This window comes from Syzygium oleosum, unplaced genomic scaffold (genome assembly GCF_021117445.2).
Source record: "Syzygium oleosum isolate NSW1041296 unplaced genomic scaffold, Sole_v2.1 Sole_v2.37, whole genome shotgun sequence".
NCBI classification, from domain to species: domain Eukaryota; kingdom Viridiplantae; phylum Streptophyta; class Magnoliopsida; order Myrtales; family Myrtaceae; genus Syzygium; species Syzygium oleosum.
In genome coordinates this window covers 1123523-1259647 of record NW_026607521.1, presented here as the reverse complement: position 1 = coordinate 1259647, position 136125 = coordinate 1123523, and the positions used below count along the sequence as shown (strand labels likewise).

Genomic DNA, 136125 nt, shown 5'->3' with positions numbered 1-136125 from the left:
ACTCAACAATTTCCTTGTATTCATCGCTGATGGAAACAATTGCCGACCGACGAATACATGCTCATTACACATACATTAAGCATCTAGCGGTGATTTGCTTAGCCATGAATTGACCTTACCTCGAACTTCTCGCACGCAAGAAACGCATAATTGTGTTTACTTCACTTCATGACTTGACTTTCTCAATACAGATCTCCTCTCACATCTGCAGTGGTCATTCATTTTTAATATTTCAATTTATGTTCGAAAAACCCAACCCTTTTTCCATCTGAAAATTGGGTTTTTTTTTTTATAAAGTTTTCGATTGTGCATGGGAATGGCATTGAGGAAATGTGTTTTTTTTCTGGACAAAAATGGGTGCGAGATGTGTGCATGATGAGCACGTGAACGTTGGCCGGTAGTTAATATCACCGAAGATGAGCTCGGAGAGATAACCGAGTCACCGCGATCAAAATCTAAGATATTTTAGAACACAATCAAATTTGGAGGAACTTTGAGAAACAAACTCCACTTCAACGGGAATTTTTGGAATCTTCCCGGAATGAACATGATCCCCAAGCGAGGCTAACGTTAGTTGCACTCCACAAATTAGCCAACGTTGGATCCTCTGCTACAATTTAGAAAGCCAGCTCTCTCTCTATAAACTTTTAATTAGCAAAGTATTCCTAGATAAAGAATACAACGTCCGCAATCAGAGGTCTCTATTATGAAAATGCTACGTTCTTCTTTTTACCACTTTTGAATGCTAAAATTGTTCTTCTGCTCAACTCCTCAAAGTAGTCACTGCTCATCAACAAAAGATGGAAGTCCCATTCCATGAGAGAATTTCAATTTGGGAATTTTCTCTTTCGTGAGACCAATATGCTGTCTTTATCTTATTCCTTGATGCCAAACTTGAAAGAGGAGAATCGAATGTACTTTCCCTCTTCTCGAACCTCCTTCCCTCTGTCGCTATTGGCAGCTTCGAGCCGCATTGAATGCCGTATCCTATTCTTTCCTCTTTATCCGATAAATCATTTGACCCATCAACCATGCCAATGAAGATGATTTTTATGTTTATTAGGACATGACTACCTCATACACTTAGAATAATTTCTCCCATTTTCCCTTTGTTGATCTTGATAAGTTGGATCGTGCCATTTTAGATGAAGTAAAGCATCAAATTATCATCGTTTAATCTACTGGTTTTTGATTCGCGAAAATAGTGCGACGAAGATTTTCCTATAACATCGATCAGCTCATCAGAAATACAACCCAAGACGCTACATAGATTACATCTTTGTTCTTTGAAGAATAAAATTGGACATGGATTGAAATGGAGCTATTCCTTGAACCAAACGAATAACTAGCCAAGATAGAATGCTCGAATGAATAGCCAAGACAGAAATCTTGAATGAATGCTCGGTTTATACCATAGAATCAGCATTTTAGAAACGTCTTGCACAGGAAGAAAGGAACAATCAAATTGTCCTCGATAAATTCTTGTTCATTATGCTAGATCTTTCGCATCCTATAAGTTCATTTTCTGCTTCTTCTTATTTATGTAAGACTATTTTGATCCCGAAACCCATGAAAATTTCACAATCTGTAAATATTGACATGTAAAATACTAACATAAATTTTTCATTTATTTTTTCGAAATATTGATAATATTTTAATCAAGCAAAGAAAAACCTTTTAACTTGTTATTGAGTGCAGACAAACAAGCCCTAAATCACTCCATTTTGCTAATATGACGAATTTTCTATTTAATTTGCATTTTCAGTACAAATTTCATTTTTAATGTGCAAGTAGAATTGAGATTAAATCAATTCGATGATAAAACACCAACCTGACACAAAGCAATAAGCATCATCCGTGCATGAGATTCTTTTCTCCTACCGTTGAAAGCATGAAATACCTCTCTTGTGTTCATTTGCGGAATGATTAGTTCATGATTCTTTTACCTTATGACAAACAAGTAAGGAACTGTCTTAACATGTATATATACATTCCTCACTATTCCTCCTATACAAACGGAAACTATATAGAGCGGAGCGATAAAGTTCAAACTAAGCAATAACATGGCATTTAGTTCCATTTGGGATTTGTTGAACAAATGAAACATCTGAGGTTTCTTCATGATGAACTAATCATGGATGAGATACTTTTCTTTTGCCATTTAATGCGCGAGATATCTCACTTGTGTTCATTTGTGGGTGGTGGTATACGATTCGTTTACACTCTTGGGTTTTTGAATATATTCCTTCTTCTAACAAACAAGCAAGGAATCATCTCAACATGTATATATACATTTCCCACTATTTCTAATATAAAAACCAAAACTATATAGATAGAAGCGATAAAGTTTGAACTAAGCAAAAACATGTCATTTGGCTTGATTTTGGATTTGTGGAATCAATGGAACATCCGAGGCTTTGTCATGCTGAGTATCTCGTTCCAGGTCTTTCTCATTCTATTTGCACCCCTTACAAAGAAAGTAGCGAACTACCGCATCATTTTCCTCTTGTGTTTGGCCTATTTGATGGCTGACTGGGTAGTTGCATTCACGATCGGCCTCATCTCTCACAACCAAGGCAATTCATCCACTCATGCGGCTAAAGTGGACAGAGCACTTCGGGCATTTTGGGCCTTGTATCTTTTGTTACATATCGGCGGTCCGGACACTATCACTGTCTTCTCTTTGGACGACAACTCGCTTTGGGAATGGCACCTATAATCTCATCTTCCAGGTCGGCCATCTATCTCTTTGTGCATATATTTCCTGGAGACAAGTCGTTGGTGATCCTAATGATGTTGGTGTTTCTTGCAAAGATGATTATGTTTTAATCTTAGAAAACATAAACAAAGAAATTCGACGAGTCTAAATTGATATAATTAGTGAGATTATGAAAGTTTTTGTTTGGAAATTTTCAAGGTTTTAGAAGTTGGAAATTAAAACTTAGCGTAACTCTAAATACACCGTTGGTGCTTACTCTTTTGTTCTTAATAATTTTTAAGCAGATGGCACCATCAAGACCATTACCTTTGCCGTAAATTTTAGTTCCCCATAATCAAGAAAAAAATCTGAAAAATTCTCCTGCAGTAGGCTCGATTTTCGGAGTCCTCCAGACTTGACTTTACGATACACCGATTTTAATCGCTTTTGACTCAACAATTTCCTTGTATTCATCGCTGATGGAAACAATTGCCGACCGACGAATACATGCTCATAACACATACATTAAGCACCTAGCGGTGATTTGCTTAGCCATGAATTGACCTTACCTCGAACTTCTCACACGCAAGAAACGCATAATTGTGGTTACTTCACTTCATGACTTGACTTTCTCAATACAGATCTCCTCTCACATCTGCAGTGGTCATTCATTTTTAATATTTCAATTTATGTTCGAAAAACCCAACCCTTTTTCGATCTGAAAATTGGGTTTTTTTTATTATAAAGTTTTCGATTGTGCACGGGAATGGCATTGAGGAAATGTGTGCATGATGAGCACGTGAACGTTGGCCGGCAGTTAATATCACTCAAGATGAGCTCGGAGAGATAATTGAGTCACCGCGATCAAAATCTAAGATATTTTAGAACACAATCAAATTTGGAGGAACTTTGAGAAACAAACTCCACTTCAACGGGAATTTTTGGAATTTTCCCGGAATGAATATGATCCCCAAGCGAGGCCAACGTTAGTTGCACTCCACAAATTAGCCAACGTTGGATCCTCTGCTACAATTTAGAAAGCCAGCTCTCTCTCTATAAACTTTTAATTAGCAAAGTATTCCTAGATAAAGAATACAACGTCCGCAATCAGAGGTCTCTATTATGAAAATGCTACGTTCTTCTTTTTACCACTTTTGAATGCTAAAATTGTTCTTCTGCTCAACTCCTCAAAGTAGTCACTGCTCATCAACAAAAGATGGAAGTCCCATTCCATGAGAGAATTTCAATTTGGGAATTTTCTCTTTCGTGAGACCAATATGCTGTCTTTATCTTATTCCTTGATGCCAAACTTGAAAGAGGAGAATCGAATGTACTTTCCCTCTTCTCGAACCTCCTTCCCTCTGTCGCTATTGGCAGCTTCGAGCCGCATTGAATGCCGTATCCTATTCTTTCCTCTTTATCCGATAAATCATTTGACCCATCAACCATGCCAATGAAGATGATTTTTATGTTTATTAGGACATGACTACCTCATACACTTAGAATAATTTCTCCCATTTTCCCTTTGTTGATCTTGATAAGTTGGATCGTGCCATTTTAGATGAAGTAAAGTATCGAATTATCATCGTTTATTCTACTGGTTTTTGATTCGCGAAAATAATGCGACGAAGATTTTCCTATAACATCGATCAGCTCATCAGAAATACAACCCAAGACGCTACATAGATTACATCTTTGTTCTTTGAAGAATAAAATTGGACATGGATTGAAATGGAGCTATTCCTTGAACCAAACGAATAACTAGCCAAGATAGAATGCTCGAATGAATAGCCAAGACAGAAATCTTGAATGAATGCTCGGTTTATACCATAGAATCAGCATTTTAGAAACGTCTTGCACAGGAAGAAAGGAACAATCAAATTGTCCTCGATAAATTCTTGTTCATTATGCTAGATCTTTCGCATCCTATAAGTTCATTTTCTGCTTCTTCTTATTTATGTAAGACTATTTTGATCCCGAAACCCATGAAAATTTCACAATCTGTAAATATTGACATGTAAAATACTAACATAAATTTTTCATTTATTTTTTCGAAATATTGATAATATTTTAATCAAGCAAAGAAAAACCTTTTAACTTGTTATTGAGTGCAGACAAGCAAGCCCTAAATCACTCCATTTTGCTAATATGACGAATTTTCTATTTAATTTGCATTTTCAGTACAAATTTCATTTTTAATTGAAAATAAAAACTGAATCACTCTTCTTATACCAACAAATTGAAAGACAAGTCAAATTGATCCTTGTGCTCTTTGATTCGAATCAATTTGATTTTTTTTTTGGGACAATGACACAAACAGTCGCTAAACTTTGGTCCAATGTGCAATTTGATCCATGAACTTTTAACTTGTTCAATGTAGTCCCTGAACTTTAGCCTAATGTTCAATTTGATACCTGAACTTTTAATCCGTTCAATATGATCCCTGGACTTTTAGTGCATGTTCAATTTAATTCCTGAACTATATGAAAATGTTTAATGTAGTCCCTGAACTTGAATTAATGGAAGGACTACATTGGACATTTTGAAATAGTTCAGAGATTAAATTGAACATATACTAAAAGTTTAGAGACCACATTGAATAGATTAAAAGTTCATAGACCAAATTGAACTTTAAGTTAAAGTTCAGGAACTACATTTGTTCAGGGATTGTTTGTGTCATTTGTCTTTCTTTTTTTTTAGTTCTGATTGATTATAATCGAATCCATTTCAATCTTTACCGATTTCTCTCGGTTGATTTCTGTTAGGCAACCAGTTACTTCATTATTCTCAGGGCCGCAATTAATTATTCTTCTTCTTCTCTTCCATGAGAAGAATACGATGCTTCTTTTCTATTCTTTGATGCCAAACTTTCTTTTTTTGTTTGGTCGAATTTGATGCCAAACTTGAAAGAGGAGAGATGCGAATGTACTTTTCTCTTCTCCCAGTGCTCAGTCGCTATTCGAATCCTGTGCCGTGAATGCCTCGTCCATTCATCCATTCATGGATGACATACTTTTCTCCCCACGCTTAATAAACCAGATACCTCGTTTGTGTTTCATTGTTGAGTTTTTGAATAAATACTGTCTTCTGACAAACAATTAAGGAACCATCTCAACATCCTATATATTTTGTTGTCACTAAATTATACCGGAGAGGAGCGACAAAATTCAAACAAAGCGAAAGCATGGCATTTATTTCCATTTCGGATCTGTGGAACGAATGGAACATTCGCGGCTTCGTCATATTGAGTCTCTTACTTCAAGTCTTTCTTATTCTATTTGCACCTCTTCGAAAAAAAATAGTCAACGACCGCATGGTTTTCCTCTTGTGGTTGGCCTATTTGATGGCTGACTGGGTAGCTACATTTGCTATCGGGCTCATCTCTCACAACCAAGCCAATTCATCCACTTGTGGAACTGAAGTAAATGGAGCAATTCAAGCATTTTGGACCTCATTTCTCTTGTTACATCTTGGCGGTCAGGACACCATCACTGCCTTCTCTCTAGAGGACAGTTCGCTTTGGCAACGGCACTTGCTCAGTCTTATCTTCCAAGTTAGTGCCGCCATCTATGTCTTCGTGCAAATATTTTTCAATGACAAGTGGTTGGTGATCCCAACGATGCTAGTGTTTCTTGTCGGGGTCATAAAAAATGTTGAGAGGACACTAGCACTTTATCTCTCGAGTTTCCCAAGGCTTAGGGAATCAATGGGTGCATATCTTTCTGATGTGAAACTTTCTGATGCGAAAAAAACGTTGTTGCATGGAGAATTCCATGTTCCAGGGGATGGATATGATGATGAAAAAGAAGCAAAGCTTGTTGAAAGCATTGTGGTAAAGCATGCTTACCAATTCTTTCAAATCATGAAGGTCTTCCTCGCAGATCTCATGTTCACATCGGAACAACGCGATGCAAGCCTAGAATATTTCCATAAAGTTTCTCCGCTAGATGCGTTGAGGGTGATATCAGTCGAACTCCAGTTCATGTATGAGGTGCTCCACACAAAAGTGTTGGCAATACGTTCCAAATGGAGCTACATTTTCCGCTTCGTAGCCTTAAATGTCCTTGCAGTGGCTTTCATCCTGTTCAATCGCTTGAATAAGCATCGGCTCCCCGAACTCGATATAAACATTACTTATTCCCTTCTTTTCGGAGGGATTGCTCTTGATGTGATAGCTCTTTTCATGCTTGTTTTCTCCAATTGGACTATTGCCGAAATCAAGCTCCTCAACACTTCTTCATCTAAACTAGTTTCATTTCTCCACAAGTTGGTATCTGCCACTGATTATATGAGGAAGGCCCGATTCGCTACATGTGAAGTAGAGCCTAATGCCAACGATACTTACGAGTTCTTAGATACACCATTAATGTTTCGGAGGTGGTCAGAATCCATCTCTGCTCGTAACCTTTTCTCCGAGTTACGGGAGGAGAGTCCAAGAAAGATGTATAAGTGCGATCGGGGCTTGGGCATCATTGCTTTTTCTAATATTTGCAGCTTTCCATTCCGTATGGCTGGAAAGATCGTCTCTTCTTTCTATCAAGCTTGTGAGACAATTGTTGGAGGCCGTTGTCCGAGGAACACATCATTGATTGCGCATACAAAGCACGTGTCCAAGAATCCCTTTATTAAGGAGCTATGGATCTTTATCTTTAAAGAGGTGAAACGTAAATCCGAGAAATATGGTGCTACAAACGTGAGAAAGATATATGAGGCTAGAGGTGATATGTTTCTCGAGTGTGGACCAGGGGAGACCGATTGCAGCAATCTTTTAAAGTATGTCACTGGAGCTAATTACGACTCGGGTATTATATGTTGGCATATTGCCACTGAATTGTGGTACAACAAAGAGGAACCCACAGAAAAAAACGAGGAAAGGGAATTCAGCAAGATCCTCTCCGACTACATGTTGTATCTTTTACTTAACAAGCCTAATGTGATGTCCGGTGTGGCGGGCAATGCTCAATTCACATCGAGCAAGACATTGGAGATACTGCGTGACCAAATCGGAGAAACCAAGGATGTGAAGGGGCAATGCATCGACTTGTTCAAGGATCCTTCGGAATTAGAGCTTGATGAGCGAAGCTCGCGATCTCCGCTCGCCGAGGGGTTCAAATTGGCCCACGAGATGGAAAGGCTTGGGGAAATGAAGTGGAAGGTGATGAGTGGAGTGTGGGTTGAGATGCTGACATATGCAGCAGGTCAAATTAGGGGAGAGGCGCATGCGCGGGTGCTGAGCAAAGGTGGAGAGCTTCTTGCTTTCGTTTGGCTGTTGTTGGCTCATTTCGGTTGCTTCTTCAAGCCTCCATGGGGCATGTACTATTAACGCCACGGGCACCTCTAGCTCGGTATAGATCCTTAATCTTCTAAATTCCAAGCCTTCGTTAGCGAATTCGGGATTGATTCAATCGATTCCTATTTCTTGTGTGTCTATACTTAAAATGGTGTGCATTTCCGTTGTATTCTATTGATGGAAGCTATTTTTCGATAGCTATAGAATGATTCATGTGAGATTGAGTACGACATGCAATTTTATACCCGTGATTTATGATTACATCGTATGATGAACTGACTGTGAGAATGGAATGGATATTGCATGTCGGATGAAGATCTTGTTGATATATTGCAAAGAAGTGGTGTCGAATTAGAACAAGATAGAAAAAAATGTATCACGATAGATATGATGATGGAAATCGAGTGGAGAGATGCGAACGTACGTTTCCTCTTCTCCCGCCACCTCGGCTCCGTCGCTATTCGTAGCTTGTGCCGCCGTGAATGCCCTTATCCAATTCATTCCTCTTTGTCCCACACATCATTTGACCCATCCATCGATCATGCACATGAAGATGGATTTTTATGTTTATTAGGACATGACCAGAAACATAGTCATGCCTTGTATTCAATAGGTCACTCATACACTTGTAATAAATTCAACCAATTCTCCCTTCCTTGATCTTGATCGAATGGATAAATCATATTTTAGATTGATTATAGCATCGAATTATTATTGTTTGATCTCCCGGTTTATGATTCACGATAGACAACGTGATGGAGACATTACATAGATCACATCTTTCAGAGGGGCTATGTGATCTCGATGAACTTTTTTGTTCTGTGAAGAAAAAGATTGGAAATGGATTGAAATGGAGCTATTCCTAGAACCAAAGGAATGACTAAGTCAAGACTCAGAATTTTCTCGGTTTGAAATTTCAATCAATTGATCAACAAGTCGAGCTTTTCAATTTGTGTTGTTCTTCTCGGTTTATACCGTAGAATCTGTATTTTAGAAACATCTTGCATGGGAAAAAAAAAAGGAAGAATCAAATTGTCTATGATAAAATATTGCCCGTCATGTCATTTCGCATCTTATAAGTTCATTTTCCGCTTCTTCTAATTCGTAAATGACTTTTTTAAACCCGAAATCCTTGACACGTAAATACGGATATATATTTTTATTTTTATTTTTTGAAATTTTGATAATATTTTTATTTTTCACTAGAAAACCAAGAAAATAGTTTTTACGTGTTCTTAAGTGCAGACAAACAAGCCCCAATATGATGAATTTTGTATTTTATTTCAAAATTTGGGCAAATACGCTAAAATGATATCACCATACATAGAAAATAAGAGCTCTTCCTCGTGATGTTCTTAATTTTCATCTTCAATGAGGATGGCATTTTATTCTCGAAAGTAAAAAAATTTCCCAATATGGATATAAATTAGAAAAAAGCACATTTGATTGTGTGGATTGCAAAGTTAAAAAAAAAAAAGCGTATTTCAATTTGCGTCCTCATTGAAAATACAAACTTACAAACTTTTTCTTCTCATTTTTATTTTGTAATTCAAAAGTTAAAAACAGCTTTGCATGCGTTCCATCCTCACTTTGAAAACCATTTTCTGACCGAATGCATTTTCAATACGGATTTCATTTTCAAAAGAAAATAGGAAACCGAATCATTTTTCTTATACGAACAACTTTCAAAAACAAGACCGAAAACTTGTCTTTTAAATGAACAAATCAAATGAGAATACAGTCTATTGCTTAATCGAAAATGCACGCGTCAACTTTGAAAATATTATGTATTAAAATAGACGATAATACTTGAAAATAATAGGGTAAAAAGAAAAATAAGGAAAAAAGCAAGAGAAAAGAAAAGGCAGAAACAGGGGAGTCAAAGCAAGCACACATCGATGGCCAAGCTTAGAGCCACTCAAAAATCTCCAACCTTTCTTTCTCTCTCTTCCTCTGTTTCAAAACTCAACAACGTACACAAGAATGACACCTCCCTTCTCTCTCTCTGTCTTCAGTTCTTGCAGTGAAAACCAATCCCACAAAATCTCTTCCATTTGATTGAAACTGAATCAAGAATCAAGAACCAAGACCCCATTGAAGGGCCATGGCGTTCCTCTTACCCAACCTCTCCCCTTCCCTCCTCCAACCCAAGTCCAAGGACAACAAGCCCTGCCACCCCAACCAACCCTTCTGTTCTTCTCAGCCCACCAGACCCTTCTCCCTCTCTTCTTCCTCTCCCTCTTCCTCTTCTCCGGTTTCTGTCAGCCCTGCCTTGAGCAGTGTCCGAACGCCGCCGACAGTTCAAGGCGTTGAAGTGGGTACCCCCCGCGATGAGCAGGACAATCAGCAGAGGGACGACTTCTTCGTCAATCTTGGGCTCGCCGTCAGGACTCTCCGTGAAGACATGCCTCTGCTCTTCACCAAGGACCTCAATTATGACATCTATAGGTATATTCTGGGGTTCTTTCTAGCTCTCTCTTTTTGGGATTTAATTTTGTGGGATTAAGCTTTGAGGTATATGCAGGATATAAGTAGTTTGGGATTCTTATTGCCCATTCAAATGCATGAAGCTAGTTTTGGGATGCTCATAGTTCCATCTTTTTCCTGGGGTACTTGTGCTTGTGTTTTAGATTACTTTTGTTTTGTCATCATCTCTCTGAGTCAATTTGAAATTTCCCTTATGATTTGTGTTTGTTTTAGATAAGCTAGAAAACAGAATACTCAAAGCAGGTGAGCAGACCTGTTGCATGCTCAACAATCCAAAACTACAGGAACAAGCTTTCAAGGCCCCAATTAGAGCATGGATATTAAAGCCTATCGAAGAAAACGTTCCTTCTAAACTGAACGCAGCCCATTATCCTACCACATACTGCCCTCTTAATTCTCATAAGTATTGAGGCATCACTTTCCAACGATAGAAGAGTCATGTATACAGCAATTGCTCATGATCCAAATATAGTGGAGAAAGGCATCCCTTGATAGCTTGAACAGCAACTGGTGAAGTGGATTCCCTTTGAAAGTGCACATTGCCCAAATACCTTTGCTGATCCGGTCCCCTAAATCACGAGAAAGCATATTAAAGTTGCAAAAGAGCGGACCAAGCCTGGGGCAGCAGAAGAACAAGTGATTGCTATGCTCCAAAGCTGAGTTACATAGGCAATATGTTGGAGAAATTTGCAATTTCCACTTTAGTAATCTATCTTTTGTAGCCAATCTGTTGTCCATTGCCAACCAAGGAATAAAACAATTTGCTATGCAAGAATTAAACTAAATAAGCTTGTAACATGGCCCCTTCAATCCCTTAATAGGTATCCGAAGACCTAAATCACAAGAAAGCATATTAAAGTTGCAAAACAGCGGACCTACCCTGGGGCAGCAGAAGAACAAGTGATTGCTATGCTCCAAAGCTGAGTTACATGGCCCCTTCAATCCTTTAATAGGTATCCGAAGACCTGTCCATTGAGAAATCCCCTGACGTGAATTCCAAACTACTCTATCAGGGATAGAGGGTTCGGGCAGCAAGAACCAGAAAGCTCAGGTTGAATCTCAACTGGAGCTTCAGATCTAGCTGGTGGCCTATGCCAATAAATAATCTAAATAACATCCTTCAACTTTATACTCAAAATGAATGTTCTGTTTTGTTTGTAACTTATTGAGGATGTGATTCTACATTAGTTTGTGGATTTTCAAATTTACCATTGGTTATATCCCACTTTTAGCTTGTTCGCACATGTTTAATGAAGTTATTTTATGCAAGACTGTTGAATGTTTGCACTCTTGGCTGTTTATTTGAAATCATTTTTGCAGGGTCCTTTTAAAGCTGAATTTTTGCCTATGCGAATCTGATTTTTCATGTATGTATGATGTTAGTTTTTCCATGAGACGCCTTATGGACAATCTTAAGTAGGTTGTATCTTGTCTTGATGCTAATAGAAATTTGTGTTTTTATGTTGGTTTTCTGTTGTTCAGGAATGATATCACTTTTACGGACCCTCTGAATACCTTTACTGGGATTGATAACTACAAATTAATTTTCTGGGCATTGAGATTTCATGGAAAGATTCTGTTTCGTGATATATCCCTTGAGGTGTACAGAATTTGGCAGCCTTCAGAGAATATGATATTGATTAGGTGGAACCTAAAAGGGGTTCCTCGGGTTCCATGGGAAGCAAAAGGGGAGTTTCAAGGGACGTCACGGTATAAGTTGGATAGGAAAGGCAAGATCTATGAGCACAAAGTGGACAATCTAGCCTTCAATTTCCCACAACCCCCTAAGCCTGCAGTGTCGGTTCTAGATTTGGTCACTGCATGCCCAGCTAGTCCAAATCCGACATTCTTGTGGGGTCCTGTTGATGTGCAACCATCATCATGGGTGGAATTCTATCGAGCTGTGAGGGAGACTTTGGACCATCAAGATCATTTACTCACACAAGACGGTTTGCTCCCTTGCTCATAGTAGAATGTGTAGCTCGTAGTCTTGTAATCTGTAGGGCATATACTTGTGGAATAATGCAATGCAGCTTGTGTAGTAAAATAATTGATGGCAAATAAAGCTGGTTTTTGGTGAATGATGATACAGTATATGTACATAAGGAGTTATGCTGAACAGTTCAATGTATACTCTTTATTCTGGAGGAGGTGGAGTTACTCGAGCGTATAGTTAGTCGGTACATACAGACATCTATTATGTACACACTGATACAACCCTGGCCCTTTGGTCCTCTGTTTCCATTGGTAGTGATATTATTCCAGTTCAAAGTTTTTTCCCTCATAGTGTGCAGTTTTTCTATTGCTTGTGGTTTGGGTAAAAGGTTGTGGCTATGTTCAATCTCATAGGGTGATTAGAAAGGGAATAATTATACATTTTCACTCGATCTTTACAAACACAGTAGGTTGTTCTGCGGTCTATGTAGCAGTGAGCTTGCAGGGTACTTTCTATTTACTCCCTATGAGGTTTTGATTTTGCGCATAACCATGGAGCTAAGGGTCATGTCGCATTCTCATCGAGGTTTCATTTTTTCGATGTAGATGTGTATTGATGTTGATTAGGTTCTAAATCAAGCAAATGCTTATTCTTCTTAAGCTGAGATTGACCTGAAGTGCCATTGTTGTTCATGTCCGTTAGAGCACTTAAGCGATGAGTTCTCTCATAGAGATGTGAGAGCTTTAACTTTCAACTCCACTTTGGTTAAACACTTTTATTTGCAAAAGTTCTTTAATGCCCTGCTGTTACAGTTTTGCCTCATCGTAGTTGTTACATACAGCAATATTTGGACAGGGGAAAAGAAGAGAAATGAAAACTATTCACAGGTGTGCTTGTGACCGCAAAATCTGTTGTTGATTTATGTACTTGCCCTCTAATATGTTCAAGGTAACAAGTTATAATGTTCTAACTAGGATGTTAAGAACATGCATTTGATTCTTTGGGAAGAAATTTTTGCCTCTTGACTGGGTTGATTTCTCGAGGCTTCGTTGCGATGTAGTGTATGAATCCTTGCTTAAAAGAGTTATAGGCAGCAGACAGAATAAAAGAGGAACAGATGTTTGGCTTCAAATGTGGGGATATACGCATCACTATTCTGTAGATCGTTTCGTATGAAACCTTTTCCTACTAATATCACTATGAGCAAACAGAATCTTAATAGGGCTTTTGCATGGTAATTCTCAAGGGGACAAAATTTGCACGAAACCAGCCAATCACTGTCACCCTTGGTTTTAAACTGCCAGTGGAACGTAGTAAATCCATTTGAATTTCAATATCAATATCAGTCCGTTCTCAAGCCGCAGCAATAAATGAACCACAAATCTGAATATTAGATACGGACTCCATTTTTATAGTGAGATTCGAAAGTGTTGCGAAAGGATGAAAGGCAATATCAATCTCCAACGAGAAGTTATCCTGAGAATCAATACATTGTCTAATTTCTAAAAAAGAAAGTGCTTTGCGCCATTACCATCAAATGTTGAGGCAGTCCGAATGTTGAGCGTGTTGCACGATATCTATACTCAAATCCACAAACAGTCCTAAAAATCCCCCAAGGACACAATTGAACTGCATTAGTGGCGGCAGCGGGGGCAGCAACCGCAGAACAAAAGCCCATATTTACTATGCCTCGCTCACAAAATTAAAGCAAGTCACAACAATTACAAGATGTACAGCAATGCAGATTTTCCTGTCAGGCAACAAAAGTACACGATAATATAAGAATAAACAGAGGGACGATGTGAATTTAGATCTCCAAATAAAAAGCAACCTTACCAATCACGTCAGCTTTTTTAGCAGTATAGAATTTTGGAAATCGCGTCATGGAGTGGAAAGAATCAACATGAGCCAAATCAAAAAGGAAGCTCATCCAATGGTTTTATCGCTGCAACACAACCATGGTCCGACCCCATATACTTCTCATATGTGACCTTCAACTGCCCTAGTCTAGCAGCTTTATGGAATCTCAGTATCATCTCCGCACATACTCTGCAGGAATAGGCCGAGCTTGTCAATACTGATTGCAGAGTAAGAAAGTTCACAAAAGAATGATCTTAAAAGATCTATGCCTGATTTGGGACACTTCATAGCGTGCATGTCTGATGAGCAGCAGCGTCCAAGCTGGAGACATCTGTAGTGTACACCTCGCAACGTATAAAGCTGATGCACATAGCAGTGAAGGCTTGAACTCCAACGCCTCGTATTCCACCAAGCAAAGCTCGATAAGATAAAATGCTAGGTGTTCAAGCTGGCAGGAGTGACCGAGTCAACGAGAAGCATTAGCAGGTTTAGAGCCCAAAGCAAGGTAAGCAAGATTTTGAAGGATATGGACATTCAAGTTTCCGTCATTTCCAGTTAGGTTCTATTTATAGGGACCTCTATGATCTGAATCCAACTTAAGTCTACATTATGGAAGGTCTGAAGCTTCACAGGAAGGCATGAAATTATCTTACATGCTAGTCTGATCATACTCACTCATGAGCCACTGCATACCTTTTTGTCTGAATGAGCAGCTTTGAGAAACCTCAGCATGAAAACATAAGGAGTAGGCAAATTCAGACGAAATTTCAGCTGCTTTAAGATTGATTTTTCCTGAAAATATAACAAAAGGAAGCCACTATATGTTGTCAATAGAGGCGAATTTTTCCTAGATAGTACGCTTAGCATAGATGAAAAATGTCATAAAGGTCTAATTTTTTATCCTACTGTTATTTTACTAGATGATTGAAGTTTAAGAGGCCAAAAGCAATTGTGACTTATGAGAAGAGGCCTTTTGTAATAAGTGAAAAGCAAGTTAGATTTTCTTTTTTCTTTCTTTGGCCAGAGCAAGTTATACATTCTACATTGCTATGCATTACATCAAATCGAGTAAGCTATCTCAACCACATAATACGACAACACATACCATCCCTAGCATTTGCTCTCTTGTGTAAGACTCTGCTGAGATGCTGATGAGGTCTTTTATCTGTTGGAAGAGCACGGACAAAATTAAGCATGTGTCAGAAACTTGCCCAAATATAAGGATTACAGGAGGCAAGAGAAACTTCAACATACCCTAGGATGCCAAAAGTCTTCATATTTAGATGACAGCAAAAGTGCAGTGAGACCAACCAACTGCATCTCTTTCTTCTGGATTGATACTTGAGATAGATATCGGTCTAGCAATGTCACCATGAGATAAAGTGTCTCATGCATTAAATCAAATTTGAAGTGCACCTACAATATTCACAAAGATGTCCAATAATTTTTAACGAGTGACAAGATTACAACCAATACCATAAAATTAGATTTAAGAGAGTGAACAGGGAAAGGGAATATAAAATGTTGAGTTCTTAAGTCAATACCTCAATGAGCCAATTTATCAATATGCCTCTCATACTGGGCGTAATGTCTCTTTGAATTGACATGTAATTTGCCAAACATGCACTATGTGCCTGCAAAAATAGACATTTAATAAACATAAAGGATAGAACAAATTTACTTTACACACTATATCAATAAAGTTAAATTTCAGGAACCTACTTAGAGGCACAGAATAAATTAAAATTTATCTCACATAATCCGGTGAAAATACTACAGTCTCCGAGTTTTCATGAAACCTAAATAGAATCGATCTCTATATCCCTTTTATGTCCCCAAACAACAAAGGCTAACCATGAAATCCTTAATCTATATAGTGAAAATGTAAAGCACATTTGTCTATATGAACGAAACTGTCATGTCCCTTATTCTGACTACAAACTGTGAGACAAGAAATTCCTTAGGATGGTTAGTAATAACCAAACAAAGTGGACAAAAAAAGTACCTCAGTATTCCAATAATACTCGTATATATCGTCAACATATTCAGCAACTTCAAGTTGATTGCTGTGATCGTCTATGCTTGGTAATTTTTCCAGCTTTAAGACTTCACCATTTTCGCCTAGGAACTGCAGAATAGACAACCACCCTTAAATTCATGCAACAGTCACATTAAGAACTCAACCAGTTCTTCTAACCTTTGATCTAGCCATCAAAAGAGATGTATAGGATCTCCGGCGCTGTGGTTTTTTCTTCACAATGAAACCTGATGTACTTCCACCAGAGTGGATGATATTACTTGATGACATCGCTTCTTTATCCAGTTGAAATGTATTCTCTGCAAGAGGAACTGACACTTCTGTCTGCTTTTCAGGAGATACTCCATCAACAGATTTGTCCACAACTTTTACATCCTCGCATTTTGAGGCCCTTTGAGCATCTAAAGCCCCAAGTGCGTTGTTAACAACTCCCTGATTCATAGCAAGGTCAAGCTTAATTTTATCTCAGTACCAAGTTGATGTGACTGCACATTATTGCTTGACAAAAACTTTTGTAGCGAGAATAGTGTGCAAACAAAGAGTCGCTTGGATACGATTAAAATGATTACTGATGAAAAATTTGAATGTACTACCAATGCAATAATCTTTGGTATCCATTGAATAAAAGAGAATCTATAAGAAAATAACTGAAATACAGAGCAATTGAATTAGTAAGCCATTTAGATCTGAATGACACTCATGAAATTGCGATACTATGTACATAAAATTAGTTACATCCTCTGGTCAGTAGTATTAGCAAGAGGAGCGCATAATCTAAATATTGAGAGATCTGCTGTTAAGAATGAAAAACCAATGAAGTCCACATATTAAAACCCAAGTCCAGAGATGATTTGCTGGGCGGGATAGCTTTAAGACGTACAAACATAGAGTGTGTGTGGGTGTGTGTATGTGTGTCTTTCTCTCAATTTGAGGTTTAAAAAACAAATGTATCACATACTTACGAATATAGCCTAGTGTATCCCATAGTTATGAACGTAGCTGACATGATAAAATCCATGTTAACAAGTATGAATTAAGTTCTCTCTCGTGAATAGAATTGCAAAACAAACTTTTAGGGAAAGCTTACTCTTAACTGAAAAAGTTGATGTTTTCAAAGATTTAGACATTTAACCCAGTTCTTAATAGAAGTAATGCAAATCATGACATTTATTATTATTTTAAATGATTCCACCTTATGGTGATTAAAGAGTAAATATCAGTCACAATCAAGCATGAACCAGAATAATATTTACCCTTGTATGACTATTTTATCAGTAGCTACTCAAAAAGAGGTGGTGCACAAAAGGAACATCCATAGTTTTATTTAGTATATCTCAAACTAGAAGCATCCAAGAAGAATAAACCAAGAGAATTTAAATAAATTAGTATTTGGACTGCTTGTAAGTTCGAATATTTACCAAAAAGATGAGACACAAACCTTAGAATGTTTTCTTGAAGATGCACCAACAGTAGATTGAAACCTTGGACCCCTACAAAAAATTGACAAATATGTTGCGAACATAAATCAAAATTTTTATTATAACAAAAGTAATCCAATTCCAATTCAAAAAGGTGAGATTACAAAAGATATGCAGAGGTAAAAGGAAGCACAAGTACAGCACATGATCTTGGATTATTTTCAAGTTTCAGTATCACCTCAGCAAGGTTAGCAACATCCATTCGGGAAGCTTCCTCTTGTCTCACCACTTACAAGAACTTAAAAACGCAAGTAGCACTTCATTTACTATTTACCAACTTTTATCACCAAGTGCAAAGATGATAACATCAATATAAGCTGACGTGACTTTTGTTTTGCAATGAATGCATTTGGGGGGACTAGCTATACCCACGAACTTGCAAAAAGCTGATTGTCCACAGTTCATTTCTTCAAATAGAAAAACTTGAGGTCACTGATTTGTTGATACTTACATCATTGTGCAACCACTCGCTCTAGTACTTGCAACATGGCTTGCAAGATTGCTCACACGGGGAAGTACTTTATGACCACCTTTTATCTTGGCTGAAAAAAAGTACAAAGTTAAAGCGATTCAATGACTTACTAAGAAAAAAATCTCAGTGCATAGCAACTTACTGGGCATAGCACTTCTGCCATTTCTCTTAGCTGTACTTTCAGAATTTTCCTAATAGAAAAGCAACTTCTTTCAGGAAAATCCCAAGCAAAAGGCCCATGCAATATGCTAGAGTAAAATGTGTGCCGCGAAAAAGAAAATCAAGAAAAATAACTTGTTTTCTTAGTTCATCATAGCAAGGCGGTAACATCTTCAACATAAACATTTACTTATATATACGAGCAATGATTTCCAATGACAGACTTCTTTAACACTAGCATTATATTACTCAATTTTACCTGGCTGTTCCTCCTCAACACTGGCAAAGACTTCCTTAAGACAGAAAAAGGTAACCAAAGGAATGAATCAACGTAAAGAAATGTATATTTTTCTATGAGAAAAATGCAAAAGTTAGCTCTCATACCTTGTTAACATAGCATTTATTCGAGTCCTGACAGAAAAGGCAAAATTATGTTACACTAAAAAGTCCTAAAAAGATTGACAAAACGGAGCCAAATAAGAGTTAAATGCAGTTGTCATTTTGAGGATCCTGCAATTAACAGTAAAATGACAATCACGGATAGCAAATACCTTTGTTCGGTGATATTATGATCTTGACATGGCCCCTTGTTTACGACCCTTTGAGAAGCTGTAGCAGTATTAACTTCTTTCATACATGGTAAGACAGAAAACTAGTAAGGGCATTTCAAATAAGTAGAAATCATGCTTAAAAAATTACTGAAAATCATGTTCACCTCTCTTGACTGTAGGAGGCTCTTCATTCCTTTGATTCATTTGTTCCCTCACTTTTCCCTGGTTCAATCAGATGATATATTTGTACCCATTATGATCATGCAATATGTGTTAAAAGATACCAAGAGATGCCCAAGTGCTAGTTTACAAAACGATATTATGCTGCCACATGTTTTGGTGGATTAATAGGAGGGGAAGGGGTCATCTCAAATCATAAACAGTAAGCCCATACGGCCATACCTCTGATGAGGTCCTTTTAAAGCCACTTATTGGAGTCCCTTAAGCTAAATGGATAGTTTATTCATAAAAGAAGCTTCAATCTCCCACAGCTTATGGTGCTATTCTGTGCTTGTCTAAGGAACTTTAAAACCGGTTCAAGGCAAGTCAATTACCCCATATTTTGTGGTACCCGACGTTTCACGAAAAAGATTTTATCCAAGAAATGATATGTTCAAACCCGATAAATTCACCATGATAAATGCAAGTTCAGAATTTTATACAAGTTCATTTCCGTTGCCCTTTTTCTTTTCCAGTTTTATCTCTTCAGATGAAAATCTATTCCTCCCTTTAGCGCTTCAGTTGCTCTTTTCTTCACCAACGCCATCAAATCGTGACACATTTCCTATGTCTCCATCTCGTGAGCTCCCATTTGAGCTATTAATGGCTAATCACTGGGGCCTTAAATACAACTACTCATCGTGTCAAGAGTGACATCAATATATCTAATTCGACCTGACAATCCTCTTTTAAAGTCTGGGCACCAAAAACAAACACTTTAGTTTTCCGACCACTTACCAAGTCCTATAAATATCCAATACAAAGGTAAAATAAACCACAATCCCCAACCTATTTCCTGCTACTCACCAAATTTCAAAATGTAAGAATCGATTATTCTGATAAGTTCAGAAACAAAATGCTGGGCTGCTTCAAGAGAAGAAAAAATACCATTACTTGTATATTAAATAGCCAAGAGCAAAAGAGAGAAAAAAAAAAGCAGGAATGCAAACTTACCATCACAAAAGATTTCTTTTTCGCAACCCCTGCTTTCCTAATGCTTGGATCCACCGAAACACTGTGGCAAAGAAAAGTGTTGAATGCTTTACCAATAACAAAGTCAAAGGAAAAGTAGAAGTGCTGAATACAATTCACTGTAGGCATCCAAAACAAAAACTTCAACTTTTAGGACTCGATGTAACCCCTACAAATATGTGAAGTGGAAAAGATCTCTAAGCATACCGTTGCAAAGATGTGAAGCCCTCATTTTTGTACTTCCTGCAATAAATTGTGTTTAATGTGGTTAGAGCTACCCGCACGATTAGGAAGCTAATGGAGAACCACAAAATTCCATAGTCATGTCAATTGTCAAGTACCATAAAATCTTCATAGAACATGTCAGAAACAGATAGGGTGAAAACAGAAATAAGATAAAGAAAGAAAGAAAACTCCCTATCAAAATATAGCAATACTCACATTGGTTTGGACCCATCGCATACAACTTTATCGGAAACATCACTTTTTCGAACATTGCTGACATCAGCCAAAGCTTTTCTTCTTATATTTTCTTTACCTGAAGAAAACAAATTATAATCAGATGAATACAAAGTCTCAAGAACGCTTTCTTTCTCAGCCTAGTTTAATCCTACCAGAAGCATCATTTTTACCCGCGCTCTTCTTTTGGTTCTCAAAACCATCCTGCAAGTAAAATGACTAAATATTTGATGTGTATATGGATTAAGTTCATAACAAGTAACTTGAACACCAAAAGAACAATAGGAGACTCATGTAAAAGTTCCAGTACGCAAGAGAAAGCAATCCTCCTTGCATCACTTACAGTGGTCCCACTGACACCTTTGTTAGCTGTGATTGATGTTTTTCTGCAAGAACAAAGAAGACAAACTAGATAATACAAAAAATATTATGGCTAAAACAACCAAAACATCACCTTGGAGTAAAATAGTTGTTGATAGGCTTTCTAGCGGCAAAATACCAGGTCTACCACAAGCCAAATTGCCTAGTACTGTTACAAAAATGGTTGTAGGCAGCTTCTGATATGAAATTACGGGTGAAATGTTTGACCTGTCACCTCACATAAATTTTGGAAAGGAGACCAGGGAATTAATGATGAACACAGAATTTCTAGTGTAATGAGCATCATGGTGTCCCGCAATCTAAGTGGTTCAACTCCATGGACACTAATCGGCCAATATAGCCTCCTCAACTCAAAGTCTACCAAGTGCAAACAATGACATGACCTGCAAGCAGCCAGGCCTAGATAACTTTTTCAAGATTCTACATGGAGGTCTGAATTTGGTTCTGGTGCCACTCGATATCTAAGCATTTAAACAACTCACACTGTAAACATCGGGGAGAAAGAGCTCAAGCACTGGATAAGTTTCTTTATATATTACCGACATGGGACTTATCTCCTGATAATGAAGCTGAACACTACCAGATAATCCATCATAAAAAATAAAAAAAAAACTGGACGTGTCTAAAACAAAAAGAGACTCATCAAATATTCCCTCATAGTAGTAATTCCACAAGGGAAGTTCAGAGATGTCTCTTACCGTGGAGGCATGCTGAATCCGGTCGCAGATTTTCTGTAACCAACAAGAAAAAATAGAAAATATTAACTTAAGACTAAGCATAGTGACTATCAGAAGGCAAGATTTGCAGAGCACGAAGAGACCGAACGAATGATTCGAACAACTCACAATCTGTCCGCAGCCTTATCAGTTCCGAGTTTCTCGGCATCCGTGAAAACCTTGAATTTGCCGGCGCCGACTGCTTCCATCAAAAAGCGACCGTGCGCATCAGGAACGCCACGCCAAGTACAAAAGATCAAAAGAAAATTCAAATTCCACAAAAAAAAAAAAAATGAACTCGTACCGTTCTTCTTCTTGGAGGATTCCTCGGCGAATGGATTCAGGCCTCCTTTAAGTTTCGCCTGAGAGTTTCAACCAAGAAAGCGCAAAAGAAGATGGCAATCAGAAGCAAAAACAACGAAATCTACGCGCTCTAGGCAGATTCGACATCCGTAGAAAAACGCGAGAAGGCACGGAGGAAACAAGGATCGGGGGGGCAGGATTAGGGTTCTTGCGGGGGGGAAACCACCTTGGCGATCACCATTCCTGCTGTGCTCGATCGCTGTGACGATTTCATCCGAGTCGATAGCATCTGTCTCTCTCTCTCTCTCTCTGTGTAAATGCGGGTTTGAGTTTTGAGGAGGTTGAAAGAGAAGCGCGTCTTTTCGCGTTTGAAAATGGGAGTGTGCTTTGACATCAATACCCTCCGGCGACAAAAGGAAGATTGCACCACACTGTTCCAAGCTTGGAATAATTACACAAATAATCTATGAATTTTGGTCAAATATGAAATATAGTCCCTAAATTTCTAATTTGCTTAATATGGCTCATGAACTTTAGCTCAATGTGCAATGTCATCCCTGAATTTTTAATGTGTTCAATGTGATCCATCAACTTTTAGTGCATGTTCAATTTAATCTCCCAATTGTATGAAAATGTTCAATATTTTCCTTGAAATTGAATTAGTGAAAGGACAATGATAAACATTTTTATATAGTTCAAAAACTAAATTGAACATGTACTCAAAATTCAGAAATCATATTGAACAAATTAAAAATAATGGACTACATTGCACATTAATATAAAGTTCAGGGACAATATCAAATAAATTAAAAATTCAGGAATTACATTACACACATTTAACCAAAATTCAAGGATCATTCGTGCCATTTTTCTTTCGAGCAATGAAGTAACAAGTCCAACAAAGAATTGACAAGGTTTAGACCGGCTTGAGAATCGAACCGGACCGCTCGCTCCCATTGAACGAGTTCAGACCGGCTCCGGACGATCGAACCGGATTTCTCGCTCCATTTTCTTCCGAGCTCCGATAGAGCGACGGGTTCAAAAAAATCAGACGACACAGCCGTCGTGCGCTTTCATCTCCTCCGCCATCTCCGAACTTCTCCGACGAGCGAAGCCGAGAATCCTCGTAATCAGCCACTGTAACTCTCTCTCTCTCTCTCTCTCTCTATGCACCCGCAGTGAAGTTCGTGCTGCTGAGAATTCTCTGCTCTGTGCAAGCTACGGATTGCTGCCTCCGGCAGTTTCGGTGGCTAACGTAGCCGGACAGTCGAATCACGCGACGAGTTGTGTCAGAATTCGGACAAGCGACGGAGGGTTTTTTGGTCGGTTGAAACGTGATAACCGCTAGCGATTTTGAGACTCCTGGGTTTTTCGCATTTCAGGTCGCGCCGAACGATTCGGGGGGATCGCTTTCAATGCCGTAGTTGCCTGAGTGTTGTTGCTGCGATCGCATGGCGTGCCATCAATCCGCGAGCGTCCACGTTCATTCCCTGTGGAGGTGTTTCATCTGCTCCTGGAGTAACTTGACAAGAGCCAGAAGCATTGGCAGATTGAATCCCGCAAACCGTCTACCCATTTCGCCGAGGAAGGTAACAATCGTGGCATGTTTTTATGGGCCTTTTCTGGTCGACGTCGTGTCCATCTACTTTACGATCTTTGGTGTTGTTGTGGTCGGTTGGTAGTGCTGTTTAGTGAGTATAGTTGCCAGTTCACTTGTTGAAGCTTTGTTGAACTCAATCAAGTACATTGAGTTGCAAGCCCATAGAACAAGATATTGCCAGCAAGTGGAGGTGGTCGTAGAAATATCTATCCTTAGTGGAAGCTACTGGTTTACGGTGCAATGCTATATTGCCCTGAAAATCTTTTGAAGGGTAAGGAAGAAATTCATTCGTGAACAAGTATTCAAGAGACCTACAGTGATTGAAATTCTTAGAGACAGATCATCTTTCTTACCACAATGCAATTAGCATTGAAACATAAAGTCTCAGAAGAAGTTAATTTGGAGGATTGCTGACAATAGTTCCAAACCACCCCCTCCCCCTCCCCCTCCTCCTTCTCCTCTAGTAAGTTAGTCTAATTTTCACCCTATGTTGCTTTCTCCTTGTTTTTTTTTTTTTTGGTAAGGGCGCTGTCTCCTTGTTCATTATTTCATATTATGTAATACGGAACCATCTTCTTAGTCTATCTTTTAAACTGAGAAGTGGCACCAATGTGGCAGCAACAAATCAGATTCTTCACTGGTTTTATCATCATGCGATGAACTTCTCCTATATCTGAGGATTGAGTTACAACTTACAAATGACAAATGCACGTTCACAAGGCAACAAGAGATGATTTGCTATTTTTGCTGCCTTCACGCATGCGTGGACACACATAGCAATCATCTACCAAATTCTCTTTTCTCTGATTCTCATTCAACAGGATACTTCTTAATCCAGCTGTCCCTCGACGCCACTGCATAAAAGGGGACCAACTTGACGGGAATCTTTATGTTTAATATTTGTTTCCTTGAATGGCTGCTGCCTCCCATAACTTAATGGAAAATATGGAAGAGGAGGAGAAAATAAATTTGTTTCATGAACTTCTGAGGGACAATTAGAAGTTTCTGCAAAATTGAAATTAACATAAAACTTTTGTCCTTACAGAAATCTGCAATAAAATCTGAGAGAGTGAATTCAGGATTATATTGGCAATCCGACGTCTTGTTTACAGATTTCATTCATGGCACAAGATGTCCTATGGCTATACACATTTTTAGGTACTCTTTTCTTGGATTAGCTTCTGTTACATTTCATTATCTCTCTCTTTTCCAGGGCCACTATATGCTGGCAAAATGTTCGTTCTCAACTCTACCTGGAGTTGCCACTGAAACTTCTCCTAGGAATTCGGTGATTCCTTCTAAAACTAGTCCTTCAGTAGGCCAAGATGCACTTTTGGATCCAGTCAATCAGGAAGAAAGAGAAGCAAAGGCTGATCCTTCCAGTGGCAGGGTAATGCTAATTGATGGCACATCAGTCATATATAGAGCATACTACAAGCTTTTGGGTATGTCATGCTACGCCTGCTGAATCCTTCTACTTTTTCTTCTGATTTTGTTGTGGGGCTGACTACATAGCAAATTTTGGTTCTTCTCCTTGTGTCCCACATTTCTAATATAAAGCAGCATTGAAATTAGATTTATATTAGACTACCAAAGAATGGTGTCTACTAAATGAAGATATAATAAGCACCTTGACCATTGTTTATTATGGGATGGATGTAAGGGAAGTTAAAAAGGGAATGGCAGTTCTGACACTAGATTTTGGTTAATAGCATGGACGAATTTTCTCAACTAAGTGAATATTGAAATAGCAACTTCACCATGCCTTTTTTCCCCTCGTGATAATTTAGAGTTTTATTGGCAAAACACCCAAGATGGTTATATTGCCACTCCTGCTACAGGCTAAAGCATATTAACAAATGGATCAATCAAGTGTTATCCCCCTGTTACTACAACTAACTTCTTCCCATTCAGTAACTACCTAAGATCAACTGCTTTATGAATGGAATCTGCAACTATGGGTATCTGCTAATGAATTGCAAGATTAAAAGACCTCCACAAGCGATAGATGCAGGCAACACAATGGAGTTTTAACTTTGAAAATTTCAAAATATCCCTTGAAGATGCGGAGTACTCCATTGCAGTTCTTGATCCCGTGATCCAACAGTTTCTGTTCCTAGAACCCAATTTAAATAATCTTGTCCGTACTGTCATTTGACATGGGGCAATCCCAGAACAATTGGCTCCATGATCCATCTTCTCCAGAACATGAAACACATGTCCTTGAGACATTAGCATTCTGACAAACTTGTATTATAACCTGGCAGAAATGCTGTGTTTTGGTATATGATTAGTAAACTGAAGCACCCTCTGCTGAGAAACTTTAGGTGAATTTCCAAGAGGTGCATCAAGCATTAGCAAGAGAAAAAATGCCATTCTTTGTTGGTATCCAAGTGACAGCAATATTAAAAGTCAATCTTAAGGGACTAAACCTCCGCAAGCTTTGGATTACCTTTTTCAAATCTATGTTGGCTATTGTATACTTTATACATGCATCTTGGACATTTTGTGCCAAAACTTCTATGAACTTCACTGTAGCATGATGTCTTCAAGAATTATTTTGACTCCTTGACCCGACACTTTGTATGCACAAATCACTGTAGTAGTTTGTAACGTACATCAGTGAAGCATCTATATTTTTGTTAATTGTTCTCTTTCCTGTCTCTTTAATGGTGAATGTTTCTATTAATTAATAAACTTGTTTACTTTTCTTGGTTAAGAGTAGCCAGGTTGCATCATGGGCACTTACCACATGCAGATGGGAATGGAGACTGGGTTTTGACTATTGTTACGGCTTTATCTCTTGTAAGATGTTGTCAGCGTGTATAATCAATTGGTGTCTTCATTCATATAGTCCTTGATTAATACTGAAATCATTATTGGACTTTGCATGTCTTTGTATGAGCTTTGGTGAAATGTCTACAGCATTCTCTTCTTTGTGAAGAATTTTATAGCCCTTGCTAAAAATGGTAAATCTTGGTGATATAATGGCAGTGCACTTACTGTTGATAATGTAAAAAAGGACGTTGTGCATGTTGGATAAGACTTGAGACTTAAGAGGAGACTTGCTCGATTTTTGTTGTTCCGCTCGGGGATATCATAGCATAGCTACAAATGTCGTACGGACTTACCCAAAGAACCGATATTTATCCATGTTTTGGGTTGAGTAACTTACCTATGCAGTAGGTCTAATTTTTTTTCAGTCATGCTTGGATGTTTGGTATATTTTGTTTAGTTGCGTATCACCGCCTAAAGAACTTTCCTCTACTATGTATAATTTGACTTTTGCCCTTTTTTACTCATCGTGCTTTTGTTGATCTGGGTTTAGAAAGTTGGACGGTTTTAGGATGTCTTCTAACTTATGTCAGTATGCTTGAGCATCATGGACTTAATTACTCCTTTGGGTTTAATTTGTTGCAATGACTTAAAACTGGAAGGAATTTCAATTTCTCATAGTGACGCGTTCCCACCAATTCCTGTCTTACAATGAGTTTGCAGTTTAGAAATTTAATTCTGTGCGGTCCAGTTGGCATACTTTTTGATTATTTCATGACGTTTTTTATGAGAGTGCCGATCGTGCGTCCATTTTTCAACATGGTGTCTATTTGTTTGAAATGGGTAATAGGGGCCTTTTGGTAGAAGGTCTTAAGCATCATATTGAATCAACTGCATCCACTAGTGCATACACATATCTTGCAACTTTCAGTCAAAAGACGAACTTCACATGCATGCAGTTGACCAATGATGACCCGACTAGTTAAGTAATGTGAGCTTATAACCAAGTGGGGCAATAAAATGGTTGAATGTTATTTGTGGGTTGGACCAGCGAATAGGCTTAGGCCCTTTGATCTATATTGGCTTTGCATTCCCCCTCCTAGGGTTAAAAGGGACCCCTAATCACCGCAATTGGGTTGCAAAAATTTAACCTATAATCAACCTTTGAAGATGTTGCTTCCTAAAAGGATCTTCTGTCCTTTGACCATACTCCTAAAAGGATTTTCTCTTCCTTGCAGCATTGCCATGCCCTAATTTTTTGATAGACCGAGATTGACTTGACCGCTCTAATCTTAATGGCATGGTTTTATGCCTAAAGCTCTCTTGTTCGTGAAAGGAGAATTAGAGGCAATCAACCTTTTATAATTATCTCATATAATAAATATATAATTGAGCTCATTTCTTAGTAAAGAAAATAAACGTTGATCTTGAAATGAATTATTGACTTAGCAAGTGATGATTAGATGTTACATGACAAGAAGAGTGTTCTTTTGGCCACTGATAGTTTGACGCTAGTTATTCTGCAAGTAGTGCATCACAATATAAATTCAAGCTGGTTTCATCAGTTATTCCCATCCTTAACTTATCTTCTGGATGTGTGGTTTATTATATCTGTTTCACATGGTATAAAATTGTTCCAATAAAAAAAAGACTCTGTTTTTTAATCCCGACTGTCTTGTGGCATTTGATGCCTCTTCTCACGTAGGATTGTTCACCTTTGGAAGCACGGAGAACTTTTTCTTCATCATTATTCATCTTTTCACTTAAATTTTTTTCCTGGTTTTTTTAACTTTTTCTTGTTTCTGCTGCAGATTATTGATGTCCTTGAATTCGCCCCTTCCCATGTGGCAGTAAGTCCTCATCTCCCTTTAGAGATCTATATTTGTATTCACAGTTGCTAGCCATTATGTTATTCCTCATTTTGTAAAACAATCTGTCAAACTAATATAGTTAAAGGCTTCTTGAGATGTTTTCTGAGCATTTGCCCCTCATTTGCACTTGTATCAAGCTAGAGTTTTTTTATCTTTGGCGGTAGAAATTATGCTAGCATTTATTTGCTTAAATTTGTGAGACTTGGTATTTCATGTTCGGTTTGACAATATTTTATGGATGCTGTGAGAATCTCTACAAGTCTGTTTCTTTCATTTTTTCATTTGCTTTTTTTATTCCCCTAGCAAATATATGTTGCTTATTTTTGAGTATTTTTTTCCCTGCAGGTTGTATTCGACCATGATGGTGAGAGTTAGCCTTCGCGATTTCATTTTCTTCAGAAGTCTCTTCAATTTTTGTAGATGCATTTAATTCTCATTTATATTTTTCTTCAAACTGCGTGCTTTCTTTAAATTTACCCAAATAGTATAACGGGAATAGAAATAAAGCTAGTACACTAAAATCATTCTTAGTCATATTTGGCATAGGATAATAAGCATGCAAATTCTCTTTTAGTGCTTCCTCTGCAATGAGCAAGTTTTAGTTGACGAATGCCTTTGAGACACTGTTATTATACCTGTCCTGAAATTAATCTTAATTGAAGAAATTTCTTTTAGGCATTTGCATGCTTTTTCCGAGGAGCTGCTCTTTTGTTCCTCTTTATAGATTAGTTAACCAGATGGTTTTAGTTGAGAGTGAACAAATAAACTATATGCTTTGAAGTGAACAGCGTCTCTTTTTCCTGGGTTGTTGGTTCCTGGAAATGCCAGGATCTTCGAATGCTTATCTTGCAAAATAATTTTATGATTTTGTTAATGTTCTGGACAAACAATTTCTTGTTTATTTATGTTTCCTTTTTTTTTTGTTTATGGGTTGTGACTTTTGGGCTTTTGGACTGCCATGATCTTTAAATGATTACGTCATGAAATGGTTTTATGTTTTTGTCAATGACACATGATTGGATGAAGAAGAGAGTTAAGAAATCCATTGGTCTGCTTCTGAACTAGAAATTTTGTTCTTTTCTGAGTTCTGCTCGTGAATAACTCGAAAGATCTTCACACACATACATAGTGTTCTCATAAAAATTGTGAGCCACATGATCGAAATGTGGTAAGCCTTGAATAATATTAACTTCTATTTCACTAATACACTGGTCAATCAATGAACACATCTGCATTCAGGAAATCTCATCGTTGTCGCTATCCTGAAACTTTAAAAAATTTCAATAGTGAAGTATTAAACTGGAATATTCACTAGGTATAGCAATTGGTGGGGTTGTTAGCTAGCATGTTTAATGAGTCCCTGAAATTTTTGGGAACTTAGGTCCTTTGTGAATGTGTGCCAAAAGTTACATCATTTTGAACATTAGAACAATCTGTTGAGGAATTAATTGTCCGTCACTTCAAGGAGCCCTTCATGTTACTTTATATTGTTTGGCTGGACTTTCATGAATTTATGTTTGCTTCAATGAATGTGACAGAAGGGGGGAAGGTTAATGGAAGAGATTATGCTTAGTTCTTTTTAGTAGTTTAGATTATGAGTAATTAAGTGTTTGGTGGAACCGTATTTTCGTTGACTTGTTTTTCTTTACAAAGCTTGTGTTCTTTATTCAATGGTAAATAGGTGATTGGAACTAACTTTGTAGAAATTTTGTCCTAATCAGCGGCTCTTCCTGTTCTCTTACTGTCCCTTCTTTGAGACCATGGTCTCCTGGTAGCACCATCTGTTATAATCGTTTATCATTCTATCGCTTAAGTGTATAGCTGCCCCATACCATATTTTTAGCCATTTTTTAAGAGAGCACAATTTGTTTGATTCTGCAATTTCTTAACTCGAAATGTTTAATGGCAAATTATTAGTATGGTTTGGAAATACATTAAATAACATTAACTGATTTCTTGCTACAATTAAGAAGTTCTTTGAGCTCTTAATTACAAAAATAATTGAAAGCTGAAGCTTAGTGCATTAATTCCTGGGAAAGCATCCTATGAAAGCTTCCTTCTTGCCGTGCATCTCTCTCTCTCTCTCTCTCCCTCTCTCTCTTTGTGCCATGTGCGAAGGGGTGGTGGTGTAGGTGATTCTTGTAGTTCTGTTCTATTGCAACTTAATTTTCGATTTTAAAGCAATTCTTTGATAGAGTTTTACCTGACCTTCTAACTGAGTATTGCCTATGTACATTGGGAGTGTGCATGAGAACAAGAGATGATTCTTTAAAAGCACTGGAAGTTCTGGACTATCTTTTGCTAGTAACTGATGTTGTAATTTTTCATGCCGCTTTATTTCTGCAAATTCACATTGTTGTTTCAGTCCTTGTGTAAACCGTGTGTATTGCTTTGGGGTTAATTTTTTTTTTTTTGATCATATCTTTGTGGTTAATTTAAAATGTTTAGTTGGCGATTGTGAGATGCTTGGCTTGCACTAGTAGTTTTAAGCAAAATTATACTAAGGGGACCTTTTATTTTCAGGAATTCCATTTGGTCATACTTTTAATCCGTTGAAAGAAAGTGTCATGGCTAAAGGTATGCTTTTCAAAGTTCTTTTTTCGATGATTAGTTAGAATAGTTGGGCCATATTCAACCCAAGGAAGTGATGTTTTCGTGTAGTATGACAAATAAGAGGTCGTTCATACATGATCATTTAAGTCTATTATATGCAGGGGATTTACATGCCCCTCTTTCGTGTGGAGTTCTCTTAAATGAGTATTGCACTGTGGAAGATGATTGACATCATCCTTCTCTCGAATATTGTCTGACATCATTAGTTCAGAGGTCATTGTTTAGAACAGGAGATATTGTTGTTAACCTGTGGTGACCTGCTTATTTATCCATGGAAGGGAATTAACTTGATTATTTTATTAATATAATGTCAGAAGATGTTTTAAGAAACGTGCCTCAGAGAGTAATATCTTTTTAATTGCTGTAAATAGAAGCTGTTATGATATGGAATACACTACGCCACTCTCTGCAAGCTTAAGTTTTTGGAGTAATTGATTGCGCACTCAATTAAACATGGTATCAAGCCAACAATGCTTCTATTTGATTTCTCATGCTTCCCATTTATTGGTGACCTCTCTTTATATTATGGGGTTTGGCCATTGTTTCACACACATGCTAGGGTTTTACACGCTTCAGGCTTTTGTCATTCTTTGGGCCTTCATGTGAGGGAGTATTATTATGTTGAGGCAATTTCAAGGAACATTTACAAACTTCGAACTTTGCCTGAAGGGTCTATTACCAGTGCGATTGGAGGATTTCCCTCGATGTATTTGGGAAGAGAATGATCATCTTATATTTGGACAATGGAATGTTCAGATGCAGGAAAATGTCTTTTTTAAAATACGGCTTATTTTCTTCATTATGTGAATGTTTTTGTGCCTTTTTTACTTTTAGAGTACTTGTCACTAAGCACTCATATTTAATTTCAAGAGTGAAGTCGGATGTATTGGCATACTCCTGTATGTTGAGTAAGACTCCATAATGTTAAAGGGGTTCTCTTTCGTATAGATTCCTTTAATGACTTTTCTCACATTAAACATTTGATAAGCAGGGCCTTGAATTGGCATTTCGACTTCTTTCTTGAACATGAAGCACGATAGCTGATTAAGATATTGCAGCAATTCCTTGTTCACATTCTTTACGTCATTCTGCATTTATTTTTTGTACTTCACTTGTCCATTTAATTAAATTGTTTGAAATACCAGCAAAAACGATGATGCATTCTTGGATGTATTGAAGGTCTGAATTTTCGGCATACTTTGTACCCAACATACAAGAGCAACCGTCCCCCCACACCAGACACCGTTGTCCAGGGACTCCAATACCTAAAAGCATCCATCAAGGCCATGTCCATCAAAGTAATTGAGGTACATGATTTATCAGTTGCCTATTTCCATAATAAATATACTGAAGAGTGAAAAAAGGAGTGGCAGGTGTGAGATTTACAGACAAAGAAAGGGTGGCCTTCCAATCCTCATCTTGGAAAAACGTTTCATCACTGATTTCTTTCACGATCTCTTGATATTTGTTCAAACAAGTGCAGCTTTGAATTGTTGAGGGGATTTCTGAGGGATTGGTTATGGCAAATTATTGATTTTGTTATGGTTTGGGCTGACCAGTCAGGAGCTATGTCGGTTGCAGGTGCCTGGTGTTGAAGCTGACGATGTGATTGGAACCTTGGCTGTAAGGAGTGTTGAGGCAGGCTACAAGGTATTGTCCTTTTTCACTTAAAGAAGAGTTTTACTTCTGTGATGATGATTCTCGTGCTCCAGCTTGCTTTTGAGCAATGAGAGTACTTTCATAGTCTATATGACAGACCCTTTCATCTTTCATTGACCAAATGGTGATACAACAACCATAAACCAATCTTCCCTGAAAGTTGGTTATTATGTGGATCCTTCTGTCCCCATGCATTATTCTGTCCATGAACCATTTAAGATCTATACTTCTTTTGTGCTCAAGGGTTCCAACCCTTGTTTCTTAAGCCTCTTCTTACACGTTCTGAAGTGTACTCTGTGCATGTAGTGCGTCTTTCTACTGGAGCTACTTGTTGCCGTCAATCTTTTGTGCTTAATAGGGGTCACAACCTTTTCTCAGGTGTACTCATTTTCATTTCTCCTTTCATAAATAAAGCTCACATATAAATCAAAGCACCTTCACTTTGATTATATACTATATGCCGATACTTGACCTGTAGACCGTGAAACAATCCATCTCATGGAGCCTAGCTTGTCTTTATTGCAATCCTGTGAATCTTATCTTTAGCTTAAGTGGCATTCTTCAATCAAATATAGCTTTCATCGTGACAGTCTACTGCACCTGTCCCTATTATATTGATAATAATAATAACTGAATGGTCCTTCCATCTTTCTGCAAAATGGACTGAAGATGCAGTAATAACTTCTTGGTCTCCAGCTCTCACTACTAATTCAGTTAGCCTCTTATATACAAAAGCTGCATCCTTTCTACTTCGGTGTTTACTTTGATGAAAGTCCAATAGATTTTTAATGTTTGCTCCTCTCCTTCTCTCCTTGTGGTCAAGGTAAGGACTTGGGCAAGGCCAGTCCCCATAGTTCATGGCTATTAGTCCCACCCTAATCTCATTCACCAGTATCATATCATCTATTAAAAGCATGCACCAAGCAATCCCCATGTTCTTGTTGTCTGTCAGTATATCTTTTCGTCAACCTCTTCAATCAGATTCTCAGATGATTTCAGTATTTCCACATCCATAATTAGTAATCCTACTTGTGCTCATTTTGCCACAGGTTCGAGTCGTCTCCCCAGACAAGGACTTTTTCCAGATTTTGTCTCCTACATTACGTCTTCTGCGCATTGCTCCGCGTGGTCTTGAGTTAGTAGAAAGTCACTCATTGCTTTGCCTAAAATTGGTTTAGCTTTTGTTAATTTCTCTATGTGGTGATAAAAAAAGAGGTCTTCATGGTAATTGTTTCTTATGAATTTGAACTAGAACATACTTTATAATATTTTTCTGTGCTGCAATACATACAACATGGAGAGAGTGGTTGAGAAAAGACTTCGAATTTCAGCACTGAGAATTGAGATTTGGTTTTAGATGTTTTTCTGTTTTCTGCTTGAGATCACTCATCCTAATATCTTGGGCCAATTTCAACAAATAGGAAATGTTGATGGATACATCTCATAGGATTCAAGTGGGAGGGATGTAATGGAGAGTGCTATGCACTGATGTTCTCTGCAGTTGTTCAGTGTCGGTCAAAGGTAATTATTCATGAGAGGAGTTCCTGGGGAGACTAGACAATAGGATTGTATCCTCAACGAGGATGCTTTGGTGGATGTGTAAATGCTACAAAAAGACATGTTTGTCTAAGAAAGATGTATCATATATTTTTGTGGTCTCAATTGACAATCGGGGGTGGAGACTTATTTTAGGTTGATATGGTACATGAAATGACCATTTTAGCAAGGGTGCAAGTCAGAAATGTATCAGATAGGATAGGTGTAATAGGACATGGGGCAAACATCTAAAAATGACCTTGAGTATGTAGATTGTACGGATGATATGATACTGACTACTGAGTAGAGTTTGATGGCTACATTTTTAAAATTCTGAAATGTCTAACACAGAAGCAGTATGAATAGAGATCTAAAATTTTTCATTCTTCCAGATCCAGATGCGCAATTTATGGAAAAAATCTGACACTTAATATAAATGTTTATTGATTGATTACTCATGTGCCTCTTGCTAAAGTATACAGCTTTCTTTCTTTAAATAAATTGGAATTTTCATCTGTAAACGTGGGCATTTTGATATTTGACCTTGTCATACACATAGTTATAATTTCTGTTATTCGTGAATAATTGAAGCTTTTACATCAAACATCTTACTCAACTTTAAGATGATGAGGCCTCTAGCTTGATTTCTTATATAATGAATGGGTTGTGTTCTTTATCCATGTTGGGTTTCATCTATTCTTTTGCTTGAAACAAAGTGTTAAGATCTAAATATTGGTCATTATATTCTCTATCAACTTAAGCTTCTAAAATATACAGTTGCCCACTCAACTTTAGAAAGTTATATAATCATACATTTTCTTCGTGTATCTTGTGATTACCTTTCCGTTGGGGTTGGGGTCTTCACGGTTACTCTCTCATTTTGGCAGTATGGTCTCCTTTGGGATGGAGGATTTTGCTAAAAAATATGGAGCTCTAGAGCCTTCTCAATTTGTTGATGTCGTGTCGCTTGTAGGTGACAAATGCGACAATATCCCAGGTAATATTCTAGTTCTTATTGGTCACTTGATCATAGATAGTGCGTATATCACCTTGATGGTGATGGTGACCTTACTGGTTCATCTGTGCTTTCTTCATTATCCACTTTGGTTAAGCAGTGGTTTAAAGACTGAAATTACATCCCCTTGAAAGAGGGGGCAGTTTCTGACATGACATGAACATACGACCTAGCATGACATGCTGTTAGCCTTTTTGGCTTTATTGAATCATGTCCATACCATAATCCTGACAATTAGTTCACACAGTGATGGCACAAACACTAAGAAGGGGCCCTGTTTGTCATCCTTTTTTTTGGATTAGAGCATAGAAGGAGATTGCTGATGGCACATTTCAAAATGTCTAAATCTTTCGCAATTTTTGGAAAAGACATTGCATATTTTTGAGATCGATGATTGAGGCATCGTTAATTTTAATGCAGGAGTCGAAGGGATTGGCAATGTGCATGCTGTGCAACTGATTACTAAATTTGGTAAGTTTGTTTTGGTCTGACATAGTTGTATGCGTTTTGTGTCCAAGTGGACAAAGGTCAAAACTTGTTTCTTAAGTCTTAACATTAACAAACTTATAAAAAAGAGTTACATGTACATATTTTCCGTTTAAATTAATTTAGTATGGATCCCATGGCACCTCGTGAAGAGGATGCCTATCAGATGTATGAGGGGGTGTTTTCTGGTGCTATTATGGTGGATAATAAGATATTTTGCTGGTACTGATTGTTGACCAATAGTTTGTCAGATTTGTGAATATCACCAATGTGGTGCAAGTATTTAAAATTTAGCTATGAGCATGCTATCAACAAAGTTCACTGTAACATTTTGCCTTCATTCTTGATCCCTTTAAAGCTTATTTAGCATCGTGTTACAATCATGTACCTGAAATTATACATTAATGTCGATATGTAGTTAGGTCAATGTCAATGTTCTCTTCCTGTACTCATTTAGCTGCAATTTTTGCCTTTATACCAAGTAAATTATTCAGCTTGATGACTTGGAAGTTATTTTATTGCCTTGGCAGGCACATTGGAAAATTTGTTGCAATGTGTGGATCAAGTTGAAGAGGAACGGATAAGAAAGGTTACTCTTATGTTACTTATAAGTGGGAATGAATCAGACAAATCCAAGCATTTTTTTTTTCATTCATAGCTTCATCGTCGAATAGAATATCTGTGATCATAAACTCTCTCTCTTCTTTTTAGGGACACATGGTTCAATTGCTCACTTGCTCTTAATGGATAATTAACGTGTCTCTAATCAGATTACCGAGTAATGTGACCTTTTTCATGCAGGCTTTGATAGCGCAGGCTGATAATGCTATCCTCAGCAAGAACTTGGTATCATAACCTGCTTTTTCTCTAATATCTTGATAGTAATGCACTGAATAGAATTACAAGTTTCATGTTAACTGCATCTCCTTTTCATAAATACATATTCCCTAAGGTGAATCCTTGGTTTTTGACTGACTGATTTGTTTTTCCTTTTCAATTATTTTTCAGGCATTAATACGTTCTGATCTTCCGTTCTACATGGTACCATTCACCACCGAAGATATCGCATTTAAGAAACCTGAGGTTTGTGTAATCAATAAAACTCTCTCTCTCTCTCTCTCTCTCTCTCTCTCTCTCTCTCTCTCTCGATCGATCGATCGATCGATCGATCGAATTCATGAAAGGCAGATAATTTGGCAATGCACGTACTGTTTGGTTTAGTTAATTTCTTTTTGTGAGCTCACATCTGGCACAGTTTTAACTTACAGGATTGACTAAAATCAAGGTTTTCTTTTCTGACTTCGGAGGTGATGAAGTTTGTGCTGCCTCCCGTGATTCCCAAGCCCAAGGTTGAGGGGAGGAAGTGCATGAGTACTTCATCATTCGTTAGAAACATGAGGCACTGTAGTTTTAGGTTGCTACTGGCCACTCATTCACCACATCGGTTGTGCTAGGGTTGTTATCACTTATATCCCAACTAAAAAACAGAAGCTGGCACTTCAAATACTTTTTTGATGGAGTGAAAGAACGTGAGCTCATTTGATTTCTTTCTTCCCGTGAAATTATGAAGTGGAAGCACTTGATTTTGTTGTCCAGCACCTACTATGAATACTATATACAGCACCACAGATATCTTTGCACATAATAAATTTGTTCATAATGTTCTTCGCAGCTGCATATAAGGAACTCACGAGCTTTACCTTTAACCTTGGCATGGTTACAGGATAATGGGGAGAAATTCACCAGCCTACTAAAAGCCATTGGTGCATATGCCGAAGGATTTTCAGCTGATCCAATCATTCGAAGAGCTCTTAATTTGTGGAAGAAACTTGAAAGACGGTGATCAATTTTTCTTCTTGTACAGTCAATCAATAGCTACTGATAGCATGGATATCCATGAGTGCATACTCTTCAGCAACATTGGTCGAAGATTATGGTCCTCCTCCTCACAATTATTTCTGCAGAGGCCGGAAAAGGAAACCCATGGCTCAGTATGTGAAGGTAGTAGGCTGGAGAACTGCATGGAAGAATAGCTACTTCAAATACAATTTCTGAGGCCTATCGATTTTCACTTGTATTCTTGACCTTTTTGCTGCATTGAGACTCAATGCTGCGCCATCACCTGTTTCAAGGAAGGACGAAGGAAGAATGATAATGGTGTGTAGCATACAAGTTGCAGATTGATACTTTATTTTTTTTTTTTTGGTCGAAGATTGATACTGTATTTGTGTCAATGGTTTGTGGATAAAATGTAACGGGAACACTCGGCTGCCAAAGCAAGAATCTTGGCAATGCATCTCCTTTTAATCAATCCTATTGGCGATATTTTTTTCATGTGTAAGTACTGAAGCAGTGCTGTAAGATTTCTGCTGGTTTTGTAAGATCACATTTCTCTAAATTTTTTATTATTTTTTCTTTTCTTTTTTTCCATTGTGGCTGGCGACTCGTAGCCTCTGGTGAGGGCTTGACCCTCGTGGCTAGGCATGGGCCGCCCCCGCTAGATCTGGCGAGGGCTTGCTTGGTCGAGGGCCACAATCTTTGCCAATGTTGCCGGCCACAATGAAAAGAAAAAGAAAAGAAAAAATATTTTAATTTAGAAAAAAAAATGTTTTGCAAAATTTATCTACGTTAGCATCAATCGTGTCACGTAGGACAGTCTTCTATGTTAATGATTATCGGCCAAAGTTGGCCAAATGAATTGAGTTGGTGTAAATATAAAAAGCTTATAACTAAATTGGTCTGATCGAAAGGTTTAAAGCTGAATTAATATTAATGTAACGGATTTAAGACTTTTTCGGTTCTTTTTCCTGCAATATTTGCTGAAACGAATCTGTGCAGGTTTTAATCTAGGCTTGATTTGTTTGGGTAGGCTACAACTGTGGCGAATTTTTGGGCTTGGCTGATAAGTGTGGGGTGGGCCTGTTGGCTCTTGGGTCTTGAAAGTTGGGATATTCCTGGGCTTGTATTGGGGGTGTGGTCTATCCCTATTTCTGGTTCCTGTGCTCAATGATGAGAAAAGATTAGATGAGTAATTATCTCACCATGCAAAAGATAAGTTATCTTGCTTATCTCGTTTCACCATTTAGGTACACAGACGAAACCAAAAAAACTTATGAGCTTCAGCAGCTATCGAGAGGAAAAGGTTTCGATTTTATATAAAAACACTTTCATCAAGTGCTCCAAAAATACTGTCAAAAGTTAATTTACTTCTTTTCCTTCCTAATTTGCAAAAGAATATACAAAGGCCAATGCAATTTCTACAGGCGCATAAGCTGGGGAACCAACATGATTTATTTGTAAATATTGCCTCTGTTACAGAAAGAAAGCAAAGAGGGCTACATATAAGCATTGCTTAGTACAAACATGCAAAGTAATGCCGAACAGATGGTTCAATAGCAAACGAGATAGAGAAAAGTTGACAAAGATATGGGAAGGGTCAGTCCAGATCTTTCTATTGAGATTATTATTCCAAATTAAAGATCCATATCCGTATGATATATGAAGTCCAAGGAGTTTATCGACCACACACAAATGTACAGACTCATGTTATTGATGCCTAGAAAGAATGTAAGAACGTACCAAGCAAAACTAACTTCAATTTGGCAAAAATTTGTGATAAAGGGGAATAAACCAAAACGATAGACAGAACTTACTGAGTATCTCCCTTTTTATTTAATAAAGAATAAAAATTCTACAAGTCATTGGAGGTGGAACTTGATGTCTCAATTTCTGGACTTTCAAGTTCCACTACAGTGTTGAATCCGAAATTTTTTCCAGGAGCAAATGTTGATTTGAGTTCTTCTGCTGTCTGGGTTGTGCTGATTTTGTTCTCTTTCAGAGTCAGGTTTTCCTGAAGTCACAGACTTTCCAGTGTTACTAGATCATTCCTATTCAGGTCTACATAAAATTACCAACAAAGACTTACCCTTTTCACATAATCAGCCATTGTTGAAGTAACTATTTCTTGGATCACAAACTTGGTGACGCGGTCTTCACCAAGGATCTGTAAGAGAAAATCCTTGGGAACCTGTCGAATGGTTTCGTCAGGCCTCTAATGAGAACAAACGCTGAAAGTTCATTGGGAGAGAAGAGATAGATGCACTGAATTTTAGCAAAATATGCAAATGAGTGATGCCTTGGACTAACAGCTAGAGGCAATGAAGGATGCAGACATGCAAGCTTCTCACTAGATCTCTTGCAACAGTTATCTCAATTTCTTACAATTGCTTCAACTTCCTACATATGATGCCAATAGATTAGGTCTATTTTTAAGTGGTCCTCCTCATCTCCCAGCATAAAGAAACAAACAAGCCTTATCACTGGCTCAGCACATGGCATTGGCAAGATGAATGGTTCCATGCTACCACTTCTTGGATCAATAAGATTCATAAACGCTGTCTCTTCCAGACAACGGTATCAAGAAGAAAGTTACATCTAATCTCCAAAATGGAGCAGCTGCAAAAATGTATAGCCCATCAAAGAACAATGGCAAAAATCTCCAGATTAATTTTCACAGCAGTCTGATAGATCAAAGAAATTTGTTACAGACAAGTATTAGAGGCCTCAAAGTCTCAAACCACATCCAGAAAGGTTAAATCACAGAAACCATATAAATAGACTATGGAGATCGCTGGGTCACTCACCTTTGTTGTTTTTCCTGGATGAGCTCCCACGAGTATGCCAAATGGAACATGATCAGAATACATGACTTCAGATAAAGTGCACAGGGTAATCTAGACAAGGAAAATAATTACGTAACTCTAATTTTTCCATATTCTTTCCTTGTGAAAGAAATAGTAGCCGAAACAAATAGAAGAGCTAACACAGTGGAAGTTTGATAAATAGCTGTATACCAATCTTCTATTAATCCAGAAAAGGATTACCAGTAAAACAAAGTTACTCTTGACCAAGAACATGTGGATTAAAGAATATATCAGTCTCTTACCTCCTTTTTGCCTACGAAAACCTGGAATTGGCGGTGCTGTACGAGCAAGATTAGTCAGAACCTGATCAAATACTCTTTGTGTCTCATCGCCAGTCAAATCCACTCTCAGCTGGCAACAAAAACTCATTAGATTTTGCAGTTACTTCTTGGTTGTAAGTGATTACTAAACAAGACACTTCTCACATCTAAAGTTGAGATAAAAAATCAAAATACCTACTTCCGGAAAACACATGACGTTTAGGGTCAAACCTAAATAACATACAGAAACTTTGGGTGCAATATTTTTGTGGCTTCAAAGAGTTACGCCCGCTATAAAAAAAGCCCCAGCTGCCATTGCAATAGCTCGGAAGCAATTCAAACGGTACTTTTGCCTAGTTGCACATGCAAACATTCTTATCTATCTCCACATTTATGAAGACAAATCAGATGGGCTGTTGCCATCAGTTTATTTGAGCCAGTAAAGATAAATCTTTGTACTTTAACTTGAGATTTTTAGTTTAAGATCACTACTAATACCGTTGACCCTTTCTAGAGACTCATGCAATAAAGGTCAACGATTTATTGAATGAAACACGGCAATGCACAATTAATTTAAGTTGCTCCTTCATAGCTTCAGCTAGACTAAAGTAGAGGGGCATCAAAAGTCAGGTGAAATGAGTTGGAAAGGGCACAATGAAAATATTAAAAAAAAAAATGCCCTTCTGGTAAATATGATAATAGAGTTTCTGCATTTTCTAATGACCAGACAATCTCAATAGATGCGGAAAGGTAAGCTACTTGCATAGAATAGTATGCTCTGACCTGACCAGTACTATGAAACATCAACTCACTCAGCACAAGGGTCAAATAACCCACAGAAGTTGTCAAAACTTTCTTTAATTTTGCTCCAAAGTTGCAGTTGGACACTTAAGATAATCTAGAGAGAAGAGAGAGAAGGGCTCACTTGCATCTGATTTTCTTTTTGGGACTCTACAACAATCTTGGCATTTTTCAAAGTTACTGCATTGTCCTTCGGATCCGTAATCACTGCCTCTAAACCTGGAAAATTAAAGAAGCATAGATAAGGCTTAAAGATAAATCAATCAAACTTGTATAAATGGTTAGAACTGAAGTTCACCAGAACCACTTGCACATATGGGTTTCGACAAATATCTCAGACCTCTGACAGACAAAGAAGTCGATTGCCTGAAAACAGAAATAGGGGGACAAAAAAATTGTGCATGAATCCACTTAAAAGCATTCAGACTCAGTAAGAGTGAACTTATGTATTGAAGCTATTACTGCTTGAGAGAGAGAGAGAGAGAGAGAGCAGGCACCTTTACTTGCAGATCATACTACTACTAACCGAGGACAGCCAAATTTAAGCAGAATGTTGAGCGTTATTGCCACAGAACACACACAAACTTTAATACATTAAGACAGCCATTGAGATTACAGCAAAAAAATTCCATCTCCTCTCCTTTGGTCATGTTGAACTTCACCAGTGCAGTTCCGACTACATGACAACCTAATCAAAATATTATCCTTCTCCGGTGATTCACAGTTGTTGACATTCACAAGAATCAAAATCCTGATGTTTCAGTCAGCATAGCTGGAAAAACTGCTATAAGTGATGATAACAGTCTTTCGTTCGCAATCTATGTAAATGGGTGGCTTCCCTCTGAAGTCATTTTGTGTACTACCTCGGTATCTTTTTAATAGAATTTTGACTGTGCTGAAAAAATGCTATAATGTATGGACAAAGGAATAGTCTCGTATTTTCTAGATGGTGAAATGTCATTCAGGTATTACAATTGGGTTCTAGATATTGGTTTGCTAATCTTCCTGTGCATCTGCAAACATCTTGCTCAAAGAATATTGGTGTTCAACTACAGTACAAGGACAATGATCGTGCTAACGTTCGATGTAAACCATAGCTAATCAAGAGAATAGAATCACCCATTCCTGTCGCTCTAAGCCACAAATTGGCTGGCCAAGGGGTGAAACCAAACTTCGAAACAACTCCTGAAGTCTTCGTAACACAAAGAAAGTGAAGAATGCTAAGGGAATTTGAGAAATGCAGACTCACAAAAGTGCATGGAAGATGTAATAGTCTACCTATGATATATATTCTGTCCATAACAAAACTTGATGCTTCTGGGGTTGTCAAGAGTGAGGATATAATCATGGAAGCTCCCAATGGTAATCTGCGAAAGACATCAAGAACAAATGGACTCACGCTTAGACGGAATACACTCCCGTGGAAACATTTGAAGCACAATCCAGATACACGAAACCCCTTGTGTGTACAACTCTTGATGAACTTCCCATTTTTTTGTTCAATATATTTCTTACTATCAGACTTCCACAGTTACGGACCTGCTGCATTTCAGTTCACAAGTTACCATCACAATGTCCTTGAAAAAACAAGCTTCAATCATCAATTCGCAGAACAAGCACCAAAGGAAACGCATTTTGGCCGCAATTTCATTTCTTTATTGCCATTGTTCATCATTTCCTGCCGAGATTCTTCTTCGCAACCACGAGCCAAACCCACAGTTTCGTTGAAACCAGACTCGACGACACAGCGCGAAGAACACCGGACAAGAAGAGAGCAGGCGGACTCGATGAAACTAAGGAAGATTGACCCGATGAAGTTGGTGGTGCATATGACTTCTTACTCTCGAATTTGGTGGGAGGCGTTGGAACAGCCGAGGCATGGACGACGCCATCGTCATCGTCATCGACGCCATTGTTGTGGGTGCGCGGAGTGGTGCTGCCCGCAGAAGCTTTTTGATAGCTGATAATTGGTTTGAACTTCTCTAGCCAAAAATAAGAAAATAAAATAAATAATAAATATGGTTTAGTTTCTCTAATACGAAAGAAAATGTTAAAGATAATCACACAAATAGTTATTAGACTTTTAATAAATGTTCAATGTATACTCTGAATTAAATAAAAATCGTTTATGTTATTTTTTCATTAGTTTAAGATTAAGAACAAAAAAGAAATTTATTAAATTAAATATGTACCAAATAAACTCAAAGTACAGTAAATACATTATACATTAAATTAAAGTTCAAGATCGCATTAAATAATAAGTTAAAATTTAGAGGTCATTTGTGTCATTTTTTCAAAATGTTATTAGGACCGAACCGGCATTGAACCGATGAGCCATTGGGACCGAACCGGATTCAAATCTTCTTCTTCCCTTTGGCCGGGACGGGAGTTACAGAGAGTGAGAGGGAGAGAGTGAGAGCAGAGTTCAGAGAGAGAAATGGAAGCAGCCATCGCCAACAATCCTCCTCTTTTGGGTTCGAATCTCAAGGTTAGCCTCGTCGAAACGAGACCCCTTCTTCGGATATTCTTCCGTTTCTGTTTCGAATTCTCGCTGTTCAACCGTTCTTTCCGATGTGAATGTGCTCTGTTCCGCTTTAGTTACCTTCTCCTGTAGATTCCGCTGAAACACCAATGCTCCCTCGATTGGTCTTGTGTATAACTGCTCTTCTTTCTCAGTCAATGCCCTTTCACGGAGCTTTTCTTTGTTGTTTTCTTGAGAGAGATAACATCACGTATGAGCACGAGACAGCCACTGAAGTGGCATTTTGATTATGCGCAATTGCCGAATTCTCGGGTTCTCTGAAAGGTGCTTCTTTGTTGTGAGTTTTGTGCTTTGATGATGTTGACAACGTTGGGTTGTAAAGAGATAAAAGTTCTTGTCTTTATATATGCGAAAGTCTGGAGGCCGAAGCCGCGAAGCATCAGCAGAACTAATTCTGTTCCTTTAGCAGAACTAATTCTGTTCTTAACGAGCTTCGACGATAAAAGGGCAAATCTTTTGTTGTGTAAGTTGACAAAATATAAAGTTGAAAAAGAACAAAAGACTTCCTCGCCCTCAAGAAAGAATGTAACATGGGACTGATGTTGCTGCCGAAATTGCAGTAGTATCCGAGCATCAGAATGGCCTGCTTCTGGAATATCAAATTGCATTGCTGAGCAAGTCTTAGAAGATTGTTATTGAGATTATTTTGTGTAGAGTTTCATTAAGCTCCGTGTTACATCATTTCGGAATTTATTTTGCAATTGTGCAGATGATAAATGTGAAGCAAGCTGTGAATGTTTCCATCCCAAGTATGTCTTCAAAAATGGCTCATGTCTCCCTTCAAAGGAGATACTTGCCTCGAGAATTCGGTGGAAGGTACTTTTGCTCTTTATCTTGTAACTATATATGTTAGGATAATCATGAACTCATAAGTTTCTACCACAGCTTGGACCAAAAGTGCCATATAATAATATCTACCTCCCTTCATTATTAGGGATTATTGCCTTGACAATTGTTGTTTCTGATAATCATCTCGTGGTTATTCTTCACATTTTGTCATTCCATTACATTAGCTAGCGTCTTTTGTTGTTTTTGACTCCATATTGTCAGGTGTGTGTCCATAAGATGTTGAAGAGAATCTTCCCATAATTTTGCTTCATGTTTGGGTCATCTTATAGCCTTTGAATTCCTTAAATTCCTTCTTTTTGGTTGATTGATTTGTTTTGCCATACCCTATGCTTCTGTAGGAATGGCTTGAACCAATTTTGTGTGGTGGATCTCAATCACCAAGAGTTTACCGTCCCATATGGATTTTTTGAGATTTTTTTTATTCATTTTTCAGGAGGAATAATGAAGGTTCCCGAGCTGTTTTTGCTGCAGTATCAGGTTAAAATAAGTTCTTTTTGGTCCATATACCACTTTTAACTTTCTGGTAATCATGTTTGTAGCTTCTGACGCCTTATATATGTATGAATTAGGCATTGAAAATGTTGAGACTCCTTCTCATTTTGAAGACTTTTCAGTTACCAACACAACTAGCAGCAGTGATAGAGACTTGAAGGTGAGAAGCATTATGATATTATGCTGCATCTAAGAAATTTTTCAGTATGTAGTGTCTCAAAATCTTGATATGGGTTCATGTAAAAACTGTTAAATAAGTATTAATTGAAGAACGAGGGAATTGTGCCAAAGGCAAATGGCCTTTGAATTTCCTATAGCTTCCCTGTGGTTTAGACAATAGTGCATTATTTGTTGTTTTGGCACTTCAGTACTCAAGTTTTTGGCATGATGATATTTGTAATCGTTTGTCTAGATAAGGGTCGAGGTATCTGGTGCCAAAACTCAAGTGATTTTCAATGATGTGTTTGACAAGTTGGTTGCTGCTGCCCAGCCAATTCCAGGGTTTCGTAGAGAAAAAGGAGGTAAAATCACCTACTAGAGAATGTCTATTGCAGCAGTTCTTACTGTCTTAATGTCATGAGAAAGGACATTGTGTTCATGGCATTGGACGACTATGGAATATGATGTTTTGAACAATGGATTCTATCATTTTCAAGGTCACAATAATCAACCATATGGCTTTATCTCATTTCCTATTAGGCAACTTTGTGAAGCTTTCATGCGTGCAGATGAAATGTTCCTTCTTTCCTAAACTATTCTCCCTCTTTCTCCTCATCAATATGTTGCAGTAGGGAGCCTGCCTGCAGCATGTCGAAATTGCATTTTGAACTGAAAGCAAGAAAATTTTTAGATGTGCTGTCAATTTTAGTGCCAAATAATGACTCGTTGAAGCACTGTGTATGCAAGAATATGATTTGCCGCGTGGTGAAATCCATTTCTTTGCTCACTCAATGAATATGATTTTGTTCATTGTTATTATCATCTTGACCAAGCTAACCATTTTTTTTTTATCTTCTTCTGACATCTTTGGTGACATTTGCAAATTGCCAGGGAAAACACCGAACGTAAGTTTCTGAGTCCTCTTATCATGCTGCAGATACTTTATTGGCGTCGCTTCTTGGCTCTATAAATGGAAAATTTAGACCGAGGATGAGCTTTTACACTTAAAGAATGGGCAGATAATAAATGAAAAGTAAATAATTTGTTGTTCAAAAATTAAACCGTGCAAGTGGAATGGTAAGCATAATATCCCTCGAAGTTTATTCAGCCATTTCTGGGACTTCAATTTAGATGGAATCTCTGACGCGCAGTGTTTTCTTTAATCTAGTGATATTCAACAAAACCAGGGACTGTTGAAATATGTCATACGGTATTTATTTAGAGGAACAGCTTGTAATGATGCTATAGTGCTCATTCCTCCCCGTTCTTTTAATGGAGGTGTTCCAGTTAAGAATTCATTGTTTGCTGGGCGCATCTGTTTGTTCTCTGTCTTGGATATATCCTTTTTCAAGCGCATGATTATTGAATTCGAATCTTCCATTGTTTAATCTATATATGCTTGGTTTGACATTTGATGTTGCTCAGAATTTTTTCCCCTCCTACCTACTGAGCATGTGAGGATGTTGCGTCGATGCTTAACCTCCTTTTATGGCATGCTTGTAATGCTAATATATGTGGCTTTTGCCTTAGCGCAGATACCCAGAGACATTTTGCTAGAAATTCTTGGACCTTCTAAAGTTTACAAGCAAGTGATAAAGAATGTCATTAACTCCACTGTTGCTGAGTATGTTCAGAAGGTAGATGTCCAACTCTTCGTCATACATGCATAGGTCTCTCGACTCCTCCATATATGCACTTATGTTTGTGATCCGTGACCTTAGTGGAGCTGAGAATTCCTTCTCATTTAAAATAATATTAAACTTTCTACTGAGTTTACACGATGTTTCATTTGCAAGATATGTCCAAATGGCAGAACTGTCCAATCTAGTCCTCACAAACATCAAAAAGTCTCTCCTTTATTGTAATGTCCCCAAATTCACTTAGTTTCCACTGCGCACTTCTATTCCAGGACCTTGATTTCCAAGTTTCCTCAATCTAGGCCAGCCTGTACACACTGTTTGTGAGCCAGCCTCGACGCTGAGTAAGCACATCACTGGCTGAGCAAGAAATTCTCCACCTCTTCTAGGGATCGGAAATGCTAATTATAATAGATCGCGTAGCTGTTATCGAATGATGCATGTCATATAGCTAATCCCATCGATATACATAGATGATCACACAAGTAGGATTCTAGAGGTGGCTTCATGATTTCAAGAGGTGGCTCTCACCATGCAACATTTTGCCCTATACCCAAGGTTTAAGAGGTGGCTCCCAGGGCATAGCACTTTGTCTAGCATGACAGTTCCCACTGTGCTCAAACGTCAGTGCCTTTTTGATGCCCATGATGTCACTCGGCCACATATCTTGTATTCGATATTACACACAATGAATATATATTAACATGACCGATCTAGTTTAAGTATAAGCATAACATAAGATTTATTCAAAACAATAGAGGCGGTGAAAGACTTACATATACATCAAAGTTAAGCCAAGGTTCAAATCTTTCCCTCTTTTCAACCTTGGCGAAATCATCTTCTGTTCTTTCTATTCATGGTCTTTCTCTCTTCTTTATCATTCAGCTGAGCAATCACAATCAAGAGTTGGGCAATATGTAGAGCAAAGTGGTGTCTCAGTCATCACCACGTGCAACCCAACATGAAGATTCTTTCATGCATTCCCATGATACATAGATATTGCTGCCACTTTTGTTTCCGTCCTGTTTCTCCAAATGGGAGAGCAAGGACAGATATTATTTTTTACCGCACTTAAGAGATGTTATTTTTCTTACTGCACATGTGGGGAGATAAGGTCAAACTCGTAGGGAGGTTTGTACTCTATAGATAATCTGTTCTATTTAGTTGCATTTAGAGAAGAGTTGACAAAACACTTGGGGGAGTAGCATTAAGCCCCATCACTCACTGTTGCTTGCACAAGAGAGTATCACATAAAAAAACAATATTTCCTTCCTTTGGAGGATCCATTATCACATTTGTGCAGCTTTGCATGGGAAACTTCTATGACAATCTTCTAATTTCCTCTTTCTTTTGCAGAACGGCTTAAAAGTTGGGAAAGATTTGACGGTTGAGCACAGTTTTGAGGACCTAGAAGACAGTTTTGAACCAGGTGAAACCTTCAGTTTCAGTGCAGTCGTGCAGCTGCTGGAATGAAATGAACCGGACAGCGTCTTGATTATGATGCTCAGCATTCTTAGGAAAATCAAGAAAATCTTACATGACTGGCCTCCATGTAAACGAGGAGAGGATGAATCGAAGTTCTTTGTATGTGCGGCTGAGTGGGCTTTTGAATTTTTTGCAGTTTTACTAATGAGCAGTCAAGTTTAGGAAGAGCAGCCAAAGATGTCATTTGAGTGGTGATATGGAACGTCGCGGGGAAGGTTGAGAATTGCTACCTATTGGAAAGATGTGGATTCTCTTCTCAATCCATAGGCTTCAAGATGGGACACATACTGTCATCATAAATAGTACAGGTCTCACGCCAAGTTCATGGACGTTGTTGCATTGATAAAGCTACTAGCCCAAGTCCCCCTTGTTATTCTCTCCGATCAAAATTCGATTTTGCATTTTTTTGCCCCCGTCCCAGGTGCATTTTTAGCGTTAATGAAGCCATTCTTGGAACATTTGATGCATACTTGCTCCAGTTTGTGTGCTGTAACTATTCAAAGATCATATTTTTACGTCTACTTTTTTAGTCTCTTTGGCAAGCACTGATCGTCAGTGAGGTGCTTCACCTTATAGGAAGTAATTTGCCTTTTAAAGTAGTATGCATGGTTTCACGGGTCAATATTGGTTCAGAGGTCGTAAGTAGCCATGCAGAAAGTGATTTTCCTTGACAGTAGTGTGTTTGGCTATGGTTTCATGGGTCGGTAATTAACCATTTTTCGCCAGAATTAGCCTACAGTTATCGTAAAATTTGGCTGTACGCTTTGCAATGTCACGGTGCAAGCACCTAATAAAACAATCTCAAATCGTTGTACTCACAACCATTCTCAAATATATTATTAATTTTCCTTGTAAGTCAATAACTTTTATCTCTCGAGAGTGATTTACTGTTAAAGTAGTAACACAACATATCAGCAAGTGGTTCGCCTTTAAGGGCGTAAATCAATGAGTGGTAATCTTTAGTGACTGTAATTTTCCTCGTCATGGATAAATTTCAAACAAAATTTAATCGTAACCGTAAATGAAAAATAAAGATTGTAACTGATCTTTATCTTCGTGAAAGTCCATTTTGTTTCGTCTGTTGTTGTATCGGAAACTCTTCGTTGGTATGGCAGATTGGCTGCCTTTGGGAATGGCTTTCCCAAGGGCCTTTGGGCGTCCAAAGCTCATTGAGCCACGTATTGGGTGTTAGATAAAAATTTTACAGCCCACCTTGAGGAAAAAAGAGCCTTCGGAAGGCTGAAAGCCCAAGGCAGGTCCTACGCTGCCTTGGGCTTTCAGCTTTCTCGGCATACAAGTCCCAGGAATAAGTGAAAAAAATTTCTCCCGAAACTACCCTTATCTTTTTTTTCATTTTCTGATTTTGGCATCGTCTGTACCGTTCATCTTCATCTTCGCTGAGACCTCAGCGGCGTGGCTGTGAAGCGACGGCGACCGGATGGAGGGCGGCCGGTGTGGTCGCGCAACCCGACGACCGTCGCTTGGGCTCGCATGACCGCCGCAAGGGGCCACGCTACCCAGGCGAGGGCCACCTAAGGTCGCGCGACCTAGACCACCCTCGAGGGCCGCCGGCGACCTAGATCTGGCGCCGCGCGGCGGTCGTCTGAGGACGAACGACCTCAAGCAGCCTCCGGCGACCGTCGATGAGGGCCGCCTGGGGTCAAGCGACCCCCGACGAGGGTCGCGAAACTCAGGTGAGGCCATCAGTGACCCAGATCTGATGCCGCGCGACCATCGTCTGAAGCCGAACGGCCTCGGGCAACCCCCGGCGATCGCCGACGAGAGCCGCCTGGGGTCGCTGATGGCCGCCGCCGCCAGATCTAGGTCGCCGGCGGCCGCCCATCCTTCGCCGGCTGGCGAAGGGTTTCAATTTTCCTTTAATAAAAAATGAAAAATTTACTTTGTAAGTATAATTTTTCCAAGCATTATTTTACCCAAAGTTACTTTGCAAGGGACTTTTAAGTTACAGCTTACCAAACACAATTTGCATTTTGAAAAACTCATTTAACTTAAAGTCATTTGCATTTTCCCAAAAACTTTCCCCCAAAGTGTTTCCAAATGCAACCTATGTCTCGACCTAACCTTTTTCGTCCGAAGGGGTAAGAGACTTAGGTTTAGGGGTATAGCCCTCCATTAGGCACGGGCTCTCCCAAGCCCGTATCTCACTCGATGTTGGATTTTCCTTGTAAGTTCTTTCTAAGCCTGTGGATTTTTAGGAGTCGTCACTAGCCATTTGGGGTTGACTAGAAACCAATTGAGATGCGGGAGCGTTTTCTCAATTCCTATGAAACTAGAGATTTTAAGCACGGAAGCTTGTTTACGTTTACGCTAACGTTTTTATTAGTGCCTGTCGCGACCTACGCCTCGGAGGCATGCTCTTGAGACGCGGGTTTAGAGGTACTTGCTCGAGATGGCCCAAAGGACTCGTTGAGAAAGACTCGGTTTATCTTTTATCGACAATTCATTTGGCGCATCGATCACGAGCGCGGGTTATACAATAGCTGTACAATTAAGTCCAATTTTGTAGTGAATTCAGTAACAATCATTCTAAGGTTTGTGATCTGATTCTGCAATTAGTCCCCAGAATTTCCAGATTTTGTAAATTCGTCCATAAGCTTTGGGAAATTGCAATTTTGCCCCTAAAGTTTCAAAACTAATTATTTTGAACCGATTTGGTTACCTTTAATTAATCTAACTTAATAAATCCTTAATTAACACTTGAAATCATAAATATCATTCTTAAATTTATAAAATTGTACCCAAACATATTAACATTTTTCTAAAATATCATTCTTAAATCTTCTAGTTTGAGATAAGTGCACCATAAACCCTAAAACTTACCACGATGATACAATCGAGTCTTAAAATTTTTAAAAAATGTGATCAGGTCTTAAAACTTATCACGATAATGGCATGTGTCAACTCGCCATTAGGATGTGTCCTCATAACACGTGGCAAGCCATTATTGGCCTTTCTCCTCATGTCCAGGTGGTGACTTATCGACCATTGGTTTACTGGATTGCCACTCGCAAAAAATCCCATCCATTAACCATTGTAACCTTCTCACTAGACCAAATTCCTAACCAATGTTTCCACTTCTCAGAGTTGCTATTATTTATAAATATTAAGATTTATTAGATTATTTATTTCTTAGACTAAGAATAATCAGGAATATGTGCAAATACGAGATTGTTATCACTTTATTCATAATTTGAAAGGATGAGAAGTTCCAACCAGTGGAAAAAAGTATTGAGATTTCTTAGATTATTTATATGTGTACTTTTTTTCTTTTCGTAATTTTTTTCTTTTGTTATGTTGGGTAAAAATGAGATTGCAAATACGAAAGAAAAAATCACGAAAAGAAAAAAAAGTACAGATTTATAAATAATCTAAGAAATCTCAATATTTTTTCCCCTGGTTGGAACGTTCTCGTCCTTTCAAATTATGAATAAAGTGATAACAATCTCGTCGTATTTGCACATATTCCCGAAGATTCTGATTTTGAGTTTGAGGCGGAAACGTCCGCCCATTGGCTAACGTGTATTCAATGGGTTAGCGATTACTCATGACATGTAAGTGTCCCTTTTTTTATCACATGAAAATAGAGGGGTTCGATTGAAGAGGCTTACAAGTTTTTCATTTTAGCTCATAGTGTGAGATATTTTTTTTACTAAAATAGCACTATGGCGGGTAACGGGTATTCAACGGGTTACCGATTACTTTAGTGAGACGTGTTTGGAGTTTAATCACAAAATCTGTAACGTGTTTGTGATGATTTGGGATATAACGAAAAGTTAACGGGACGGATTTGAAACAAGATCAACTATCTCAAACCCGTTCCGTTTTCATCCATGATATAGAGAAGCCTCACTCTGCAACTTAGTATGTTTTTTTAGTAGACACAGTTGTCGACTCGATCACCTCAAAATAGAGGGACCAGATTCAAGAATGGCTAAGCATTTTAGCTTGCACAGAACGAGGCAAACACCAATTAGCTTTTTCTCTATACCCTTACTTGCACGTGGATCAAAGTATTTCTTTCTAGTCTAGTTGTATCTTTAAAATAAAATCCAGACATGTGATCACGAAGCAAATCTTATAAACCAATTAAGTCTAGATTTGCGATTTGCGCAAATTACCTCAACCCTGGACCCTTAATCCCAAAGCAATTCTTACCGTCGGTGAAATTTGAACGAACGACCTCTAGTTCCCGGCCGAAAATTTCCAGACGCCCTGACCAACCGACGATTGTAAAATGGACGGTGGTGCTTCATGATGATTTGGAATCGTTGGCCCATAAAATTTTTTTAAAAAGGAGTCATAATGCATAAACATAAGCAAAAGTCACGCCATATAGAAACTCTCTTATTCTCTTTTGCTATAGTTCAAACTATTTAATATGTCGTAACTTCGTAGGGTACGTCAAAGATTAGAAAGCGACATCTATTGATTTGTCAAATAGTCCATCATCATAGCGGCAGCTCATCGATTGGTGGAGTCCATTTGTGCATGCTCGACCGAGGGATTATCTTCTTTCTGGGACCCTCCATGCCAACAATGGTCCGGGAGAGAATTTATTTCTTCTAGCTTTTTATTTTTATTTTTATTGGTGTTACCAAAAACGAAAAAAAAAAAATTAAAGGACGGTCGATCCAAAAGAATTGCTTTTATTTAAATTTAATAATATAATAAAACAATAGCATAGTCAATCTCCAAAAGATTTTTCTTTTTGTTGGTGCTGAGGATTTTCGCCGTTTTGGAGCCATATGTACGTGTCATTTCCGAAATGGAACTCACCAAACAAATATGAGGTGTCATCTGTTTGCCACACAACCATATCGAATCAATATCAGTAAAGTCTAAGACACTTGTGACCATGGAATGCTCTGCGTGATTACATGCAGTTACCATAATGATTCGGTGTTTGAAACTTTATGGGATCGGATTGACTATTAAGAATTATCCATAGACCAAATAAAGGTGCACATAAAGTACGATTTCAATTAATATAGCCCAAGTGGGAGAATGTAACGTTTTCCTAATGTGTGTCACATTAATTGAGATTGTTATTACCCGCTTGTGGGTTTGGTCTAATAGGTTGGATATAAGGTTTCTTAATTGGTCAGATATGGGTCCGGCTTGTGTGAACCGAGTTCGGCTCGGCCCGTTATGAGAGGGCCTGGCTGAAAACTCTATAAATAGCGTTGGAGGTCCCTCCTCTACACCCAACTCTCCAATCTCTCTCAAACGCTCTCAAAACTCACCTAAGGTTTCCGTGAGCCAGCTGAGGCAGTCTCATAGCGTCGGGACTTCGGGGGTGACAGGGGAGATGACCTACGGTACCGGTTCGTCGTCATTTCCGCATCCAGGACGATGGAATCCAAATCAGATGCTCAAATTCTATCCATTCTTTTACCGTACCGTCAATATCTCACTATGGTGATCCTAGGGCGCTCGGCCGAGCCATACGGGCCGGCTAAACTCTAGTGACACATCAAGTTTCTGTGACACTGAAAGGAAAGAGAATGAGGACTGATAAAGGGGATGACACATGAGGTATCACTCTTTATGAGGTGTCATTCGTTTGCCACATAACCATATCGAATCCATATCAGTAAAGTCTAAGGCACTTGTGATCATGGAAGGCTCTGCGTGATTACATGCAGTTACCACAATGTTTCGGTGTTTGAAACGTTATGGGATCGAATTGACTATTAAGAATTATCCATAGACCAAATAAAGGTGCACATAAGGCACGATTTCAATTAATTTAGCCCAAGTGGGAGAATGTAACGTTTTTCTAATGTGGGTTACATTAATTGAGATTGTTATTACCCGCTTGCGGGTTTGGTCTAATAAGGTTGGATATAAAGTTTCTTAATTGGTCGGATATAGGCCCGGCTTGTGTGGGCCGAGTTCGGCCCGGCCTGTTATGAGAGGGCTTGGCTGTAAACTCTATAAATAGCGCTGGAGGTCCCTCCTCTGCACCCAACTCTCCAATCTCTCTCAAACGCTTCCAAAACTCACCTAAGGTTTCCGTGAACCAGCTAAGGCGGTCTCATAGAGCCAGGACTTCGGGTATGACAGGGGAGAAGACCTACGACACCGGCTCATCGTCATTTCCGCATCCAGGACGATGGAATCCAAATCAGGTGCTCAAATTCTATCCATAATTTTACCGTACCGTCAATATCTCACTATGGTGATTCTAGGGCGCTCGGCCGAGCCATACGGGCCGGCCAAACTCTAGTGACACATTAGGTTTCTGTGACACTAAAAAGAAAAAGAATGAGGACTGACAGAGGGGATGACACATGAGGTATCACTCTTTATGAGGTGTCATCCATTTGCCACACTACTATATCGAATCCATATCAATAAAGTCTAAGGTAGTTGTGACCATCGAAGGCTCTGCGTGATTATATGCAGTTACCGTAATGATTCGGTGTTTGAAACTTTATGGGATCGGATTGACTATAAAGAATTATCGATAGACCAAATAAAGGTGCACATAAGGCACGATTTCAATTAATATAGCCCAAGTGGGAGAATGTAACGTTTTCCTAATGTGGGTTACATTAATTGAGATTGTTATTACCCGCTTACGGGTTTGGTCTAATAAGGTTGGATATAAAGTTTCTTAATTGGTCGGATATGGGCCCGGCTTGTGTGGGCCAAGTTCAGCCCGGCCCGTTATGAGAGGGCATGGCTGGAAACTCTATAAATAGCGCTGGAGGTCCCTCCTCTACACCCAACTATCCAATCTCTCTCAAATGCTCTCAAAACTCACTTAAGGTTTCCGTGAGCCAGCTGAGGCGATCTCATAGCGCCGGGACTTCGGGGGTGACAGGGGAGAAGACCTACGGTACCGGTTCGTCATCATTTCTTCATCTAGGACGATGAAATCCAAATCATATGCTCAAATTCTATCCATCCTTTTACCGTACCGTCAATATCTCACTATGGTGATCCTAGGGCGCTCGGCCGAGCCATACGGGCCGGCTAAACTCTAGTGACACATCAAGTTTCTGTGACACTGAAAGGAAAGAGAGTGAGGACTGACAAAGGGAATGACACATGAGGTATCACTCTTTATGAGGTGTCATCCGTTTGTCACACAACCATATCGAATCAATATCAGTAAAGTCTAAGGCACTTGTGACCATGAAAGGCTCTGCGTGATTACATGCAGTTATCGCAATGATTCGGTGTTTGAAACTTTATGGGATCGGATTGACTATTAAGAATTATCCAAAGACCAAATAAATGTGCACATAAGGTACGATTTCAATTAATATAACCCAAGTGGGAGAATGTAACGTTTTCCTAATGTGGGTTACATTAATTGAGATTGTTATTACCCCCTTGTGGGTTTGGTCTAATAAGGTTGAATATAAGGTTTCTTAATTGGTCGGATATGGGCTCGGCTTGTGTGGGCCGAGTTCGGCTCGGCCCGTTATGAGAGGGCCTGGCTATAAACTTTATAAATAGTGCTGGAAGTCCCTCCTCTGCACCAACTCTCCAATCTCTCTTAAACGCTCCCAAAACTCACCTAAGGTTTGCGTGAGCTAGCTGAGGTGGTCTCATAATGCCGGGATTTCGGGGGTGACAGGGGAGAAGACCTACGATACCGGTTCGTCGTCATTTTCGCATCCCGGTTGATAAAATCCAAATCATGTAATCAAATTCTATCATTCCTTTAAACGTATCGTCAATATCTCACTATGGTGATCCTAGGGTGCTCGGCCGAGCCATACGAGCCGGCCAACACTTTTATCCAACGAAGGGGGAGGCATTGGAGGAAGGAGAAGAACCGAGAGAGATGGAGAGGAAAATATAGAGAAGAATAGTGGATTGAAAAATAGCCGCGCGTCCATCCAAGTAATAGCAAGAACCGACGGTACTGCATGGCAAGCACTGGGATCATTCCGATTCCAGTTCCGAGTTTTTTTCGCCCATGCAGAGTCCGACGGGACTGCATCCTATTCCCGACGATGCGTCCGCCGCTTTGGAGGCGGCAGAGGATGCCGTGCTCCGAGTTGTCGCCGCTCCTACCACCGATCCTAAGTTCCGTACTGTTCCACAGAGTCGGGTGGAGCAGCATGTTGCCACCACTCCTGCCACCTGCTTTGCGGCCGCCGAGACTCCTACTGCGGCCGACGAGGCGGAGACCCCCGTTGTGGCTGCTGAGGCTACGGCTCTGCAGAGTCTGGTGGAGCCGCATGTTGCCACCACTGCTGCCACCCCTGCTGCGACCGACGAGGCGGAGACCCCTGCTGTGGCCGTCGAAGCTACGGCTTCGCAGAGTCTGGTGGAGCCGCATGTTGCCACCACTGCTGCCACCCCCGCTGCGGTCGACGAGGCGGAGACCCCCGCTGTGGCCGTCGAGGCTACGGCTCCGCAGAGTCTGGTGGAGCCACATGTTGCCACCACTGTTGCCACCCCCGCTGCGGGCGACGAGGCGGACCGATGTCATCGCTATTGGGGCAGAGATCTTTGCTGCAGCCACTGCTATTAGAGCTGAGACCCCTACTGCCGCCGCTATTGGGGTAGAGATCCCTGTTGCAGTCACCGTTATTAGGGCAAAGATCCCTATTGCAGCCGCCGCGATTGAGACTGAGATGCCAGTCTCTGTTACTGTCACGCTCTTACTCACGATCCTCGGCTCCATTTTAACTGTCTTTGTTGCGTTCGGTCATCCCACACATGCTGTCCGGTATTCGGCATATGTGTTCACCGGATTACTGAGTTTGACCCTATCGCTCTTGGTGGTGGGAGGCTGGTTCGGCGGGCCTGAGTTGATTCGCGCGGGGCGTGCTTTAGCTGGGGTCGATGTAGTTGGAATACTTGTTTTTGCATGATTCGTTCTCACCAGCTGAGTGATATTTTTTTTTTGTCTGTAAAAAAAAAAATCCTCGAGTCTTTATGAAAAGATTGCAATTTTCTTGATCATCAATAACCAAGCAAATTATCTCCCTCTTACATAAAAAAAAAACCAACAACGGAAGTGAATAAGAAGTTTCAAACGAAAAGCTAAAAACAAAAGTAAGTAGGATTAATTGTCTCCCTACAATTAATTGCTTTCTCTAAGATGGTAGAAGATGTTGATTGTAGATTGTTAAAATAAAGCATATCTAGACATTGGTGGCCAACTAATGTCGAAAGTACACTCCACATAGGGATTTTATGATATTTATGAAGCTTATAAGTTACCTGACATCAATGGCCACAAGATCAGGACTGATGGTGGCAGGTGGCAAAGAATAATTTGGAGAAAAAACCTATCACATAGAAAACTAGACCTTTTATATGTGAATTTGCATATTCATCATATATAGATTAAGAAGCTAAGATGCAGTCCTACCTGGTTGCAAATCTCACAGTTAGTGTCACCTTTTTTGTTGCACCACCTTTGAATGAACTTCCTGTGGGCAAACTACAAGAAAGATGAGAGCTGATATCATCAGACAATCCAAAAACTCAAAATAACAATTTTCCAAATAACATATGCCGAATACCGGACAGCATGCGTGGGATGACCGAACGCAACAAAGACAATTAAAATGGCGCCGAGGATCGTGAGTAAGAGCATGACAGTAACAGAGACTGGCATCTCAGTCTCAATCGCAGCGGCTGCAATAGGGATCTTCGCCCCAATAGCGGTGGCTGCAACAAGGATCTCTGCCCCAATAGCGGCGGCAGTAGGGGTCTCGGCCCTAATAGCGGTGGCTGCAGCAGGGATCTCTGCCCCAATAGCGGCGACATCGGTCCGCCTCGTCAGTCGCAGCGGGGTTGGCAACAGTGGTGGCAACATGTGGCTCCACCAGACTCTGCGGAGCCGTAGCCTCGACGGCCATAGCGGGGGTCTCCGCCTCGTCGACCGCAGCGGGGGTGGCAGCAGTGGTGGCAACATGCGGCTCCACCAGACTCTGCGGAGCCGTAGCCTCGACGGCCACAGAGGGGGTCTTTGCCTCGTCGGTCGCAGCGGGGGTGGCAGCAGTGATGGCAACATGCGGTTCCACCAGACTCTGCGGAGCCGTAGCCTCAGCGGCCACAACGGGGGTCTCCGCCTCGTCGGCTGCAGCGGAGGAGGCAGGAGTGGTGGCAACATGCTGCTCCACCCGACTCTGTGGAGCCGTACGGAACTCAGGATCGGTGGTAGGAGCGGCAACAACTCGGAGCACCGCATCCTCTGCCGCCTCCAAAGCAGCGGACGCATCGTTGGGAATAGGATGCAGTCCCGTCGGACTCTGCATGGGCGAAAAAAACTCGGAACTAGAATCGAAATGATCCCCAGTGCTTGCCATGCGGTACCGTCGATTCTTGCTACTACTTGGATGGACGCGCGGCTATTTTTCAATCCACCATTCTTCTCTCTATTTTCCTCTCCATCTCTTTCGGCTCTTCTCCTTCTTCCAATGCCTCCCCCCTTCGTTGGATAAAAGTGTTGGTCGGCTCGTATGGCTCGGCCGAGCACCCTAGGATTACCATAGTGAGATATTGACGATACGGTAAAATGATTGATAGAATTTGAGCACCTGATTTGGATTCCATCATCCTAGATGCGGAAATCACGACGAACCGGTATCGTAGGTCTTCTTCCCTGTCACCCCCGAAGTCCCGGCGCTATGAGACCGCCTCAGCTGGCTCACGAAAACCTTAAGTGAGTTTTGAGAGCGCTTGAGAGAGATTGGAGAGTTGGTGCAGAGGAAGGACCTCCAGCGCTATTTATAAAGTTTACAGCCAGGCCTTCTCATAACGAACCGGGCCGAACTCGGCCCACGCAAGCAGGGCCCATATCCGACCAATTAAGAAACCTTATATCTAACCTTATTAGACCAAACCCACAAGCGGGTAATAACAATCTCAATTAATGTAACCCACATTAGGAAAACGTCACATTCTCCCACTTGGGTTATATTAATTGAAATCGTACCTTATATGCACATTTATTTGGTCTATGGATAATTCTTAATAGTCAATCCGATCCCATAAAGTTTCAAACACTGAATCATTGCGGTAACTGCATGTAATCACGCAGAGCCTTCCATGGTCAGAAGTGCCTTAGACTTTATTGAAATGGATTCGATATGGTTGTATGGCAAACGGATGACACCTCATAAAGAGTGATACCTCATGTGTCATCCCCTTTGTCAGTCCTCATTCTCTTTCCTTTCAATGTCACAGAAACTTGATGTGTCACTAAAGTTTGGCCGGCCTGTATGGCTCGGCCTAGCGCCCTAAGATCCATAGTGAGATATTGACGGTACAGTAAAAGGATGGATAGAATTTGAACACCTCATTTGGATTCCATCTTCCCGGATGCGGAAATGACGACGAACTAGTACCGTAGGTCTTCTCCCCTGTCACCCCCGAAGTCCCGGCGCTATGATACCGCCTCAACTGGCTCACGGAAACCTTAGGTGAGTTTTGAAAGCGTTTGAGAGAGATTGAAGAGTTGGGTGCAGAGGAGGGGCCTCCAGCGCTATTTATAGAGTTTACAGCCAAGCCCTCTCATAACGGGCTGGGCCAAACTCGACCCACACAAGCTTGGCCTATATTAAACCAATTAAGAAACTTTATATCCAACCTTATTAGACCAAACCCGCAAGCGGATAATAACAATCTCAATTAATGTAACACATACTCGGAAAACGTTACATTCTCCCACTTGGGCTATATTAATTGAAATCGTGCCTTACGTGCACCTTTATTTGCTTTATGGATAATTCTTAATAGTTAATCCGATCCTATAAAGTTTCAAACACCGAAACATTACGGTAACTGCATGTAATCACGTAGAGCCTTCCATGGTCACAACTGCCTTAGATTTTACTGATATTGATTCGATATGGTTGTATGGCAAACGGATGACACCTCATAAAGAGTGATACCTCATGTGTCATTCCCTTTGTCAGTTCTCATTGTCTTTCCCTTCAATGTAACAGAAACTTGATGTGTCACTAGAGTTTGGCAGGCCCGTATGGCTCGGCCGAGCGCCCTAGGATCACCATAGTGAGATATTGACGGTACGGTAAAAGGATGGATAGAATTTGAGCACCTGATTTGGATTCCATCGTCCTGGATGCAGAAATGACGAAGAACCGGTGTCGTAGGTCTTCTCCCGTGTCACCCTCGAAGTCCCGGTGCTATGAGACCGCCTCAGCTGGCTCACGGAAACCTTAAGTGAGTTTTGAAAGCGTTTGAAAGAGATTAGAGAGTTGGGTGCAGAGGAGGGACCTCCAGTGCTATTTATAGAGTTTACTGCCAAGCCCTCTCATAACGGGTCGGGCCGAACTCGGCCCACACAAGTCGGGCTTATATCCGACCAATTAAGAAACCTTATATCCAACCTTATTAGACCAAACCCGCAAGCGGGTAATAACAATCTCAATTAATGTAACCTATATTAGGAAAACGTTACATTCTCCCACTTGGGCTATATTAATTGAAATCGTGCCTTATGTGCACCTTTATTTGGTCTATGGATAATTCTTAATAGTTAATCCGATCCCATAAAGTTTGAAACATCGAAACATTGTGGTAACTGCATCTAATCACGTAGAGCCTTCTATGGTCACAAGTACCTTAAACTTTACTGATATGGATTCGATATGGTTGTGTGGCAAATGGATGGCATCTCATAAAGAGTGATACCTCATGTGTCATCCCCTTTGTCAGTCCTCATTCTCTTTCATTTCAGTATCACATAAACCCGATGTGTCACTAGAGTTTGGCCGCCTCATATGGCTCGACCGAGCACTCTAGGATCACCATAGTGAGATATTGACGGTACGGTAAAATGATGGATAGAATTTGAGCATCTGATTTGGATTCCATCGTCCTAGATGCGGAAATGACGACGAATCGATACCGTAGGTCTTCTCCCCTGTCACCCCCGAAGTCCCGGCGCTATGAGACCGCCTCAGCTGGCTCACGGAAACCTTAGGTGAGTTTTGAGAGCGTTTGAGAGAGATTGGATAGTTGGGTGCAGAAGAGGGACCTCCAGCGCTATTTATAGAGTTTCCAGCCATGCCCTCTCATAACGGGCCGGGCTGAACTCGGCCCACACAAGCCGGGCCCATATCCGACCAATTAAGAAACTTTATATCCAACCATATTAGACCAAACCCACAAGCGGGTAATAACAATCTCAATTAATGTAACCCACATTAGGAAAACGTTACATTCTCCCACTTGGGCTATATTAATTGAAATCGTGCCTTATGTGCACCTTTATTTGGTCTATCGATAATTCTTTATAGTAAATTCGATCCCATAAAGTTTCAAACACCGAATCATTGCGGTAACTGCATGTAATCACGCAGAGCCTTCTATGGTCACAAGTATCTTAGACTTTATTGATATGGATTCGATATAGTAGTGTGGCAAATGGATGACACCTCATAAAGAGTGATACCTCATGTGTCATCCCCTTTGTCAGTACTCATTCTTTTTCTTTTCAGTGTCACAGAAACCTAATGTGTCACTAGAGTTTGGCCGGGCTGTATGGCTCGGCCGAGCGCCCTAGGATCACTATAGTGAGATATTGACGGTACGGTAAAATGATGTATAGAATTTGAGCACCTGATTTGGATTCCATCGTTCTGGATGCGGAAATGACGACGGGCCGGTGTCGTAGGTCTTCTCCCCTGTCATACCCGAAGTCCTGGCTCTATGAGACCGCCTTAGCTGGTTCACGGAAACCTTAGATGAGTTTTGAGAGCGTTTGAGAGAGATTGGATAGTTGGGTGCAGAGGAAAGACCTCCAGCGCTATTTATAGAGTTTCCAGCCATGCCCTCTCATAACGGGCTGGGCTGAACTCGGCCCACACAAGCCGGGCCTATATCCGACCAATTAAGAAACTTTATATCCAACCTTATTAGACCAAACCCGCAAGCGGGTAATAACAATCTCAATTAATGTAACCCACATTAGAAAAATGTTACATTCTCCCACTTGGGCTATATTAATTGAAATCGTGTCTTATGTACACCTTTATTTGGTCTATGGATAATTCTTAATAGTCAATCCGATCCCATAACGTTTCAAACACCGAAACATTGTGGTAACTGCATGTAATCACGCAGAGCCTTCCATGGTCATAAGTGCCTTAGACTTTACTGATATGGATTCGATATGGTTGTGTGGCAAACGAATGACACCTCATAAAGAGTGATACCTCATGTGTCATCCCCTTTGTCAGTCCTCATTCTTTTCCTTTTCAGTGTCACAGAAACTTGATGTGTCACTAGAGTTTAGCTGGCCCGTATGGCTCGGCCGAGCGCCCTAGGATTACCATAGTGAGATATTGACGGTACGGTAAAAGGATAAATAGAATTTGAGCATCTGATTTGGATTCCATTGTCCTGGATGCGGAAATGACGACGAACTGGTACCGTAGGTCATCTCCCCTGTCACCCCCGAAGTCCCGACGCTATGAGACTGCCTCAGCTGGCTCACGGAAACCTTAGGTGAGTTTTGAGAGCGTTTGAGAGAGATTGGAGAGTTGGGTGCAGAGGAGGGACCTCCAACGCTATTTATATAGTTTTCAGCCAGGCCCTCTCATAACGGGCAGGGCCGAACTCGGCCCACACAAGCCGGACCCATATCCGACCAATTAAGAAATCTTATATCCAACCTATTAGACCAAACCCACAAGCGGGTAATAACAATCTCAATTAATGTGACACACATTAGGAAAACGTTACATTCTCCCACTTGGGCTATATTAATTGAAATCGTACCTTATGTGTACCTTTATTTGGTCTATGGATAATTCTTAATAGCCAATCCAATCCCATAAAGTTTCAAACACCGAATCATTATGGTAACTGCATGTAATCACGTAGAGCATTCCATGGTCACAAGTGTCTTAGACTTTACTGATATGGATTCGATATGGTTGTGTGGCAGACAAATGACACTTCATATTTGTTTGGTGAGTTCCATTTCGGAAATGGCACGTACAAATGGCTCCAAAACGGCGAAAATCCTCAGCACCAACAAAAAGAACAATCTTTTGGAGATTGACTATGCTATTGTTTTATTATATTATTAAATTTAAATAAAAGCAATTCTTTTGGATCGACCGTCCTTTAATTTTTTTTTTTTCGTTTTTGGTAACACCAATAAAAATAAAAATAAAAAGCTAGAAGAAATAAATTCTCTCCCGGACCAGTGTTGGCATGGAGGGTCCCAGAAAGAAGATAATCCCTCGGTCGAGCATGCACAAATGGACTCCACCAATTGATGAGCTGCCGCTATGATGATGGACTATTCGACAAATCAATAGATGTCGCTTTCTAATCTTTGACGTACCCTACGAAGTTACGACATATTAAGTAGTTTGAACAACAGCAAAAGAGAATAAGAGAGCTTCTTTATGGCGTGACTTTTGCTTATGTTTATGCATTATGACTCCTTTTTAAAAACTTTTTATGGTCCAACGATTCCAAATCATCATGAAGCACCGCCGTCCATTTTACAATCGTCGGTTGGTCAGGGCATCTTGAAATTTTCGGTCGGGAACTAGAGGTCGTTCGTTCAAATTTCACCGATGGTAAGAAATTGCTTTGGGATTAAGGGTCCAGGGTTGAGGTAATTTGCGCAAATCGCAAATCTAGACTTAATTGGTTTATAAGATTTGCTTCGCGATCATATGTCTGGATTTTATTTTAAAGATACAACTAGACTAGAAAGAAATACTTTGATCCACGCGCAAGTAAGGGTATAGAGAAAAAGCTAATTGGTGTTTGCCTCGTTCTCTGCAAGCTAAAATGCTTAGCCATTCTTGAATCTAGTCCCTCTATTTTGAGGTGATCGAGTCGACAACTGTGTCTACTAAAAAAACATACTAAGTTGCAGAGTGAGGCTTGTCTATATCATGGATGAAAACGGAACGGATTTGAGATAGTTGATCTTGTTTCAAATCCGTCCCGTTAACTTTTCGTTATATCCCAAATCATCACAAACACGTTACAGATTTTGTGATTAAACTCCACACACCTCTCACTAAAGTAATCGGTAACCCGTTGAATACCCGTTACCCACCATAGTGCTATTTTAGTAAAAAAAATATCTCACACTATGAGCTAAAATGAAAAACTTGTAAGCCTCTTCAATCGAACCCCTCTATTTTCATGTGATAAAAAAAGGGACACTTACATGTCATGAGTAATCGCTAACCCATTGAATACACGTTAGCCAATGGGCGGACGTTTCCGCCTCAAACTCAAAATCAGAATCTTCGGGAATATGTGCAAATACGACGAGATTGTTATCACTTTATTCATAATTTGAAAGGACGAGAACGTTCCAACCAGGGGAAAAAATATTGAGATTTCTTAGATTATTTATAAATCTGTACTTTTTTTTCTTTTCGTGATTTTTTCTTTCGTATTTGCAATCTCATTTTTACCCAACATAACAAAAGAAAAAAATTACGAAAAGAAAAAAAGTACACATTTATAAATAATCTAAGAAATCTCAATACTTTTTTCCACTGGTTGGAACTTCTCATCCTTTCAAATTAGGAATGAAGTGATAACAATCTCGTATTTGCACATATTCCTGATTATTCTTATTCTAAGAAATAAATAATCTAATAAGTCTTAATATTTATAAATAATAGCAACTCTGAGAAGTGGAAACATTGGTTAGGAATTTGGTTTAGTGAGAAGGTTACAATGGTTAATGGATGGGATTTTCTGCGAGTGGCAATCCAGTAAACCAATGGTCGATAAGTCACCACCTGGACATGAGGAGAAAGGCTAATAATGGCTTGCCACGTGTTATGAGGACACATTCTAATGGCGAGTTGACACATGCCATTATCGTGATAAGTTTTAAGACCTGATCATATTTTTTAAAAGTTTTAAGACTCGATTGTATTATCGTGGTAAGTTTTAGGGTTTATGGTGCACTTATCTCAAACTAGAAGATTTAAGAATGATATTTTAGAAAAATGTTAATATGTTTGGGTACAATTTTATAAATTTAAGAATGATATTTATGATTTCAAGTGTTAATTAAGGATTTATTAAGTTAGATTAATTAAAGGTAACCAAATCGGTTCAAAATAATTAGTTTTGAAACTTTAGGGGCAAAATTGCAATTTCCCAAAACTTATGGACGAATTTACAAAATCTGGAAATTCTGGGGACTAATTGCAGAATCAGATCACAAACCTTAGAATGATTGTTACTGAATTCACTACAAAATTGGACTTAATTGTACAGCTATTGTATAACCCGCGCTCGTGATCGATGCGCCAAATGAATTGTCGATAAAAGATAAACCGAGTCTTTCTCAACGAGTCCTTTGGGCCATCTCGAGCAAGTACCTCTAAACCCGCGTCTCAAGAGCATGCCTCCGAGGCGTAGGTCGCGACAGGCACTAATAAAAACGTTAGCGTAAACGTAAACAAGCTTCCGTGCTTAAAATCTCTAGTTTCGTAGGAATTGAGAAAACGCTCCCGCATCTCAATTGGTTTCTAGTCAACCCCAAATGGCTAGTGACGACTCCTAAAAATCCACAGGCTTAGAAAGAACTTACAAGGAAAATCCAACATCGAGTGAGATACGGGCTTGGGAGAGCTCGTGCCTAATGGAGGGCTATACCCCTAAACCTAAGTCTCTTACCCCTTCGGACGGAAAAGGTTTGCGTTTGGAAACACTTTGGGGGAAAGTCTTTGGGAAAATGCAAATGACTTTAAGTTAAATGAGTTTTTCAAAATGCAAATTGTGTTTGGTAAGTTGTAACTTAAAAGTCCCTTGCAAAGTAACTTTGGGTAAAATAATGCTTGGAAAAATTATACTTACAAAGTAAATTTTTCATTTTTTATTAAAGGAAAGTTGAAACCCTTCGCCGGCCGACGAAGGATGGGCGGCCGCCGGCGACCTAGATCTGGCGCCGGCGGCCGTCAGCGACCCCAGGCGGCCCTCGTCGGCGGTCGCCGGGGGTTGCCCGAGGCCGTTCGGCTTCAGACGACGGTCGCGTGGCGTCAGATCTGGGTCACTGATGGCCTCACCTGAGTTTCTCGACCCTCGTCGGGGGTCGCTTGACCCCAGGCGGCCCTCATCGGTGGTCGCCGGAGGCTGCCTGAGGTCGTTCGGCCTCAGACGACCGCCGCGCGACGCCAAATCTAGGTCGCCGGCGGCCCTTGAGGGTGGTCTAAGTCGCGCGACCTTAAGTGGCCCTCGCTTGGGTCGCGTGGCCCCTTGCGGCGGTCATGCGAGCCCAAGCGACGGTGGCCGGGTTGCGCGACCACGCCGGCCGCCCTCCGTCCGGTTGCCGTCGCTTCACAGCCACGCCGCTGAGGTCTCAGCGAAGAAGAAGATGAACAGTATAGACGAGATCAAAATCGGAAAATCTAAAAAAAGATAAGAGTAGTTTCGGGAGAAATTTTTTTCACTTATTCCTAGGACTTGTATGCTGAGGAAGCTGAAAGCCCAGGGCAATCTAGGACCCCTTGGGCTTTCAGCCTTCCGAAGGCTCTCTTTTCCTCAAGGTGGGTTGTAAAATTTTTATCAACACCCAATACTTGGCTCAATGAGCTTTGGACGCCCAAAGGCCCTTGGGAAAGCCATTCCCAAACGCAGCCAATTTGCCATAAAAGCTCCCCCTTCCAGCACAGCTCTTTCAAAGAACGCTCAGCTTTCTCAACTCTGTTCCAATTCGCTCGCGCCTCCTGAGCCCAACTGAACTTCTTGTGATGACTGCACTTGCGAGTCGGCGTCGTCATCACCATCACCACCGCCATTCATCCCAATGCATCATCACCGTCATGTGCTCAGAGCCTCCAAGAAGCCACCGTCTTTGCGGCCACACCAGTTGGCGAACACCCTCCTCGTCGCCTCCGTCGCCAAGACCCTCTCCCAGTCCGGGACCCGCAACCTCGACCCGGACGCCGTCCCGGTCACCGACTCCCTCCTCCGCCAGATCCTCTCCCACAGGTCCCTCCACCCATCAAGAAAGCTCGAGTTCTTCACATGGTCTCGCTCTCTCACGCATTTTGGCAAACACGCGGCGAGAGTGTACTCCCACCTGTTCTGGGTCATGTGCCGAGCTGACCAGCTCGAGGAGGTCCCTCCCCTGCTCCGCCTGATGAAGGAGGACGGCGTCGTCGCTGATTCTTGGACGTTCAAGCTCCTCCTCGAGGCGTTCATCCGGTCGGGCAAGTTTGACGCTGCGCTCGAGATTCTTGATCACATGGAAGAGCTCGGCACGAGGCTGAATTCCCATATGTATACTTCGGTGCTTGCCGCACTCGTTAGGAAGGGACAAGTGGGTCTGGCCTTGTCGATTTTCTATAAGCTCTTGGACGGTTCAAGTGGGGCGGTTTCCCTGCCGAGCGCGGTCGCGTGCAATGAGCTGCTCGTCGCGCTTAGGAAGGCGGATATGAGAGCCGAGTTCAGGGAGGTGTTTGACAAATTGAAAGGGAAGGATGGGTTTCAGTTGGATGCTTGGGGTTATAACATTTGTATTCACGCATTCGGGTGTTGGGGCGATTTGCCCGCTTCTCTGCGCCTTTTCGAGGAGATGAAGGCGAAGAGTTCGGGTTTGGGATCATTTGGGCCCGACTTGTGCACCTACAATAGCTTGATCCAGGCGCTCTGCTTGGCCGGCAAGGTCAGAGAGGCACTGGTCGTGTGGGAGGAAATGAAAGGGTCTGGCCATGACCCCGATGCCTTTACATATCGAATTCTCGTTCAAGGCTGCTCGAAATCATACCTCATTGATGATGCCGCCAGAATTTTCGATGAAATGCAGTACAATGGATTTCGACCGAATGTGATTGCTTACAATTCTCTCCTGGATGGACTTCTTAAGGCGAAGAGAGTGAATGAGGCATGCCAACTTTTCGATAAGATGGTTCAGGATGGAATAAGGGCAACATGCTGGACATACAACATCCTCATCGATGGACTATTCAAGAATGGAAGGGCAGAGGGTGCATATACACTCTTCTGCGACTTGAAGAAAAAGGGTCAGTTTGTGGATGGCGTTACTTATAGCATTGTTGCGGTGCAGCTCTGTAAGGAAGGTCAACTCGAGGAAGCTCTTACACTGGTACAAGAAATGGAAGTCAGAGGCTTTGTCGTGGACCTGGTCACGATAACGTCCCTCCTGATTGGATTTCACAAGCAGGGTTGGTGCGACGGGACGGAGATGCTCATGAAGCACATTAGGGACGGACATCTGGTCCCGAGTGTGCTCAAGTGGCAAGCTGACATGGAGGCTGCGATGAAGCATCATAAGAGCAAAAGAAAGGATTACATGCCAATGTTCCCATCTAGAGGCTGCTTCCATGAGATTATGAGTTTGGTGGGTTCTCCTCCTGACTTGCAGACTTCGCCTGAGGAGGGTTCAGAAGAGACCAGGATGGGAGATGAGGAGGCTTCATCTACAGATTCTGATGAGTGGTCATCGTCCCCATACATGGATCGGTTGGCTAGTCAAGTAAAGTCCGGTGATTATTCTCCTCAGCTGTTTTCGCTTTCGAAAGGGCTGCGTGTTCAAGACCGAGGGATGGGCACATTAGATATCCACATGGTCAATACCTACTTATCGATCTTTCTAGCAAAGGGAAAGTTGAGCTTGGCCTGCAAGTTGTTTGAGATGTTCAGCGACCTGGGCATCGACCCAACAAGCTACACGTACAACTCCATGATGAGCTCCTTCGTCAAGAAAGGCTATTTCGAGGAGGCATGGGGCGTCCTCAACGAGATGGGCGAGAGGGTCTGCCCCACAGACATTGCAACGTACAACATGATCATTCGGGGGCTTGGCAAGATGGGGAAAGCGGACCTAGCAAGTGCGGTCCTTGACAAGCTAATGAAGCATGGGGGTTACTTAGATGTAGTGATGTACAACACGCTGATTAACGCCTTGGGGAAAGCTGGAAGGATCGACGAAGCGTGCAAGCTTTTTGAGCAGATGAGGACGAGTGGGATTTGCCCTGACGCCGTGACGTTTAACACCCTCATTGAAGTGCACAGCAAGGCGGGGCGTCTGAAGGACGCATATAAGTTCTTGAAAATGATGCTCGATGCCGGGGTCTCCCCTAACCATGTGACCGACACTACTTTGGATTTTCTCGGGAGGGAGATCGAAAAACTAAGGTATCAGAAGGCTTCAATGGTGCACGTGGATACGGATGATTCTGGTTAATGCAGGAACTTTGTCAGGGGTGTTGGTTCGCAAAAATTGAGTTGTCTTCCTGATCTTTGCTTATGAAAATGGAAAGATCACCTAATGTTTCAGGCGTGTTGACATTGTTTGAATTAGACTACGATATAAGATGCCTGAGGTATGCTGTACTTCTTGTGTGATTGTGATGATTGTCCAAAGGATGATTCTTTGATGTAATCTCTTTCTTTTCCTGGATCACAATTGATCTGGGTAGTCGTATATTTGAAACTACTAAAGTTGGATTTTGTAAAGAGTCTACGTTTCGCAGTCTGTATACCCTTTTAGGGTCCATGCCTAAAAGGATTATTGTAAGTAAACTTTCTCCAAGACGTTGATAATTTTATTACTCTGATGATAATATTGGAAGTAGCTTCTCAGTCGTTACATAGGAGATTATACCTTTCACAATATTACGTTGTGCTTTCTATGTATCAAGTGAACATCTTTCAATTAAAGTAATGAACTACTAGCTAGTATCAACAGATTGATCGATAGAACTTGAGAGCGAGAATTATGCATCGATGGAGATAAAAAAAGATAAAAAAGAAGTCAAGTTGCGATATCTGCGGGTTTAAAAGAAAAGGTAAAAAGTAATAAAACACAATTGGTTCAACAGCCTAGCCCTGTTGGATAGTACAAGGAGTAAAATGTCTAGTTCTGAGTAAACTAAATTGAATAACAATGCAAATTTCTTCAACAGCAGCCTCCTCTAGTTCTGAGCTTCAGCCTCTTTGGTCTCAATCAATCTGACGAAATTGCGAACAATCGTCTTGCCTTCATCGGTTATGATGCTTTCTGGATGAAATTGGACACCCTGAAATTCACATGTCAGCACGATATCGTTTTCGCAGTTGTAGTAAAGAGTAACTAGCATCATTAGGCGTATTAACATATTAATAATGGGATAACATGAGACAGCACAACTAAACGAAAAGAGAAATGTCCAAAAATTACATGACACGGACGAATAATATCAAACCCTCGCCGCACACAGACTAGACATCAGATGTAGTCACAACTATCCGGAAAGCAAATTGTTTAATCTTTGATGAGATGTTGTGGTCAAAAAACCAAAATCTCTGTTTACATTATCCACGAATTGAGTGCAGAGACGTACTTATGAAGCCTCAGTGCAATGAACATGAATGGGCGCTATCTATAAGCACAAGACTCACCCTACAAATATCAAAGTGTGCGTGTAGATTGTAAAGTAGGACGTCTCCCGTCAAGTGCGCACATGTGCAGAAAAAGGATAAATCATTCACAAACTTATGCCAAAAATCCACCCATACTGACAAGATTGCACTACTTATTAACCGTTTATCCCACATCGCGGTTGTTACTGTGAAGGTGGGGCCAAGGGAGCATGAACCAACCGAACATCATCTAACTTCTGGAAAAAATCGGAAACCTTTTTAATGAAAGAGAGATGAGTAGAGACCTGTAGATGCTTGTAAGTTTTGTGACGAGCAGCCATAATCAGTCCATCTTCGGTCCATGCGGTGACCTCCAGAAATTCGCCAGGAAAACTCTCCTTATCGATTACAAGGCTGTGGTACCTACCAGCAGTGAAAGGGCTGCAAAAGATAATGGGAATGAGTACAGGTTTCCGGAATTTTTGCTATAAGCCAATACGAGGATCTGTCATTGCTATCGAGAAGTTCAGAGCAACTTTCCGTCAACAAGAGCTGAACGCTTCAAGCACGATAGAGCAGGTCGGTACACAAAAGGAAGCTGTTTTACACACGATACATGAATAATGCACTGTGCTTTATGTCAAGAAACTGGTAATAAAATGAAGATTTATGTATAATATCAGTTTGGAACACTAATAAGAAAGTGATTCTGCTACAAAAGGACATCAAAGCACTGATTCTAGCAACACAGAGTTGCATTTGACCAACAAATATCCATCTCAGAGCTTGACAAAAGAATAGGTCCCAGCTATACTTGTAGAATAAAAATGCTAGAAAAGGAACACAGACATACTTTGATAATCCAGAAAATAAGCCATCTTCTCCCTTCTCGTCATAATATACAAGAGAACTTTTTCCATGCACCACACCATAAGGAGAACGCACAATCTTCCCTGATGCACCACATGCTACAGTGTAAATGCTTCATATCGACAATGAATATAACAAAAAGTTCAGATGCCACCTAGAACCTTTTTCTCAATCAAAAGAAAGTAGAGGACAGTACAATAGTGTCAAACACCAAATTCTGTGCAGAGTAAGCATAGATCAGCACTATTTGTTTAATTTTACTTGAGATTTGACATGAGCCAGGTAAATCAAGATCCTGCACACATAATAGTTTGTGCCACTAAAACTTGCTTTTAGAGGCTCTGAAATGTGCTTTACCGCACAAAATCAGAATTTCTTGGTATCATGAAATAAGCAATTAAAAGAAAGATCCAATAGATATGCCGTTAGCACATGCTTTTGTTAAAAGAGACGCACCTCCAAAGGCCTCCCCAATGCATTGTAGACCCATGCATACTCCAAAAAGCGGAACCACAGGCCCTAGTTCGAGAACAGTCTGCAAAGAAATTCCAGAATCCTGGGGTGTGCCTACAAAATAATGCCAGGCATAGGTACGATATTCCTTTTGATTTCCCTTCAAGAAATAGCCAGCATTTCGATCAAATGGAATCATATCATAGAAGCTCTAACCTGGTCCTGGGGATATAAGCACTCCTCTCGGCTTTTTGCTACAACACGTGGAAGCTATCAGTTAAAAGAGTGATCCTTTCAAGTGAGGCACACTAATCGAGGTGGCCCATTTCAAGTAACGAATGATCGGAAAGGTCTGTTGTGCCATAAAAAGTGGAACGCTATTATATCTTAACGAAAAAAGAAAGAAAAGGAAATTTCTTACCTTTTCAATTCCTCTACAGTCAATTCGTCATTCCGGTAAACCTCAAACTTACATCCCAGCTCTCCCAAATACTGAAAAATGACGATAGAAGGTCATAAGGATTGTTGTACATTACATCACAAATATGCACCTGCACGGCTCATAGACTGTGTAATTGCATGAATGACCTCCTAAACAGAGCCAAGTGCTTGCGTGCAGACAGACTCGATGCATGCGTGCTAGAGAGAGAGAGAGAGAGATGAGGTTGATGCTTGTGTTCAATAGCAAGTCATTGTTAGGACTCATAGAGTGCTTTTTTGGCTGAGGATTGACCTCATATTGCATCAAAATACCTTACAAATGGAAAAGCTTGCAGATTTATACATTAACATGTTAAACATTTCAGTGAAGCATCCTTTTTTATCCAGTAAAAAGTGATGCCAGGATTGACAGTGCAAAAGGCGGTTGTGCGTTTCAGGAAAGTCTTAGAGAATGGACCACCATATGCATATACTATACTAGCATCAGTTCAATACTGACAAGATAAACATTTATACAGATTCCATGTAGCAACCGCAATAAACTCCAGGTTTTGCCATTTTGGGTGTCTTCAACTAAACCATATAATAAATGAATTAGACCATCCAGTATCCACAATGTCACCCAAGAGTGACAGAAGTTGTCAAGAGTCAAGACTCAATATCAAACTACAGAGGAAAAAAGCATACTTGTAAGATTGAGTCCCAGCGAAGGCAAATCCCTTGGGGCCCACCCTCAGTGGCCTCTTCTTTTGATAATTACCCGATTGGGATGGCAGAGGAGGCATATTCACAATTTGATGAGAGAAATCGGGTGCTATCAAAAGGCCTGGAAACCCTACCTCACACAAGAACACACGTGCACACACATGCATCCAGTTTCACCACCTAGGCTCCTTCAAATGAAGCTACACCCCAATCTCAAAATGAAAAAGAAAAATAAAAAACCTTCCTACAAAATGTTAGATGTGAATAGGAAACATGGCAAATGACATCAAATAAGGCAACCAAATATTGTTTATCGTTTTATCTGTTCAAGCAAAACCAGAGAAAAATAAAATCACCTGGCAAAGGTTGTAAGTGAAACTGTCATAATTGTCAATGACAATGATTGGTTCATCACCCTTTCTAATGGACACTGGAGACCTGGAATTCAACTTAGAATTAGACAAAGATCTGGCCTTTGTGACAAATGTTCTTTTATTTTGTGCCACAAAACTGAGTTCTGCAAATGAAAAGGAAAACTTAGCTTCGTTTATAAAATAACAGAGAAAAACAGAGGATGAAAGATTGTGCTCAAAGATTACATACTTGACGTACGGGCGATCATAAAGAGGCGATTTAAGCGAGGATCTTGCAGGGTTTTATGAGAGAAGGAAGGTTTTGGGTACTTGAGAGAGCAGTGAGGTATCCCAGCAGCAGCCATCTTGATGGAAATGGAGTTCGGTGGTGAAGGTATTATGTGTGCGCCGCGCAGTAGAGAAAGCCTGTATAGTTCTAATTGAGATAGGGAAGCAAACGCTATTGACACTTCAAATCACTCCCTTTTTATTAACCATACAAGGAAAAACCTTAAAGGACATATGTCATATCTGATTTTGTGCTAATATGGCTCTTTCTTTTATCGTACTGCCTTATATGGTTCTTCATTGCTCCCTTTTCTCTAAACGTACAAGGAAAAGCCTTTAAGGACAAATGTCTTCTCTGATTTTGTGCTAATATGGTTCTTTCTTTTATCACACTGCCTTATATGGTTCTTCATTTTAAAGGCAAATAACACAAAACAAGACAGCATTGTTCTCATCCAACATTCACTCCACATTATCTTTATTCTAATTAAATTCAAAAGTGGAATAAGATTACACCAGGATATGAGAAGTAAATCCATCTTGACTAAGCCAGATATCCAGGATACAAGAGGCACACTGACACCAAATAGATCATCCTATAAACTAAATAAATAAAACAAACCAACCATACTAAGAAGTAAAGTGAAACCAATAAGCCTCATTTTACAACTAGAGTCACGAGCAAAGATAACCCAATGTGAAAAAACAAAAATGACAACTTGAATAATATTATCTAAACTGTTTTTCCTTCACTTGTTGCTCCATACCATGCAAAACTGAGCTAGTGTCCAGAACATAGCCTCTTCTTCTCATCTATCGATCTAATTTCGTGAGCAAGCCAAACATCAGGTTTCATTGATGAGTTATCTCCCCACGTACAATAGTTGGTTTTCTTTTACAATGCTAATGCAACCATATAGAAGCGTCTTTCTTACTTCCATTAATGACATCAACTTTCTCATTTATGCTAGATTTATACCATTGACATAGCGAACATGAGCATAAATATTGGAGAGAAGTGCGTAAACTGAAAAATCTTCTACTTATAGGCTATAGGCTATAGTCGTATGGCAATTCCAATTGCCATTTTTTTTTTTTGGTCATACCAATTGCCATTTTGGTTAGCCTTATTGTTCGCAAGCACTAAGAAAAGTTATCCATGTAGGTCCATCATGTTGAAATGGCATCTGATCGACGAGGTTCTCAGCCTCGTCAAGATGTTCCGAAGGACTCAAAAGATCCAATAAGCAAGTATATTGAGTAATACCATAGCCCTTGCTCATAGAATTGAGAAAAATGATGACCTCTCTTCTCTGATCCGAAATGGCCACACAAAGTACATGCATAGCACTAACCATCTTAACAAAGAATTGCTAACGCTTCCTCAGCTTTCCCATGCTGATCAGCGCCAACCATGACTGAAGTTCAAGATGTCTCTTCTCTGCATTTCTTCCCATTGAACATATTCTTTGCACCAAGAATTCCGCCACACTCGGCATACATACCGATAAATACATTGCTTATGAACAGGGGTGATTCATACCCAAGAACTACAACAAGAACATGTACCCGCTTTCCAAGTTCCGAGACGTCCACATCAGCACAAGAACCGACAATGCAAGAACCGAATGAAATGCATTAACCTTATCCCCAGTTCGAACCAACCCGGAAATCAATGCCACCATAGAGACGGCCAAGGAGCAGGGCCGGGCCCACGTCCACATTCCCCCATCCCGGGGAAGAAAGCTTCCACGGATCCAACCCACAGCGCGCCCCTGCGCGGCCCCCCACAGGCATTAGGCACTTCACACAACAAAGACCTCCCCTTTATCATAACATGGTATGCGAATCCTTCGGCTCGAATAATCCCCACGAATGCATAACTAAATTCTTTTATGCCCGCAGTAAAGAAAATTAAAGCAGCAAATCCAGCTTCCAGACAAATCAAGCAACCGACCCACGAAAGATTCACAGAGCATATCACACACACACACACACACACACACACACACATAGAGAGAGAGAGAGAGAGAGAGAGAGGGGACCTGAGATGGTGGAACGAGCGGGAGCGCGACTGCGATGATGGGTTGCTGAGGAGCGGTCGCCGGCGGCGGCGCCGAGGCGGGATGGTGGCCGAGGAACGGTCGTGTGTGGCTGCTGATGGGAGTTACGGCTACGGGTTGGCTTTCTCATTGAAGGTGATGGCTGCAGCTCTGGAGTCGATCGATGAGGTCATGATTTTAATTGACAATTAACCGTGATTAGCGAGTAATCCACCTTGATTAGTGGGATCACTATTATACAGGTCCAATTATTATTTTTTAAATAAATTTGTAAAAAGAAAATAACTCGACTGACTGAATTATATTGGCTGAGTGTCTCGAGTTTTGTAAATGAAAAAAGTTGATGGAAATGAAATTTCATGTGAATACCCCAAAATTATTACTTTGGCAAACTTACTAAACTTGATTTGCAACTAGAAAACAATGCATAAGCAAGACTACACTTTATGATTTATTAATTAGTTTTCTCAACTTATACTGACTTTTTTTTTTCGTAAAGTTGAAATTACCTAATTAACTAATATAGTCGTCCCGTGCTTCACATGAATTTTCATACATAATTCTTTTTTTTTCTTTTCGAACAATTTATTTTATTACACTTGCTTCTCTACTCTTGCACATTCAACTTCCATGAAAAAGGGCTGTGGTAACGCTTGGAAGCATATCATTTGAAAGTGACGATGCTGACCAAATTGGAAAAGACATATATCACTTGGAAATAATATAATATCGTTTGGAGAATAATCGAACATCGTGGGCTCATTTTGTAATATACATAAATTCTCTTTACGCTTACCAAACATCTCCTATGTCATATTTTGTGAAAAGTTTAATATGCAAGGAACAGGAACTATATCTATTTAATTCGACTCAATTGTTCTTCCATTTCTTTTTGAGTAAATATTATCATTTAAGTAAATTTTAATTATATTATCGGCAATGTGTTATATTGGATGGAATGGAAGTAAATTTAGTCTATTTTACTCTCATTATCATTCTATTATATATACGAGTAGAATTTCTCTACAAGTACATCACATCATGTATCGTGAATAGTAGAGTTAAATTTACGTGAAATTATGAATATTAATACTTTCTCGTTCGTCCATAGTTAATTATACAACTTACTACATCGGATACTACTAAATAAATGCAATGTCTATATGGCTATAACATCTCATTCTAGGTTAGTTTTACTATTCGTAGTCAGGAGATTTTATTTTTAAACTTTCTCTTTCTCTTGAAAAAACTCTTAAATTTTCATTTGAATACAAAAAATTTGACTCCATTTAACAAAATTCAATGCACTTAAGATATATTTGTTTCGCAGAAAATAAATCATTAGAAAATAGGGTTAATACCATGAATAACCCAAAATTGATACACATGTGACAATTTTACCCTGAATTATTTTTTTGATCACAAAAAATCCCAAATTGGTACACTCGTGATAATTTTACCCCGAAATAATTTTTTGACCATAAAAAACCCTAAATTTGTACACCCATGATAAATTTACCCTCCGTTAATTTCGTTAAATTTTACTGTCAAATTATTAAGTTTGATGACACGTGGTAGTTGACGGGTGTACCAGTTTGTGGTTTTTGATTGGCAAAACATTAGTTCGAGTAAAATTGTCGGATACTAAGTGTGGGTTTTAGTGGTAAAAATTATCAAATCGTATATCGTGTGGGGTTTTTAGTGGTCAAAAAATTAGTTCAAAATAAAATTATCATAGGTATACCAGTTTGGGGTTTTTCGTGGCATTAACCCAAAATATTATCCTAAAAAATAAATGTTTGTGTCATTTATAATTTTTTTTTATCATTTGCGAAAATGTTTAAGCTTATTTTTGTGCAAAATATTTATTTTTACTATAATATGTTAGATGAGATTAAATTAAGATGCACGCGACCGAGTCGCACTCAGAAAGGCTCGAGTTGGGGACGAGAGCGAGAGAGGAGCAAAATCGCTGCCGAAGACGCGGCGGCGGCGGCGGCGGAGGAGACGAAGCTAGGGTTTTTCTTCCCCGGGAGAATTCGCCATGGTACCGCCGCTTCCCTTCCCTTTCCCCTCGGGGATTTCGCCGCCCTTGCCGCGTCGCGAGTCGCGAAGTGCGATCGGCGATTTCGTTACGTCTGTTGCATGCGATGCTCCGATTCGCGTGTTTGATGGGGGCGTGTAGCGGTCCGTCTGCGGATCGCTTCGCCGCGATGTTCTGCTCGCGGGCAACCGATCTGTCTGGGAGTCGTTGTCGATCGAGTCGAAGTTGCGCGCGCTTGTTATCGCTGTAGTTTGTGCCATCGCGGGGATTTCTTCTCCGGCAGTAGTAAATTGGATCAGATTTGAGTCGTTGTCGATTGAGGTTTCGAGGATTTTGGAGTGGTTGACTGGTGGTGCAGCAGCTGGCATTGAGTGCCTTCTGTGTCCCGATCAATGCGTGTCTTTCAGTAAAACTATAGGCGTGCTTTGTGTGTGCTGGGTGTTGTGTTGTCCGAGTTAGCGGCGCTGCTGATGTTTTGTGATGTGATGCTCCTTTTGGCTTCTTTGGTTGTCTAATTTCATGTCTGCCTTCTGTTGTAGGTTCTTCTGCAGCCGGACCCGTTTTTGAATGAGCTTACTAGCATGTACGAGAGAAGTACAGAACAGGGCTCTGTTTGGGTTACTCTCAAACGATGTATGATTGGCTGTTTTTTTTTTTTGGATGATTCCACATTCTTGTTTTGTTAATTATTCTTGCAATGATGCAACGTAGCGTGGAATTTGACCGCGACAATTGTATTGCTTTAGCTTCCTTGAAGTCTAAGGTTCAAAGGAATAAGTTGAAAACTGCTGGTGACCCGATTGAGTACAGATGCCTCATACGTGCAACTGATGGCAAAAAGACTATCTCTACCTCGGTATGTTCTCTCTCTCTCTCTCTCTCTCTCTCTCTCTCTCTCATAGAGATATGGGGATGTGTGTGTGTGTGTTCACATGTCCATGTGATTTGGTGCTATAATTGTTTCCTTGCTGCAATCTGTAATTTCAGCCAAATTGAATCTCTAGCATTTCTCTGGGTCAGAAAAGATAGACTGCACGGTGCATGGAATGTGCATGACATATATCTGTACAGATATACATAGACAAACACACATCTGCGCGTGCTTCGTTTTGACCACCTGGTTGAGAACTTCTTAATAACTAACTCACATTGGATTGGAGGACTTTTCTAGGCATGTAATGTGGTTTCAAGCCTTTGTCCTGAGATAAAAACTGTTTGTTCCTCTCAGCGTGACAACTCAGAAGGAGTAACTGTTTAGTTTGTTCTATCATGTGTACTTCTTTTCAGATCACCAAATCTGGTTAGCAAGTTCCTATAAAATGTTAGGAATACCCTGAATTTGAGAGAAATAGCACATGTGACAGCAAAACTATTTCAAGATTTCAATGCGTTGTGGTAATAGAAAATCTTTAGGCTAATACAATTAATCCTCTTGCAAAATTATGTCATGAAGATTTGCATATTTTAGATAAAATTGGAGCAAAATTCTGTCCGAAGATCATATTATAAACACAATAAAGAGTATTGAGAGCAGGAAATGCTTTATGGTTTACAATGATCTCTCAGAGTAGTACTCTCAATTTCCATTCGTCAACTCTTTTTTTGGGGGTTCGAAAACCGATATCTCTTGAGTTCCATGCGATTCTGGATGACATTTTTGGGTCTATAATAGTTCGAGTTGCATTATCTTTTCTATTTCTGGTGAAGAGTTGATGACTTATTTTGCGATTATTCTTGCTATTGTAATGTATAAATAGGTAGGAGCTAAAGATCATCAGCGCTTTCAAGCTTCTTATGCCACGATTCTCAAGGCACACATGACTGCTCTAAAGAAGAGGGAGAGGAAGGACAAGAAAAAAGCTGCTGAAGGAGCGGGGTCGAAGAAGGCACGCCAAGGGTCGTGAGAGCCCATTTTTCATCAAGGCACGTGTGACTTCTCCCTAGAAAAAGGGAGAGGAAGGACATGACAAGATGCAGAAGTATAGGGGGGGTTGAAGAAGATACCACAAGGGTCGTGAAAGGCAATTTTTCATCAAGTTTTGTCAATATGAGTACATTATCCATTGATATTGAAATGCTTGAAGTCTCTGGGGTTTTTTCAATCGGGGGGCCTCTGATTCAGCTAGAGTTTCTGTGAACATCTCATCTTCCGAGTGACGGCTTACGTCATTTTGATGCATCTTTCTTCGAGTCAGAAGATTGTACATTACGCACTTCGATTGCTTCATTGACGTTTTACAATGAGCTTCTTCTCTTGGAAGTAGGCTTTCTTGGTCGTTTCTTTTTGGCGCTGCAATAATTGTTGCCCAGGCCCTTTGTCTCATGAGCGCGCGCCTGTGGCTATACAGTTCGGTTTTGAGCCCCAATCTCACTTCCCAACACCTAGAATGCCCGTCGCCTTGTTTACTCTTGTAAATTATACTCTTTTCTTCTCTTTCCCATTTTATTCGCGTGCTTCTGGAAGTCGAACAATCAGATGGCCTCATTTATCGCTTTAGACGCTTACAACAAGATTTATGGAAATTTAGTGACTTGCAGTCTATTTCAATTTTTTCGTATTTCTAGATGGTCGAGCTTCAGCCAGCATAGAATCAGTAATAATTATCGTTGGTTGGATATTACATGTGAAAACTTGAGGCGAAGGAAATAGAAAGAAATATACAACTATTCCGTGAAAAAAAATTAGAACTCCCAACATTATGGATCAGTTGTTTCATCTTCTTCCCTATTATTCCACATATTCATCCTTTGAAAAACAGATACTTCTTGCTATTTAGCCTTAAAAGCTAGCCTGCAGCAGCACTCAGAGAGGGAGAGAGATTTAGTTACCATGCATTAGTGTGTACCATCTGTGTACATACCAAAATTGAAACTAGTAATTTCCTGTTCAAGTTTTGGCATTTCACCAATATTCTTTATCCTGTACAAAATTACATTGCGAGAAAGCATGTCGTACAATGGTTGCAAAAGAATTTCTGAAGTATCAACGAGGAATGTTAAAATTCCTTAGCTTTTTGTCTTAGTTCGTTCAGCTCCCTCTCTATGTCCGAATCTTGAAGAGACCTACTTGTGCTGGCAGGAACTGTTCTGCCTGGTGGGAGCTCTCCTTTCTGATGCAGAAGGGGAAAACACAACATTTAAAGACGTCCGTATTGAAGATAGAAAGTTCATGAGATATTCGAAAGATGAATCGCCAATCTTCCATTCTTTCCCCACTTCCTTGGCAAAGAGAAACAGGTAGAAAGGGGAGAACTTCTTTCATCGGTCCTTAAACATGAAACTATTAGTTTCTGGAAGTATCCAAAGTAGTCCTAAACATAAAATAGCGCAATATCTCTCACAATTACAGTATTCCTGAATTTCAGGCCTTGAAATGATACTAAATCAGGCCTCTACAAGTTCGATATATTCACCTTTTAAAGCATGAATTGGTTATGCTATTTCATCATCTAAACTTCCAATAGTTTTATCATAAGATAGTGCCCCCGATCACTTGAGCTATTGAGCTGCTGTATGTGCCATCATGGTGATCGTGTTTAGTTCCTCATCTTAAAAGAAAGCCGGTTGAATAATCAAGAGCCATACTGACGGGGAGTTACAAAATATAGTCTTTCGACAAAACACCAAGCATATTGAAAGGGAGCTTCTATGTTATTTCATAAAACTTCTAAAGCTTCAGTCTAGACAACCAACAGTCCGACATTTTTTCTTCTTTACTCCCTTTTTCTTTTCTCCCAGGTCCTCACAATATCAGTATTTTATTTCCCATAGCCCAGCAAGTTTGTTATGCGTGTTAAGTGTTAACCAGATCATTAAAGCATGGTCTCTTTATTCCTCCAGTGGGTAAATAAGTGAAAAAGACATTTACTGCAACTCTCTCCCACTTCAACATCATAGAGAAATAACAAACCAAACCAATACTATCTTCTTAGGGGGCAGAAGACTTACCTTTGAGCTACCAGAGAGTTCTTTCTTCAAGTTCTCAAGATCATCATCAACTGATGAGCCCTCTAGCAATGCAAACTGCCAAGAAGAAAAATACTGAGTAAGAAACTGGAAGCAATATCATTTGTTATAAGCATCGTCAGTCTTGTTAAAGTATCCCCGTATCGCTTATTCATGTGGTTTATATAGGTCTTATCACATGCGGTCTATTTGTTATAAGCATCGTCAGTCTTGTTAAAGTATCCCCGTATCGCTTATTCATGTGGTTTATATAGGTCTTATCACATGCGGTCTATTTTCTGTTAACGGCTTAAGCTTTTAAAATGAACTTTCTAACATGGCTTAGAGCCACATTTTAGTTGTTCATACCCCATATAGTATGTTTTGTTTGGTGTATGGTTCTTGTTTTGTCTTATCCTTGTTCTTCAATCCCATGTTTTGTTATTCATTCTCTTTGCGTAACGTGTTACAGTATCCAACATCACTTGGCTATGAGGTTTATCACGGCCTTCTATATGTGTAGTCTCCCTCCACCGAATGCTTGAACTTTTAGGTTGGACTTTCTTACAAGTCTAATCACAAATGGTTGACATGTTGTCAAATGATGCTGTTGGATCAGATGTGCTACTTGTGCCACCATTTCAATAGTGAATCCGAATTGTTTAGACCCAAATAAATGCATTGCAGTTGTAACATGTACATGGTTGACCTCAAAGAAGCTGAAGCTGCTGTGTTCGAATGGAAAAGCCCCAAGGCCATGGGTTCTTCGATTTTCTCAAGGAATTTGAGAAATCAGTAAAATGCTATAACCAGACCAAATGCAAAAGCAAATTAAATATTAAGAAGGTTTAATGAGGAAGGGAAATCTAAAACACCCAAAAAGGACTCCTTGTATCAATTGGCAAGAAGTGAAAATAAACTTCAGACTTTCAGCTAAAGGTTACAGTTCGAACTTTTGGCACAACATACCAAAGTTTACAGGAAGCTTCACCAATTTTTAGTCAGTTTCACTAAAATTCTCCGTTTATCATAATGTTAACAAGATCTGTTCTCAAGGATAATTGCTTCACTCTAGTAGTTCCTGAGGAGCAATGCAAAGATAACTAACTGGGGGGAAAAAGCGGAACCATTTTACTAATGAGGAGGATTAAATGTAAAAATATACCTAAGGAATCGAGATGCAAGGATAAATCAGTTACCTTTCCTTCAAGATCATCCGATGTCAATTGGCCAAGAGCCTCTGCTTGAGATTCCATTGCCATTACTATCAAATGAACAAACAGAAAGTTTGAGATGCTAGCTTCATCTGACAACTTCACATGCGACACTATCTTAACGCAGAAATATGAGCTATTCTACTTTATTACCCTACTAGACACATGGCATTTCAACAGGCGGCAAAACATAATTTCAGAAAATTTTAGAAACATTGTCACAAAATATCATCTCTAGTTATCATCGAATATCTATTTTTATGTTCTTCACTTAAAGTATATTACCTCATGAGTGAATCCATCACTTGCAAAACCTCACCGCCTCCAGTTTCTTCTACCTTCAACTTATATGCTTAATTTCAAATTAAATCTTCTGTAAATAGCAGAAATTGGCCATATAACTTTCATCAAAGTTTTGATTCAAAGGTCTGAGAGAGTTGGATTAAATCGCAACTAGTTAAGTAGTATAGCAATTTTTTGCCTTGCAATAACTATATTAATTACATGACATCAAATGTACTTTAGCATGTACCCAATGAAAAATAGCCCCAACAATGAAATTTGGAGGAGCAGAAATTCAAAACTCCTTGTATTTTGACAGCGGGAAACGAAATTAGAAAATGAAAAAAAGCGAAACCTTAAAACAAGGTGGCAGTCCAATTGTTTTAGTTTGAACCACTTAAGCGCAATGTAGGTTCTACTTTTACATGCACAACTTCAGTCTGCATGTTCTATCTTTACCAATTATAACTAATGTTCCCATACCATTTAGAATACATTGATAGCCTTATGTGAAGATTGCTGTCACAGGCAGACTAATACATAATACAACATAGATAATTAAGTGGGACTCGTTAACCAATTTAGCTTCAGTGTAGGGAAAAGATGAAACCTAAACAAAATACAATCCACTTTCACTTTCTTCCCAATTAAAAAGAAAAGAGAATTTGCTATGGTTTTGTTCGGCTTGATTCTATTTTATACTGATAGCTTCCTTTCCCTTTTTTTTTCTTTTCAGACGCCTCTAGGCCATGGCATTCTTCTTCAAAGGATGAACGAACATGTACAAAGTAACTGATCACTCAGGAAATGTAGAGCACTAGTAGGAAGAAAAGTAGCTTAATTCAAATCCTTATATCTTTTCTCATAAATCAATTAATCAGTGAAAACTGTACAGGAAAAATAGAAAGTAATGATTTTGAGTTTGTCATACTGTTTAATTATTCATTTTAAATTCAGACAAGATGAAAAATTTATATCTATATATGTCCAGAACTCTGACGGAAGTGAAGAACTGTCAAGGTCTGACACAAAAAGAATATATGCAGACTGCCCTTCAAGCAAGCAAACAATAAATTCCAATCAGTAGAAATTTTACCTTTCTCTTCCATCTTTTCAAATGCTGAAAGGGCATTACTTGTGTTAACATTTCCTAACATTTCACTAACTTTGGTTGCAGTCCTAAGAGATAAAAACAAGAAAAAAGATGAGCATCTCATATGAGTGACAGAGCAAAGCAGGAAGGGAGATAGCCATGGGAAATGATGGCAGAGACAAACTTCGCAGACTGAGCACGGGCTTTCAGAGTATCCTTTTTGGACTTTGCCTCCTGTATTTTGCTCTCCAAAAGCTACACAAAAATGGATTTCATGGAATGCAACTGTGACAAAATCAGTATCTCTATATGAATATACTCCTTGAGGAAATAATATAAAAAGCAAAAAAGTACGGCCAACTTTCTCTTTAAATATCCAGAGGCCTATACATAACAATAGCTTAAGTAATTTTAAACAATCATTTTAACCTACTCATTTGCTAGCATATATTAATTTAAGGGTACAAAAAGCTGACATTTATCTAGAATCACCCATGCTATGAGTGCATACAGCTATTACGGAGTTGATATACAACTAGCTGGTGGCTAAAGTGCAGTACAAATAACTACAAGCACATCTTTTTCATTACTCTTTTGAAAAACTGCTTGTGCTACCTATGAAAGAAAGCAATGATTGATCACAAGTAACACTGAACGGAGAAATCGAGTTTATTTCATTACATATTGCACTGCTTTTGATAAAAGGGCTCTAAATGACCTTGTTCTCCAATTTTTTTCTTTTCAAACCCACCTCCTTTTGAACTGTTGTTTCAAAGTTAGAATAGAGATACAATTTTGTCAAAGGAGTCTTCCCATCCCAATGATTACCAGAGGTCATTTCTCACCTAAGACAATTGGTGACTGAGTTACAAGTATACTGCCGAAATCTGCCTTCACTGCTCATTTAGGGTTAAGTAACCTTGACAAGATGAGAACTTGACATACCCTGGTATTTGAGACCAAATTATCAACCACAGTCTTCTGTTGATCATACTGTGCTTTTAAAGCACTGGCATTGTCCTGAAAAAGAAAATATTGTGTTGAAAAAGAAATTCGGCACCATCTATCATATTACTAATACGTCGAAGAAAAGTACCGTTTCTAGATCTAGCCATAAGTAAATAAATATCATCTCAAGTTGCATCATATGACTATTCAGGACCAAAAAATAAAAATAAGAGGGACTATGCATGTTTTCAATGAAAACTAATGATGGCAATAAATATGAAATTATTGAGACTAAAAGAAAAAGGATGTATCCATACACATCTCATGGTAATGAATTCAGTTATAAAAGTAAAAGGTAAGATTGCAATAAGGTAAATGTTTGACCATGTTGAGAAACCTAACCGTTGAACTCTATCAATATCTGTAGCTATCAAACAAAATTAACAAGAAATATTTGAAGAAAAATTAGACTGGTTTGAATGAATTGTGATGTGTACATAGGACAGACCTTTTACGTAATAGACAGAAAATTAGAACTTCACCTAATATGTAGCAAAAGAAGGACTTCATGAGAGTCAAATCTGAAGCACTTTAGAAGAAAATAAAAAAGAATTAATTATGTGCATTCATTGTTCTTTTCTTGCTCTTTTCTTACTGAAAAGCACTCTGTTCCCCAAGGATTCAAAACCTTCCAGATCATGGACGCTTGTTGCAAACTATGCGTAAAGATGTATAACCCAGTTATTGTATAAGTGCAGACTCAAAGATCACAGGATAAAGCAGTCGAGCTATATTTTCTTTTGTCAGACATACTTCCTGAACCCAAATTATAAGATCACTCAGTATAAGAATTTGAAAGGAAACAACAAAGTACTATCATTTTCATCTCCCTCTAAGAAGCAATCTCCAGGGGAAATCATCCAATTTCAACTATTTTTCCAGGAACTTTAGCTTACTACACTGAATTAAACTAAAAAGAAATAGCAGACAAAATATTATTATTGACTGTCACTTGTGAGACAATGATATATACGTGCATTTAGTTTGAACTTTTAACGCAGCACCTTCAAAACATACTAAGCTGTCAGTCTCTTAACTTTCCAAAAGTGACCGTGATAGTTTGTAGAGAATGTAATGTCTTATATTTCCTTGCTTTAACATTGTTAGCTGACGTGACCATAATTTCTGTTATTTTGACGTTAGATTTGCCATACTGGCATCCATGTGGCTTACATGTGGCTTCCCATCATCTCTCTCTCTCTCATTATTTTGGTGCAAAAAGAAAGGAAAAAAAGATTTGCTAACTTGGGAAAACAACATGGTAGTCCACATCATTATTTTAGCCCAATAAATGCTGACGTGACAATCCACATTGGAAAAGTGCACATGGTGGTACACTTAATGGAAGGACTGCATTGTGCAGATTTTTGAAAGTTCAGGGATTATATTGAAATAAACAAAGTATAGGGAACACATTGAATATTCAAGAAAAGTTCAAGGACCACCCATGTCATTACCCCTAGATTCCAGGAAAATGAATATCTTGCCCGCAATCTCATCACAAGCAGAAGAAAATTTAAATAGAGCACGATAAGAGAACACCGGTTTTAGTTAAGTAATAGTCCACAACTCCAAAGAAGAATCTTATGAAAAAACCTTCGCAAAATAAAGCACAACTTACAGCATAAGATTTTCTCCTTTTAAGAGCCTCACGTGCAAGATCTTCCTCTCCTTTCTGAAGAGCCAGTTGAGCCTTGCGATACCTAAGACAGAATTAGGATCGCGAAAAAATAATATCACGAGAACTAGCGGGAAACTAGTCTAATCCCATATACCACTCTTCTGAGGCCTGCTCTGCAGCTTTATATTTGTTCTCCAACCGCTTTTGAGATGCAATTACCTTTAAGGAACACATGGGATCTATTTAGAACAAAAACGAAGAAATAAGAGACAAACTATGGTTAATAAACTAGGAAACTTTATAACAAAGATCATTTTGAAGCTTCTAGGAGTAGGAATTTTCAAACTATACTACTCTTCATCAGGCTCGAATCACTTGTTGCTCACCTTTCCACATTTAAGAAAACAGAGACTTATTTACTGAAGAAGCAAAGTGAATAAGGGGAAGTGAAAAAAGACAGGACGGAAAGAGAAAGAAAACATGCAGCAAGAATTGGAAAGCTTACTTGAGCTGTTGCTTGCCTCATTTTTATCAGGTCATCATTCATTTCAAGCACTGTCTGTTCTAAAATCTTCTCTGGATCTTCAAAAGTACTTATGACTGCATTGGCATAAGACTGCAGTTGGGAAAAAGTGAATCAGGTTATATACTGTAATTGAAAGTAAAACAAGGTACTCTGATGTGCATATGTGAACAGATCCATGAACTCAACCTTGACCACTCGAGCAAACCGATCAAAAAGATTCATACGAGAACCAAGAGCACCACCACCTCTTCTTTGACAATCTGATCCTTTGCAACGAGCAATTCTGAGTTTTGTAACTCTTAAAGCCCCGGCTGCATGAAAATTTTTGTCGTGTAACTGTTCAATCATAAAGATATAGGGTGGAATTGCACTAGGGATAAGTTTTAGGACTTTTGGTGCCCTCATCCCATTTCTAATAGGTATTGGAAACGAACAATTACACTTTCATCCTTACCAAAAAAAACAATTACACTTTCAACACTGGTACAGGCATAGTAAAGGTACAATGTCTAGACTTTTAGTTTTAACCACACGAGATTTGGATGATGTCAAACAGAGGGTCGTGCATTGACAAACTGTAAGGGAGAACATCTAACAGCATGCTACAGACCACTTAAACTTGGCCAAACACATTGCCTCATGGTAAGAACCTCTTCCATGGATCTTTGCAAGGAACTGCATACCCTTTTTCATTTGAGGTCTAGCAGTTGTATCATTTACCGCAGACATGGAAGCATAAGGTACATAAACTGTCTCTCACATCTATCTCTACACACATAAAGCCATCTTAGATATCTTCCAATGTCTCTGGGATTGCTCAACTTCTACCTAAATTTTCTCGCCGATGATAAAGGAGATAGTTCACTTATTGCCTCAGGGGTGTTCTCACAGTGCTATCAAAGGCTCTTTTTTTTCCATCCCTTTTCTTTCTTTTCCAAAAATCTACGAGGAATTCATACTGTTGTTAAGTAGTACACCAAGGGAACCAATCTCTGCCTCTAACTTACTCATCACCGCACTAACCAAGGTCCGGTTGAATTGGACAGAAGATAATGCCGCCGGAAACATTTCCTCTCATCAGTAACATCATTGCGCTCAAATACAATTCTAATACGCACCACACTTCGATTCCTTTTTTTCTTTCTCCCTCAATCGCCTCCCACACTACGAACCAGGAAACTCCAATTACAATGCAATCACTTCAAGCCCATCGCCCGTTCCTCCGCATTCGCCCGCAACCTTCCAAACCCATACTCCGACACGCAATCGACTTCACAGGGAACAGCAACTTCACTGCAATCGGCACTTCAACTCGGAGAAAAGAAAACCCGGGTAAAAAGATTCAGCGAGAGAAGACGCACCTCCGCCGTTGAAAAAGGAGGTCGCCAGGGGCTTCTTGGCGACGCAGAGGAGGCCATCGCCGGAGCTCGAGGAAGCGGGCAGCGTCGGCGGAGCCAAACCGGCGAAAGTTTGGAGCTTCGCGGCCATCGAGTTCGTTCGTTCGTGCTCGGACTCGAGCTCTCCGAAGTTCAAATGCTGCAGGAGAAGAAGAGCATGTGGAAGAAAGGAGGAGGACGACTCAGGTGGGACAAATGCCGCTCTCTTTCGAGATAATATTTAATTTTTTCTTTAGTCTCAGATAAAATTTGCAATTTCCGGAAAAGGAAACAATGGCGCCACTCACAAATTATGCAAAACAAAAAAAAGAAGAAGCAAAAGCCACGAAAAAACCCTAAATTATACTCAACACATTTATCCTAAACTTCTTTCTAAGACACAAAAAATTTCAAATTTAAACTTATATGACATATTTACCCTCCGTCAAAATCCCATCAACGAGGACCGTTAAACATAGCAAATGTTGTTGACATTGAAATAAAAACGACATTATTTTGACTGAAAAATTATCTAACGGAATATCGATAGATGGTAAAATATGTCACATGAGTACACATTTGGAGTTAGGATAAATGTGTCATTATGGGTATAGTTTGAGATTTTTAATATCACAAAAAATAATTCAAGATAAATGTGTCACAATGCATATAATGTGCGGTTTTTTTTTTTGTGTGTCTTTTTCCACTATTTATTTTTGTTATTCTCCGATAAAATTTGCATTTTTCGAAAAACGAAAACACGAAAGACCCGCCGATTTGGCCGAATCAAAAAAAACCGGTTCAATTTTGGAAAGGTTGGTCCTAGGACGAAATGCATATCAATAGAACGTTTATTTTTTTTTTTTGGGTAAATACTTAAGGTTTAGTTCACGCTATACTTATTTTTAGAATTTAATATCTCCGATAAAATTTGCATTTTTTACGGAAATTAGGAAAAAAAATGGCACCCGACCCGCCCGCCAGGCGCCAAGGGCCTTTGGGGTCCGACGCCCGACCCTCTTCGTGCAGGCCCGCTCATTGATCGTAACACCAACGGAGGTTAACGGCCGCCCTTCACCGCCGGCGCTGAAAACCAGAGCTTCCTTCGTCGCTCATCTTCGTCGTCGCTTGCTCAGCCTCTCTCGCTGGAGCTAGAAGAGACGCGTCTCCGTGGCATGGATTTGGAGTCGTATTACGAGATCGATCGCACGGCGGAGTTCGTCCAGAGTCGGAACTTCGCCAGAGTTGCTCTGCAGGTAAGAAGCGACCCTCTGCCTCTTCCGTTGATTCCGTCGATCGCTCTGCTACTCGTGAACTCGTCGAAAGAGACTGATTTGGAGCTGAAGTTGCTCTAGTTTCGTCTGGTTTGCCGCCTTTTCGGCCCTTTTTTGGAGCTTCGGAGGCGAAACGCATACTGACTTCTATTAGCTCGCTTCTGGCTGGATGATATGAATAACACACTTCTCTTTGGTGAATGGTGAACTAAGTGGAAAAGCAATTTAACGTAGTGATCTTGACTGAATCCTGGTTGCAGAAGTTTCGGAATTCCGAAATCTTTATTCGCCGCTGCTACGTATGTAATTGGATAGATCAGCATGTAGGGTCGAAAGTGATGGTGGCATGGCGAGTATAAACCGGCGCTGTATCCATGACGACAGGGTGTTGTTCGTATTCATGGTTTAATGAGCTTATGGTTATTGGCTCAGCCTTCAATTGTGTAGTCCACGTCGATCCATCTATTCTTTTTTTTTTTTTTGTGTAAGAATAATTTTCTAGTTCAAGATATGATGAATCGAGGGAATTCATTTCTTGCAAGGTCCGATTTTGCTTGTTTTTTCGGGCAGTTTCCGGATGACCTGTTAAAGGATTCGACAAAGGTGGTGAGAGCTTTACGTACGAAACTTGCTTCTCTGAGACCATCTTCTGGTGAGGAAAACAGGGGAGACGGTGATGTTGGGCTATTCGTGATGGCAGACACCACATTCGGTAGTTGTTGCGTGGACGAGGTCGGGGCTTCACATATTAATGCTGACTGTGTCATACATTATGGGCATACTTGTCTTACTCCGTGAGTATTCTCCTTGAGTTGTCGCTCATTTGACATTGTTGGTTCATTTGGAGTAGTTTATGGATTTGATCGTTTCATCTGTGTCAGTTTGCCTAATTCCTATTATTTAGAAATCCAATGAAGATATCAATTAACATGCATCTATATCGCCCTGGACGTTGACGCCTTTCTTGCTTCCTCTGCAGCACCTCAACCCTTCCAGCATTTTTTGTTTTTGGAAAGGCTCCTATAAATGTATCAAATTGTGTGAACAGCCTATTGCACACTGCTGATACAGCTGGTAAACCTGTTATGGTAAGAGATATTTCTGCTTCATGTTGAATAACTGAATGACAAGGTCTAGCCTTTTGTAGGTTTTGAAAACTTGGGAACATTACAGACAGTTCCCACCTTTTTTATGTTCCAACTTAGTTGCCTGCACAATTTTGAGAAGTAATATGATACCCGCCCATGTGATTATCATTAAACCTGCTTAACAATTCTAATTGGGAGATCCTGATAATTCTTTGTGCCTAATCACAACTGTGATATGTAAAAATCTATCCATCTATGGCTTTATCAAATAAGGACATAACTAGAGAAGCCTTCATTTACTTGATTTACATAAACTTTTTTAGACTTTTACTTTTTGCTAAACGTAAATATTGCAACTTATGCACTTTGAAATCTGGAACCCCTGAAACTTTCAAAATACTAAAATGTTGACATGTAAATTCCCATACAATTTTCTCATATTCTTTTGAAATTTAAATAATATTCTAATTTTTAGCGGGAAAGCAAAATGGTACTTTTAGCTTTTGCTTAAGTGTACACAAACAGGCCCTCAAGTTTATATTACATATAGAGGTTTCTAGAGTCGAGACTATGGCCCATTCATTGCATATGAAGATTTTAAGGTTGGTGTTTGTTTGACTTGCTTGAAATTGGGAGGAGGGGGTTTGGCTTTTAGCCTTTTTCTTTAGCTTGAGCTTTTGGCAATTGGACGCTGGATTTTTTTTATTTTGTAACTCCTGAAATCTCAAAACATACAGAATTAAGCACCCTGCCCTGCCCCTAAAAAGAAAAAAAGGGCCCTTAGCTGTTCGCAGAAATTTGTGATGTCATGTGGTTTATTCACACCTGCAGGTTCTTTTTGGGCTGGAATATGCCTATGCTATGCTGGATGTGAAAAAGGCAGTGTTGGAAGCATTAGTATCCTATGAATCCCAAGCTGAACTGGAAATCCAATTTTCTGATGTTGTCTGTTCAGTGCTAGATCCATCAGGGAAGTCTGGGAACTCTGGCGGAATCACGGAATTAATTGGTGTGTCTAATGCCAATGATGCTGTTGGTGTACAAACTGGCACTAGGCACAGCACTGGAGGTCTAGTCTGGAATGTGCCTCAAGGGCGCAAAGTGGAGGACTACTCAATGTTTTGGATAGGATCAGAGAATGCTGCATTTGCAAATTTGGTTTTGACATTCAATGGGTGTGAAATAGGTATGTAAATTTGAGATATATTGTATCCTTTTAATTGTTTGTTGTAAAGGTCCTCAAGCTGGCAAGGAGAAAAGGCTAGGCCTTCCTTAAATCTACTGTTTTATGTGGCTTGACGTGAACTCTGTCCTTGCTAAAGAGATTATTCCTTGAACCTCTACTTGCTGCTTTTGATTCCAATTTGCATAAGTTTGTGATCTGTTTTGGCACTATCTGAAAAATTGATTTGAAATAAGCCTCTCCTACAAATAACAGCTGTTGACAATGACATGCTGTTTTTACTAAGTGGGATCATACTTAACATGAATTCTTCAACACCACTGTACATTTCTTATATTCTGCCCTGTCTCTCTCATGCGTTTCCTGTGTGTGGAGTGGGAATTTTATATTTGTTGTGGTAGGAATGGTACTGGGGATGGGGGAGGATGAGGGTGAGGACAAGGGTGACGGGCACTGTCAACGCTGAACAGGCCAAAACCCCTAATTAGAACATTGGAAGGAGGAAAGAACTTCTTGAGTCAGCAAATGTTCTGTACTAATATGCCATTGGTTGATTGACCACCTTAATAATCTGCATCATGCATTATTTCAATCATGTGATCCTCTTAATTATGAGTTTTTGCTTGGTCTTCAAGTGTTAATAGACTCCAATTGAGTGGGATCCATTGAACTCATCTTCGTAGGTTGGATTCGTGGTGCTTATTGCCTTTATCCTCAGAAAGTTGTCTAGATGTACTAGTTACCGGCATCTTGTTGATTCTGATAAATGTAATGATAGCCTATGTGTGTTTGCGCTTGTCAAATAAGTGAGTGTAATGTGTCTATTATCTTTCACTCACTACAGAGAAAACTGATTAACCAAGGGAGTACCATTCATGTACAAAACTACATTCATGAGACAGTATATCAACATTAACAAATAAAGATCTGAGTGTGGCTCTATGTTATTGGGTGAACAACAAAACCTAGTAGGTGTACCCATCTATTTTCTGTGAAATCAACTCTAGAATCCATGTTCTGGGATGCTTTTTCTCTAATACTTGCAGCTTCAACCAGGATAGACCCACAATTTCTGATGTGGAGATCTTTATCTGTATTTTATTATTCTTTGATATCTTGGTCATGGTTATTGCAAAGTCATGAAGGACGACAAGGGCTGGATCAAGGGAGGTTGTAACTATAGTGTCAATACCTGGTCACGATAGCAATAATATTGTGGCCTAAGACTTCCTGTGGCAACTTGATGACCACAGTCAAGAGCTGAAAGTTCTTATTCCCGGTTAACATTGCTCCTCAATACAGTCCTTCACCCCTTACCTCAGTGCCTCGGTGTAAAATTGCACTTGCAGGACTTGAAGTGCCGGATGTTGGACATGCTGCTATACGATCTCTATCCTATGACTTTGTCTAAACTTCAGCCCTTTTAGTTGACCTTCAGTCATACAGGTCTAATCATCTTGCTGAGTACTTCTGCTAAGTTCATAGGTCTAATCATCTTATTGGTCTATCATATCTCCATTCTTATTGGTCTAATCATCTTAGCAAGTCCTTCTTGCCAGAGCTTGAGTGAGCTATGTACAGCTTTTAAAGGAAATTATGGATAAAGTGAACATCTGGTGGATCAAAGAAGTGTTGCATTTACTTCCATTTACCTCAAAATAATAAGAATAGATGAGATATGTATAATTAGATGTTTCATCTTAGACCAGTCTTATCATTGTGGTGCATCTCCCTTTTAGCAAACTTCATTTGAGACTAATGATGATTGGTTTCAGTCAGATATGATGCGACAGAAGATCGCTTGGTGACAGATTTATCACAACAGAGAAGAATACTCAAGCGTAGGTATTATTTTCAACCCTAATGCTTCTACTCTTCTTCAGTTGTTTCTGGGATTGGATCTATATTAAATTTACATTAATTTCATGCAGATACTTCCTGGTGGAGAAAGCAAAAGATGCTAATATTGTTGGGATTTTGGTGGGGACCCTTGGTGGTGGTATGTTCTGCTCATAATATCTGGTGGAGTGCTTGTGTTTAAGTAGCCAGTGTTCCTCTTTCTGGGGATCCATAAACTTGTCCTTCTGGCTAAAGGATTATGTGCCTTTCTTAAAGGTTAAAGGGTGCTCACAGTATATGTTAGTTCTGTGCAACCTTGAACTAGTCTTAAAATGTAAATCTCTGCCCAGTTCACACTTTCCAGCATTTCATGTCTCGCATGTTCCATTGTTATTATTTTTTCTTTTTTTTTTTTTTTGGGGGGTGGTCTAATATAAACTACGTACATTGTTTACATCATCGATTCGAATTAATTAATTGTATTCTGTAATCAGACGTTGTCAATAGACAATTTTCAAAGGGAGCAAAAGAGAAATATAAAAACATTTGGGATAGAATTTTTGAATGTGCGGGGACTAATAAAAGAGAGCTTATGAAGATGTGATCAATTTGTGGCTGGAAAAATAGATGTGATGGAGTCAGATGTTATCTTGACATGTTGTTGCTCACCGGTTGTCTTGCACTATGTTTCAAAGCTTCATATTTTACATCTGCTGCTAGCAGAAAAGTTTTGTGACAATTATGCTTGTGCTTTTGTTGGGACATTTCTCTAACTCTCATATTGTGTTGAAGCCGGCTACCTTCATATGATACATCAAATGAAAGAGCTGGTCACAGGAGCCGGCAAAAAGGCATATACTCTTGCCATGGGGAGACCAAATCCTGCAAAGCTTGCCAACTTCCCTGAGGTAAAGCTGATGCATAAAATATTATTTTTCTTGACCTATTGAGCAAGACTAGCTCAGAATCTCTGGTGACTGTTTCAATCTTGGCGCAGTGCGATGTTTTCATCTATGTCTCCTGTCCCCAGACAGCTCTGCTGGACAGCAAAGAGTTTTTGGCTCCTGTAATCACACCATTTGAAGCCATGATAGCTTTCAAGAGGTACCAAGTGTCGCGATCTCCCCGAATGCTAAATTTTGTGCAATTAATTTAATTGGGCAAAAATATAGGTGTCAACACCAAGTGATTGACATCTTACTGCTGTCATGGTCCAGTTTTGTCTAGATTTTGAACTTCTAAGATTCTCAATCTCTCTGTGCTCTCTTCGTTAAGTGCTTTCCATCTTTGATGTCTTCTGGTTGTTGTGTTCCCCTCTTGCAGTTATAAAGAACTGTGATGTTCAAGTAGTTACGGAATTATGAAGACAAGTTGTTTGAGGATATCAGGAACAGTTTTCAGACAGCATCTTTCTTATCGGTCTCCTTATGTCTATGTTTACTCTGGCTGTGGTTGTATGCCAGCGTATTCATGGTTGAGTTATCTGGTTGCAATTAAAATCCTTATGAAGAAGAGCATTGTTAGTTGCTACTATAAGAAACAAATAAAATCCTTATGAAAATTTGACACCATGAATTACCCATAAATTTTGAAAACTAAAATAGATAGGAGGTGAGCAATGGGGACCGAAATTCCTGGCCTACATCATAAGATTGTATAGTGGAAAAGCTTTGCTATAGCCATGGTCAGTTATTGGTAGGAATTAGAAACCATGCAAATCATAACAAGCTAAAAAGATGTGTCAGAAGTGATCTTGCGGGAACCCTGAATTTGATACATAGCAAAACATCCATGTTTATGTTGGTGTAATACAGTGCTACCATTGTCTCTTGCGTAGGCATTTCCACTTTACTTTCTGGAAAAACTGGACATGTTGAATTTGACATACTCAAGAGGCTTTGATAACTCTAGAAGGCTCTTTGCCACTATGAAACTGTCTCACCTCTTTCATTTTGCAAAATGTGACCACCCCACTTCCTTTTACTGTTTTGAGTTATCCTCGTTCTTCTTGTTGCCTTGATTTAGTTTGTTTTGTTTGTTTTCCATGCTCAAACTAGCTTAATCTTGACGTTACTTTCTACCTAGTTTCTGGCCATGATAGAAAGAATGTGATAAGTGGCCAAAAAGTGCTTTATTGTACTAATATTGAGTAATCAACATTTGAGTCTTCTCGTCGTTAGCCAAAATAAAAGGAAAACGAAAAAGAATTCCTGTCTGCTCATGAGCCTGCAAGTATAAGGAAATTCAAGGGATTATCCACTAAGGCATCAGTTGTGTGGCTCTGTCGTTATCTCTCTGTATATATGCTACATATGGTTGCTAATGTATCCATATTTATATGCACTAGTGGAAGTCAGTGGACAGGAGAGTATATTATGGAATTTCGGGATTTCATTAAGTCATCCCCAGAAGAAGTCAGGAATCCATCAGAAGAAGCTCGTTTTTCCTTCCTTCAGGGCGGATATGTAGAGGACCAAAATCTGGAAGGTATGTTTTCTTTCTCACCGTATTTCAGAGATACATTTTACATGCAGAGAAATCCCCCCGGTTATGATCAGTAGCTACTTATTTCTTCTGCTCAATTTTTTGCTCCACTAGGGATTGGCGAGGAAGATAATGAAGGAGATCTCGCATTGGCGCATGCCACAGAGAAGGCTCTTTCTCTGCGTAAGAGGCATCCCAATTCTGTTGTCAAAGGAACAGCTAAATCTGGGGCCGAGTTTCTTGCAGCTCGAACGTATCACGGCCTTGACATGGATAGCTACAGTTCATCCCCAGAGCCGTTCATAGTTGGCAGGAGTGGCAGAGCGTCGGGGTATGAGGATGAGAAAAGCCGTGAGAAGGATTAGATTGGTCTGATAAAAAGTTTAGTTGCATTGCGATTCCTGGATGCAAGTTACCGACCATCTTGATTGATAAAGTTGGTGTAGTTCAGTCGATGGACAAATTCAAATGGCCCCTCATTTGGTACTCTTCTCATCAATTTTGATCGAGTCTCAATACCTTTCATGTGGCTGGGGAGCAGGAGGCAGGGACATCGGGTGCGTTGCTTGGGATCAAAGGGTGCCTTGTCATCTCGAGCTCATAAAGCGGCAAATGTGGAATGTAACTTGTAATGATTGGTCTTTAGCAAATTAGTTTGAGAGAGGAAAGGCTAATTTTAGGGGGATTGCCATAAAGTACTCGAGAAAATTCTGTTGTAATTACATGATAGTGAGAGCTTATGCTTTGGGTTCTTGTTTTCTCATTTATTTTTCTTTTTAAAATTGGCTTTTGGGCTTTTTAGTTCTTGCTGTGTCACGGCGTTAGCTTTACTGGGTTCTGTAATTACATTTACGGTTCCATAGCAACTAATTGTGTTGGGGTTGTTCCTTTGACCCAAAGAATAACACTGCAAGCATGCACAATCGCAGTTATATGTACGGCATTTGGATGATAACTTTGACTTCTATTCATGGGAAAAGAAAAACGTGAAAAACGCTCTTTGGAGTTCATACATGGAAGCAGATCATTTTCAGCGACGGGGAAGGACAGGAACACAGGTCAACAACCACTTCGTCACGAAAGGGGATGGCTCTGAGAATTGGTCAGAATGATTTCTAGAAACGAAGTGATGGACGGCATGGTGGTCAACTTTGGGATCGTTGCACTGAGGATGTTTCCTAGGACTTTTGAGTCTGGGATGATAATGTGGGAAGCTTCATCTATGAAATGGTCTCCCCTGAATTCGAGTGCCCACGTTTGAAAATGAGTATAGCTCGCTAATGATGCGTTTTGACTTTCCGAAACCCTCGAAGCATTCCAATCTGATTAGCTTAATGATCCTCCTTTTTCCTGTCTAATTTCAATAGCACTATCGCCGTGTAAAGAGTGAGATAACGATTCCATCTGACTAGCTACCACGTGTTTAGCCTAGCGGCGATCGATCTCTCGAAACCTGACTCAAGAACAAGAACCGAAGTAGCAATTCCACGAGACGTAATTAGCTGAACGCACTTGCTCATATATCAAATTCCGCCATAGCTATTTAAGCCTCTTTGGCTGATTAAAGGGATGACAATTGAACTAGTTTTTAGAAAGTTTAGCATTTTGAGGAACAAGAACAAAAGTTTGACTCGTTCAAATCCAGACTTGCGGTCAAATATGTGCATGGTGGTTCTTGTGTGGCCGCAACTCATTTATCTCTAGAATGATCCCCCAGTCAAACACTCAAAAAGTCAACGCCACTATCACAGCCCTCATTTTCAACTGTTTAGAGTTTTATTCTCTTTCCGTTTTGCACGGTCCAAATTCGCTGACCTTGCGAAGCTCAGGCAATATGCAAATTGCCCTCGTCCATCACTATAAATATCCAAGCCTCCCCTCATCAAAACTACACTTCAATCTATCATTCCTCCCTTCAAAAAAGATGACAACCCTCAACCTCAGGAAGCTCCTCCTGACCGCTGTCGCGGTCGCCGGGATCGTCGTCTCAGCTCTGCCCGACACCACCTCGGCCCAGAACTGCGGGTGCGCGGCCAACCTGTGCTGCAGCCAGTGGGGCTACTGTGGCACGGGGGACGACTACTGCGGGACAGGTTGTCAGGAGGGCCCGTGTAACGCACCGCCGCCGACGAACGACGTGTCGGTGGCGGACGTGGTGACGGAGGCCTTCTTCAACGGAATAATCGGGGTGGCCGCGGAAAGCTGCGAAGGGAAGGGCTTCTACTCGAGAGAAACGTTTCTGGAGGCCGTGGGGAGTTATCCTCAGTTCGGCAGAGTCGGGAGCGTGGACGATTCGAAACGAGAGATTGCTGCATTTTTCGCTCATGTCACTCATGAAACTGGACGTAAGTTACCTCTCTCAATCACTTGATGAATTAAATTAGGAAAAGAACGTGATCAAAAGATTGAATGCTAATTGATTTGCGAATGAGCTAAAGGGAAAACTTGCTGCTTGTGGTTGTGCAGATTTTTGCTACATAAACGAGATAGATGGACCATCAAAGGACTACTGTGATGAGACAAACACCCAATACCCATGCAACCCGAACAAGGGGTACTACGGCCGCGGCCCCATCCAACTCTCTTGGAACTTCAACTACGGCCCGGCCGGAGAGAGCATCGGCTTCGACGGGCTCAACTCCCCCGACACCGTGGCCACCGACCCGCTGATCTCCTTCAAGACCGCTTTGTGGTACTGGACGAAGTTCGTCCAGCCGGTCATGAACCAAGGGTTTGGAGCCACCATCAGGGCCATCAACGGCGCGCTCGAGTGCGACGGCGGGAACCCCGCCACCGTCCAGGCTCGGGTTCAGTATTATACAGAGTATTGCAACCAACTTGGGGTGGCTCCTGGAGATAATCTCACTTGCTAGCTGGAGTAGGCTGGACGTGAAATCAAGTTGTGCATGTAGAACGCCAGTTAGAAGTAGTTTTTCGGGTGGATTCATTTATATCAATAATGCGCACAACCCAGGAAATAAAAGAGAAATGTGACTTTCAGATTGAGATATCGTCAATAACAATTGCAGAATGGCAGTGGTGACACTGTTCATTTTTCACCAGCTCATCCCTTCAATCACTTAACTACTAACTCACACTGATTTTTGGAGGCAAACCTGCAAAGAAAGATGAGGACTTCGTGGAGAACATGGAAAGAAAGGAGCAAGTTCAATATGTTGTTCAATTCATGAGACATTTATACATGTCACTCGTTTAGGTATTCCATATATTGTTCGATTATGACATGGACACGACTAGGCTTAAGGCAAATGCAATTAATTAAAAGGGAAACGGCATGAAGTGGACGGAATGTTGTTGACGGGTCACCTCATTCATAAACCACGTGAAGATTTGGGGTTACTTTGCTATTTGTAACATTACCGCCGGTCATGCGTTTGGCTCGCTCTCGCTCAATTATGCAAGTTCTTCCGAAACCGAGGATGACGAACTAGTGGTAGCAATCCTTGTCGTCGCGGCTTCTTTGTACAAGTGCAATCCTTTTGGTGGATTACTTAGGATTAACCAGAGGTCGGTTTCCTGAAATGGCCATGATCATTGAATTGAAATTTTCATTCTACACATGCCGACATTAACTAGCTGTGTGAACTGGTGTATGAATGTCCGCCAGCACCTCGTCGCAGGCCATTGCGGTCCATGATCTTCGTTTTGGTCCAACAATGGAATAAACGAGATTTGCATTTCTTCATAGGTTGATAGTAGATACTGATATATTATTGAGTATGTGAGATTGGAATCATCCTTTAAATGAGGAAGTGCCAGATTGGAATCTACCTCCGATTCCGCTGTGCCCAGCCCGAACCTCTCCTTAGTTTTTGTCGCTCCCTTTTATCTTCATCTAGAGAGAGAGAGAGAGAGCCATTAAGGTAGAGAAGTAACAACAATCACGTACAAGGATAAGCATCATCGTCATGATTTGAGTTTAATATCTTGCGTGAATAATTCACGTGTAATTATTGATCTCCTTTCCTCCTTCTTTCTTCGGAGTATTTGTATCTCCTCATATCCTATAACTGCTTGTCGGTTACTTCTATGTTTTCAAACTTTGAATCTTAGCGCTTTCAATAACTGCCTTATCTAACCACGTTTTCCAATTTCATTGTCCGCCAAAACTTAATCTCAACCACTGGGACGGCTTCAAATTTGGACAAGTAACTCCCCACGATCTGCTCGTGCTCACTATCTCCGCTTTTGCTCAAAACTTCCTGCTATCATGATTCACGTGGCGGGCCGTAATTCATCTTTACCGATTTTTTGTAATTTCGGTATATTCCCGAAGTATAGACTTTCCATGTTTTGGTAAATATCCCGATCTTCATCAATTACCGAATTCGGGATATGATGCCATTCACGCTTGCTTCCCAGCATGTTTCCGAATTTTATCCAAACGTATTTCGGAAGATGGCTGACTTCCATTATACACCAAATTCGGCATTAAAGCCGACTCAGCGTCTATGCCGATTCTTATTTTGGTGTCAACAGTAATGTTTTTTTTTTTGTCCAAGGTTCAAACTTCCCGAATTGAATGCCAGATCAGCGAATTCTTATTACTTTAATTAATGAAAGGATAATATTGGATATTTTCATATAGTCTAAGGACTAGATTAAACATATATCAGAAGTTCATGGATTACATTGAACAATTTAAAAGTTCGGAGATGACATTGCACGTTAAGTTAAAATTCATAAACCATATTGAACAAATTAAAAATTTAGGGACAATATTGCATAATGGGCTAAAGTTTAGAGGCCATTTGTATAATTATCCCAAAATTAAAATAGTGAAGACTCATCAATCAATTAAAACTCCAGAAAAGCCTATTAAATATTAAAATCTAGAAATTAGTAAAAGTTCATTTTTTTTCTTCCTATGATTTTGTCCGGTGAGCTTGAGTCGGGGCCTCGTTTGATGAGTTCGTAGCCTTATTTGAGATTAATAAATTAGCCATTTCGATGTCTTATTCAAGACAAGATCTACTATAAGTCTTCTTTTGAGAATACTATCCCATTTCAGGGCCTTTATTTGAAATATACCCTTAATTACAAGTCTTGCGGTGGGTTTGAGCCTAATACTCCACATTCTTTTCTTTCATTTATGAAAATGCTCCTTATGTTTGGTGGAAAAGACTCGTATGGGTACGCATAGAGTGGTAGAATCCACTTCACCTTTTGATCAAGTAGTACCCACACGATCAATGATTGTGATGAATGTGGTTCATATGTACCCGGGTCCAAATAAAAATCTCCTTTGGAGCAAGAGGGTTTTAACTTATAATGCATTTTGCAACTCTGAAATTGTCAATGGAATCAAAACCGACATCTCATTACATGCTTGCCTAAGTGATTATTACCATTAAATAAACTACCAACTACTTTTAAACTTGACTAGTAACATGAAATGTAACTTGCATGCATTTCACGTTCTTCAAGTATATATTAGCGGTCGATGCAATTGATGCTACACTTATAAGATCTACATGAGAGGACAAAATCCAACTGAGAGCAAAGAATCAAATCCAGAATACAAGGACAAATATGGTGAAAAAATTGATGGTTACGAGCCAAGAGGAACAAAGCTCAGATACCCATGTCAAGAGCAAAACAAAGAAATCTGGTGCATAACGAGACACAACTCTCAAGTGCATCACATTGCTTCCGGTGAGATTAGAGGGAGCCGGCTTATAATGTAAATATGTTTCTTTACCTATATATGGAAAAATTATTGGACATAGAGGGGTGGCGATCACCACCTGCTATCATAGGTCTGTCACTTCGGAGCAACCTTATAAAGTGTTGTAGAATATTAACGCGGAATCGATGGGATCTTGCAAATCAAGTAATGCAAAATCACAAGAGAAATAATGAGGAATGATAAAGGACACCGAAAATTTACGCGGTTCGTGATTCGGTTTGAGTGTTGGTACCTATGAGGAGGGCAAGCAGCAAATAATCTTTTATAATCAGAGAATCGGAGTTACAATTGCTCATACGCTTAAGGATTTCCCACACCTAGATTACATCAAAATCCAAAGAATTCACAAATAAACAACTTCAATTGGATGGAATTCAAGAACGCTGGCGCGTTCCTTTTTGTTTTCTTTTCGCGGTGTCCTATTGCTCACCGTGCGGCAGATCCTTGTGCGGCTCCTTCACAAAGTCTTCTCTTTTTTTTCCCTGTACGTGCAGGCCACGACCACACAAAAGTGAAACCTTCTTTTTAATCCTGCAAACAAGTCTAGAAAACTGTTCCATCAAATTTATCCTAATCCAATTAAGGTAAGGAAAGCGTGCACGAGCTCAAACCCGAGACATGATTTAACACAAAGAGGCACGAACATTCAATTCTGAAGTTCTAATTCACCCGCAGCGACAAAATAGAAACCGGAAATCCCATTCGATGAGTCCGCGGGCGACCTGATCCCTTCATGCCCAACTCAAGAGCAAAGAACTAAGTAGTAATTCCACAAGGTTGTGATTGGTGAAACGCACTTTGCTCAGATATCGAACTCTGCCAAAAAAAAGCAATGTAACCCTCTTTGGCTAATTGGAGGGTATGATACGTTAAACTAAGTTTTGAAGAATAAAACCATCAGTCTTGGCTCATTCAAGTCCGGACTTACAGTCAGATATGGCGGAGCTTGAAGAACAAACTTGTCTAGATTTTCGTCCTCTTTCGTTTCGGCATGTTCCAAATTTACCGACTTTGAAGCCTCATGCAATATTCTAGGAACATCGTTCCCGTCGTTCATCACTATAAATATCCAAGCCTCACCTCGTCAATGCTACAACTCAAATCTGTCATTCCTCCCTTCAACAAAGATGGCAACCCTCAAACTCAATAAGCTCCTCCTGACAGCCGTCGCGGTCACTGGAATCATCACCTCCGCTCTGCCCGACGCCGCCTCGGCCCAACACTGCAGGTGCGCATCCGACCAGTGCGGCAGCCGGTGGGGCTACTGTGGCACGGGGGATGCCTACTGCAGGATTGGGTGCCAGGCGGGCCCGTGTAGCAAACCGCCGCCGACGAACCATGTGTCGGTGGCAAAAGTGGTGACCGAGGCATTCTTCGACGGGATAATCGGGGAGGCCGCGGAGGCTTGCGAATGGAAGGGCTTCTACTCGAGAGGAACGTTCCTTGAGGCTGTGGGGAGTTATCCTCGGTTGGGCAGAGTCGGGGGCGTCAACGATTCCAAACGGGAGATTGCCACATTTTTCGCTCGTGTCACTCATGAAACTGGACGTAAGTTGCCTCTCTCAATCACTTAATGAATTAAATTAGGAAAAGAACGTGATCAGAAGATTGAATGCTAATTGATTTGCGAATAACCTAAAGGGAAAACTTGCTGCTTGTGGTTGTGCAGATTTTTGCTACATAAACTAAACTCCCAATACCCATGCAACCCGCACAAGGGGTACCTACGGTCGCGGTCCCATCCAACTCTCTTGGAACTTCAACTATGGCCCGGCCGGAGAGAGCATTTCGACGAGCTCAACTCCCCCGAGACCGTGGCCACCGACCCGTTGATTTCCTTCAAGACAGCTTTGTGGTGCTGGATGAACTTTGTCCACCCGGTCACAGACCAAGGGTTCGGAGCCACCATCAGAGCAATGAACAGCGCACTAGAGTGCGATGGTAAAAACTCGGCCTCTGTTCGGGCTCGGGTTCAGTATTACACCAAATATTGTAACCAACTTGGGGGGTCCCTCCTGGAGATAATCTCACTTGCTAGCCGGAGTAGACTATAAATGAAATAAAGTAGTGCATGTAGAACGCCAATGAGTTTGTTTGCAGGTGGAGTCATTACATCAAATATTCAATAATACACACAACAGAGAAAAAAAGTAGAGAATTGTGACTTTCAGATTGAAATATTGCGAATCACAATTGCTAAATGTAGTTGTAACACTGTTCATTTTTCACCAGCTTATCCCTTCAATCATGCAACTTTTCAACATATTTTGGAGGTAAAAGTGCAAAGAAAATGAGGACTTCAAGGAGAAAATATAAATAAAGTAGCAAGTTCATGAAGGAAATTCCAACATTGTATTTCATCAAGATCAAAGTAAACCCTTGGGACAAAAGATTGCACCAAATTGTATGCTAATAAATATTTTGGAGTTTACAGTCCATCCACAAGAGTACCCGACAGGATCAAGTGCATTTGCCCAAGAAAATACCAAGCAACAGTTGGCCCAACATACAGAGGAGAACGTCATCCTTTCAGGGTCTGCTAAATCAGTTACGACTCGATAGAGTTAACAAGAGAAATCAGATGATACAGGCAGCTCAAATCTCAGAGCTTCCTGATGCAAAGGAACAGCCTTTGGTCGAGGTCGAACTGATTGAGATTAGATGGGTCCCCTCTCAGCATCATGAGAAGCCCTCCATATGAAACATATATCTCCCTGAAGCCAAAAAAATCTTTAGCATCAGTCAAAATAATCCAAAAACACCAAGTCATTTGCTAACCAAGTTAATTGAAGATTCCTAAATGCACATTCTTGTGCATCAGCATCCCACGTAGTCAGCAGAAAACCACAAGACTAGACAGCTACACACGAGGTCCCAATGTAGTAGTATATTAAAATATCCACTGCATCAGTAGTTTCAAAAGCTTAGCTCTCGTGTATGAATAGATGGCCCTATAGTTACTGGTTGTTAAATTAACCTGTTAAAGCAGAAAAAGTATTGCCTTCATTTGAAGATTATGAGTAACTTGAGGCGAGGGTGAAATCACTCTCAAGAGCCGAGACACCGGAGAGCGGTCTGTACATGAATAAGTGACATTGGCATGTAGAAGGAAAGCAGAAGTAACAGATAAAGATAAGAAGTACAAATGAAACTGGAGGTTGTCATAAAAAAACATGCTTTCACTTGCTAATTTACTCCCCGAGCTCTAAGCTGGTAAGAAATAGGCTCCAGGTCCTGTTGGAAGCAGATGACACATACATAAAGTAGATAGACATCTTGCTCCTTGAAGACACGACATCGATAAGAAAAACCATAACACTGTATCAATGGAGTTCTTTATAGAGTTAAAAAGAGAAAGCCAACATAAATGTTCCATAGAAGTTCTAAGGTTTAGAAAAAGCAAAGATGAAGCTTCAAAGATTCTTTTATATGAAGCTAAATGTTAGATGTTAACTGTGGCTTACCAAAGATTGCAAGAGAGACGTAACAAGCATGACTCAAAAAATGCAGGTCAAATTAAGTAGAACTTACGCTTTGACTCCTTTTACTGAACTTTTAGAAGCCCTTCCAGGATCATCCTCGGATATCTTGTATAGCTTCCCATGCATAATGTATTCGTACTTGTCAGCAATGGATTTCCTATTACCCTGAGAATGGTTATCACTAGTCAGAGACTCAAAGCTCTTATAAGAGTTGAAATGCCAAAAAAGGTATGAAATCCTAGAAAAAAAGAGAGAATTCTGAGTTCAAAGCATAGCATCCAGCTAAAAATTAGTCCTCCAGGAAAGACCAGAGGTTTAAAAGAGTAAATTGCTGGCTTTCTAGCAAATGACATTTAACTACTGTCAATACTAGATTGGAGAATGCAAAGACACCAAGAGATATATATCTCCATAGTTCAAAATGCTAATCACTGGTTACGGCAAAACCAACTTGATGGGTTCAGAAAAGAGAAAATTTTCCTCTTTGTTATTTAAAACAATTTTGGAGCATTCAGACCTCCAAGCGGATTGCTGATTCTACTCAAAACAGCTCAGGCTTACAATTGAGAGAGCTTAGAGAAAAGATGACAAATGAGATAGACAAGCATCAAGTTATGGAGAGAAAAAGAAGCAACAATCCACTGCCATTAAAATAGGCAAGAGATTGTGAACAAAAGCAGGAGGAAGATCATACCGGGGTATAATATCCTGTGTCCGGTGTTCCATCCGAATTTAACGTAGTAGCTAACGCCATGGTGAACTTTTGTCCTTCTTTTATTGGGTATATTTCAGTATTCACATCTAGATGCATGAACATGTCGAATCTTTCGCTTCGTGCTTCAATCCGAGATACTAAAGAAAGAGAGCAAACTGTGAGTAACAAAATTTCCACGAAATAATGTAGCTGAAGACGGCATGAACCACATAATTTGACTACTTAACTTCACTGGGGCACAACAGACACCATAATCCATGAGTTCACAAACAACAAATTAAACGATTCATTTGCACATCAAAAGATAATTCTTATCTTAGGGCACCTCACAGAATGAGAATCCAAGCTGCAACAAGGATATCCGCCCAATTTCACCATTGCCTATGTAAGGGAAGGAGTCAAATTCCTCTTCCATTCACTGGTCCCTAATTCCGATACACTTCCATTGTTTTACCAAATTGTTAAATTAATACTCAAGCTATTTCAAACAACTAGTAACTTCTTCCGCAGCAACAAATAAATTCAATAAGCGCATGTCACGTGCCATATAGCTCATTCTCCGGCTTATCACAACCCCAATCAAATCTTTAAAAGCAGCAACGAGCTCAACTTAAGTTAGCCCAGCATACAACAATCGGCACCCAAGAAGTAAAACCTTGACATCATTCCCCCAAGTTTGGAGTGACAAGAGGACATTGCAAAAAGCTCTTTTGGTGATCTCTCCCCATCACATCCTTCCTAATTTTTATCCCTACTGGTATCACATTTCACATAACAAGAGCAAGATTTAACACGACGACCGCCAACAAGGACCTGGGGCAACGAAAACCCAAGATTAAGGAGTCTCAATAGGTGCAAAATTCATGCCACAGTTAGCTCAATAACTGGGAAACAGCAAGAAACCAGGAGCCCGATTTCACAAAAAGGAAAAGAAAAGTTCCACACACCGAATCTCTCAACAAGCACATACTCAAACGATACAAACAACCAATACAAGGGCTCTCTTGTTTGCTAAACCCCATTAACAGGCTCAACAGTAGATTGGCGTCTGCTTGAGAGATGAACAGATATCAGGAAAAAGAACAGTTATTTTGACGAACCCAAAACGAGAAAACTAGCGGAGAAGAAGCAAACGCGCAATCGAGAAGGCATGGGCATACCTTTGTCGAACTTCTTGCCGTCGGGGTCGAGCCTCTCGACCTTGAAGACGTCCTCGAGAATTATCATCTTTCACCTACCAAGAACTCGAATTGAGGTCATTGCCATCATAAGATTCACACGCGAAAGAACCAGAGAGAGAGAGAGAGAGAGAGCCATACCAGAGCAGACACACGAAGACGTCGCGTCCTGTGCGAAGGAAAGTGATGCAGAGGGGCCGGCAACTGGAGGAGACGAGGGCTTACTTTGCCTTTTGTTATAATCAATAATTGTGTAGGTTGGTTTTTTTTTTTGTCTTTTTTCTTTTTGCTATAATATAATTAATGTCATATTCTTATGGTCATTTTTCTTAAAACATAGACTATAACATATTTTCTCTTGGGGATTATAAGTTTTCTTAATATTAAAATAATATTCCATGCTTGATTTTTGCGAAGCTTGATTATAGTTGGTTTTTCACTTTCCAGCCTATCTAAATTATGTTCATGGTAATCAACCTGTGCGCTTGTAAGGTGAAAAAAAAATTTGATTTCTAGGTTTTGACATAAACCTAATTGATTACATACAATTAGGTAAATCAATTATTGAAACTGCACTCAAAGGTGGGGCATTTTCCATTTGGAACTTTTGTACAAAAAACAATGGTATCTCCAATTGTAGCCTCACGAGACATTTTTGATCTGCACTGAAGGATGACCCGTCTCCCGGACTAGGTTCTATTAACTTTCTCGATCAACTTTCTAAATGGAGGTTGGGAAGCGATCCATCCGGACTCTTTTTCTATTTTTCTTGCAAGAAAAAACTTAGTTCAATTTAGATTGAATTCGTCACTCTTGGAAAAGGAGGAGAAAGGATGTCGGGTACGAGATTAATGGAGTCTATGTGGTGAGCATTGAAAAAAATAATCAATAGAAGGTTTATTGCGATTGCTTCTTCAGCTGAGTTGAAAAAGGTCCGACTATTTTCACTATGGCGCCTCTAGACTATTTCTAGGTTTTCCTTCTGTTAAAAAATAATATTTTTCTTAATTAGTTAAACACGAGAAAGATCATTATCAACAGAGTTACTTCCATGCCATCATAAATTTAAGAGGTAATAGCATACGGTAATCAAAATAATATGTTAGAGGAAGCTTTTACTATTTGATTTTTTTTTTAATTTGTTAAGATTAAAATCGAGGACCATAATCTTTTCTTTTAAAAGATCGAGACGCCGAGTTATCTGAGTTAACATAATTTACTTGTTTTAGTTTAAACTAAGGTACATGCTCAATTGAATTGTTGAAGACAACAATATAAAAGCATGACAATATAATTCATTGGTCTTTTTTGCATGTTTTTGTAACATCAAATAATATACTACGAACAATACTTTGTAATTTTAGGGACCGCAAATCTTTTTTCTTTCTTTTGTTCCTCAAATATCTTCGAGGGTTTTATTTTATAAATGTTGTACCCATGGGCAACTGTGTCAGTTCATAACTTTAATTTGCCTCTTACATATTGCAATTAAAATTTTCAGTCTTTGCATCTTCAAAGACAATCTTATTGGAAACAGAACCTGAAGTTCACTTGCCTTCTGTATTTGCAGAAGTTCCATAAGAAAGTGCCTTGATATGTCCCTGGGATTTACTCTGAAAGAAGTACCGGATCCCAATTGCAAGGTTTTGACTGGGGTGTTCACAAGTCAGTAAGCAGGCTTTGCTTTCTTCTGATGCAAGTGCATCTTAATAGCCCACTTTTTCGCCCGCCACAAGTTGCACGACACGGGATGTCGGGCCGCATCGATTCAAGAACTTGGTCCAATCGACAATACTGATTACGCTGCGAGTTGTGGGAAGCATTCATATTCCAGTAGGGAAAGCAATCTACTACTTACAAAGATGTTCAAAGATGTCAACTGTCAATTTGGAGGTCTAGTTCAACTGCAGTTTTACAATTGTGAGAAGTTGTAACAAATGATCTATCAGTATGCCGCCTATTCTAAACTTCGCAAACAAAATTTCGATCTGCTTTTCACATTCCCACCAGTGCCTACGCATGCCGCCGATCCAAGCAAACATGAATTATCTCTTCGTTTTCTTTTACCCGTTTATATGATTATGTGTGAAAAGCCTCGATCTAGCTTTGTGGATCGCTCTAGAAACAACTGCTCCGTGCCTTGACAGAAAAGATCATTGCTCACGAGTAGGCTTTGCTTTCCTCTGGGCAAGATGCATGTGAACTAAGAAGCTCTTGCCTCGTGCCTTGACAAAGGAAGGTCGAAATAAACTTTGTGCTGCCCGCCTTCAGGGAATACGCGACTAGTGGGATGTTGTTTTCAATATGTCATACTGCATGTATGTACTGAGCAACTTCAACTAATGAAAACAAAGTATCATAACTTAGTCACAATAATAAGCATTCACACAGGGAAAACAATCTGCTATTTTCAAAGATGTTCATAGAGAATAGTAGATTCAAATGCCGACAAGCATTCCAGTATCAATCACGCTTTTGGATTTCCCCTTGTATGACTGCAAACACCAACCAATAGGTCATAGGACTTAAAAAATGCAGCTTCCTTCAGTCTCGAATAGATTGCCATCACTTTTCTTCTTAAGCTTGTGGATTCTGTGTCTCGGCGGTCTAAGACTTCTCAAAATGAACTCTGGAAACCTGTCCAATGACGTCTAAGGCTCAGGAATTTGTTTCTCAAACATACAAGATCTTAACTTGCAAAAATAAAAACGACCAGTTGCTTACTTGAAATGCAACTTTCCTCTTTTAACTGAAGATTTATCAGAACTTTGAACAAAACTCGAACTAGGGTCCTTGGGACGTTATGGTCGTACGGCTCCCCACAATCGAAAACATGTATTAGGCGCCCATCAAATTACATCCCGTCCAAAAATTCTAACTGATCAAGGCCCTCAACAAACCGTAGTCCATAGCACTGGTTGATTTTGATATGCCTCAGGCTCCTCAATTTTGACAAATCAACTAATTGTTCCACAAAGTGGCACCTATAAAGAGAGAACTCTTCCAATGATTCCAGCTTGCCGACGACTTGGATGCCGGGTAGCTTTGGGCACTCGTCTTCTAGATTCTTTAAGGGGTTCAATAGAAGGATTACTATTCGTCCCACGAGCAGTCAACACTCAACAACTCTAGTTATAAGAGAGATTCAAAAGGCCGCGGTAGATAGCTAATCTCTTCGGTGGTTGCAGCACACTGCCAGTAAATTGAACCTCAACCAGCTTCGAGCATCAGCTCCCCACTAGTACTTTCCAGTTTCTTGAAGCTCAATCTCTCCGGTTCACAGCATCATGACCTTCTACTCTAATTGTGAAAGTCCCTCAAGTTGTATCATTCAAGAAGGAGAGAGCTCTAAAGCCGACCAATTTTCCAAAATTTTCAAGCTGGACAAGAGTGATCTTGGTGGGTTGACTTTATCAAGGTTTAACTGCACCAGAGAAGATGGAAGATGTGCGCAGGATAGCAGGGTTAGTACAGACAAAGTGAGTACGTTTAGAAGAGAAAGCGAGCCTCACTCCACTGGGGGCACAGTGATATGCCAAAGGCACAAGTCAATTTCTTTCGGTTTGGACAACCTCCCAATCCACCATTGGTCACGAGTCTGCACTACCTTCTGTCCTGTATAACCAGTGCCATCATGTAGATTCAATTCAACCAAATATCACAGATCGGTGAGATTAGGTACCGACCGCAACGAAATAGACTAGAATCGTAAACACATGAAGCTTGCGAGTAGCTCTGGAAAACTCTTGAATCTCACAATTCTAAGCCCAGTTTTTCCAAGGAGGGGAAGCAGAGTTCAGAAGAAAGATGAGTAATCCAGCTTCCCTAGCCCTCCAGTAGAATTCAGAAGTTCGATGATTGCTGTGTGTGATATCCTGAGAGTTGACAAAACAGTTTAGTCCACTAATAGAATCCGGTAAGCAACGGATCGCCATATTCCATACAAAAACCTTTGTTCAATGACGCTAGTTTACCAAATAAGTCGAGGAGTTTCTTCTCCACAAAACATTCCTGTAAAGAGAAGTGCTTAAGAATCACCAGCCTTCGAATTTCTTCAGGCAACTCTTTAAGACGCCTGCAACTTTCAATACTCAAGTCAGTCAAGCACTTCAGTTTTCCAGTGGAGCAGTCATTTTCCATCAAACTTGAGAGCAACTAGAAAAGTCTGGAGTTTTAGTTATGGTAGAACAGTTTTTCAGCGTCAGAACTTGCCATCTGCAAATAGAGAACAACGTATTGCAGAAGTGAAATATATTAGAGGATCATATAACTAAAGGAAAAAAAAAACGTATTAGAAGATGAGACATAACTAAAAAAAAAGTATTGCAAGATGAGACAATTAGGCTACAAGTAAGCACATAACATACCTTTAGTATGCTCCATACTTCCTCTGTGAAGTCATTATAACAAAATTTGAAAACGACTATATTCTTTACTGCATACTGGCCACCCTAAAATCTGGTTAAGGAAAAGCCCAAGAAATCCATCAAGTTGGAAAGACATTTGGTGAAGTCCCCAGCAAAAGTTCCTCCGTCCAATTTGAGGAACCTTATAGGTCCAAACCTTTCCATCTCTTCAATAGTAATATGGAATCTTGGAAAACTATGCCAGGCTAGATGGAGTGCTTGAATATTTCGTTTCCTCTGTGACAGTAAAAACTAGTCAGTGAGTTAGAGTTCCTCTTCTCTGTTCAACAATCACATTTCACAGAAGAGAAGAAACGCCTTAAGAGAAAGGTACTTGGTAAAAAAGAGAATAAATTATTTATTGATAGTTGAAGATTTGCTTTATTTCCAGGATCTATTAGAGCTTTTTGATGGACGATTTCCCTTCCAAGTTCTATTAGTTGATCCTGCAACCTTTATCAAGGACGTCGATAACCCATTCATGGCAAAAATGCACAATCCTTCCACATGTGAATTGCCATATTGTGGTTCTCATCAATGAAAAAGCAAGCAATATCTAGAAAAATTTGTCATCAGTCAGTACTCAAGGCATCATAACTGATCTTCAACTTTCCTACGACATCCTCGTGAGGAAATCTACTTAATTTGTTTCGTCTCTTTTCAAATTTTCCTTCCTTTTCAGATAAAGGAACACACCTAACACTTCAAGAGCCAAAGGAAGTCTTCCAGTCATGGAGACGTCTCTTTGTGGTTGTCATCTAAAGGAATGTCTCTCTCGAAGGCATGCCTGCTGAAAAGCCGCAGTCCCTGATCAGAACTCATTTCCTCCATTTCATAATCTAGAACGTCATACATTAATTCTTTATTATGCAAAACATTTTTATTCCTAGTTGTAATACTAACTCTAGAACCTGAACCACAAGGTAAACTTGGTGAACTTGTGGACTCGTTCACTCATGTCTAGATCATCGGGAACAATGAGGACCTTCTATTTGTGGAGTGTTTCTTCAATCCTCTGCTCTCCATAATCAACGTCATTAATGTTGTTCGACGTGGAAGAATTGACCATATCCGATGATAACTGTTTTGCAACTTGACTATTCCTTCACCTCTTGATGACTTTTTCTTGGATATCTTCAAAGAAACTGCTGCACATTTCAAAGTGAGGCGACAGTTGATTGAAGACGACCTTGGCTAGAGTTGTTTTTTCTATGCCTCCCATTCCATGAGCTACAGCCAGCCAAAAACCACTTGCTTCGATAGCTAATAACTGTCTCAGGTCTGCCACTCCGTTGTTCATTCCAACTAAATGTTCAGTCACAGACTTATGTATTGTCTTCAGCTTATGCAAAACCACCCCAACCACCAGTTTGATTAGTCCCTGTCACAATTAATTGCAAACCAGTTTTAGTGGGAAAAGATCATAATATATCCGTTCATGTTTGTACTTACTTTATTTACTATTCCTTTTCCAAGTAAAAGAACAGGGAGAAAAATGGTAAAACAGCAGAAACTATGCAAAACACGAAAACTTCACTGATACTAAACAATAGAAATCTTGATTACTACAAATTTTTTCCGACAGTTAGGTAGAGCTTATCAAGAATATGTTCTGTGAAAAAGAAAAAAGAGAGGAGCTTAACCGTCATCCTTTTTCAGGTTCCATCCCTTCATTTCATCGACTTCTTCAAGAGCCTTTCTACAAGCCAACCTCAACAATACTCAACTTCTGCTCTTGCTCCAACTTCAATATGGCATCACGGTAGAATGGAGTTTTAAGCTTGACATCCTCAGGTTCCACATCGCAGAAAATGGGAAAAATCTCTTTCTTCCACATGTAGATGATGGAGTTCTTTATCGTACACGGAAGCTTTTCTTTCATTTTTTTGCCAACTTGGAGTCCATTGCCGTCTCTAAAAAATGGAACCCGACATCCACCACTCCACGGTAGAGGCAGTCGGTGAATGCATGGTGAGAGTCCGGTGCTCTAATGCTCAAAAACACCCGGTACTTGCCGCCAAACACATCGTTGCTACTCATTGCGGCCTCTAAGTTTGCAGAGATCAGCCTCCAAGTGCGTCCTAAGTCATCACTGCTTATTGATTGTTTGGCAGCTTATGTTATATACTGTCATACGAATATCCGCCATGTCAGGAACTGGTGAAGTTATGACCTTAACTATATGTAAAAAATATAGTTTGGCTGCTTATGTCATAAAGTAGATTTACTTTAGATAAAGCAACTTTAGAAAAGTAAAGCATAAGAGAGTAGGACAGACAGGAAAGCAAAGATATGGCAGGACAACTTGATCTCATCCACTCATCCAGTGTATCACAGTGCAGATACTGCACACTAAGGTGGAAGATAACAGCAGAACATGATTCTGTCAAGATGAACCCTAAAGACAGCAAGGTACATAAGGCACTTCATTATTCACAATACACTGAAAGGAAAAGGGTCACAAAAGCAGAACACTTAGTCTTGCATTTTGTACTAAAAGAAAGTGGCTTATAATAAAGATGACTTTAGATAAAACGACTTTTGAAGCGGTAAGCTTAAGAGAGAGAATTCTCTTTCAAATGGTGAAGTTGCTTGGACCACATGACCCAACTTTGATGTAAATGTGGGCCTCACATGAATAAAAAAAAAAGTTAAGGAATGAGAATTCCGATGGCCAGTCTTAAAATAAGTAGGAATTTAGGAAGAGTCCCACATCGACCATGGACACACATGAGCCTCAGTTTATATTGTCCAAGTGAGATAGAGGAGCTTGTCTCTTCGGAGACATCCGATAAAATTGGAACGATACAGAGAAGATTAGCATGGCCCCTGCGCAAGGATGACACGCACAAATCGAGAAATGGTCCAAATTTTTTTCTACTTTTTCGGTATGTATTTTTTTTTTTCCGTATGCTTGGAGTAATCCCAACTTTTATTACATTCACCTTTTCTTGATCAATCCTAAATTCCTAGCATACTTTCTCTCATTATTATTGTGGAAATCTCAGAATTCATACTATTCGTAATAATACAAATCTTCGTAGTGTTGTATATCATGGATTGATCTCGTGTTTATTGCGTTGAGATGACTTCAATTTTATTTTTTATTTTTTACTTATTTTCGTATTTTGCAATACTTATGTCTTGACTTCAAATTAAGCAATACTCACAAAACCTTTCAAGATATACAAATACTGACAAAATGAGATTGCTTTTGCTTTTTATTAAGAAAAACAAAAGCCACTAAACTTCTCAAACTATTTTTTGCATTTAATTCTAGAATTAATTTAAATTTTTTCAGCCTGGTTCGCCACTCAGGACAGACACAGCCCAAAACCCAGAAGTGGATGAGGCATGGAGGCTTCTCTGTCTCTCCCGTTTCGCTCTGTCCGACCGCGTCTCCACCAAGCTCCGGCCACCAGCCTCGTCACCTGCGGGCTTCGCAACAGTACGAGGAGGCCACTGTGGAGGTCGGTTGTGCTGTCCACGGAGGCCATACAAGCCGTCCAGTCCCTCAAGCTGGCCATACAAGCCCCGGTTGAACCACGTCCTCAGCACGACCCTCGCTCGGCTCTTGAAATCCGATCTGTTGAACACCTTCGCCGAGCTCAAGAGACAGAACGAGGTCGATTTGGCCCTCAAGGTATCGCCTTTTTCGAGCCCCTGGTTCTGGGTCTCTGTCTTTCTTTGCTTTTCTTGGTGGTTTTCGAGTTCTCTCTTTGTAACTTTGGCGTATGATGTGAAAAATCTCTGCCCTTCTAAATAGGAATTGGAAGTTTAGAAGGCCATTTTCGGTGTCTGTGTAAGTTACATTCTTTGATTGTAGCGGATGCTCTAACTGGTATGAGCAGAGCAAGTGATCTGGCAATTGAGTGCTGCTCTGAAGTTTGGTGAATTCGTTTTTCGTATTGGTCATCGGTGATTCAGCCGGTGCATCGAGCTAGCGAGTGGCATGGGTGATTTTTAGAAAACGGGTTGAGTGTTGACTGATGAGATTGGCTTACCTTGCAACAATGACTCTTGTAGGCTTGTTCGGCCTTATGGATTTTATCCACGTTTAGGATTTCCGAGTTCGGGTTTGGGTACTCTTTTTTAATCTTCTACATTAGGCATTCACAAAGAAAGGAGAATAACTCTGCAGATTAATTTTAAATTAGAAGATAATAATAATAACATTGGGCAGAAATGCAGGTTCTGCATGCTTCGAGCATCAGCTCACCTCTAATACTTTCCAATTTCTTGAAGCTCGATGAAATGGATAATCTCTCCGGTTCACACCACATGGCCTTCAACTTTTCTAATTGTGAAAGTCCCTCGAGTTGTATCATTCAAGAAGGAGAGAGCTCTAAAGCCGACAAATTTTCCAAATTTTTCAAGCTGGACAAGAGTGATCTTGGCGGGTTGACTTTATCAAGGTTTAACTGCACCAGAGAAGATGGAAGATGTGCGCAGGATAGCAGGGCCAGTACAGACAAAGTAAGTATGTTTAGAAGAGAAAGCGAGCCTCACATTTTTGGGGGCACAGTGGTATGCCAAAGGCACAAGTCAATTTCTTTCAGTTTAAACAACCTCCCAATCCACCATTGGTCTCAAGTGTGCAGTACCTTTGGTCCTTCTGTATAACCAGTGCCATCATGTAGAATCAATTCGACCAAATTTCTCAGATCGGAGAGATTAGGAACCGACCGCAACGAAGTAGACTAGACTCGTAAACACATCAAGCTCGTGAGAAGCTCCGGCAAACTCTTGGATCTCACAATATTCTAAGCCTAGTTTTTCCAAGGCGGGGAAGCAGATTCATATTACTTGGCAAATTGAAAGTTTGTGTACGCAATAAATTTAAGATTCTCAACGACGACAATGTTCCGATTTGCACAGGGACTTCAACCGCCAACTCTGGACAACTATAGAGAGACATGTAGCTTTTCCAAATTCTCCAACATTCTAATAACACTAGGTAACTCCCATTGGTTTCCAGGTACTAATCGATTAAGATGCGACAGTTTCAACATGTGCAATGATTTTAGAGCCGAAGAGGAGAAAGGTTGAAGATGAGGTTCTTAACTTCTCTTCTTGTTCTTTTACAGCCGAAGAGGAGATCGGTTGATCTTGTTTGAGGGTAGATATATCAAAATAGATCATAAACCCATTTCTTAATCCATATATCAGTAAATGGATCATAAATGTTATTATATTCACTAAATTGATCATAAATTGGTAAACATAATATGAGTGTTAAATCGATCGTAAATGGGTTCACAACTTATTTAAAATCAATTTATCTCTCGCCTTCACTCTGCACTCTCATATCAGTTTGGGTTCGAGTTTTTCTAAATTGAGTTAAATATGGAAGTGCTTTAGTAATATAGGTCGAGTCGGGTATGGGTTATTAGATTTGCATTACATTGAAATAGGTCAAAACGGGTTAAATGGGTCTATTTAGATCAGACCAATTTCGACCCGACCCAACCAACCCGTTCGACAGATCTTTTTGAGGACTTAGAGCTATGCAAGCATGGGTAGCTAGAAGTCCTGCTCCAGCAATGAAAACACGCGCCACTTTTGCCGACTTCCGTTGCACATGGTTTTACAGTAGGATCTTGAATTTTTCTTTTATTGTGATATAGATACGTATTCAAATTATTTAAATAGTGAAAGTATAACCATTACTAGATATAATTCCGTCCTATCTTAACCTAACGTGTAACTATTCAACCAATTGGTTGGGTGCCATGTGATTTTGTTAATTCTTGATTTGAATGTATATCTAGTATTTTGCAGATTTATTGAGTTTTTCGACTAGGTTGATTTTTCTTAGATTGACGTATAATCACTAGATATGTTGAAGAGAGCAACCTATATGATATTATAAATTTGAACCATCTTATTCGTTAAGCTTTTAATACGCGAAAGGGTGAGGAGAGATAACTAGCGCGATTACCTCCTTTGCACTAACCCATGCATGAATGTAAATATGACCGGTCATGTTCTTAATTTTAAAGTGGTTTAAAAGGATCTTAATTTCCTAACATGGAGGATAACCTACTCATCCTATACAAGCACACTCATATGACGTTATTTTTTTTTTGGTCGGAAACACTCATATGACTTGTTAGATGGTATCTTATTGATCAATAATATCTAGTGTCTTGTTAGATGTGGTATTGCTAAACACTTCAATAAACTAATCATGCATACTGCAGTTTCATAGTTCGAAACTCAAGTTGCTACAGGTGAATGTGCAAGTCGAATTTAGTTATGATCGATTTGACAATAAAACATCAACCCAACACAAAGCAAGAAGTATCATCCATGCATGAGATACTTTTCTTCTGCTATTTAATGCATGAGATACCTTGTTTATGTTCATTCACCGAATAGTTGGTTCCCAATTCTTTTTCCCAGTTGGGGTTTGGAATAGATACTATTTTCTAAAAATCAAGCAAGAAACAATCTCAACACACGCACACACATATATAATAGTTGGTTCACGATTCATTTTCCCATTTGGGGTTTGGAATAGATACTTTTTTCTAAAAATCAAGCAAGAAACAATCTTAACAAGACACAATATAATAGTTGGTTCACGATTCATTTCCCATTTGGGTTTGAATAGATACTTTTTTAAAATCAAACAAGGCAATCTCAACACATGCCCACATATATAATAGTTGGTTCACGATTCATTTTCCCATTTGGGGTTTGGAATAGATACTTTTTTTCTAAAAATCAAACAAGGAACAATCTCAACACATGCGCACACATATATAATAGTTGGTTCACAATTCTTTTTCCCAGTTGGGGTTTGGAATAGATACTATTTTCTAAAAATCAAACAAGGAACAATCTCAACACATGCGCACACATATATAATAGTTGGTTCACGATTCTTTTTCCTAGTTGGGTTTTGGAATAGATACTATTTTCTAAAAATCAAGCAATGAACAATCTCAACACACACACATATAATAGTTGGTTCACGATTCTTTTTCCCAGTTGGGTTTTGGAATAGATACTAGTTTCCAAAAATCAAGCAAAGAACAATCTCAACACGTACACACATATAATAGTTGGTTCATGATTCTTTTTCCCAATTGGGTTTTGGAATAGATACTGGTTTCAAACAATCAAGCAAGGAACAATCTCAACACATATATAATAGTTGGTTCCCGGTTCTTTTTCCCAGTTGGTTTTTGGAATAGATATGTTTTTCTAAAAATCAAGCAAGGAACAATCTCAATATATGTGTGTGTGTCCCATTATTCGTCCTATACATTCTATTGTACCAGAAATTACATTAGAGAGGATCGATAAAATTTAAACTAAGCAAAAACATGGCATTTAGCTCTATTTTGGATCTGGGGAACAAATGGAACATCCATGACTTCGTCATACCGAGTCTCACACTTTAGGTCTTTCTTGTTCTGTTTGCACCCCTTAAAATGAAAACGGCGAACGTTGCATCGTTAACAATAGAATAATTAATCGTACAATATGCTATTTTAATCTGTAATTTATGCTTTCGTGTAATTCTTGTGCTAATAGTATAATGGATGGCTGTGAGAATACGGTGCTGAATTACACGAGGGAAGAAGATTGTGTTAAGATATCCAACCGAAGCAAAACAAGATAGAAAAAATGATCGCGACTCTTAAAATTGATTACAACTGAATCAATTTCAATCATTACAGATTTCTTTCAGTTTTGCCAAAAAGGCTAGCTTCCCTCTCCTTTCCAAGTATCTTGGTTTCATCAGCTACCAGATTCATTGATTTCTATTGGACAGCCAGTTAATTAATTATTCTTAAGGGTGCGATGTTAAAGCTTCTTCTATTTAGGAGTCACATGATTTATGACCCTCAAGAAAGTTGCTCAGTTGACCATGGTGATCAAGCCAAAACAACCAAAATCGATCAATTTACCACAAAGTTATGTAGTTAAAGACGAAATCTAAAGTCGAAATTTAGAGAATATTTTTGTTTGTCCTTGCCACGTCCCAATTGACCTCACACATGTCATCATGTGTACAGATTCAACAATAAGCTTTAGCTTATTTATTCATCCACAAACTATTATCTCTTATGGAGTTTAATGGGTACACAAGAAAATATTTTTAAAAGTATTCCTAAATTATATAACTTCTTTTCCAAACACTTATGTAACTTATATTGAAAACAAATTATGTTAATAAACACAAGGACATCTATTTGATTTACAATTAAAATAAGATGGAAAATAAAAACAATAATATGACATCCAATTTATAAGCAGATCATTTATAATTTGTAATAGAGCTTACTTGATTGAATGAACAATTTTCACTTAACACAAAGAAGTTTCACTTAAGTTTAAACATTACTCATTCTTGTGTCATTTTCTCTTATACCTATCTTTATGCATGGCCCTCTCTCTGATCCTTCCTGTCTTTGGCAGCTTTATGATCAGATATGAATTGCTCATGTCTCTTGGATGTTATCTGGAAATGAATTTTCCTTTAAAACCAGTCGTCATTGCTCAAAAATGAATGTTCGACGCGACGTGAACTAGAGCTTTATACTCTTGGATTGTTCTAAGTCAGGACATTCTCTAACCGCAGCACGTTCTGTCATTGGTCCAGTTTGTTCTTCGCTTTCTTTTGAGAGTTGTCTTGCTTCCATGCGTGTTCTGCGTTTATCCTAAGAATGTATTCCTTCTTTTCATTACAAGTTGCTTATCATGAAAGCTTACGGGGGCTGAGAGAAGTATTGTTGTAACAGCTGTGGCTTTCAATGTCCTTTCCTTTGTTGATTCTTGAACTTTACTTTTTTTTTTTGCCAGAATTCTTGAACTTTACTTTTGATAGATCTTCACGTGAAGCTTGGCATCTTGAAGATGAAGTTCTTAACTTCTGAACTTATTCTTTTCCAGCCTAAGAGGTGAACGGTTGATCTTGTTTGAGGACTTTCGGCTATGCAAGCATGGGCAGCTAGAAGTTCTGATCCAGCCATGAAACGAGGCACCACTTTTGCCTACTTCTGTCAAAATCATTGGACATGGTTTGCAGCAGGATCTTAAATTTTTTTTTATTGAAATATAGACAGTGAAAGTGATTAGTTTTATCTTTGAGAGACTAGGAAAACGGAGGGGAAAAAAGGTGAAACTTTTAAAACTTTAAAATTTAAATTAGTGGATATTTCCTTTGTATTTTCCTCCCCCTTCATGCTTCCAAATATTGGGAAAATATCATGTACACGTATTCAAATTTTTTAAATTGTGAAATTACATACGACTCTATCGTATCTTAATTAAATGTATAACTATTCAGCCAATTTGTTGGGTGCGATATGATTTTGTTAGTTCTTGATTACTGGACATGTGGCAGAGAGTAACATGTATGATACTATAAATTTGAACCATCCCATTCGTTAAGCTTTTGAGACTCGAAAGGGTGAGGAGGTACAACTAGCGTGGTTACCTCCATTGAAGGTAACCCACACAAAATTATAAATTCGGCCGGATAGGTTCTCAATTTTACGTTGGTTTAAGAGGATTTTATTTTCCTAATATGGAGGATATCCTGCTCATCTTATACAAGCATATTCATATGACTTGTTAGATAGTATCTTATTGATCAATAATATCAATTGTCTTGTTAAAAGTAGTATCACTAAAGAATCCAATAAATTAGGATACCGAAGTTGGGAAAATTACCCAAAAGGTCCTCAATCTATTGCAATTGTGTCAATTAAGTCATAAACTCTTCTTCTTCTTTTTTTGCCAAATGAGTCATAATCCTTTTGTATTTGTGCCAATTAAGTCCATCTGGCCAATTTTAGTCGGCCCGCGCTAAAGTGGATAATTTTTAATAATATTCTAATATTTTTTTCTATTTTATTTATTTATTCTTTCTTTTTTTTCCTTTTTTTTCTTTTCTTTCTTTCTTTTTTGTTTCTTCCCTTCTTCCTCTTGCCAGTCATTGGTTCCCAGACCGACCAAAGGCCCCCACCGGCCCCTGGCAAGGCTCGTCCCTGCTTGCCCCTGGCGAGGGCTAGGGCGAGCCTCACCCAGAGATGGCAATGGCAAGGTCGAGCCTTACCATGGCTGGACGAGGGCGAGCGTGAGGGCGAGGGCAATGTCGATAGATTGAAAGAAATTATAGGGTCTCAGGAAGGTCAATCGGATAGGAAATGCGAGAGTCGCCATTATGGCTCGAACCTCACCATCAAGATCATCGATGCGAGCAATCCCGTTCTGAAGACTAAGAGCACAAATAGACCCATCGAAGATAGGGCTATCGTGAGCATCGAAATCAAAGTGATCCAAGTCGGCATTGGAGGCATTAACGAGCTCCCACTGAGCGGAAATGGCATCTTCAACTTTCGACTCTACGTGGAAGAAACCGAAGTCGAGTTCTTCTTCGATGTACGAGAGCGATTCCATCTTCATCTCCATGATCAAACCAATTCGAATCCCTCTCAATCTCTCTCTCTCTCTCTCTCTCTCTCTCTCTCTCTCTCTCTCTAGATGTGTTCTGGAGAGGTCAAGGTTGCCATGCCCCCGCGCTAGGGGAGGCTCGACCTCGCCAGCTCTCACCTTTGGCCGGTTCAGCAACCGACTAGAGGAAGAAGAGAAGAAAAAAATGAAAGAAAAGAAAAATAAGAAAAATAAATAAATTTGAAAAAAATTAAAATATAATGAAAAATTATTCATGTCAGCGCTCAGCCAGTCAAAATTGGCCGGATGGACTGAATTGGAACAAATACAGAAGGTTGAAGACTCAATCGGAAAACAAAAAATTGTTTAAGACTAAATTGGCACAATTGCAATTAGTTTAGGACTTTTTTGGTAATTTTTTTTTCTATGGAAGTTTCATAGTTCCGAACCTAGGTAGTTTCAAGTGAATGTGCAAATAAAATTAAGATAGGACCGTTTTGACGATAAAACATCAACCCAACACAAAAGCGACCAGCATCATCATTCATGCAGGAGATGCTTTTCTTCTTTCATTTAATGCATAAGATACATTGCTCATGTTCATTCGCCGAATGGTCGGTTCACGATTCTTTTTCCTCGTTGGGATTTTGAATATATACTTATTTCTAACAAACAAGCAAGGAACCATCTCAATGTATTTGTCTTTATTCGTCCTATATATGTTGTACTCGAAGTTATATTAGAGAGGACCAACAAAATTCAACCTAAACAAAATTATGGCATTTAGCTCCATCTTGTATCTGTGGAACAAATGGAACATCCGAGGCTTTGTCATGCTGAGCTTTTTACTTCAGGTCATTCTCATTTTATTTGCACCCCTTAGAAAGAAAACAACAAACAAATGCATTGTTTTCCTCTTGTGGCTGGCCTATTTGATGGCTAACTGGGTAGCTGCATTTGGGATCGGGCTTATCTCTCACAACCAAGGCTACTCGTCTGCTCATATAGCTGATGTAGATAAAGCACTTCGAGTATTTTGGGCCTCATTTCTCTTGTCACATCTTGGCGGTCCGGACACCATCACTGCCTTTTCTCTGGAGGACAGTTCGCTTTGGCGACGGCACCTGCTCAACCTCACCTTCCAAGTCGGTGCCGTCATATATGTCTTTGCGCAAATATTTCCTAGCGACAAGTCCCTAGTGTTCCCCACAATGCTGGTTTTTCTTGCCGGGGTCATAAAAAATGTGGAGAGGACACTAGCACTTTATCTCTCAAGCCTCCCGAGGCTTAGGGAATGGGTGCTCTCACAGCAGTAGAGTCTCTTGATGATAAAGGTGATAGGCTTGATGTCGAACTCATTGACCCACTGGATGGAAATTCTCATGATGAAGAAGAAGCAAAGCTTGCCGAGAGCATTGTGGTGAAGCACGCTTACTACTTCTTTCAAATCTCTAAGCTATTCCTCACAGATCTCATCTTCACACGAAGACAACGTCAAATAAGCCAAGAGTATTTCCGCAGAGTGTCTGCCATGGATGCGCTGAGGGTAATATCAGTGGAACTCCATTTCATTTACGAGGTGCTCCACACAAAAGCATTGGCAATACGTTCCAAGTGGAGCTACGTTTTCCGCTTCATAGCCTTCATTGACGTTGCGATGGCTTTCATCATGTTCAATCGCTTGAAAAAGCATCAGCTCCTCAAACTCGATGTGAAAATTACGTATTTACTCCTTTTCGGAGGGATTGCTCCTGATGTGATAGCTGTGCTCATGCTCGTTTTCTCCGACTGGACTGTTGCCGAAATCCGGTGGTACAAAACAAGATCATCCAAACTATATCCATTTCTCCACAACCTGGTATCCGCCGTAGATTACGTAATGAAGCCCCAATTCCCCACATGTGAAGCAAAGCTTAACACAAAGGTTGCTTATGCGGTCTTAGATACACCATTAATATTTCGAAGGTGGTCAGAATCCATTTCCGCTTGCAACCTTTTATCCGAGAGTTTGGAGAAGAGTCCGAGAAAGATATATAAGCGCGATTGGCGCTGGGGAAACATCGCTTTTTCTAATATTTGTGGTTTTCCGCTTTATATGGCTGAGAAGACCATCTCTTATTTTCATCGAGCTGTTGATACAATCACCAGAGGCTTCGGTATGAGGAACACGAATGGAAAAAGATTGATGATTGTGAATATGAGGTACGTGTCGACAAATCCATTTATTATGAAGCTATGGATCTTTATCTTTAAGGAGGTGAGACGTAAATTCAACTCCATAACAGATATTTCGAACCTAGGAAGAATGTCCTACATATATGAGGCTAGAGGGGATTGGTTTCTTGAGACTCTCCCGCGCGAGGCCTATCACAGTAAACTCAGTGATTCTAACACGGAGAGTATATGTGAGGCTAGAGATGATGAGAATCCCCGGACTATCGAGGGGAATAACGTACGGGCCAGGCTAATGGATTTAGTCAGCGGGGCTAATTACAATGAGTGTGTCATATCGTTGCATCTTGCTACTGAAATGTGGTATAACATAGAGGATCCCACAGCCAGAATGACGCAAGGGAATTTAGCAAGATTCTCTCCGACTACATGATGTATCTTTTACTTAATCAGCCTAATATGATGTCCGCTGTGGCCGGCATTGCCCAATTGAGATCGGCGAGTGTGTTGCGGGAGCTACGGGACCACATCGATACCAAGGATGTGAAGAGCTTATGCGAGGCAATTTTTGCCCTAAATGTAGAAGCGTTCGGTCCCTCCCGCGCGGTTCCCTTGGTCGACCGGGGGATCAGATTGGCCCGAGAAATAGAGGAGCTCGGGGAAGGGAAGTGGAGGGTGATGAGCGGGGTGTGGGTGGAGATGCTGACGTATGCAGCAGGTCATATCAAGGGAGAGGCGCATGCGCAGGTGCTGAGCAGAGGTGGAGAGCTTCTCGCCTTCGTTTGGCTGTTGATGATTCATCTCGGGATTGTCTACAGACCTGAATGGGCCCCATCTTATATCTTCAGGGACGAGGAGGAATCACTGGGACCGTGATGGTGAATCAAATGATTTTCTAAATCCCAAAGCCTTCGCTAGCGAATTTACAATTTCGGTACGATACTATCAATTCGATCAATTTGTATTTCTTTATACGCTTACGAATAAAATGGGTGTGTATTTTTATTCTATTTCATGATGAGAAGCCATCTTTCCATAGCTATAGAATAATTAATGCACGATTTTTAGTACGATGTGCAATTTTATATTGGTGACTTCTGTTTACATGGAATCCCCGTGCTAATAAAACGACGGATGGCCTATGCAAATATAGTAAACAGTTGTAGTAGACAATGAATTATGAAGATTGCATCAAAGATATTCAAGCGAAGCAAACAAGCCGTGTCCGGTCAAAACAAGATAGAAAAAAAAATCGATCAAAATAGATACAACAATAAAAACCCAGGAGCAGATGATAGAATAGTCGAAACACAACTCTTGGAATTGATTATAACTGAATCAATACAATGAACAAAATCAGATTACGGAGAAGAATTAATCCATCTGGAACCGAGATTCACATCGAGGCCATAGAGAATATGATTAGCTTCCCTATTTCATTTTTCCCAAGTGATTCGGATCTAAAATGACAAAGAGGCACGACAAAACTACCTTCTCAGGTCACACGTCGTCCTCGACTCGTCGAGTATCACTCCTCTCACTGCCCTCGCCATTCTCTCTCTACATCTCTCTCTGCAGAATACGTTTGCTTTGTGCACACTGAAGTGTCAACAGTTCGGTTCAAGTCGAGGCGGGTTTCCATGATACCAGGCCCGAACCAAAACACGAAGGATTTGGCTTGTACTCTTGCTGTTATTGCTGATGCTGCTGGCGTTGCTGCTGCTACAACTTCTCCTACTCCTATTGCTACTGCTACAACTCTCACCACCACCGCCTTAACTTAGTGTGACTAGCATGTTACATTCTTACCATGTTAATATAATGTGACATGGTTGTGATCGATATTCAAAATTTGTGAATTTTTCCAAAGGAAGAAACTAATTCGAGAGTCTAAAGATCATACTGCAGAGTTTGAAGATGCGAGACCTCCATGACTTATCTTCCTTTTCTCTTTATCCCGCTTACCCCCTTTAAACCATTCTGTTTTTATGGCTATTTCCCTACGCCTATTCGTGAATAGATCTTTAAAGATACAATCACATAAAACCAGTTGCGGGCTCCTTCAAATGATAACGTTCAATCTTTGATCAAGTGAACTTCCATACTAGCCTAGTCATAAGAGTTGGATTGAAATTGGCCACTCTTTGAAAGCCCTAGTTCCTCTTCCTCTTAGGCAATAAATTTCTCCTGACTATAGACAAAAGTAGTTGAGGAGTTTCTTGTGACTTATCGGTAACTAATCAAGGCAAACGCCGCTTAACATAGTTCTCGAATCCACAATTTGGTCGCATACCTAAAGGCCTAGCTTTTTTCCATATTTGCCATACTAACTAATCAAGAAACTTATGATTGAATCTTCTCACTAAGCATAGTCTCACTTTATACATAACTAGGGCAAATTATACCTAATCTACTCAAAGAGCGGTACCAAACTAGTAATAAATGTATGACTGGAAAAATTCATTGAAAGCTCTAGTGATTCTTGATCACACATTGAAATCTTTCTTATTTTGCAGTATATATTAATATATTTACAAATCGATCTTATGAATAGAATTTACATTAATTTAATCTCTAAACCCTAAAGTCCCAAATCTCCCAAATGTGGAAACAAAGCAGTCTGAAACCACCCTTTTAAAGCCCAGTCCAAAAGGCCTTTCCTTTTACTATTTTTTTCTTCCACGAAGATACAAAAGGTAAAATAAAGTCGTCAAAACGCTGCTTTGCAGCTTCCACTTTATCTACCCACTTTACAATTTTCTTACATCCATAAACAATTAATCACATTAATTTTTTTTGATTAATAGAAAGTGGTTTCTTTTTTTCCTTTATAATTCCCAATTGAATAAACAAATTAGGGTTAATATCACAAAAAATCTCAAACTGGTACACCCGTGACAATTTTATCCCGAACTATTTTTTTAATCACAAAAAACCCTAAATTGATAGACCTGTGATAAATATACCCCCAACTATTTTTTTGACCACCAAAAATCCCAAACTAGTACACATGTGATAATTTTACCTCCAACTAATTTTTTAACCACTAAAAATCCCAAACAGGTACACCTGTAACAATTTTACTTCGAACTAATTTTTTGACAACTAAAAACTCCAAACTGGTACATTTGTGACAAATTTACCTTCCGTTAGTGTCCGTTAAATTGGATTAATATCACGAAAACTCATAAATTGGTAAACTTGTGACAAACAGAGGGGTAAAACCCAAAACAGGTACACCTTTCAATTACCATGTATCATTAAACTTAGCAATTTGATAGTAAAATTTAATAGAAACTAACGGAGAGTAAATTTATCATAAGTGTATCAGTTTGGGATTTTTGGTGGTCAAAAAATTAATTCAGGGGTAAAATTATCACAGGTATACTAGTGTGGGGTTTTTGGTGGTCAAAAAAATAGTTCGGGGTAAAATTGTCACCGGTGTACCAATTTGAGATTTTTTGTGATCGAAAAAATAGTTTGGGGAAAATTTATCATAGGTGTATCAATTTGAGATTTTTCGTGATATTAACCCAACAAATTATTCAATTAAGATAGCCAAATTAGAAATTTTTAGGTGATTGGGCTCGTTTTGATATTCCATGTAGCGAAAAGACTGAAATGGAGTATATAATTTTAACTTTTAATTTTTCGATTTTTTTTTTTTTGGTTGAAGGTTTTATTTTATTTAGTGATATTGTGGGGAACAAAAATAATAAGTATAATAATGGCGGTATTATTATAATTCTCTTTTCACATGACAGACAGTCCAATAATATTGTCTTCCTGTCTCGGAACGGACGCACTATCTCACTGACTCTCTCTCTTTCTCTCTCCCTCTCTCCGAGTGACTTCCGAGTTAGCTCAGAGCTAGCTCCGAGTTAGGGTTTCCGTGAGCTGAACTGTTAACCAATTTATTTCTCCTTCATCTCCATCGATCGAGCTCGAAGAAGCTGCTGAATTCGTTTCTTGGGTGTTTCGCTGCTCCTGATCTTGAAGGGTCTTCGGAAAATCGATTGATTCTTGATCCCGGAAATGCTTCATGGGTCTTACATCATTAGGTATTGTTGAAATATAAGGTGGAAACGATAGGATCTTGCAAATTAAGTAAATGCGAAAATACCAGAGAAATAAACGAGAAACGATAAAGAACATAAGAGATTTACGTAGTTCGATACGAATATCGATATCTACATCCACAAGGAGAGCCAGCAATAAATAATCTCTTATAATAGGAGAATCAGAGTTACAATTCGCTCATACGCTCGAGTGTTTTCTATATATAAATTTAAGCTCAAACCCTTATTGTTTACGAATAAATAACTCAATTGGATAAATAAACTCACTGCACGAATCACCGTGTACATCTATTTAAGATTAGGGGTGAGCATGATGGACTGCCCAAACCGGGACCGGACCGGACCGACTAGTTTGGTCCTGTTCTCGGGAGTATCGGTCCGGTTCCCGATTCCTAAAAGTGGAACCGGTTTCCGGGCGGTCCGGTTCCCGGTTCTAGGGTGGGAACCGGACCAGATTGGATCGATAATTTTTTTTTGCTCAGAAAATATATTTATTTATTCACTTTTTTAAAATTTATGAAAAAAATAGAAATCATTTTTATCTGTTTACCTATGGCCACTGTGGGCCTCTGCGACAAAAGTCCCCCTTTCCCATAAAATAGAAAACAGAGTCCTCTGCAGCAAACCCTAATCACCAAGGCTCTGTCCAATTCACTCTCGCCAATTCCTCACTCAGTTTACGCAATCTCGCTCACGCCTCGCTCAACGCCTTTCCCTCTTGTGGCCTTGCTAGTGGCCTCACGCCTCGCTCGACGCCGACGACCAGCCGAGGCTGAGCGCTCCTCTCACCCGGCGGTACTCGATCTCCGTCGCCTCCCTGCCCTCCTCGCAGCACGCGCTGGCTGCCAAGGTGCAGCGGCTCAAGGACGATGTCTAGGTTTTTCGAAATGCTCCCATGTCTCGCATCCGTTTTCTGGTCTGATTGAGTGTGGGGGAAATTTGCCTGTTTTAAGTCCAGTCTAGATGTGGAATTTCCGTTCTTGTGTAAGTTGATTCCTTCACTTTTCCGCGATAGCTTGCGAGGCAGGATTACTTGGAGCTGAGGTAGGAGGCGAGCGAGCTACAGGAGTGTTCCAACGCAAAGCTCGATCGAGTCACGCGGTACCTAGGCGTTCTAGCCGACAAGACATGGAAACTAGGTGAGGGCGCGGCCTCTGTTGTTGTATCTTGGCGTGTGTTTGCTTTCCCTTTTTTTGGATTTTTTACTGGTTCTATGCTTTGTATCATATCAAGCTGCCCTTGAAGGTGAGAGAGACATTCTAGGCTCTGATGTCTTGCTGCTAAGCGAAGCGCGTCCATCCATAGATTGTTATAGAGAGACATTCTGTTCGTTCAGACAAATTGATCTTGTTGGTGAATTTCTACAGGCTAACAGCAAGAGCACCGTACATAACGACCAACTCATATCTAGTCACGCAAACAGTGCAAAAAAATCATACGTGATAATGCTTAAATTCTTGATGTCAATCCTAATGGTGCAATTATTACTGAATTTAGTGGATGTTCTGGTTTGATGGCTCCAATTATGTTTTGCTTGATTCGGGTAATCTATTTAGATGTCAATGGAAGTGGTCAAATCCCATGATTTTATGAATTCGGTAATTGACTCACTAGAAGATGAAGGTAAAGAAGATTTCGTAGAGGGATCCGACACAAACAAGGTATCTAATGCTTGTCCTTCTGGTAAGCAAAAATCAATAGCCTGGCTTCATTTTCGCAAAGGAAAAACTGAAAATGGGAAAACCGAAATGTTTTGCAATTATTGTGGGGCACACTATACGTATAGTGTTGGTCATGGTACTTTTGCTATGTTGAAGCACTTGAAACGGTGCAACAAGTATCCTCGCAATATAGATAGGAATCAAAAATTGTTTGTTGCACGTAGAGTAGATGGGACTCAAATGACAAGTGGGCATACCAGTACCGATAGTGCTAATATCTTATCGACATGTACATTTGATCATGATCATTGTAGGCAAATGCTTGTTCGAATGATCATAATGGATGAACAACCTTTTTCGATGGTTGAGCGTGTCAGATTTCGTGATTTTATTAATCAGTTACAACATCTCTTCAATCACATCTCATGATTTACAGTGGCTAGAGATTGCATGAAGTTGTATCTCTGTGAAAAAAACAAGTTTGAAGACTTACTTTTGCAATCTTAAGTCTAGTGCCGCCCTCACAACTGATACAAGGAGTTCCATTCATAATTTGAACTATCTATGTCTCACTACACATTTTATTGATGACTATTGGAAACTGCACAAAAGAATCATCAATTTTGTGGTGATGCCTAGTCATAAGGGGAAGGATATTGGGAAAATGGTTGAGAAATGCATCTACGAGTGGGGAATAGAGAAAAAAGTGTCCACAATCACTGTAGATAATGCTAGTTCGAATGATGTTGTCATTGGTTTTTTGAAAGAAAAATTATCAAGAGATAAGCTATTCATCTTAAATGGTGATGTTCTACACATGAGATGCATGGCTCATATTTTAAACTTGATTGTGAGGGATGGATTGACCGAGGTACGTGATTCTATTGCACGTATTCGAAACATGATTAGGTATGTGAGAGGTTCTCCCATGAGAGCTAAAACATTCAAAGATTGCATTGAAAGTGCAAGGATCACCTATAAGGGTTCAGTTTGTCTTGATGTCACAACTAGGTGGAACTCCACGTAGCTCATGTTAGACACCGCCTTAAAGTTTAGAAAAGCTTTTGAAAGGATAGAAGAGGAAGATCTTTCTTTGTTAACCGAGTTTGATTATGAAACTCCTAAACATTAAGATTGGGAAAATGCCAAAATTCTTTCCATATTTTTGAAGAAGTTTTATGATGCCACCAACAAGATGTCTGGGACTTTGTATGTCACTTCGAATGATTATTTCAATGAGATAGCTACTTTATATAAAACTCTGAAACAAGCGGAGAAAGCTTTGGATCCTAGGGTGAAAGCTATGGGTGCGAAGATGAAGGATAAGTTTGACAAATATTATGGGAGTTTCAAAAAAGTAAATATGATGGTGTTAATTGCGGTAATATTGGATCCAAGAAAAAAGATGAATTATGTGCGGTATTGTTTTAGACTAATCTATGATGATAGTGCGAAAGTTGATGAGATGTCCGATAAGGTGAGGATTGCCCTGGAACGTTTGTTTCATTTTTATGAAAAATCTTTTCTTGGTTCTAGCGATGGAAATTTGGGTGGTCAACTTTCCATTGATACTGTTAGTAGTTGGGATCCTGATAGTCATGAGGAGGGTGACAAGGATGAGCTTGATTTGGTTGCAGATTTTGATTCGGAAAAGGCAAACAAATTATTTCTTTACGAGGAGAAAAAAGTGTCCGCGGGCTACTTATCTGAGCTCGATAAGTATCTTAAAGCCGAACGTGAAGAAGGTCATGATCTTGACCTTCTGGTGTGGTGGAACACTGTTGGCCAAAAGTTTAAAATCCTCTCTTTGATGGCTCGGGGTATTTTGTCTATTCCGGTAACAACTGTTGCTTTTGAGTCAACATTTAGTACATCCGGTCGTGTGCATGATGGTTTTCAAAGTTCTTTGACTCCTAGAGTGGTCGAAGCTCTGATTTGCACTCAAGATTGGTTGAGGGTGGTTACCATGCCGATTAATGTTGAAGAGTGCATCGAGAATGCAGAAAGGTTTGAGTGGGGTAAGTCTAAATTTATCTTTTTATCTTGTAATTCTTTCATATATCTAACAAGTGAATGCTTTATTTAATATTTTGTTTTTGTTAGATATAGACGATGTTCACTCGGAGCTTACCGATAAATAGAGTTTGTAAGTTGAAGTGGAAGAAATATATATGGTGAGTATTTCCATTAATTATTTGAGTTCGATTAATAATAATTCTAGTTTAAAACTAATGTTCAATAATCATATATAATATATTGCAGGACTATCAACAAGTTTAGTTGTGGTTGGGCTGATGTTTAAAGCGTATTGGGAGGAGTTCCAATTGGGATAATTGTTTAATGTCCTGTGGTTATGTATCTAATTCACCTGCATCTAATTCCGTTAGGCTAAGTTGTGGCATCAACCTTAGATACTAGTCGTGAAAGCTTTACTGCATAAGGTTTCTTTTGTGGACCAATGAGATTGCTGATGATCTTTTGTTCAGGAATAGCTATAATGGTTTTATGGACCAATGAGACTGCCGTGAAAGCTTTACTGCATAAAGTTTTTTTTGTGTTGTATTGTGTATCTTCACCCATTAGGAAAGCACTGCAGGGAAGATTTTATTGGTATGTCATTGGTACATCATGTGCGATGAAGGTCCCGTGTATATCTTTGCTTCCTTACATTGGATATCTGGACATTGTGGAATCACATCAGTACATTACATTGTTGGTTATTCTGTTTGGTCAATGTTGTTTGCTGAAAGCTTGATCTCTGACCTACCTAATTCAATAGAAGCACCTTGAAAAACTTCTATATTTAATCAGTAGCACTATAGAGAACATAGAGGTAGGTCTGGTTTTTTCATTGAGTAATTGTTTCGTGATTGTTAAATATTTTGTTAAGAATTTTTGGACACTATAGCCAATGTTGGTTGAATAAAGTTGCTTTCATTGGAACCAAACCGCACCGATGGTCCGGTCCGGTCCACGGTTCCAAGACTAGCTGATCCAGTCCTCAGTCCTAAAAACTGGGAACCGGTTTTCCCGGTCCGATTCCAGGTTCTTGGGTGGGACCGGATTGGATCGGGAACCACTCACCCCTAGTACTAAGGGTGAGCATGGTCCGGGTAGGCCGTTCTAACCCAGAATCGAGAACCGTCTATTGGTTCCGTGGATCCACCTGGGAATTTTAGGGTTCAGCTTTTAATTAGGGATTTTAGGGTTTTCATTTTCCTTAAAATGTTTAATTCCTTTTCTGTTGGAAATTTTTCTTAAAAATTATATATATTATCGATCCGGTCCGGGTGGGCGGGTCAGTGGTTTCACGCCTAGAATCGAGAACCGGACCGGTACTCACTAGTTCTAGTAAATTGGAGCTGAGAACCGGACCGATTCTCACGGGTTCCGTCGGTTCCGGGGCCGCTCTAGTCCAGTTTCGGACATTTCAGGCGATTCTTAGTTCCTTTGCACACCCCTACGTAGCAGACACTTTCGATAAACATTTTTTTCATCAAATTACTTTAAATTATCTTTAAACAAAAATTTCATCGACATAAATCTAGCTACTAATATTGGTTTTAGAATTAACTTCCATGAAAACTCAAAAATAAATGACAAGAAGAAAAAGAAAGAAAGCGATATTTCTTTTGTTTGGTTGGAAGAGGGCAATATTGAAATCTCTATTTTTAACAAGCATAGAGAATTACTTCATCCTTTCTTTCTTTACCCTTATCTAAAATTATCTCAAATGAAGGTTTGAGGAAGAAGATGACATCGCTTAATATTCTGCATGTTTATTTTCCTATGGCTCTCGCAATTTAAGAGTTTTTAATATTAAAAATATGAAATCTGCGAAAACATACTAGAGCTTCCTGTTCAATTTTCCATCATTTTTGGAAGCTTGAAACAGCTATTTGATTTCAAATTTTGCAAGGAAAACATTAAATGCTACTAAGGACAATCGAATAAGCTATTAATTTAAGTATTCTGTAAGTTTATTTTCTCTACTGGTGGTAGAATATTTGACAAATGTAAAGGAACTCATCGACAGAAGTCTAATCAGCAATTCTTGAATAATGGAGCCGAGAGTCGTACATCAGCTACTGGACACTAACGTGACACACAAATTTCTGCCATGAGTTGTACGTCAGATGCTGGACCAACGTGACTCGCGAATTACGTAATTTCGAGCAAGTGAAGAACATTGGGTGGAAACCGTGAAGAAAAAGGCCAAAACGCTAAAGATACATGGGTCCAGTGACAAAAAAGGACAGCAAAACATGACTTGAAAAGGACGCGTGACCGTAACGTATTCAAATTGAGTTTAAACGAATTAATCTTTTATATATATTTATTATTTGACCATCTCAATTTGTTTATGACATGCTTAGATACAACCTGATGGCATCTTCCACTTTAATGGACACGTGACCCTTTGTACACATTCAATTTAATCCACTAGTGATTAATCTAATTCAAGTTACATCTATCTTAAGCTCTATTTTACTTGTGAAATGATTGGTTCACGATTTTTTTACCATCTTGGCTTTTTGAATGGATTCTATCTTTTGACAAACAAGCAAGGAACCATCCCGGTAAAACTTCTTAATATGGACACTAGTCTCCTAAAATTAATGTTGGATGGAGAAAATATTACAAGTAAGTTTCATACGCGTAGTTAAGTTCAAATAATTGCACGTATACCATTTCTACATGTAATACTAGGGGTGAGCATGGTCCGGGTGGGCCGTTCTAACCCAGAATCGAGAACCGTCTATTGGTTCCATGGATCCACCTGGGAATTGGACCGTCGGTCCCGTTTGGTTCTCGGATGAGTCCATGGAATCGGTCCCCCCAAATTTCATGCAAATGGAGGTGGCCAATAGCGAGAGAGAGAGAGAGAGAGCGATGAACGACCGGAGGCTCGGTCGTGAGTTGATGGGAGTTGAGAGTAGATACCGTGAGTCGATGGGCGTTAAGCTTGAGAGTCGAGACTATGAGGGAGAGATAGAGAGACGACTCAGATAAAGCGAGAGTGAGACGAGATGAGCATTTAGTGGATGGGGGTTCAGCCTTTAATTAGGGATTTTAGGGTTTTCATTTTCCTTAAAATGTTTTCTTCCTTTTCTGTTGGAAATTTTTCTTAAAAATTATATATATTATCGATCCGGTCCGGGTGGGCGGGTCAGTGGTTTCACGCCTAGAATCGAGAACCGGACCGGTACTCACTAGTTCTAGTAAATTGGAGCTGAGAACCGGACCGATTCCCACGGGTTCCGTCGGTTCCGGGGCCGCTCTAGTCCAGTTTCGGACATTCCAGGCGATTCTTAGTTCCTTTGC

At 39.7% G+C, this 136125-nt stretch overlaps 13 protein-coding genes, 3 long non-coding RNA genes, 1 other non-coding gene and 2 pseudogenes across 28 annotated transcripts; 13 read left to right on the top strand and 6 right to left on the bottom strand.

Annotated features, from left to right (window-relative positions):
* The first annotated feature begins 5650 nt into the window (after positions 1 to 5650).
* Positions 5651 to 8160, top strand: LOC115689753 (uncharacterized). Its single transcript, XM_030615908.2, has one exon. It carries the CDS (start codon positions 5883 to 5885, stop codon positions 8019 to 8021), a length of 2139 nt encoding a protein of 712 aa, XP_030471768.1. The 5' UTR covers positions 5651 to 5882; the 3' UTR covers positions 8022 to 8160.
* A 1753-nt stretch (positions 8161 to 9913) lies between these two features.
* Positions 9914 to 12757, top strand: LOC115689755 (uncharacterized). The gene is made up of 2 exons (XM_030615911.2): positions 9914 to 10436; positions 11958 to 12757. The coding sequence occupies exons 1-2, from the start codon at positions 10093 to 10095 to the stop codon at positions 12442 to 12444; spliced, it is 831 nt and encodes a 276-aa protein (XP_030471771.2). The 5' UTR covers positions 9914 to 10092; the 3' UTR covers positions 12445 to 12757.
* Positions 12758 to 13531: 774 nt separating this feature from the next.
* On the bottom strand, positions 13532 to 22343 carry LOC115689754 (cyclin-B1-3). 4 transcript variants are annotated; one of them, XM_056305369.1, is made up of 25 exons: positions 22246 to 22343; positions 22021 to 22078; positions 21846 to 21915; positions 21699 to 21731; positions 20930 to 21005; positions 20775 to 20823; positions 20602 to 20698; positions 20368 to 20403; positions 20143 to 20203; positions 19134 to 19191; positions 18970 to 19045; positions 18803 to 18829; positions 18678 to 18711; positions 18402 to 18450; positions 18239 to 18329; positions 17748 to 17799; positions 16469 to 16741; positions 16277 to 16399; positions 15816 to 15905; positions 15526 to 15687; positions 15377 to 15436; positions 14965 to 15063; positions 14541 to 14719; positions 14248 to 14460; positions 13532 to 14161 (listed from the first exon to the last, which is right to left on the bottom strand). In XM_056305369.1, exons 1-24 carry the CDS (start codon positions 22306 to 22308, stop codon positions 14325 to 14327), a joined length of 2052 nt encoding a protein of 683 aa, XP_056161344.1. In that variant the 5' UTR covers positions 22309 to 22343; the 3' UTR covers positions 13532 to 14161; positions 14248 to 14324. The 4 variants fall into 4 exon arrangements, with proteins under 4 accessions (XP_056161344.1, XP_056161345.1, XP_056161346.1 ...); XM_056305370.1 differs by having other exon boundaries at positions 18970 to 19042; XM_056305371.1 differs by having other exon boundaries at positions 18970 to 19027.
* Positions 22344 to 23049: 706 nt separating this feature from the next.
* LOC115689741 (uncharacterized) lies at positions 23050 to 37972 on the top strand. Of its 4 annotated transcripts, none has more exons than XM_030615894.2 (16): positions 23050 to 23158; positions 23402 to 23608; positions 24833 to 25064; positions 26345 to 26424; positions 28206 to 28244; positions 28611 to 28629; positions 30789 to 30842; positions 32058 to 32185; positions 32460 to 32528; positions 33587 to 33672; positions 34961 to 35070; positions 35509 to 35559; positions 36105 to 36163; positions 36376 to 36420; positions 36583 to 36657; positions 37298 to 37972. In XM_030615894.2, exons 2-16 carry the CDS (start codon positions 23471 to 23473, stop codon positions 37415 to 37417), a joined length of 1305 nt encoding a protein of 434 aa, XP_030471754.2. In that variant the 5' UTR covers positions 23050 to 23158; positions 23402 to 23470; the 3' UTR covers positions 37418 to 37972. The 4 variants fall into 4 exon arrangements, with proteins under 4 accessions (XP_030471754.2, XP_056161347.1, XP_030471755.2 ...); XM_056305372.1 differs by having other exon boundaries at positions 37247 to 37972; XM_030615895.2 differs by lacking the exon at positions 30789 to 30842.
* A 1251-nt stretch (positions 37973 to 39223) lies between these two features.
* On the bottom strand, positions 39224 to 43316 carry LOC115689719 (uncharacterized). Its single transcript, XM_056305376.1, has 8 exons — positions 43180 to 43316; positions 42617 to 42705; positions 41679 to 41704; positions 41463 to 41557; positions 40520 to 40628; positions 40218 to 40231; positions 39500 to 39601; positions 39224 to 39424 (listed from the first exon to the last, which is right to left on the bottom strand). Exons 1-8 carry the CDS (start codon positions 43249 to 43251, stop codon positions 39266 to 39268), a joined length of 666 nt encoding a protein of 221 aa, XP_056161351.1. The 5' UTR covers positions 43252 to 43316; the 3' UTR covers positions 39224 to 39265.
* A 384-nt stretch (positions 43317 to 43700) lies between these two features.
* LOC115689718 (uncharacterized) lies at positions 43701 to 49023 on the top strand. Its single transcript, XM_030615852.2, has 8 exons — positions 43701 to 43826; positions 44590 to 44696; positions 45163 to 45206; positions 45299 to 45381; positions 45634 to 45742; positions 46272 to 46285; positions 46916 to 47017; positions 48374 to 49023. The coding sequence occupies exons 1-8, from the start codon at positions 43776 to 43778 to the stop codon at positions 48488 to 48490; spliced, it is 627 nt and encodes a 208-aa protein (XP_030471712.1). The 5' UTR covers positions 43701 to 43775; the 3' UTR covers positions 48491 to 49023.
* Positions 49024 to 67116: 18093 nt separating this feature from the next.
* On the top strand, positions 67117 to 70056 carry LOC115689742 (pentatricopeptide repeat-containing protein At4g01570). Its single transcript, XM_030615897.2, has one exon. It carries the CDS (start codon positions 67275 to 67277, stop codon positions 69675 to 69677), a length of 2403 nt encoding a protein of 800 aa, XP_030471757.1. The 5' UTR covers positions 67117 to 67274; the 3' UTR covers positions 69678 to 70056.
* Positions 70057 to 70268: 212 nt separating this feature from the next.
* LOC115689743 (anthranilate synthase beta subunit 2, chloroplastic-like) lies at positions 70269 to 76174 on the bottom strand. Of its 2 annotated transcripts, none has more exons than XM_056305395.1 (8): positions 75990 to 76174; positions 73660 to 73820; positions 72579 to 72649; positions 72374 to 72411; positions 72161 to 72271; positions 71688 to 71787; positions 71140 to 71275; positions 70269 to 70512 (listed from the first exon to the last, which is right to left on the bottom strand). In XM_056305395.1, the coding sequence occupies exons 1-8, from the start codon at positions 76135 to 76137 to the stop codon at positions 70408 to 70410; spliced, it is 870 nt and encodes a 289-aa protein (XP_056161370.1). In that variant the 5' UTR covers positions 76138 to 76174; the 3' UTR covers positions 70269 to 70407. The 2 variants fall into 2 exon arrangements, with proteins under 2 accessions (XP_056161370.1, XP_056161371.1); XM_056305396.1 differs by lacking the exon at positions 75990 to 76174 and adding an exon at positions 73907 to 74041.
* Positions 76175 to 77911: 1737 nt separating this feature from the next.
* On the top strand, positions 77912 to 80153 carry LOC115689770 (signal recognition particle 14 kDa protein). The gene is made up of 4 exons (XM_030615924.2): positions 77912 to 78054; positions 78591 to 78684; positions 78798 to 78907; positions 79809 to 80153. The coding sequence occupies exons 1-4, from the start codon at positions 78052 to 78054 to the stop codon at positions 79953 to 79955; spliced, it is 354 nt and encodes a 117-aa protein (XP_030471784.1). The 5' UTR covers positions 77912 to 78051; the 3' UTR covers positions 79956 to 80153.
* A 708-nt stretch (positions 80154 to 80861) lies between these two features.
* On the bottom strand, positions 80862 to 89349 carry LOC115689764 (membrane-associated 30 kDa protein, chloroplastic-like). 2 transcript variants are annotated; one of them, XM_030615918.2, is made up of 11 exons: positions 89102 to 89347; positions 87927 to 88051; positions 87720 to 87830; positions 87369 to 87433; positions 87215 to 87296; positions 85531 to 85605; positions 84770 to 84840; positions 84589 to 84671; positions 83196 to 83260; positions 82000 to 82074; positions 80862 to 81161 (listed from the first exon to the last, which is right to left on the bottom strand). In XM_030615918.2, the coding sequence occupies exons 1-11, from the start codon at positions 89226 to 89228 to the stop codon at positions 81048 to 81050; spliced, it is 993 nt and encodes a 330-aa protein (XP_030471778.2). In that variant the 5' UTR covers positions 89229 to 89347; the 3' UTR covers positions 80862 to 81047. The 2 variants fall into 2 exon arrangements, with proteins under 2 accessions (XP_030471778.2, XP_056161459.1); XM_056305484.1 differs by lacking the exon at positions 80862 to 81161 and adding an exon at positions 81185 to 81443 and having other exon boundaries at positions 89102 to 89349.
* On the top strand, positions 81173 to 86176 carry LOC130135759 (uncharacterized). Its single transcript, XR_008814999.1, has 3 exons — positions 81173 to 81288; positions 84484 to 84575; positions 84670 to 86176. It is a non-coding gene; the product is annotated as an uncharacterized LOC130135759 (long non-coding RNA).
* An 864-nt stretch (positions 89350 to 90213) lies between the features above and the next one.
* Positions 90214 to 97788, top strand: LOC115689763 (uncharacterized). The gene is made up of 10 exons (XM_030615917.2): positions 90214 to 90372; positions 90961 to 91184; positions 91370 to 91478; positions 92310 to 92664; positions 94437 to 94506; positions 94593 to 94660; positions 95293 to 95408; positions 95498 to 95604; positions 96848 to 96987; positions 97099 to 97788. The coding sequence occupies exons 1-10, from the start codon at positions 90292 to 90294 to the stop codon at positions 97347 to 97349; spliced, it is 1521 nt and encodes a 506-aa protein (XP_030471777.2). The 5' UTR covers positions 90214 to 90291; the 3' UTR covers positions 97350 to 97788.
* Positions 97789 to 98870: 1082 nt separating this feature from the next.
* On the top strand, positions 98871 to 99992 carry LOC115689766 (endochitinase EP3-like). The gene is made up of 2 exons (XM_030615919.2): positions 98871 to 99329; positions 99451 to 99992. Exons 1-2 carry the CDS (start codon positions 98909 to 98911, stop codon positions 99855 to 99857), a joined length of 828 nt encoding a protein of 275 aa, XP_030471779.2. The 5' UTR covers positions 98871 to 98908; the 3' UTR covers positions 99858 to 99992.
* A 3665-nt stretch (positions 99993 to 103657) lies between these two features.
* On the top strand, positions 103658 to 104889 carry LOC115689767 (endochitinase EP3-like; annotated as a pseudogene).
* A 138-nt stretch (positions 104890 to 105027) lies between these two features.
* Positions 105028 to 108282, bottom strand: LOC115689768 (DNA-directed RNA polymerases II, IV and V subunit 8B). The gene is made up of 5 exons (XM_030615921.2): positions 108211 to 108282; positions 108052 to 108125; positions 106871 to 107028; positions 106226 to 106341; positions 105028 to 105408 (listed from the first exon to the last, which is right to left on the bottom strand). Exons 2-5 carry the CDS (start codon positions 108116 to 108118, stop codon positions 105297 to 105299), a joined length of 453 nt encoding a protein of 150 aa, XP_030471781.1. The 5' UTR covers positions 108119 to 108125; positions 108211 to 108282; the 3' UTR covers positions 105028 to 105296.
* Positions 108283 to 110407: 2125 nt separating this feature from the next.
* On the bottom strand, positions 110408 to 114353 carry LOC115666794 (uncharacterized). 4 transcript variants are annotated; one of them, XR_008814983.1, is made up of 3 exons: positions 112437 to 114353; positions 110794 to 112284; positions 110408 to 110706 (listed from the first exon to the last, which is right to left on the bottom strand). It is a non-coding gene; the product is annotated as an uncharacterized LOC115666794 (long non-coding RNA). The 4 variants fall into 4 exon arrangements; XR_008814981.1 differs by having other exon boundaries at positions 110408 to 111944; positions 112044 to 112284; XR_008814982.1 differs by having other exon boundaries at positions 110408 to 112284; positions 112437 to 113856; positions 114119 to 114353.
* Positions 114354 to 115247: 894 nt separating this feature from the next.
* Positions 115248 to 115350, top strand: LOC115666796 (U6 spliceosomal RNA). The gene has a single exon (XR_004003964.1). It is a non-coding gene; the product is annotated as a U6 spliceosomal RNA (small nuclear RNA).
* A 535-nt stretch (positions 115351 to 115885) lies between these two features.
* LOC130135772 (uncharacterized) lies at positions 115886 to 117450 on the top strand. Its single transcript, XR_008815005.1, has 2 exons — positions 115886 to 116118; positions 116721 to 117450. It is a non-coding gene; the product is annotated as an uncharacterized LOC130135772 (long non-coding RNA).
* A 6155-nt stretch (positions 117451 to 123605) lies between these two features.
* LOC115664952 (uncharacterized) lies at positions 123606 to 126007 on the top strand (annotated as a pseudogene).
* The last annotated feature ends 10118 nt before the right edge of the window (positions 126008 to 136125 follow it).

Excerpts from the sequence above, each read along its gene's own strand:
- LOC115689755 (XM_030615911.2), top strand. The coding sequence starts at position 10,093 with ATGGCGTTCCTCTTACCCAACCTCTCCCCTTCCCTCCTCCAACCCAAG. Across the intron at positions 10,437-11,957 it reads CTCAATTATGACATCTATAG|GAATGATATCACTTTTACGG; the intron begins GTATATTCTGGG and ends TCTGTTGTTCAG.
- LOC115689719 (XM_056305376.1), bottom strand. The coding sequence starts at position 43,251 with ATGGCGTCGATGACGATGACGATGGCGTCGTCCATGCCTCGGCTGTTC. Across the intron at positions 41,558-41,678 it reads GACTTCTTTGTCTGTCAGAG|GTTTAGAGGCAGTGATTACG; the intron begins GTCTGAGATATT and ends TTAATTTTCCAG. Across the intron at positions 39,425-39,499 it reads TGGCTGATTATGTGAAAAGG|GAAAACCTGACTCTGAAAGA; the intron begins GTAAGTCTTTGT and ends CTGTGACTTCAG.
- LOC115689763 (XM_030615917.2), top strand. The coding sequence starts at position 90,292 with ATGGATTTGGAGTCGTATTACGAGATCGATCGCACGGCGGAGTTCGTC. Across the intron at positions 91,185-91,369 it reads GGGCATACTTGTCTTACTCC|CACCTCAACCCTTCCAGCAT; the intron begins GTGAGTATTCTC and ends CTTCCTCTGCAG. Across the intron at positions 92,665-94,436 it reads ATTCAATGGGTGTGAAATAG|TCAGATATGATGCGACAGAA; the intron begins GTATGTAAATTT and ends GATTGGTTTCAG.
- LOC115689753 (XM_030615908.2), top strand. The coding sequence starts at position 5,883 with ATGGCATTTATTTCCATTTCGGATCTGTGGAACGAATGGAACATTCGC.
- LOC115689741 (XM_056305372.1), top strand. The coding sequence starts at position 23,471 with ATGGCGTGCCATCAATCCGCGAGCGTCCACGTTCATTCCCTGTGGAGG. Across the intron at positions 23,609-24,832 it reads TACCCATTTCGCCGAGGAAG|GGCCACTATATGCTGGCAAA; the intron begins GTAACAATCGTG and ends TCTCTTTTCCAG. Across the intron at positions 36,658-37,246 it reads TCGCATTTAAGAAACCTGAG|CTGCATATAAGGAACTCACG; the intron begins GTTTGTGTAATC and ends TGTTCTTCGCAG.
- LOC115689754 (XM_056305369.1), bottom strand. The coding sequence starts at position 22,308 with ATGCTATCGACTCGGATGAAATCGTCACAGCGATCGAGCACAGCAGGA. Across the intron at positions 19,192-20,142 it reads AAAAGAAATCTTTTGTGATG|GGAAAAGTGAGGGAACAAAT; the intron begins GTAAGTTTGCAT and ends TGATTGAACCAG. Across the intron at positions 14,461-14,540 it reads TATGAAGTGTCCCAAATCAG|AGTATGTGCGGAGATGATAC; the intron begins GCATAGATCTTT and ends CTATTCCTGCAG.
- LOC115689764 (XM_030615918.2), bottom strand. The coding sequence starts at position 89,228 with ATGGCCGCGAAGCTCCAAACTTTCGCCGGTTTGGCTCCGCCGACGCTG. Across the intron at positions 87,831-87,926 it reads GGTTTGCTCGAGTGGTCAAG|TCTTATGCCAATGCAGTCAT; the intron begins GTTGAGTTCATG and ends TCCCAACTGCAG. Across the intron at positions 83,261-84,588 it reads TGAAAAGATGGAAGAGAAAG|TAATGGCAATGGAATCTCAA; the intron begins GTAAAATTTCTA and ends TTCATTTGATAG.
- LOC115689768 (XM_030615921.2), bottom strand. The coding sequence starts at position 108,118 with ATGATAATTCTCGAGGACGTCTTCAAGGTCGAGAGGCTCGACCCCGAC. Across the intron at positions 107,029-108,051 it reads CGGCAAGAAGTTCGACAAAG|TATCTCGGATTGAAGCACGA; the intron begins GTATGCCCATGC and ends CTCTTTCTTTAG. Across the intron at positions 106,342-106,870 it reads ACACAGGATATTATACCCCG|GGTAATAGGAAATCCATTGC; the intron begins GTATGATCTTCC and ends AACCATTCTCAG.
- LOC115689766 (XM_030615919.2), top strand. The coding sequence starts at position 98,909 with ATGACAACCCTCAACCTCAGGAAGCTCCTCCTGACCGCTGTCGCGGTC. Across the intron at positions 99,330-99,450 it reads TGTCACTCATGAAACTGGAC|ATTTTTGCTACATAAACGAG; the intron begins GTAAGTTACCTC and ends GTGGTTGTGCAG.
- LOC115689770 (XM_030615924.2), top strand. Across the intron at positions 78,685-78,797 it reads TTGGGTTACTCTCAAACGAT|CTTCCTTGAAGTCTAAGGTT; the intron begins GTATGATTGGCT and ends GTATTGCTTTAG. Across the intron at positions 78,908-79,808 it reads AAAAGACTATCTCTACCTCG|GTAGGAGCTAAAGATCATCA; the intron begins GTATGTTCTCTC and ends ATGTATAAATAG.
- LOC115689742 (XM_030615897.2), top strand. The coding sequence starts at position 67,275 with ATGCATCATCACCGTCATGTGCTCAGAGCCTCCAAGAAGCCACCGTCT.
- LOC115689718 (XM_030615852.2), top strand. The coding sequence starts at position 43,776 with ATGGAAGCAGCCATCGCCAACAATCCTCCTCTTTTGGGTTCGAATCTC. Across the intron at positions 43,827-44,589 it reads TTTTGGGTTCGAATCTCAAG|ATGATAAATGTGAAGCAAGC; the intron begins GTTAGCCTCGTC and ends GCAATTGTGCAG. Across the intron at positions 45,382-45,633 it reads GCAGTGATAGAGACTTGAAG|ATAAGGGTCGAGGTATCTGG; the intron begins GTGAGAAGCATT and ends TCGTTTGTCTAG.
- LOC115689743 (XM_056305395.1), bottom strand. The coding sequence starts at position 76,137 with ATGAGAAAGCCAACCCGTAGCCGTAACTCCCATCAGCAGCCACACACG. Across the intron at positions 72,650-73,659 it reads TCACTTACAACCTTTGCCAG|TATTTGGGAGAGCTGGGATG; the intron begins GTGATTTTATTT and ends GTCATTTTTCAG. Across the intron at positions 71,788-72,160 it reads CATTGGGGAGGCCTTTGGAG|GGAAGATTGTGCGTTCTCCT; the intron begins GTGCGTCTCTTT and ends GTGGTGCATCAG.